This window comes from Trichosurus vulpecula, chromosome 8, assembly GCF_011100635.1.
Source record: "Trichosurus vulpecula isolate mTriVul1 chromosome 8, mTriVul1.pri, whole genome shotgun sequence".
Lineage (NCBI taxonomy): Eukaryota > Metazoa > Chordata > Mammalia > Diprotodontia > Phalangeridae > Trichosurus > Trichosurus vulpecula.
The window spans coordinates 119,721,162-119,865,340 of NC_050580.1; the positions used below are offsets into that span (position 1 = coordinate 119,721,162).

The 144,179-nt window shown below is 38.0% G+C and overlaps 1 protein-coding gene across 2 annotated transcripts; it reads right to left on the bottom strand.

Annotated features, from left to right (window-relative positions):
- Nucleotides 1-2,811: 2,811 nt before the first annotated feature.
- Nucleotides 2,812-84,178, bottom strand: ABHD17C (abhydrolase domain containing 17C, depalmitoylase). Of its 2 annotated transcripts, XM_036737203.1 has the most exons (4): nt 83,546-84,178; nt 23,374-23,457; nt 7,611-7,790; nt 2,812-4,350 (listed from the first exon to the last, which is right to left on the bottom strand). In XM_036737203.1, the coding sequence occupies exons 1-4, from the start codon at nt 84,139-84,141 to the stop codon at nt 4,131-4,133; spliced, it is 1,080 nt and encodes a 359-aa protein (XP_036593098.1). In that variant the 5' UTR covers nt 84,142-84,178; the 3' UTR covers nt 2,812-4,130. The 2 variants fall into 2 exon arrangements, with proteins under 2 accessions (XP_036593098.1, XP_036593099.1); XM_036737204.1 differs by lacking the exon at nt 23,374-23,457.
- Between the last annotated feature and the right edge of the window lie 60,001 nt (nt 84,179-144,179).

The window sequence follows — 144,179 nt, forward strand, 5'->3', positions numbered from 1 at the left end:
ACTCTCTTACCTTCCAACTTTCACTCTTAGTGACAGATCTTAGATGGGAATTAGGGGAAAACAAATCTGATTAAATACAATAACATGTAAATGACTAATACAACCAGAACTCAGAGGTCTTTGTATTCTTAAAGGGGGATACATTCTCTGGGTACATATTACATGCCTCTCTATCTACCCTCTGTGAACTTAGATATGTACATCCTCCCTGCCCCTGTTAGAATACAAGCACTTTGAGGGCATGAATTATCTCACTTTTGACTTTGTATCCTCTTGTATTCAGCACAGCACCTGGAACATAGCAGACGATCAGTTTGACAGACTGATACACACATATGTATATATACACATACGGGGCAGGTGGGAGGAGACGGAGGGAAGGAGAGTATGAGAGAGTGAGCACTAAGAGGTACAATGAATAGAGTGCTGGGTCTAGAGCTGGGAAGACCTGAGTTCAAATCTGGTCTCAGCCACTTACTAGCTGTGTGGCCCTGGGCAAGTCACTTAACCCTATTTGTCTCAGTTTCTTCATCTATAAAATGAGCTGGAGAAGGAAATGTCAAACCACTCCAGGATTCTTGCCAAGAAAACTCCAAATGGGGTCATAGAGAGTTGGACACAACTGGAAATGACTCAACAACTATATACGTGTGTGTGAATGTATATTTATGTCCACATATAGGAATGTATGTATACATGACAAACAAGGCAGCCTTGAGAGAGAGACGATATTTGTCGAGGGGATCAGGAAAGGCTTACTATGTAGAGGGTGCCTGAATCTTGACAGAAACCATGGAAGTTAAAAGGAAGGGATGATGAAAAAGCACACTGCAGGCATGGGGAACAGCCCGTGTAAAGGTACTGATATGGAAGACAGAGCAACTCGTGTGAGGAACAGGCCAGTGTGATTCAACCATGAAATGCAATAGCATTTTAGGAGATCTGAAAGTTAGTAAGGGATAAGACTGGGAAAGTTCTACCTGTCAAAGGAAATTATAATTGATCAGAGTTAACAGGAATCAACTGGAGTTGAGTAGGGGGTATGATATGGTCAGATTCGTGCTTTAGGAAAACCATGCTGGTAGTGCAGAGGAGGTGAGAGACCAAATGGAAGAGACCAGTGAGGAGGCTATTACAAAAGTCTGGACAAAAGGTGATGAAAGCTGGAATCAGGATGATGGCTATGTGAATGAAGAAAGGGGTTACAAGTAAAGGTTGCTCTGGAGGTTGGAAATGACAAGATGTGTCAATTGAATGGATACGTGGTATAACTGCAGCAAGTCATGGATGACGCCGAGGTTATGAACCTAAATCAATGGAAGGATAGTGGTGCCCTCCACAGTAATAATGAAGTTCAGAAGAGTGAGCTGTGGGGTGGAAGATAATGAGTTCTGTCTTGGACGCTTGGCATGTAAGAGGTCTAAGGAACAGCCAGTTTTCAATGTCTAACAGGCAGTTCATGATGTGGGACTAGTACTCAGTGTAGAGACACAGACTAGATAAAAACAACTTAACCAGAGCTAAGAAATATAAAGAATAAAAATCTGGAAAAATAGAAATGTATTTAACTATAGTCTGTGACCTGAACTTCTCATCTGAAAAATGCGAGAAAAAAGATATTGTTCTATCATATTTTACTTTGCTCATCTTTAGAAATTTATACATAGGGTCAGCAGGTAGCTAAAAAAGTGAAGTAACAAGAGGGGTGGCATATGAATAGAAGTTACAGTAAAACAATAGCTCTTCAATGAAAGTACTTTCAATTCTTTTTATCCCAAACTTGATTAAGTTTTTTAACTCTTCATTCTCTGCCAGTATTTTAGAGGTTTAGAGGCTCTGAATTTTTCTTTCACAAGCCAAAAAGTAGGTGAAATGTTTTGAAAAGGAAATATTTTGAGTTTTTCTATTAGTCCTGACAAGCATCAGTAGGGTTTACAAAATTTAAAATCTTAACTTTGGTTGGGTTTATAAAGAAATAAACAGAAATTCATCTTTTGTTCTTTTCTTTCTACTTGGAGATAAAAATGATTTCCTGAGATCTAGTTGTCTAATTATACTATCTATTACCTTCCTTAACTAGAAGAGAGTTGCTTTTATCTTTCAGTAATTATAGTAGCTAATATGAAGGATCACAAAACACAACCATAAGAATTGTCATTATTATGCTAATATTGTCATCAGATCTTGTAATGAATGCCGCCCTTAATTCATTATTATTAAAGGCCTTCAATAATTTGAAATCCCAAGATCTTTGAAGACTATTAACCTATTACTTTAAGCTTTTTTTTAAACTAGGGATGCTATAAACATGACCTTTTTGGAACAAGAGTTTCCCTCTATTTCTCTTCTAGCAGAGTTCTCGAGAAAATTAATTTCTACATGCTGAAAACTGGCATTCTAGGCCTGCCCCCAGATTATTACAGATAAGCCTAGGTCACAAAATTGAAGAAGCTATACACACCCATACCCAGATATATAAAATAATTCTCCTTCTGAATGCTGGGAAGAAAAGAATCACTTCCACCTTGTGCAAGCCCAGCATAGGTCCAAAGAGTGACAACAGCAGAGAAAAAGTGAGCATTTAAATTTATGCTGTACTATCTGTTAGGTCCCTTCAAGTGAGCAACTTTACTGTTTTGGGCCAGAGGCCCAGCATAGAATATCTTGGATAGCGAAGCCTGAAAGCTTCAAAAGACACAAAACAAAATAAACTTTGACACATTTTTTTCCAAGTCCAACAAAATGTATTCTTACCTTACCACTGTTCAGTTTTTAAACAAAGATAAAGGAAAATCACACCAGTCAATATGCTCTAATCCATGCATCCTTTATTCCATTACAACCACTGTGTTGCATTAAGCAACAGTACACAAAGTGGCAATCAACCCCAATCAAATTTTACAACATTCTGAGGCTTGCTTACAGTACATTTAAGGCCTTTTAAATCTGGGGAAAAAACACATACAACAACAAAAAAAAATCCCAACCCCCAACCTATGAGTAGTGTAACAATTTTAAATGTCTTGCATTTCTGATGCATATTCTGTGCCATTCCAGTGTCAAAAACCAAATGACTTCTAAACTAAGATTAGTTTAGTGAAACTTTTAATTACATAAATTCATCAAAACATAAATGTATAATTTATTTTTTATCTTGGAAATATTATAAAAATTTTAATAGCAAAATAACAGGGATAAAAACATATTAACAAAATGTATTCAATCATTTACAAACAAGAATTTTGCAGTTTGTTGTTGTAACTAGACTTAAATGAAAATTACCAATTAAGAATCTATGCACAATGTAAATTCAAATATGTACAATCCTTTTAAAAAGTCTACAAGGAATGCTTTACAGAAGGAAAGTCTGCTATGGCTCTTTGTCAGACCAATCAGACAATTTGAATATTAAAACTGTTTGCTAGTAATAAATTTACACTTTAAAAAAACATTTAGTTTCATTATTTTTTCTTTAAGAATATTCCAGTTATATTTATATAGTTACAGTTGATAAAATATGTCGGTGATAACTCCATCATGTTATTTCCTACATTTTAGGAAAAAAAGTAATCTTTTGAATGGTTTGCTTGGGGAAGACGATTAGTACATTAATAGGAATTATTGAGAGAGAAAATTTCATCCTGATAAACTTTCCAGTTACAATACCAAAGCTAAAAAATTCACAAATTAAACACTACTCCCTTAGATCAAAGCCAAGAATCCATTTAGTAGAAGCTGTAGTTAGACAAAAGCAGTATTTCAAATACTGAGAACATTGGATTAAAAAAAAAGTCTTGCATGAAAGAATCATAAATGATCAGACATAAGAGAAAACTGACCGTGGGATATTTCATGTAGCACTAGAAAAGTGTCCCCATGTTCAGCTATCATTTCACTTTCTCCAAGGTAATGAAGCTGAAAAGTTACAGCTGTTTATCACATTATGTGCATTATAGACTGATTTCCACATACAAAAGACTGAAATTTCATCAGATATTTGATTAGAATACCCTAAAGATAGGGCATTTCTTCATAGTTATAAAGCCATTACAGCTATCCAGTTTAAAGCATGTGCAAAAACAGATAATTCTTCCATTCACAGTAAATGAGGTAAAATCAAGTATCCTTCTTCAGGAATTGGGGAGTTCATGAGAGATGAACTGTTTTAGTCTTTCCAGATATTGTGCATAAAGCTCTATGTCATTATGCCCTGCCCCTTCTACCCAGAGGGGTTCTACTGCTCGTGGGCATCGCTCATACATTGCTAGACCATGAGAAAAATCTATTACCTCATCCTCTGTACCATGAATTACCAAAACAGGAGAGGTTACTTTAGATATCTTGTCAATGCTGTAAAAGAGAGGAAACAAGAAATTAGTCATGTATATATAGAAAATATTTTAATTTGTTGGCAAATTAACATATACACAAATGAAATTTCTTTTCCCTTTTGAAAACTTCTAAAGGAGGTCAGAAAATTAAAGTTGTAAAGTGACATCTTGGGTTTATTGATACCTGCCTTACAAAGTAATGACTGCCTTTTATATAGACATACAGATTCAAATGAATGTTGGACCCCTACAATTATTTCAACATGCTGCCCCCAAAACCCACCAAAAAAACAGACAATATTATACTTCCTTCTTTGGAACTCCCTTCAAAACTAGTTTATAAACCATAGAAGAAAATCGTTGCCAGTGAGAGTGAGGCCTCATTTCAGATCCCTGAGTGTATTAACAATTCAATGCACCTGATTTATCAGACTTGGCTCCAAATGATTTTTGGCTGTTTCCAAAAGTAAAATTCAACTTCAAAAGGTGAAAATTTGCCTCTGCTGAGACAATTCAGAAGAATATACCACATGCATTAAAGACATTCCCAAAAGAGTTGTTCCAAAAATGATGAGAGGAATGGCAGTGTCATTGAATTAAGCGTAAGGCTTCCCAATGGGACTATTTTAATTCTACTTCACACTCTTTACAAAACTAGTCTCATTAGCCAAATCACACTGTATAAATCAAGAACAGAGAATGACTCCCCAACAGGGAGAGAACAAATCTATTACAATCTACTTTTTTCACCTTTGGCCTCTCCAAAGCTACCAAAAAGGGGGTTAACACTGGAATCATCTGTGTGGATAGTACTTATTATGAAAGATTTACCAGAAAGTGGTCAAAGATGAGTCATATGTTCTAAAGTTCTACAAAAAACTATCAGGTATCCTTTAATGACTACTCACCAAAAAAATGGTCATTTTTTAATATAATACTTTGAGAAATCATAAAAAATTGTCAAAGTTCACGAATCTCCATCGGCTATATTGCCATATAAAAACCAAACTTGCCCTAGTTTCATATCTACAGTTTAGAAATGGGTTTGCAAAATTTACTTCTATTTCTAGAATTCTCCATTCATTTCTAGAATTGAAGTTCTAGAAATTTTAAGTACTGGAGATATCAATTCTACTCATTTCAGAATTTACTGACTGAGTTTATTCCATGTACCCATGATTGCTTAATCATGTGGGGTAAGGAATAAACTGTCTAGAGGTCCTTGGACAAATGATTAATGTGAAATTGATTTAGCTGCTACATGATTCTAAACCCAAGAAAAAGATGAAAATAAAAGACAACTAAAAATAAATTCTTATTTTAACAAAAATAAATTTTAAATTGTCTTTCTAAACAGACCTGAACATTCAGACACATACATGTGTGCACACACAGAAAACTGACATAAGGAAAGAATTTGGAACTAAACATGTTGGCGAGCAAGGAACACTAAGTAAAATGTCAAAAGTAAACATGGAAAATAGGAAAATTAAATCAAACTTCAAATGATTTGAAGTTTTCCAGCTTAGAAAATTTATGGCATTAGAATTGGCCTATTTTTACTTAATATTGCTGAAAGAAGGAGACGCTTCTAATATGAATAGGGGAAGAAAACTCTTGAAAAATTAATTGTTTAAATTTAAAGGAATAAGGCTCCTATGAGTCATTACAAAAACCAAACATTACTTTTATTCATTACAGTGACATTTTTAAGTTAAATTTTTGAAAAAAACTAGTCACTTCACATTTAGGTAGTAATGACATTTCTTCATAAAGATAAATATTGTAAAAAAAATTTTTTTAAGTAGCTTCTAACTGCCAACTTAACAGCATGTAATACCATATATAAAATGAACAACAGCCTTATGGGCATTCCCAGCCACACCATCCTGGAGTTAGAAATCTACAGACAAGACTGTCATTAAATATTCATTCAGTCCTAGTGTAAACTATACAAACATACATAATTGAAACTATACATAAGTGAAATTCATCAAAGTTGAATACAGAATTGTATGATTAAAGTAGCCTGAGGCCTATGTACTCACATAACTGAATAAATGATCTTCCAATATTCTAGTAACTCATCGCATAATGATAGCAATTAAAGAATCAATTAAAAAGAAGCAAGCCATAGAGTACCGTAAGATTCTAGGGTTTTTTAATTTGTTTTTGAACACAGTACTTTGGCATACCTAGCTCAATTATTATATAATCTTGCATTGAAAATTTCCAGAGAGAAAACTATTATTTAAAAATATGAAAATACATCTCTTAATCTAGACAGAAATCATACTGTTGTTTTGAATTACATGAAAACTACTCAACAATTCAAGAAAACTGTTTGGCACCTTAAGTTTTAAGATTAATTTATTCACTTCTTTTTGCTCCCATTAGTTGACAATAAGACGGTAAGGTATTTATTTCCCTTGATACAGGATACAGGTCTGTAGCAGCCCTATGGTTTTAGTTATGTTCTAGGAAATGGGTGGGACAATACAAACGATGAGTGTCAGGAGCTCTCTGAAATTTAACCTGGCCTGGGATCACCCTGGTGTCCAGAATATCTCTGGATGATCAAGTTCCTCATTGGTTCAGGGATTTTGGATGAAATGGGAGGTGAAAAATCTACTAGTCAGCAATTCTGATAAAAAAATCTAGGAAGAAGTTGAAAGTAACAGTTAAAAAGATTTGCATAAATATTAATTATAATAATGGTAAATTTTGATTACATAGTATGCAGCTGTTTATCAAGCAACCAATCCTGCAAGGCAAGCATTAGCAAGATTATTATGCCTATTTTACAGATGAGGAAGCTGAGTCTTAAAGAAGTAAAGTTACTTGGTCAAATAGTCAAATAGTAAGTGGCAAAAAGGGAATTCAAAATTAAGCCTTTTAACAATTATTCCTACCTTCTATTACCAATGTGGTCATTATTTCATTTAACATTTTGGCTACTCATTGGCATAAATAAGTATGTATTGCACTGAATAAACAAACTGGTATTTCATAACTACTAGTGCACATGTCCTAAAATAGCTATGATGAGTAGTGGGTTGAGTTTTAAAATCTCTACCACTCATTTGGCAAATAATCATATACTAACACCTTGTCACATAATTTTTCTTGAGTTTCTGTCTTTCCAACTAAATGCAAGATTCTTAAGTCAGGGGCAGCATCTTCTACTTCTTTGTATCCTGTGCAGTGCTTCGTATATATCAGGTGCCAAATATTTGTTGGTTAGCATTATTAGTATCTGACTTATGAATTCATACCTACCTTGGAAAAGCATCAAAGCAGTATGTTTTCCTGGTGTCAGGAAAAGCCACTCGTAGACCAGACATCAAAGGGGAATGAAGGATTACAGCTGCACATTCATATCGAGATGCCAAGTCTACGGTAGGGACAGTTCCAATACTTTGACCATACAGGATAATATTCTCTGGACTTACACCATACCTGAAATTTTTTTAAAATGTATAAGTTAATATTAAGAAGAACAAAACACCCTACCCCCCTCCACCAAATTCACAGACATAACCACTTATGCCCACAAATTGCATCAAATTCACAAGACCACATTTACCTATTCCCTGGCCATCTGCTGGAGCTAACCCACCACTTTCCCAGTTCTGAAAGGTATTTTTAAATCAGCTTTGCCACTGTTCCTAGAAAGGGACAGTCAATCTACTCCCCTTATCACTGTATTCATCATTCCTACAACTTTCCGGATTAAAGTGTCTCTCTCTGGCCACCATTACCCCTGTATGTTGTCTACCTCTTGCCCTTTTCATTTCTATCTCCAGCAATTCGCACAGTGCTTGATAAGTACTTAATAAATGATTTTAAAATTCATTTTAGTCAACAAGTGAAGTTTATGATTTATAAAGAAACATGGTGGAAAGGTTTAGTTCTATTTCAGCTAAAATGGACAGCCTTAAATACACTACAAAAATCAGAGATACAAGGTCATTTGAAAACTTCTCAATAAAAGAAATGTATTATATGTTCCATTCCTCTCTCCTTTATATTTTCCAAAATAGTAACAAACATCTCTAATACAAAATAAAATAAGGAAAACAGCAAGTCTAAAATACTGCTTTCCAAGGTGGACTTTTAATAAAATACTAACATAACAATCATTTGTTAAGTAAAAGTGAAATAGATGCTTTTTGAAAATAGAAGTCATGTTCCTCCTTAACAAATCCAGATCCTCGTGCACATGCTTGCCTGCTCAACTAATTTGTAACTACTTGAGGAAAGGGACCATGCCATTTACTACTTTGGTACCACCCTAAGACAATGTAATGCTAAGTATATAGTAGGTGTTTAACCAGTAATTGCAATGACTTGCCCACTCAGTCTGAGGCAGGGAATCCCAATTTATACCCCCAGAACTATGGGACAACAGGAAGTTCCCTTAGGCTTTTGGAAAAAAAAATAGGGATTCAATATTTGTAAATAGGAAGCAATGTTATATTTATATCCTGGAGACAGTGTAGTCTGTTGGGCTTCCTATGCTGTGAAATTATAGAAGCTAGGGTTTCCTTCTTATGGCAATGCTATCTACAGGTTTGGAAAGGGCCCACATTCCCTACAAAGCATAAATTTTTTTTGCCAATATTTAATATTTTAGACTCTACCAATATAAATAAGTTAAGTTTTAATTTTCCCTTCATTCTCTGCCACCAAAGGAGAAATTATGATAATTATTTAACATTGGCAAGGCAATTTCACTTTTCAGCTGAATCACCTAATATCAACACCCTTCACGGAGTTTTCTTCCTCTTGTTCTTTAGAATCACTGAACGTCAAAGCTAGAAATGAATCGAAAGATCATGCAATACTCATTTTACAAAGAAGTACTGAGGCCCCAAAAAATCAATTAAGTCTCCAAAGCCATATAACTAATGGTGGAAGAGTTGGGATTATAATCCAATTCTCACTGTATTTAGTATTCTTTCTACTGTTCCCTGAAATGCCCTTCTGCTTATCCATGTCAATGAATTCACAAACTGAATGAATGAAAATAATATGCAGAGCCATACTTGTTACAAGACAAGATACTTTTTCTCCCACTTTCTTTCTCTATCGCCTTTCCTCATATTTCCAGGCTCCGTTGTGTTATTGTGTTTTTTTTTTAATAAGCTAGCCTGGGAATTTAAAAAAATTAATAAACAGCATTGTTTTAAGGGGAAATATAACTTTGTAGCTTGGTAAAAACAAGTGTTCATTTCTCTCCTTTCATCATTGTGTCAGAAGGGAACACAGCAGCTTTTGCTCTCTGAGATAGAACAAAACCTGCTTCCAATGTAGGCCACCCAATTCTTATGCATAGTATAAGACTGCAAAACAGCACCAGCCCTGGAGTCAGGAGGACCTGAGTTCAAATGCGGCCTCAGACACTTGACACAAGCACTAGCTGCGTGACCTCGGGCAAGTCACTTAACCCCAACTGCCCTGCCTCCCCCCCCACCCCACCACCAAAAAACACACACACACATTCTCTCAAATTAATCAATCAAGACTACTTTATTGGGGGGAAAAAATCAAATCATGTCTTCTAGACAAGTGATTTCAATTGTGCTTTAATATAACTTGGATCAAATACATATGAATAATGTTAAATGTTAATGTTAAATGCACAATATTTAAACTTTTCTATCTAAACCAATGCTAATGAGGGAGGGATTTTTAGTGATATTAGAAAACTACAAAAAAACCCCTACTAAAATCCAATTTTAAATGGATTTACGTTATCATGTATAATAAACATTTTCTGTTTGCACATGATTAGTTTTAATTTAAAATTTTAAGATGAAATGCCCATGCAGTAAAGGCAGAGAAGTTTGACCTCTATCTTAAGAAAAGGATTTTCCTTAGTATTATTCCTATACCAGTGGTATGGTCTCCACAAAATATCTTCCTTGTCAAACCATGAGAATAATTCCAAGACATTAGAAATGTTTCCTAGACATTACAGACTCGCAGGTAAGTCATTTTTAGAAGCAAAATCAAAAAAGGCAGATTTGAACTAAGGCAATAACAATAACCGTTTCCCTAGACCCTTTTCTATTGATTGGCTTTACTTGTAACGAACACCTGCTTCACATTGGTAACACAGGTAATTGCTCAGAAAAAAATTATGTCTGTGTAAGTTTGAATAGCCAACCACATTACATTTTTAGTGTTCTTCCCTACCATCTGACATCAGAGGAAGGTTTTACCCATGAGTCATACATATTATCATTTTTTAAAAAATACCCATGATGCCACTTCCAAACATAGCCTGCCACCTAACAGTTCCATTTCAACCTTCCTTCTAACAAAGGAATAAAAACAATTAAGCAAAACCTACCATCATATCTAATTGTATACCCTCATTCTCTACCATTGGCCCTTACCCTCTTTCAATGAAAGGAGGGAGCTACGTCTCTCTATCTCTGCTTTGGGGCCACACTGGCTCATTGTCATTACACAGCATTAGGTTTCATTTTCTTGTTCTCATGATTTACATTATTTCAGTCACTCTATATATTCTTCCTGGTTCTGCCTACTTTAGTATTGAATCACTCTCCACCAATATGGTCAAAAAGGGATGGCAAAAAAATGATTCTACTTGGCCATGGGAAGGTAAGGGAGAGAAGCCCTTGGGGTTGGGACAAAAAGATCGGAAGTTGCTGAGGTGGCTAGAGGGGAAATAACTTTTGTGAATGAGGGAAAGGCAATCAGAAATCCAAAGGGGTCCCCCACACTATGCTAGGAGACTGATGAGGCTTAGTTTTTGGAGTCTATATAAAAAATGATGAGGGAAACCAAAATCAAGCTACTAGAGACATAAAAGAAAGGATGAAAAATCAGAAAACCAAGAGATAAAAGCTGGATATAAACCAACTCTCAATCAGATAAAAAAAGAGAGAAGGAAAAATGAATAAAAATCTAAGAGAGGCCAGAGCACAACAAACCACTATTATGCTATAAAGGAAAATGAACCAAAAATTCCTGATGAAAATAAAGCTCCATGGATTCTCCAGAGATCATGAAACAACAGAAACTTCAGAAGAGTTCAGAAAAGGAAAAACATTTTAAATTAAGAGTTCTCCGTGCAGGATTAAAGAAGTTAAAAAAGGTTAGAAAAATTAGAAAACACTATGCAGAGCAAATGACATCTGAAACAAAAAAAATTAAAAGTAGAAGGAAATCTGGCAGGTGATGCAAAAAGCAACAATTTTAAAAGAACAAGTCAATTCTCTTCAAGTTAAAGCAACTGATGACAGGATGCGCAAAGATTACAATGATCATAATAGGTCTTCCAGAAGAAGAACATGACAAATCCCTAAACTTGTATATCTACAGGTTGGAATTAATGTAAGTAAATTGCCCAGAACTTCTGAACAGACACAACTAAATGCTGACTGAGTCCACGGATTGCCATTTATGAAAAAACTCATGCTTAAGAACCCAATGCACTACTTTATTAAATTTCACAATTTCTATAACATAACATATTTTGCAAGCAGCCAAAAAAAAAGGATCTTTAGCTATGAAGCAAGGCAAGAAGGAAGAAAGCAAGATAATGCTTAAGCATTAGTAAGTGCCAGGTATTGTGATAAGCACTGGGGAAACAAACGTAAGCAAAAAAGAGAGTCTTTGTATTCAAGGAGCCTACATTCTCATGGAGGAGACAAGAAATAAAAGGCGTCTGAAGAGCAGAGTGGTTGGGAGTAGAGGAGGAAAGCCTGTCTGGGCCCTCCAATAGAAGATAAGCTCCAGGAATAACTCATCATTGGGAGAGTGGCCTGACAGAGGGCTACTTAAGGCAAGAAAGCCTTAAGGATAGTCGGATTTTCCCAGGTCCTAGTCCAAGGGGAAGAACTGGGATGAGAAAGTTGCAGAGGCGTGGTTTTGAAACCTGAAGTCAGGAGGGAAAGGAGGGCTATCACATGGAACCTCCAAAAGAAGTTCACTACTGAAAGAGAAAGACAATCAGAGGATCTTTCAAACCACAAAACACTGAAGAATAGAATGAAGGGAAAAAAGCTAAGGAGCTCAAGCTGCAATCTAAAATACTGTATCCTATAAAGTTGAATCTAATTATTATAAAAACAGTAGTGCCTTCAACAAGAGAAATTTGAGGCAGTCCTGAGAAAAAACTCAGAGGTGAGAAGAATGTTGACTTACTAACCAGAGAAACAGAAGATAACAAAATACAATTATCAAGAAAAAAACTAAGTATAAATGGTTCTCTTGTGTCTAGAGACTATTTAAAAAAAGAGAGAAGCTGAACGAGGAAGAAGGAAAAAACATATATAAAGATCACTGGGGAGGAAAAAGACCCAATACCCAATAAATTTAAAGGGAATTTAAAGATCAAAAGAAAGGAAGAACTGATTTAATACTCCTTGCACTAAATCCCACACTCCTCAATAAGAAAATCAGAATATTCTGTAGAAGGGTTAACACAGTAGGAAATGTCACCAATAGGGAGAAGGAAGGTATGAGAAAGAGGGGCACTGGAGATAGACTTCCAACCAGTCCACAGGGATAGTAATTTTCAACAAGAGTGATGGCTGTGGGTAAGATAAAACACTGGGGTAAGATGAATAGAAGGTTGAGCTTGCCCTTTCAGAGAAAAAGAAAGAGAATCTACAAATACTGGGGAAGAGGGAGGTTTATGTCTGTTAAGGCAATGGGGCCTGTTAATGAATTTTGTCTAGGGAATATTTGAACACTAGGAAACCACTTTTTTTGAAAAAACGCTGTGCCCTCCAAGAACTGCATTCTACCCCAGAAAAAGGTATCAACCAATCAATAAACATCAAGTGCCTACTATGTTCCAAGATCTGTGCTAAAGTGCTAGAGATACGGAAAGAGGTATGACAGTCCCTGCTCTCAAGGAGCTTACAATCTAATGGGAAACAACATGCAAACAAATATATACAAAAGCAAGCTATACACAGGATAAGTGGGAAATAATTAACAGAGGGAAGGTGCTAGAATTAAGGGGGCTGGGAAAAGTTTCCAGTAAACGATGGGATTTTGGTTGGGACTTAAAGGAAGCCAGAGAAGTCAGAAGGTGGAGTTGAGAAGAGAGAGCATTCCAGGCATGGGAGACAGCCAGCCAGAAGCTGAGAGATGTAATGTATTGCTCATAGAACAGGCAGGCAGGAGGTCAGTACCACTGAATCAAAGAGTACGTGGTAGGGAGTAAGAAGACTGGCAAGGTAGGACAGGGGTAGCTTATAAAGGGCTTTGAATTCCAAACAGAGCATGTTGTATTTGCTCCTGGAGGCAATAGGGAGCTACTGAGTTTGTCGAGTAGGGAAGAGACGTGGCTGAACCTGTGTAAGTATGATATATGAGTCCTCAAGAGTGTTAAGTATGGAAGGGAGTACATAAAATTAGAGCTCAGATAACTTGATGCCAGAAGTGGTGAATAGTCATGGTAAGTTCATGTGGGACACATGGTGATACCCACCATACAATACTGCTTCCATTTGATACTGCCTACTTCTTGAATTAAACACAGAAGAAAAAAAGGAAAATGGGGATGGATCTACAAATTTAACATAATAGAAATTAATAGAGAAGGGAGTTCTACTCTCATGAGAGATATAAAGGGAATAAAAAAGTAACAAATACAGGTTTGATTAATGAACTGGAGAATAAAATTTGGAATAGACTAGAAGAAGGAAATAAACCCTTCACAATCTGGCTTTATCTTACGTCACCAGGCTTATTGTATTACTCTCTTTCACACATGCTCTATCTTCTAGTACAAATTACCTGTTCATCCCACATATAGGAACATCTTATTTCCTATCTCTGTTCTTTTGCAGAGGCTGTTCCCCTGTTCATCTTCCTCTTACCTCTGCTTTATAGAATCCCTTGCTCCCTTCAAAACTCAGCCACCTAACTCCTACAGGAAATATGTCCTCATCCCCACCAGCTGCTGGTGTTCTCACTATTAAAACTACTTTGTATTTTGTTTTCTATGTACATATTGTTCCTGCCTGCTCTCCTCCCTCAACCTTACTCTAAGAGAACACAAGCTTCGTAAAGAGTAGACTCTGGCACATATTTAGGTAATAAATTCTTGTGGATGAATAGGACAAAGTAAACTAAAATGTCTTGGAATATAACAAACAGAGAGAGGGTAGTGGCAATATTCTGCACCAAAAGGGAAGAGGAAGGACAGATAAATAAATTAAAAGATACGTTAAAAATTTTTAATAAATTCAAGGAACTTGACATAGAGCAGGGAAAAAGGAGGGGAAGGGGGTGCTTATGGGAATGAGTAGTAGGCATTAATTTTTACATCAAAGTAATCTGAGCAAACTAACCAGAGGGACAAGGTTCTGATTTAAAAGAGGAAAGGGATTAAAAACCTGTGTAGGAGAGGAAAATACAAGTCTAATGATCATAACTGTAATTGTGAATAGATTAAACAACCCGATAAAACAAAAGTGACCAAACGGACAAGAAAATAAAGCCCAACAATTTGCTGCTTACAAGAAACATGACAGTAAATACCTGTGTGACATTAGGAAAAGCACTCAACATTTCTGGGCTTCAGATTCCTCATCTGGAAAAAAAGGGATTGAACTCTAGTTCGTTCTAGCTCTAAATCTATGATGCTACTATCAAACAATAAGGACAGTAACAACATAAAAATGAAAGGCTGGAATGAAATTTACTGTGCATGAGGTGTTTTCAAAAAAGGTCTTGCAACTTTTTTATCAGTCAAATAAAAATAAAAATTCTCAAAAAGACAAACAGAGAAATTCCACTAAGCTTAAAGAAATCACAGACAATATGCAATATCAATACTAAATGCATACGCAACAAATGGTATTACATATAAATCAAAAAAAAAGCATCACAACTGAATTTAAAAGGCCAACTGTAATTAACTTTAATGTTCCTCTCTCAAAAGTGGATAAATTTACAGAAAGCTAAACAAAAAGAAAATTAGAGACCAGAATAGACAGTAAAAGTTAGGTGTGGAAGATTTATGGTATTTTCTACAAAACATTAAAGAAAATACATATTTCTCAGTACCACATTATACATACAACAAAAAAGCAAAACAAAACAAAAATCAGATCATGTGACAGGATACAGAGCAACAAAAATCAATGTAAAAAAACCAAACACTACACCTTTTACATGATTAAGATAGTTTTTGACAGAGGAGAACAGCAGCAAAAGATGAAAATTTAAAGAAAGATTTAATGACAATCTGTGTAATGAATGATCCAAGGCACAAAACAAATGAATAACAGTGAAAAATAATAATGAAAAATAGCAAAATTGGGGGCATGCCAATAAAGCAGTCCTCAGAGGCAAAATATATCTGAAACCATATATTAACAAAATAAAAAGAAAGCATTAATGGACTAAGTACACAAACAAAAACAACAAAGGACTAGCTCAAAGAAGGGCAGAAATCAGGGGCAACTAGGCGGTGCAGTGAGTAGAGCACCGGCCCTGGAGTCAGGAGGACCTGAGTTCAAATTCGACCTCAGACACTTGACACATGTACTAGCTGTGTGACTTTGGGCAAGTCACTTAACCCCAATTGCCCTGCCAAAAAAACAAACAAAAAAAGGGCAGAAATTACTAAGAAAATTAAAAGCTGGCTCTCTGAAAAGATTAACACAAAAATAAATAGTTACCCTGACCAAAAGGAGGAAAATCAAATTAACAAAATAAAAGATGAATAAGATGGCATCAGGGCAGATATGGAATAAAAATAATTATCATAACCTCAAAGGAATTACATACTGACAAAATTGAATATACATATGCATATGTATATTATGGGTATATGTATAGAAGAAATGAATAATTACCTACAAAAATATAAAACACTGACATTAACAAAACATGGAATGTATATCATAAGCAACCTCAGAAAATAAATCTGAACAAGTCATAAATAAAGGGACTAAGAAAAAATTCCCAGTTTAGAAGGATTTATACGTGAATTCTATCAAGTGTTCAAAAGAGCAATGAATACCTATGCTACATAAATCATTCTCAAAAATTAAGAAAGAAAATAGTACTCATAAAAAGAAACAGGGAGGAGTAAAGTAGAGAAAATATTACCACTAATGAATGTTAATGCAAAAAAATTTTTGAATAAAGCGCTAGCAAAAATACTATAGCAACAAAAAAAATTTAAAAAAAAATACTATAGCAACATCTCTAAAAAATTATTGACTATGATTAAGTTGGAGCTATACTATGGATACAATGATGGCTCAAGATCAGGAAAACTATTAACTAATAGTAATAACAAAAACAAACAAGCCCATATTATATTAAGAGTTATAGGAAAAATACAACTCTCATTTATGCTAAAAACCCTATAGAGAAGGGCCATAATTTAATATGATAAAATATATATATAAATAAAAGCCTATACTACTTGCAATGGAGAAACTAGAAGTTTTTCCAATAACCACAGGGATAAAGCTCCTTCTCTCCCTTTTTATAACAGTTTTAGAAGTACTAGCAATAACAATAAAACAAGAAATTAAAGGTATAAACATTGGCAAAGAAGAGACAAGATTACTTCTATTTGAAGACAACAAAGTTTACTTAGAAAATTCCAAAGATTAAGCAAAAAAATTGGGACAACTATTTCAAATAAGTAACAGGACACAAATCTACAAAAAAAAAATCAGCATTCTAAATGTCAATCATAATAGAGAAGTCACATTTTAAAAAACTACAAAATGCATAAAATATGTGCTAGTCAGACTACCAAGATATACTCAAGACTTAATGAGTTACAATTACAAAACATGCTTTTAAAAATGAAGAATGAAATAAATAGTTGGAGGAATATTCACTGTGATGGCTGGGCCATGACAACGGATTTAGAGCATAGCTTCTCAAACTTTTTCCATTTGCAACTCCTTTTTGTGTTTCACAGCATTCCTTGGTGCTGTGTGGGCATGGCAGATTGTGCAGTGCAAAGTGTGCATGCCATGTGTTCAGAACCAAGGCTGCAGTGAAGCTGCATGATGCAACTTGGGCAAGCGGAGCCAGAAACACCTATGATTCATTATGTGTTTGATTAATTTTGGTTGTTATGTGTTCAGAAACCTTTTAATGTTGCCAAATTTTTTGTGACCTCATAAGGTGTTGTGACTTATAGTTTAAGAAGTGCTAAAGGAACTACCCATCAAATTACAAAGGAAATACTTATCAGCATTCAAAAAAACAACCAAAAAATTCATTTGGGGAAACAAAAGTTCTAAAATCTCAGGTAAAAATCTCAAGCAAAGGGCAAATAACATTTCAACACCTCAAATGATATTACTGAACAATAGTCATTTAAAAATTGGTGCTGATTAAAAAAAACAAAAGTAGATGAATTGAACAGACTAGATAAACAAGAATCAGAAACAATCAATGAGCATGGAATAGCACGTGGTAATTCTGTTTGTTTTGTTATGACCTGTGATTTCATAAGTGTAGGAAATGCCCACTGAAAAAACTTGCTGTTAATTCATATCAGCAACTGTTCTACAGCTACGCAGAGTCTGAGTTAGCTGCGTTAGAGTTGCAAAAGAACCAGGAGTGACTTGTCCAGATTCACTAAGCCAGTATGTGTCAGATGGAACTTGAACCCAGGTCATTCTAACTCCTTAGATGAACTCTATATCCAGTACACCACATTCTCTCAGTGACTACAACACAGTAGGTGCATAACAAATGCTTGTTGAGTTGAACTGATGTCAGTATACCTACACAAAAGGATGTTAAAATGTTCAGCACGACCAGCTACACAAAAGCCTTTCCCGATTTCTCCATCTATTATCAAACTTTTCAGTTTGAAATAACTTTGTATTTACTCTTCTACATGCTATATCCCACCATTCTGCCAACAGAATGTGAAGTCCTTGACAAAAAAGCCTGTTGCACTTCCAAAGCCTAACACAGTAATCAAAGTTTGCCATTTTTTTTTATAATCATGCTATTACTGAAGTGAGAGTTAGTATGAAAAGAAGGGGTAGAGACCTGACCTCTGTCTGGATGACCTGGGTTTAAGTCCTGTCTCAGGACAAATAGCCCATCCTCTTGGTGCCCTGGAGAACTCTCTATGACTATAAGTTGACTATAAGAGCAGGTAGCAATCCATATTAGTGAGAGAAGGGAAAAAAAAGGGAAAAGAGAGAGAGGGGGAAGGGGGAGGCAGACAGAGAGACATATACAAATGAAATCTCAGGTCCAGTTTTAAAAAAACAACAAAGCTTGATATTCTATTATACTATTTTCCACAAATGATGTACTCTGATGTTCTTCATGGCATGCAGGTGAAAAGATATTGGAGTTCACTGACAATATAGTACAAGGGCTGACAAGCTCTGTCATACTGAATATGCTTCAAAATGGTTTCATTAAAATTAATCTCATTATGCAATAATGCACATACAATCTCTGAAAACCTGTATAGTATTAAATATTGTCAAAATAACTCCACAATTTCCCCAAATGCTGTACTGGTGACTTTCTTATTTTGAAATATTTATTTTTGGTTTTATAGAGCATGTTCCCTAACTTTCAATTACCAAAGCTACTGTAACATATTGGAAATTGAGGTATAGTATAGAGAATGTGGACTTAAAGCCAGGAAGTCCTTGGCTCTGACACTTACTAGCTGTGTGCACATAGGTGGGTATCACTCAGCTTCTCTAAGTTTCAGTTTCATCAGCTGTCAACTGAAAAGGCTGGATTGGTCATCTCTAAAATACCACTCAGCTAATGATCATACTTAGGTTCATAAGACTTCAGAGTTGGAAAAGCCATCTTAAGGATTATGTACTTCCTACTTTTCTAGTCTTCTTATGCATTGTTTCCTTCCATGTACTCTATGGTCCTGCCATCCTGGCTTACTTGCAGTCCCTTACATGTGACAATATATCTCTGTGCTTTTGCATTGGCTGTCATCCATGCCTGGAACACTTCACCTCTGCTTCTTGGAATGTATGGTTTCCTTTAAATTTCAGTTCAAATACCTCTATAAGAAACCTTTCCTAATCCCTCAGCTGCTAGTGGTCTCCCTGCTAAAACTAACTTTAATATATTCTGTAGAAACTACACTCCCCCCCAAACCTCCACCCCCCGCCCCACCATTAGAATGTAAGCTCCTTGAGGGCAGGGACTAGCTTGCTGTTTTCTTTGTATCCCTACTGCTTAACACAGTGACCAACAAATAGTAGATGCTTAATAAAAATTTTAAAAAGCAAGGTGCTTTTCATGATTAATCTGCTCAGATTGTGACTTTCTCAAGGTCATATAATTGCAAAGTTGCAAAGGTGGTATTTAAGCCCAGGTCTTCTAATGCCAAATCCAGGGATCTTCACATGACTGTCAACTGAGATAATACATTTAAAGGGTTGTACAAAATTTACAGTGATATGTGAATATCAATTATCATACTGTGAATCACTGTTGGGGGGGGGGGGAAGAGTAAAGTCAGGGCAGGAAGCCAAGGCATTTTAATAATATCATCAGATTTTGCAATTTAGCTTCAATAATCTTAGTTTCTTTTGATTTGTAGCATTCAACATGATTCCAAGGAGTTCCACTCAGAGGATCGAATATTTTCTCTTCCAGAAAGAGCTAACTGTCCCTTTTGCCAGATTAGCTCTGTGCCATGATCCTGGTTTCTAAGCCATCCAATAAAACCCAATACATTACTTTGTGATGTCATCATTTTAGCAACTTAACTTACATAGGATAGAAAGATACACACACACACACACACACACAACTGTACAGTAGCCCATAATATCACGTAGTTTGTATATCAACAAAGCACTAAAGCAACAATATTCTGAGAAGCATCTAGTGCAGTAGTCAATCTTGAGGTCAGGAAGCGCCCAGTTCAAGTTTCTCCATTCCCTGCTACCCTCTCCCCTCAACAACAATAAAACACAAGCATGGGCGCTCATACACACATGTGCACACTGCATGAACCTATGTAAGTTACTTTACCTCTCAATGTACCAAGTAACTCTGAAATTTTTAGCTATATAACAGTAAATGTGCTTAAGGAATTATCCTAATACTGGTTCAGGAAAGTTCAGGACCATTTTCACATGTAGGCAGAATAAGCAGCCACCTACCTGCTAGGGTTGATTTCCACCAGAATGACTCTTTCACTGGCCTACCCACAATTGATTCTATTTCTAGACTGAAAGACTTTTAGAGTTTGCCTTAAATCACAATAGGGTGAGAACCCCCACTGACAAAACTGAAATCAGGGGGTTAAGATCATAGTCTATAAAGTACAAGTCTTCATTTTAGGCAACATCAAATGATAAGAGGTGAAATGCAATGCTAGTAAAAAGTGAAAGTGGAAATTCTATTGAGGAATCATCCCTTGTTGGCAAGAATAAGTTTACTAGATTGTAAATTAATTCACAAATACATGCACAAATGTTATTAAATACTGGCTAAAAACCCTCTTCAAAGCAACGAAAGATAAAGGGACAGTTAAATGACAGGTTCATAATTGGTAAAGGGAGGGCTTTAGATGTTTCACCAAATAGGTATTTTTGGCCTTACTCATCTTTATACCCCTTATCCCTTCTGGAACCCTGTGGTTCCTGACACACAGTTTATAGTAAATAAATACTGGATGAGTAAGTGAATAGAATAATGAATTAAGATAACAAAGTATACCAGCTATATACTTGTCTGGTCTTGAGATCACAATATATATATATGTTAAACCTCAAGATTTGTGAGAAAGAAAATTTAAATATGTGGCTTCTGTTGATTACAAATTTTGAAATAAATACCCAAATTAACTACAAAGGACCTATAAAGGAAGATGCTATCTTCATCCACTGGAAGTACTGATGAATAGAAGTGTGTTAATATGGTTTCATATATATGTATGTACCTGCGTGTGTGCACACATACATACACACATTTGTGTCTAATAGTAGCCATCTCTATAGCAGGGAGAGTGGGGAAGAGAAAGAAAGGTACATGAGTACTTCATTATATGTTTAAAATGAAAAGCAAGTTGGACATAAAAGATTTGCAATTTCATATGGAAAAAAAAATCTATTTTAAAGGTGAATAAATAACCCACACTTGAAAGCCAATCAGCTGTGATGCACAGAATTAGCCAAAAGCAGTGTACTTATGTTGAATATCAAATAATAAGCAATTATGGAGCACAGTTTACCCCAACTGGATTGCAAGTTTCTTTAAAACAACCAACATCTTACATTTTTTTCTGTAATCCTCATGATGATTAACATAGTACTGAGTATACTGTAGTCCAACAATAAATGTTAGCTAGCTGACTATCTGATCTTTCCTTTCTGCTCCAATGTAATAGAAAACCAAGGCAAGCAATGTGAATGGCTATCTAAGTAATGCTTTCCTTGTATCCTCTGATGCTGAATTAGCCTGTAGAAGGAGCTAAATCAGACCAGGACATTGAAAATGAATCTAGAAATTTCTCCTCCACAGCAAAAAGATTAACTGATTTTCCCTCTTCTTCCACTTTTTCCCTCATGTTAATTTTTAATCCTTTTTTTATCCCCCTCTTCATTACCTTTTAATATCATCTATCTTTTTTCTATGCTCTGCTTAATAGCTTTCTCTTATTTTCTCATCCTCCTTCCCTTCTCTCCATTATTGAAATCAAGCATCTATTTTTCACATACCAAACCCTGTTCTCTCTGTATGATGTGTCATGAAAGATTTTTACTTTGGGAGGTATGACACAACGTTGAAAAACTGGCAAAACAACGATAGTAAATTACTTAAAGAACATTCTATAAATTCAAGAGACATACCCTGAATTATGGGAACTTTTGATAAGATTTCCTATATACATGTAGCAAGCAGCTTGTTCTGTACCCATTGTTTTCTTGGACTCTTTTGGTTGTTCTATCCATCCTCTATCCTCCCACTAACTAGGGTGGCTGGACCTAAAAAGAGTGTGTTACAATATGACCTTGATAAAGCCATATAAAGTTGGAATTGGTTCATAAAATCACACACCAAAGAAATGAAATAGGAAAAGAAAGACTTCAACATAAATCAAGAAAATGACCAATAGTGTGACCACCATGGTAAAACTAATGGTACAGGAACCAAGTCCTATATTCAGACTCCAAAATGGTCAAATCAATTTTTTTGCCCTCTTAGACCCCAGGCCATATATATTAGCTACGTCACTGAAGGGGCAGAAATATAAACTCTGTTCAGAAAGTACAGATAAGTCTCAACTACAAAGAAATAATCTGTTAGGTAGGAAGATTTGATTCAGCAAACATTTTTAAAGCACCTACTACGTCCAATTGCTTTATCCTACATTCTGGAGGGACACAGAATTATATCTAATTTGTAGAACAAAATCATTTCTCTGTACAACTTCCAAAAAAATGTATTTTAAAAGTGAATAAATAACCCACGCTTGAAAACCAATCAGCTGTGATGTACAGAATAAGCCAAAAGCTGTATACTTAGGTTGAATATCAAATAACCAGCAATTATGGAGCATAGTTTACTGCTTTATCACTATTTATAACAGATACCCCAATAACTTCCAGCTGGATCAAATCCATCCATCATAGAAAGAATTCCAGAAAAAAAAAAGAAAATGGAATGAAGTATGTGTCAGAGGAAAGAATTTTTTAATTCAATAATTGGAAGAAATTTGGGGCAGAAAGATGGATATTTAGACTACGATACAACAATTTTCTAGACAAAAATAATTAAATTTAAAATAATGGACTGGAAAAATTTTTGAGTACACTAGCAGATATGAATTTCACCTATAAATTGTTTAAAACTCATGGTAGTAATTCACAGTTATTAAAAGACAAATGATCAGGAAATAGTAATCTTCAAAAAAGGAAACATAAATTGTCAATAATTATTTTTTTAATATGATCAACCTCACTGATAAGCCAAGAGATTCAAATTTAAAACAACTTCCAGGTACCACCTCACACCCATCAAACCAGCATAAATAAGTAAAAGCAATGAAACTCACTGCGGCGGGATTGTGGAGAAACAGGTACATTCATTCATTGCTGGTGGAATTTGCAAACTTGTAGGATCTTTTTTGGAGAAGAATCTGGCAGTACGCAGTAAAAGTTACAAAAATAATCATACACCCTTTGACCCAATAATTCCATTGTTGGTAAAATACCCTGAAAGTGTTATCAAAAACAAAAACAAAAAAGAGATATCTGTTCAGACTGTCATAGCAGCATTATAAGTAATTGCAAAAAACTGGAAGCAAACTAAATATCCAACAATTAGGAAATGATTAAATAAATTATGGTCCATTAATGGGGTACTATAATGCAATTAGGACTAACAAGTATGAGGAAATAATGAAAACCAAAAAAGCAGAACTAGGGGAATGGAATATACACTAAGTTCATATGAGGAAAAGTACATGAGAACAAAAGGGTAAAGAATCCTGATGGTAAAATTGAGGAAATGATTGCAATATGACAGTTTATGCATTAAAGTTAATTTAAATACAAACAATTAAGCAATTGTGGTTGAACTCAATGTTAAATTTCTAATCAAACAGTTCATCAAAACAAGTATAAAATCATAACACTTTAAAAATAATTTAGCCCTTCAAAAACCCCATAAAGAGAAGATACTCAACCATTTCACCTTAGGTGTTCCAATCTCTTATGTTCCTAACTTTTCTCAGGCTACTGCGTTTATCTTATGACTCTGAAGTTTTGAGGCAAAAGTACCTTTCATGTCAAAACTGATTAACGGGCTCTTGATAGACACACACTCTTGTACCAAAACCACAAAAGGGCACCTAAAACTCAAGGTTCCCCTGAGGATTCCAGAATTCTTCTCAGATAATTAACACAGTATTAATCAGCCTCAAGTCATTGCTGGCATAATCTATTTAAATTTATTCCTCAAAAGCTTCATATGCAACACATGAGATTTCTTCATAATGAAGTGATCCTTCCTATACTGTCCCACTCCAGGCTTTAAGGACTTCTTTATTGTTCATTGATCAAACTTATTTATTTCTCTCCAGCAGTTCTTATTAAGAATTCAGATCATCTCCTAATGTTGACAACCACAGCAGCCTGCCAAGAGAAAACTTTTTTTTTCTTTCTCAAATTGATTTGCTTCAGGAGTAGGGTGGAGAAAAGAGGATTTAGGACAAGGGAAGATGTAAAGGAATAGAGCAATCCATCAAATATCACTTATTATAAAATAAGGACAAGCACAAAGCAATGTTATGAAACAGTATGACTACAATGGTTCCTCAAATACTTTGATTATCAAATGTAACCTAGATAAGCACTGCATTATTATTAGTCTTCTAAGGTACAGGTCATATATAAACATATGCATCAGTGTTCTAAAATCCTTTAAATCATCAGGCATTTATTTAGCTCTTATTGTGTGAAGAGAACTGTACCGGGAACTAGGAGGTAGGGACATACAAAGCAATGGAAGACCAAATTCTTACCCTTAAAAATCTGAAAATATAAAGGTACAGAACATGTATGCAGAGAAAACATTTTAAGAACATTTGTAAAAATGTGATTTTAAATTAACATTGTACGGTTCATACAAGGGAAAAAGGACAAGTAGACTGCTTACTGAAAAAATCTGGCTTATAATAAATAGGAAAGAATAAGAAGAGAGAGGGCAGGCAGGGTCAGGTAAAAGTGCTCTTGATCTGTGGATCTCTCCCTCCCCCCCCCCCCAAAAAGTAGTTTCCCTTCTCTACTCTTCCCTTTCAAATAAAATCCAATTTAGATTGGAACTGGAGAAAATACACACCTGGAAAGGTCAGGTTGTACACTCACAGTCACACCATTATCACTGACAAAACCAGGATTAGAATCCACATCAAGATCTCTTGACTCCTCATTTGCTGTTCCTTTCATCAAGTCATAAGATGTTAATGGTATAATTGAAATAAAGACTATGTTTTGGTACATTTATCAACCGTAGAGAAGTGTGTGCCAGCAACAGTAGAAGAAACAGGGTAGAAGACTTGAAAGACACAGCTACCTTCTTTCAAGCACACTGAAATATAATGCAGAGTCAAATTACCAATGATATTATTTTGCTTCATAATTTTCAAATCTCTGAGACTGCTATAACATAAAGCAACTCCACTTGCCTGAGAATTTAGGTAGGTGCTGATTCTAGGGGCCTTGGGACCAAAGACTCCTTTTTATTACCGAAGAACTGACTAGGCATATCCATTGATAACTTCATGGTATAATACTGAAAACCATAATCATACTTACTGATATCTAATAATAGCAATAAACTAATGAATGACATTAACTTTTAGTCATTAAAATTTCCATGAGGAACAAGAGAACAAGCTATTCTAAGATTACGTATCAAACACTAATCACGTTTGAATGAAATGGCTTTTTAAACAACAAACCCAAGTGTTCACAATCTAAGATATATGGATATTGATCAGCTACTCAAATAACCTTCATAAATAAAATAGTATGTCTAATCACAGATGATATGGAATTGTCCATGGAGTTCTCTTGTGACTAAAGAAAAAATTCCTCTAAAACATGTTATGCTATTGAATGAAAATCTATATAAATCAAATTTATCTCAAGTAACATTGTAGAGGCATTGTGGGATAATGGCACACAGTACAGGATTTGGAGATCAGAAGAATCGGGTTCAAATCCCACCTCAGACACTAGCTGTGTGACTTTGGACAAGTCAGCTAATCTCTGTCTCAGTTTCTTCATCTATTAAATAAAACAGCTATACCTGATGATCTGAGATCCCTTGCCATTCTAAATATATTATATTATGTTCATAGTATCATAGTACTGTTCAAGTATTAAATAGACTTGATGATGTCTGAAGTTCTTTCTCATTAATGATTCCACATTAATTCAGCGAAGATTTATTAAGTGCACACTACTTTTTAGGCTACTATGCTAAACATTCAGGGAGATACAAAGAAAAAATTTAAAAGTCCTTAATCTCAAGGAGTTTTCAAAATAGTGAATATGTAATATAGTACAAGCAGTTATGGGCTTGGAGTCAGAAGAACTATGAGAGAAGGCAGAATCCAAAGTTTAAGATTCTTGTCTCAGCAACCTCATTTATAAGACTTCAATTCCCCAGCTCCTCTAACATACCTAGGTCTATGGCAGAAAGTAGAGGACAGCCACCCCATCAAGGATTGTAAAGGGAGTAACGCTGGCCCTGCCCCAACATACAGCAAGATACCTAAAACCATCGGCAAGCATTATATGTAATGGGGATAAGCTAGATGCATTCCCAATAAGACTGAGGGTGAAACAAGGATGTCCATTATCACCCCTATTATTCAATTTGGTACTAGAAATGTTAGCTTCAGCAATAAGAGAAGAAAAAGAAATTGAAGGAACTAGAACAGACAAAGAAGAAACTAAGCTATCACTCTTTGCAGATGATGTGATGATATACTTAGAGAATCCTAGAGAATCAAGTAAAAAGCTACCTGAAATAATAAAAAACTTTAGCAAAGTTGCAGGATATAAAATAAACCCACATAAATCCTTGGCCTTCCTATATATTACTAAGAAAGCCCAACAGCAAGAGATAAAAAGAGAAATTCCATTTTAAAGTTACTATAGACACTATAAAATATTTGGGAGTCTACCTGCCAAGACAAACCCAGGGCCGATATGAACACAATTATGAAACACCTTTCACACAAATAAAGTCGGATCTAAATAAAAGGAAAAACATCAGTTGCTCATGGTTAGGCCGAGGTAACATAATAAAAATGACAATTTTACCTAAATTAACTTACTTATTCAGTGCAATATCAATCAAACTGCCAAAAAGTTATTTTACAGAGATGGATAAAATAGCAAAATTCATCTGGAAGAACAAAAGGTCCAGAATACCTAGGGAATTAATGAAAAGAAATGCTAGAGAAGGTGGCCTAGCCATACCAGATATTAAACTGTACTATAAAGCAGCAGCCATCAAAACTACTTGGTACTGGCTAAGAAACAGAGTGGTGGATCAGTGGAATAGGTTAGGTATTGAACAGTCAACAACTATAGCAATCTACTCTTTGATAAACCCAAAGAATCCAGCTTCTGGGATATAAGAATTCACTATTTCACAAAAACTGCTGGGAAAATTGGAAAATGGTATGGCAGAAACCAGGCATAGACCAATATCTTACACCATATACCCAAAATAAAGTCAAAATGTGTTCATGATTTAGGAATAAAGGCTGATACTATAAGGAGATAAAGGAATAGTTTACCTGTCAGATTTATGGGAAAGGGAAGAATTCATGACCCAACAAGAGACAGAGAGCATTACAAAATGCAGGATGGATAATTTTGACTATGTTAAATTGAAAAAGTTTTTGTATAAACAAAGCCAATGCAACCAAGATTAGAAGGAAAGCAGAAAATTGGGAAAAAAATCTCTGATAAAGGCCTCATTTCTAAAATATACAGGGAACTGAACCAAATTTATAGGAAAACAAGTCATTCCCCAATTGAGAAATGGTCAAAGGATATGAACAGGCAGTTTTCAGAGGAAGAAATTAAAGACACCTATAGTCATATGAAAAAATGCTCTAAATCACTATTGATTAGAGAAATGCAAACCAAAACAACTCTTTAGGTACCACATCTCTCCTGTCAGATTACCTAACATGATAAAACAGAAAAATGATAAATGCTGGAAAGGATGTGGGAAAATTGTAACACTGTTACATTGGTGGTGGAGTTGTGAACTGATTCAGCCATTCTGGAGAGCAATTTGGAACTATATCCAAAGGGCTATAAAAAGTGTATACCCTTTGACCCAGCAATACCACTTCTAGGGGTATATCTCAATGAGATCATAGAAGTGGGAAGGGGACTCGTTTGTACAAAAATATTCATAGCAGCTCTTTTTGTGGTGGAAAGAATGGAAATCAAAAGGATGCCCATCAATTGGGGAATGGCTAAACAAATTGTGTTATATGAATGTAATGGAATACTATTGTGCTATAAGAAATAGGGAAGATACGGTCTTCATAATAACCTGGAAAGACTTATATGAACTGATGCTCAGTGAGGGAAGCAGAACCAGGAGATCATTATACACAATTACAGACACACGGTATTTGTTAGGACTAACTTTGATAGACTTGAATCCTCTCATCAATGCAAGGTTCAAAGACAGCTCCAAAAGACTCATGATGGAAAAAAGCTATGCACATCCAGAGAAAGAATTATGGAGTCTGAATGCAGATTGAGGCAAACTATTTACTCTTTTTTTTTCCTTCTTTTTTGGTTCCATTTCTCCCTTTTTATGATTTATTCCACTGGATATAATTCTTCTTTACAACTGGACTATTATGTAAATAAGCTCAATGTGAAGGTATATGTAGAACCTACACTTGATTACATGCTATCTTGGGGGGAGGGAGGAGAAGAGGGAGGGAGAGAGTCCAAAAATTTGTGGAACTGAATGTTGTAAACTAAAAATAAAAAAACAAAAAATAAAAACCAATATGTAGCAGGAGGCAGGGGCTTAAACTTAGTCACTTGAATCAGGAATATAGGAAGAGCTAGCAATCAGTAAGTGACATCCCCAACTTGGTACCCTCAACAAGGCCTAAAAACTAAAGAGGTAGGAAGAGATCCTGGCCCTAGATTGATGTCCCAGTTCAAGACTACAATAGGATATCTTAAGCAAGTGAATAACATCATCTCACTTCTGCTAACCCACCCTGAGAATGCAAGAAAAGATAAGGAACTATGTCCAGGATTCTATGCTCTGCCAAGGATATGAATCTATACTTTTGTGAATACAACCAAAACTACTGGAGAAGACAGGACCAAAAAAAGCTGTTCTCAAATAGGTCTGCTGATTACTCTACTCAAATGGAGAGCTCACTGTGGCTGCTTGCAAGCCTCCACTCCTAACCTTGATTCTGCATTAAAGAATAGGAGTGACAGTAACTCCAGCAGTTGAAAAACACCAGAAGTATCCAAGAAACAGTATGGAGAGGGACCTTCACCAACTATTCCAAGTATAGAGAAGAAAATTACCAAAACAGAGAAAGAAATATTATGGGTTGAAAACACCCTAAAATTCCAAAATAATTTTGCAGTAATTAGAACCCCAGAAAAAATTCATCATCTATAAGAATTCTTAAGAGCATCTAGAAGAAATGAAGAGTTGAAGCAAATAATAAAAAATTAAATTAGTGATCTTAAGAAAAAGGTCAGGAGAATAAACAGCTTAAAACAGAAAATGAAAAACTTTACCCAAGTAGCAGAAATCCTGATTAAAAAAAAAAAAACAAACAACCCTGCTCTCTATCCATACAACCATGGCCTTAGTTCAGGTGCTTATCACCTCTCACCTAGATTACTCCAACAGTGTCCTAACTATTTTCCCAGCCTCCAGTCTCTCACTACCCTACTAATGCACCCTAAACAGATCTGACCATATCCCTCTCCTAACTCAACCAACTCCAGTGACTTCCTTTTGCCTTTAGGATAAAATATAATTTCCTCTGTTGCACCTTTAAAACCCATCACAATGTGGCTCCAACCCATCTTTCTAGCTTTACTGGACACTCCCTTTCATGCCTGCCTGTCCTGTTTCTCACTCATAACACTGCATCTCCTGACCATACCTTTGCACTGGCTGCCCTTTCTGCCATGACTCCACAAAACTGCTCTCTTCTTTTAAGACACAGCTCAAGTACCATCTTCTGCATCAAGATTTCACGATCCCAAAAAGTGCTAGTACCTTCCTTACCAAACTGTCTTGTATTCAACAATTTTATATGCATAAACTTTATATTCACGCTATATATATATTTTATACGTACTCATCTCTCTCGTTAGAATAAGTTCATTGTAAAGTGGAGAAAGTTTTACTCTTTGAACTTGTATCTCTAGCACAATGCACATCACATACTAGGCACTTAAGCTGGCAGTGCAGTGGATAGAGTGCTGGAACTAGAATCAAGAGGATCTGAGTTCCAATTCAGCCTCAGATACTTACTAGCTGTGTGGCCCTTAGGCAAGTCACTTATCCTCTGTTGGCCTCAGTTTCTACAACTGTGAATTGGGGATACAAATAACATCTACTTAGCAAGGTTTGTGAGAATTAAATGAGGTATTTATAAAAAGCACTTAGCATAGTACCTGGAACATAGTAGGCCCTGAATTGATGCTTATTTCTTTCTCCCCTAAATACTTGACAGATTGTTGACTGAAAATACAATTAGTAATGTATATCAATACAAATCTAAAAACTCTTATTTCAGAAATAGTAGAAAGCAAATAATTTGAATGAGTTGGTGGGTTATGCCAATGTAAAAATTATCACATTACCCAAAACAATACACAGATTCAGTACCAGGCCATAACTACCAACTAGATAAAATAATAATAAAACTTATCACAAGGAACACTAAGTTAAGCTTTGAAGAGAAATGATGACAAATATTAGGAATTACAGTAGCCTACCATTACCAGATCTCAAAATATACTAAAGAGCAGGTATTTCAAAACTAAAGCTGATCAACTGAACGATATAATAATCTAATAATCAGTAAACCCAAGGACATCAACTAGCAGGACTTCCCATTAAACAGAACTGCTAAGAAAACTGGAAAACAGAAATTGGGGTTCGCAGACATTAGGTTTAAACCATCATCTTAAGTCAATTCCACCATAAGCTTTATGTAGATGCATGACCTAAAAACAGTCAGCCTCAGATCCAAAAAGATGTAGGTTTGAGTGCTACTTCTGATACACATGAACTATGTAACCCTGAACAAATCACTTTCCCTCTCAGAGCTCTAAGAAGCTAAGAGTGTTAATTGTAGAAGATACTTACCTACATTCAAGAAGATATTGGGGTGGCGGTGTTTGGGGTAAAGGGTTGCCTATTCCAATTTAAATCAAAGGCCTAGCTCCTATTCTCCATCACAAATCACACACACACACACACACACACACACACACACACACACACACACACACCCCCTCTGAAAGAAAGTAAAAACTAGAGAATGGAAGAAAGTACTTTGCACAATTATGGCCAGAGGAGGAATGTTCAACTAAACAAGGGATAGAAATAACAAGAGAAGATAAAATGGACAATTTCTATTGAATGAAATGAAAAGCTTTTGTGTTAGCAAAATCAATGCAACTTAAATTAAAAAGCAGCAAATTAAGAAAAAATGTGCAGCAAATAGTTTTGATAATGGCCCAATAACAATATATAGGGATTTGATATAAATATATAAAAACAAGGACCATTACCCTAAAACATACTCAAAGAATATGAACAGGCAGTTTTCAATAATCAATGAAGGAATTCTCCAAATCACTAATAAGATAAATGCAAACTAAAACAATACTTGGAATTTACTTCATACACATCAAATTATCAAAAATTACAAAAGATGAAAATGGTAAATGTTACAAGTATTATGGGAAGACAGACACACTAATGCACTGCTGAAAGAACCATAAGTTGGTCCAAATGAAAACAATTTGGAATTATACTATTTAATGAGTATGAAGAGGTCACCAAATTTTACACACCCTAACCCTTTAAACCAGCAACAATACAAGAACAAAGAAACAAAGGAACCAGCAACAAAACAAGAATCTTCTACTACTAAGGCATATATTCCCAAGGTCAAAGACAGTAGAAAAGGCCCAATATTTAGAACACTACCTCTTATGGTACTAAAGAAAAAGAAAAGGAATGACTGAACAAACTAATATCTGAATATAATAGAATATTATTACACCCAAGAAATGACTAACCTGAAGAATTCAGAGAAACTTGGAACTGTCTATATGACTGATACAGAGCAAAATAAGAAGAACAATTTGTAAAACAGTGAAAAGACTTCAGCACTTTGATCAATGCTGTGAACAATACCTTCAGAAGATTTAATGGTGAAACACACCTTGTACATTTCTGCAAAGGAGTAGTGGAAATGGGTAAAAATAAGGCATTCATTTTCAGACATGGGCAATATGTTGTTAGGTTTTGCTTGACTGTGTTTATTTGGTGTAAGAGAGTTCCATGGGGGATGGGGAAATCAGAGTACTGGAAAGCAATAATTCTATTGGTGGATATAGGAAGGGGGCATATAGAATGGTTTTACTAAAGAGGAATATATAACTTATTATGATTCTCAAGTAGAGAAGTAACATAGTCAGATCTATAAATTAGGAAACATAATCTGATTGTTGCTAGTATATGTAGGCTGTTTAGTTTTGGACATACAAGTTTGAAACTCCAGGAAGAGTTCAGCATTAGATACAGATTTGGGAAAAATTTGCAAATAGATGACAGTAGAATATAGGTGCACTTTAGCAATAAGTGATGTTTAGGTAAATAAGATGACATGATTGCACAAATTTCAAAGAATCACATGTATAAGTAATTTGAATCAATAGCCACAAGGAGTATCAATCAATCAATATGTGTTTAATAAGTGCCTACTATGTGCCAGGCCCTATGCTATGCACTGGGGACAAGTAGCCTGTCCTAAAGGAGCTTATGACCTACAAAATATGCTAATGGTTTTAAATATAAGTTATGACTATTAATATTATAACATACTGGTATAGAATGTTAGGAAAGTATTCTTCAAGATGTAGTCATTTCCAAGAGAAACAGATACTGAAAGGCTATAATAGGTTAACTACCCCAAGAAGCTACTTGGCAGCTTCCTTTAATCTAATGGTAGACTATGTATTAAAAGTATTAAGCCTTAGTAAAAAGGGCCTTTTCATTGGTCAGTACGATTACCCACTCGAAGGGGCAAGCAGTATAACTTATGTTTTACAAAAGCAGTATCTCATCCACTAGCTCAGTGAGGCAGCTAGGTGATATAATGAATAAAAATGTAATGGGAATACTTCAGTTCAAATTCTGCCTCAGACATTATAACTAGCTTGTGCGACTCTGGGCATGTCACTTAATCTCTCAGCCTTAGTTTCTTCATCAGTAAAATGGAATCATTAAGAGGCTATACATCACAAAGTTGTTTGTGAGGATGAAACGAAATTATATATGTATATATGCACTTTACAAACTTAAAGCATTAGTTATTACTATTTTAGATAGACTAAGAAGATAAAGGGAAACTTGAATTTCAAAATGCTGCCCTATTTTTCAATATTCAATATTGATTGAAAACCTACTACTTACAAGACACTGGGGATAGGTGCTGTAGGGGCTACCTAGAAACATGAGAGATGGTTTCTGAACCCAAGGAATCTATTATCTAGTTTCGAAGATACAGAATATCATGCATCAGGTTCAGGGCGGGCACTAGAACCACCAATTTCTAAGTCCAAGCTGGGTAGTCAGGAAGCAAAGTCATTCTAAGGTATACATTAAGGATAAACTATTGGTCAGAGAAAATAAAAAAAGAAATAGCCAAATACAATGCTGGTAAGTCAGAAGGGCAGCAAAATGCAATTTGAGAATTTCATTTCTCTGCATTTCTCTCCACATTACAGTACAGATTTCTCCATCATGCACCAGAAACCTCTTCAACTTGGAAGATTACTTCATCCTCAGAATTCACACCTTGGAAATACCCTCCACCCATGCAGCCCCTGATTCTGACTGGATGACTCATCTCAAAACCTCCATTTAAGAAAGGTACCCAGGTCAGACATCTTTCATTTCTCACCAAGCTGCAATCTGGACTTCTCTATTATGCCCTGTGCAAGGCACCTTTTCTCCATACACTCCCTATCTTTTGAGTTTCCTCTTATGTGTTGTTTTCTTCGCGTTAGAATGCAAACTCTTTGGGGGTAGGGACTTTTTACTTTTCCTTATATTTGTATTCCCAGAGTTTAGCACAGTGCCTGGCACATAGTAAATGCTTAATAAGTGTTTGTGGATTAACTGACAGACTCCATCAGTGCCTTCAGTTCAATATGGAAGGAGGGGCTCTAGACAGGCTTGGAATTAAAATTCAAACCTATAAAAATTGACTCAAAACAAGGAGACTTCTCCTTATACTTCTGTATCTTTTCCTCATATGAAGTATATACTGTATCTATAGCAAAGAAGATATGTCATCAGCTTTACAACTTACAATCTTTTGGGCTACTGATATTTATCATGTTCTGTTTAATCTCTCTCACAGGTAAAGGTCCTTCTGTACCAACCTTGAGAATCTTACATACAAGGGAGAGATAAAGGTATTAAGAATGGGCAAGTTTAATGTGTGTGATAATGTAAGTACAGTAGAACAATGTTACCAAGTAAGCTTTTCTTGAAGTTCTGGTCAAGCTAGAGGGGAAGTTATAGTCTTTGCAATCTAAAATGAAACATATGGTGGTCATTAATCAAAGAGCCAAGCTAATCAAGAAAGTTGAGTAAAGGTCATGAAGAAGATCCCTAAAGAGAACTGATTGAGAGAAAGGGACGAGAAAGGACAGGAGGCCAAAGATCTGTTCAGATGGGGTAAAAGACCCCATATCTGTTCAAAGAGAAGAGAAATCGGTCATCTGTCTTGGGAGAAGTATATTCTAATTATAGGATGGTGGGTTTTTGGTCCTTAAGAAGAACAGAAAAAAAACTGTCCAGGGAATAAGGAGGGAAAATCTATGTTCCCAATGCAGGTCCTTAGGGCAGTTAACATATTTCTTAGAAATTCATACACATTTAGAGTCTAGTATATTCAAACTACAAACAGGGTATTGTGTTCAATATGCTTAAATCTTCTTGCTTCAGTCTCCGTGTTTCCTATGTATGAATATCAGCTGGTTCCATGTTAATATAAAGATAGACCCTAAAAATAAGCATTGTGATATACCAGGTTACATAACCCTGATTTCAATATGTCCCAAAGGAAGAGGGATTTTCTTTAGTGGTGACATTCCATAGATGCTCCAACTCCCAGATGACACTGGACTGAACCGAGCCTTGTAACACTCCCAGGCTTCCTCAACGAGCTTCACAGCCACACAAAAAAAGATTGGTACTGTGGCATAGAAGGTAGAACCAGATTTGCAGCTGGAAAAACTTGAGTTCAAGTCTCACTTCTGACAAATGCTGGCTATGGGCCCGGGGCAAGTCCTTCAGTCTCTCAGTGTCTCAGGAAATTCTAAGACTGAATTGCTGATCCAGCATTAGTGGAGAGAATTTTTGTATTGGGAATTCCTTACACTCACGAATTCAAAAGACCAGTTAGAATGAACTCCTCTTCCAAAGAAAAAAATTCTGATGATTATTTATGTCTGTGAATGATGGAAAATCACAACCTCAGACTAATGAAAGTTACAAATGACCCAAAGAGCAATACCATGACGCACAGTAAATGTAAGGAGGCTATATTATATTATCAATGGTATATAAAAAGTGGCATAAGATTCATCATCCAGGAGGGGATTTCTTCACCGGGGGACTGAGAACTTGGTTGTTGGGTTTTGTTTTTTGGTTTTTTTTGATGTTTCTATAGGATTTATATCCTGTGTAATCCTGTTATTTTTATTTGATAAATTTAATAACATTATTCTGCTGCCAAAGGCCCCATGATACAAAAAAGCTTAAGACATCTGATCTAGGATATTTATGTCCAGGTGAGAAGGCAGGCCAGCCTTGAAATGATTTATGGATTACAGATGAACCAAACTGAGATAATAATACTAACTGATATTAACTTTTTTAAACCCATTGACATTAAAAGAACCAGAGTTAAGCCTTAAATGCGCAGGTAGAAGCTCTATAGAAAGACATGCAAAACCCCAGTAAACTGTGAAAAACAATCACAAAGGATGGCTTCATGGCTACCTACATCAATGAGGTCAAGGGTTCATCAAAATATTGAAAAAAAGTCATGCCATATGTCAAGATCTATGGTCACTGGCTCAAAGATCTAGGGCAGGGAAAGCCTTCAGAGAACATAATCCAACCTCATCATTTTACAGATAAGAAAACAGGTTCTTGCCCAAGATAACACAGGCAGGATTTAAACCCAGGCAATCTTTCCACCTATCAGGCTAGCTAGCTGGCTGCCTGTTTTTGTACTTTGAGCTAAGAATGCTTTATACATTTTAAAATAAAGTTTTATTGTATTTTTAAAATGTAAAGACCATTCTCAGCTTATAGTACAAAAACAGGCTGCAGACTAGAGCTCCACAGTTTGCCAAACCCTTGCCTCTACGATAAGTTTTAATTGTTTCTTGAGTTCAACTCTGTCAGTATTCATACTTGATAGTCACTGTTCTACTCACTTTGTCAACACTATTTAAAGTATTACAGAACTGGCATTTCTAGCAAAAAAAAAAAATGTTGGATAAATTCAAAACACTCCAAGAATTATGTCAAGTTAAATGATAGAATGAAGTGTGCTAAATTCTGGAAACAAACTTTAGAGGAAAGGTACAGAGTGTAATGATGTACAAGGGAAACAGGTGTATAATAATTATGAACTTTCAAAAAAATGTAGTCTTCTACATGTAATACTTTTTCCCTCAGGCATCTAAACTGGTAAAACAACATTTTGCCTCCTATAACTGAAACTTAATTAACATGTACTTAATAGGGATGTATGTACTATTTTGAAGTTTTAATACAGAATATGAAAAAGGGCTAATAATTTAAGATATGCTTATTTCCTCTACATATTTTTTAGCCAAATCTATGTGGGTCTACTAAACAATGTTTTTTTGGGATCTTTCATTAATACATTCATAATGAACTTCCATTATTGCTCTCAAAGATTTACCAAGGAATGTGTACTTCTGATTCTATCCAATCAACAAATATACTAGGAAGTCTTTCTCATCAAGTTATTTTTTTCTTTTATTATCACTTAACAAATGCAAATATTTTAATATATGAAAGAACAAAAGAGAAATGCATGTGAAACTGTGAATTGTTATTACATACCATGTTTTACAAAAGCATATATTATGTTTAACAAGTAGCAATACAACGTTGCCCCATGTATCCCCTTCCGAACTTACTTTTGCTTTCTTTTGCATATTTTTCAAATGATTGAGTGATGGTATTTTTAAAAATCTCTAATCACTACCTCAGATGCTTTATTGTTTTTTAAAATTCAATTTTATTTTCAGTTCCAAATTTTCTCCCTTCCTCCTCCCCCTCCCTTACCTGTTGAGAAGGCAAGAAAAACAACACGTATTACAAATATGTAAAGTCATGCAAAACAAATTTCCACACTAGTCAAGTCCAAAAAACATAAAGAAAATAACATATGCTTCAACCTGCAATCTGAAGACATCTGTTCTCTATCTGGAGGAGGATAGCATAATGAGTCCTGAGTTGTGGTTGCTACTGTCTCACCAAGTTCTAACCAAGGTGCAGTAGAGGCAGTGGCATGGTCAGGAACTGACACTCCTGACCTGCTATTGTGAACAGTAGGAGGAAGCAAGATTAAGGCTTGAAATTATTTCCCACTAAGAGCAGGCTGGAAAAGTTTTTGAGGGTATCAATGAGACAAAGTGTGTTGTTGTTCAGTCATGATCCCATTTAGGGTTTTCTTGGCAAAGATCCTAGAATGGTTTGCTATTTCCTTCTCCAGATGAGGAAACTGAGGCCAACAGGGTGAAGTGACCTGTGCAAGGTCACACAATTAGCGAGTGTCTAGGGCCAGATTTGAATTCACAAAGATGAGATTGTAGGCCTGGCACTCTATCCATGGTACCACCTAGCTTATCTCTATACAACTAGTACAGGTCAAAAGTTGAATTTTCACAGAATTCACAAGTTGGCTTTTATTCTGCAATATACTCTATTTTACCTTCTTAAATGTATTAGAAAAACAGTATAGCATAGAATAGCCTTCCAGTTTAGAGCAGTAGCTCAAAGATGCTAAATTTATTAAAGAGTTCAGAATACTTTATTGGAAAACAGTATATTCTAATTAAGGTAATCCCTCATTAATTTGTAATAAGCTTATCTCATATCACATTTTAGAATAGCACTTTACCTAAATATTAAGTTAGAATGATCAAAACTGATTTTTATTTAAACTGTTTGGAATCCTCTGAATTGTGACTCAAGTCCAAAAATTCACCAAAGAAGAATGAGTTCAAAGTTAAGTGGATATTTATTTCTTCAACTATGATGGATTGCGTGTCTAATATGTAAAAATCACCTTTGTTAAGGCAACTTGCCTTGGAATAATTTACAAGCTACTCAAAGCACAATTTATTCAATTCAGTCTAATGCTAGAGGGAAGAATATAATTTTATGACTTTCTTCAAAATCAGATTTATTATGTTAATCAGGATTGTTTTCTGGACTTAAAACATAACCTCTTTTATAACAGTTTAAGCACCGATATGCTTCCAAGATTTGTTTGCAATCATTTGTTTTCTCTTTTAGAGATGCAGTAAAATTCTTTAAAAACTACTATTAATTCATTTACCCTAAGTCTATAGTCAATATAACTGTCCTATGGCAATGAAAATTTGGCATTATCCTCACTACTACCCATAAGCTTTTATTTGGATCTATTACAGTTTTCAATGTATGCTCTAATTCATTTACTCTAGCATTATTACTAATAATAGCCAGCACAGCTAGTATTTCTATAGCGCTTGAAGGTATGTAAAGGCTTTTACAAATATTACCTCATTTTACCCTCACAACACCCTGGGAGGTGCTATTATTATCCCCATTTTATGGATGAGGAAACTAAAGGAGAGGCTAAGTGACTTGTCCACACAACTAGTACATATCTGACACTGGATTTGAACTCAGGTCTTACAGACTCCAGGTCCAGTGTTCCATCCTTTGTGCTACCTAGCTGCCTCAAAACTAGGGTCTCTGCAACTGTCTTGACAAGACTTATTTGCCATTTTATTGCAGTCTAACATCTGAGAAGAGCCAATAAAATGCTCTCTCATACCACCACCACCCCCAAATGATAAGTAACTAATTTAAATTTGCTTGGTCTTGTTTTTTTTTTTTACCTTCCCCTCCATTCACCCAATGGAAAATGCAGTTAAAGGCAAAGACCTAGATTTAATGCCACAGAAGATACTGTTAATGTGGAAAGGGAATTTTTAAAACAAACCACTTGTCTGTATATTACATAAATATTTTAGATCATTGTGCAGTGATCCACAGAAGTTATAGTAAAGTGGACTTTACTTTGGGCAGCTAGGTGGCACAGTGGATAGAGAGCCAGGCCCAAAGTCAGTAAGACTTATCTTTTTGAGTTCAAATCTGGCCTCAAACACTTACTATCCATGTAACCCTGGGCAAGTCGCTTAAACCTGTTGGCAACAACCTGAAGACTTTATCACTTTGGGATTATCCCACATGCTACTTACTATACATTTTAAGTTTCCTAGATCACAATCTCCTCTCAGTTTCTGCGGAGGACTAAAAATTTAAAGATGATAATTAGGAGAACTTTTGGATGGCAAAGCGGCAGCACTGCAAACCAAGTCAGAGTTCCTGCCCCTTGTAGCAATGTGTAGCAAGTATCTACAGCAAAAAGGAGAGAATGCTTTGAGTGTCCTCCCCCTTCCTCTTTAGGGCTCCAAGTTTGTCCTTATCTTTCTCTCAAATTCCCCTCTTTTGCACCCACTTATGTTATCTTTTCTTACCATCCCTCATTTCTTTCTCCTGAATCCAATACCTTTGACTTTGCCTTCTCACCTTTCCAAATAGCATAAAATATACATCGTAATCATTTATGAAAATCATTAATTTTTAACAGGTGGCTAATGTAAGCACAGCAAAAACTCAGTAATTTGAGGGGGCAGAGCCAAGATGGAGGCTGGAAAGCAGGGATTAGTGTGAGCTCCCCGCCAAGTCCCTCCAAAAACCTATAAAAAATGACTCTGAACCAATTCTAGAACTGCAGAACCCACCAAATAGCAGAGGGAAGCAGCGCTCCAGCCCAGGACAGCCTGGATGGTTGCTGGGTGAGGTATTTTGTGCATGGAGCTGGGAGCAGAGCAGAGCCCAGCAGTGGGCCATGCGGACCAACCAGACCCGGAGCCAGGCAGAGCCGGGCCTAGCGCCCTAATTCAGTGAGCTGTGGCAGTTGCCAGACTTCTCAACCCACAAACACCAAAGACAACAGAGAAGAACTGCAGAACCCACAAAATAGTGGAGGGAAGCAGGACTCTAGCCCGGGACAGGCTGGATGGTCTCTGGGTAAGGTCTATCCCACACGGAGCTAGGAGGGGAGCTGAGCGGAGCAGAGCAGAGCCCAGTGTGGGCAGTGCGGATCAACCAGATCAGGAGCTGGGCGGAGCGTGCCCTGGCACCCTGAATCAGTGAGCTGCAGCAGTTACCAGACTTCTCAACCCACAAACACCAAAGACAACAGAGAAGGTTAGTGGGAATAAGCTACTGGGGACAGGGTGATAGAGTTGGAGGTTCAGCCACCGCCCCAGGGGCAGTGGAGGTGGGGAAGCTACAGAACTACAGCTGCAGTTGCTTCTGGCCCCAGGCCCACCTGGTGGGAAGAATTAAGTGGCAGATCAGAGCAGGAGTGCAGAGCCTGCTGAAGATCTAAGTCCAGTCCGGGTTGGGGGTTCTTGGGGAAGGAAAAGTGCTGGTGTGGCAGAGCTGGCTGTAATAGCTCTGAAATCAATAGCCCATCCCCCCAAGCTTGGAACATAGTACTCTTCACTCTACGAGCAGTCATACCCCGCTGAAAAACTCAAGGGTCAAGTAAGCTGGCTGGGAACGTGGCCAGGCAGCGAAAACGCATCCAGATTCAGTCTCAGACTTTGGAATCTTTCTTTAGAGGGAATACCATACACACTCAATTGGGTATCTTACCCCAAAGGAAAGAAGGAGGAAGCAGATAAAAAAGGGGGGATTATAGAAGGGAGGGCAGATGGGGGAGGAGGTAATCAAAAACAAACACTTTCGAAAAGGAAGGGACAGGGTCAAGGGAGAAAACTGGATAAAGGGGGATAGGTTAGGAAGGAGCAAAATATAGCTAGTCTTTCACAACATGAGTATTGTGGAAGGGTTATACATAATGATACGCATGTGGCCTATGTTGAATTACTTGACTTCTTAGGGAGGGTGGGTGGGAAGGGAAGGAGGGAGACAATTTGGAACTCAATGTTCAATTGGAACTCAATGAAAACAAATGTTCAAAAAACAAACAAAAAAAAAGTTTTTGCATGCAACTAGAAAATAAGATACACAGGCAATGGGGTGTAGAAATTTATCTTGCCCTACAAGAAAGGAAGGGAAAAGGGGATGGGAGGGGAATGGGGTAACAGAAGGAAGGGCTGACTGGGGAACAGGGCAACCAGAATATACGCCATCTTGGAGTTGGGGGGAGGGTAGAAATGGGGAGAAAATTTGTAATTTGAACTCTTGTGAAAATCAATGCTGAAAACTAAATATATTAAATTAATTAAATTTTTTAAAAAAACTCATTAATCTGTAGCAAATGGGAGATTATTATGTGAAAAGTCTTATCACATAATTTTAAAATGATGTTACTTTTAAAGTTTCTGCTATAATTGTAACTACTTACAAAATACTGCTTTGTTAGAGGTCTGTCTTCAGTAGATAATAAACTCTAACTGCTGATTATATCAAAGCAACAGTTTAAGTGGTGTTTATATCGATGCCATATTTTACTTATAAAGGAATATTTTAAAGTCTTCAAATGAAGTTTGTCCATTTAGGTCAGTAAATATTTGCTTAATCAAGCCTATTTTCTTTCCAGATATGATACAGAGCAAATATCACTCTAGTCTTTGTCTAATTACTACAAATTTTGAATTAAGTCCAAATTTATAAGATGCTAAGAGTTAGAAGAGACTAAAAATGTGCCACTGTTTCTGCATCACTGCTGTGATATGCTACTTTGAAGTACATACAAAGAAAATCCAGTCTAACTTATAAGTAGCTGGAAAAGGGAGGAATATTTTAATAAGTAAATAATGTCATAGTATTATTATGACAATTGTTTTGACCTTGCAAACCCCCTGAAAGGATCTTGAAGACCTCCTTGAGTCCAAGGACCAGGACCACACTTCAAGAACCACTGCTTTACCATATAACCAGTTATAAAATTTCTACAACCATATCTCTAGGGTATATTTATTTAAATAATCGAAGACCTTAGGGAAGACTACATTTCTTTTGCAGAGAAAAGAGTCAGTGGTAGTCTATACTCTGGACTGAGAAACTCATAGCCCTTTTAATCTCTATTCCTATGCTTCATTCCTTGGCCTTGGCCTGTTTATTTTCTTATGCTTATTCTTCTATGGTATTAATTTTTCTTTAGTAGTACACAAAGTACATTATGTTTTCTAATTTAAATCATTTCAGAAACAGAAAAACTCAATAAAGGTATATGACAACCATGCTATATTTCATCCTAATGCAGAATTTAGTGGTGGTTTAAACATAAAAACTAAGTAATTTTACTACTGCTAAAATTTCAATGAAGTAGAGCTCCTTGATACATGGTATAGGTGATAACGGCAATGTTATGTGTCCAAAGAGACTTATATTTGGACTTCGTATCCAACCTAGCTCAACAATTATCCATTTCAATATTGCCTGTGGGCTATACTTGCTACTTCCATTTCTTTACCATATTCTTGTTAAAACTCCTACAACTTGTTTGTTTCTACAAATTTTTTTTTCTACCAAAACAGACTCAAACACTGTTCTGCAGTCTTCAACTACTTCATTCCTTAAAATTGACAGACAGATTCTCACTACTATCTAATTCTGCAGGATTTCTGAATGCTACTTGACAAATGAATCACTGTGTTGAACTAGTTCATTAAAAACTCAAATTCATGTCAATTTCAACTGGGCCCTGGATACTGCCTGATAATAGTCTTATGAAAGTGTTAAGTTGTTAATGCTGTATTTTCCAATTTTTTTCCCTATTTTGGTGCCAAAAACTAATTTCAAAAGGTATGAGTGGAGTTACCTCAAGTGAATGTTTTTCTCTCATTTTTAATCTTTTTTCTAATTTGGTATTGATTTTGACCTTTACCCTAATAAGCTGACAGAATGAATATTAATGGAAAGTTGATCTGGAATGAGTCCTACACGAGAGATCATCTGTCTCCTAGCTATTAAAATGTAACCAATTTCACTTTTGCTCAAATAAGTCTGTGACCTCATTAATTTGGCTGTTCCCTGTAGAAATGCAGGTCATAACCCATCTATACCTTTCCATCTTGTGTGACTCTTATTTAAGTCCTCACCTATGTTTACCACGGCAGAATATCCTAAAGTGCTAGACATCTTCCTCATTTTCTCCTGATATCGTGAGGGTATCAGTAGTGTACTCAGGCTGTTTACCTGCTATCCTTTAATTCTGTACACGACTAGTTCCTCATTTTCCCACCCATACATTTCCCTGGTGACCTCTTTTATAGCATCTGTTCTTCAAGTTCCTTGTATGTCATAGATTATAACTCACTCTCACCATACATCTAATTCCCTTTATGGGATATTCATTTTAATTTTTTGGAGACCACAACTGTCATGACTGGAGGCCATAAAACACTGGTAGAATACTGGTATTAAAAAAATGAGACTTTGTTTCTGTCAGCATTAAAGAAGCTTTGCAATTTTCCAAGGCAATCCATTCTACTTTTCTCTTCCTGTTTAATTCTGGTCCCAATTTGTCCATTCATACAGTTTCTCCACACACACATACAAAATCCCTTTTGGGGGCAGCTAGGTGGTACAGTGAGTAGAGCACTGGACCTGGAGTCAGGAGGACTTGAGTTCAAATCCAGCCTCAGACACTTGACACACTTACTTAGCTGTGTGACCTTGGGCAAGTCACTTAACCCCAATTGCCTTGCCTTCCCCCCTCCAAAAAAAAAAAAGACATGATAAAAAAAAAAAAACAAAATAAAACAAAATAAAAAAAATTAAAAAAAATCCCTTTTGGACTCTGCAGTGGGTCTCTCCCAAGAAAGTGTTAAGCACCTCTGGTGAGCATATTTCATTTGACATTTCTGGTCAGAGGGTTCGTAAAAATATTACCATTGTTGTTATATCTTTCAGAGAATCTTGAATAACCCTGATATAAGATGAGAGATACTTTGCTGGGAGAAAAAACACCTTTAAAATGGCTCTTTACAACACATTGCGCTACAAATCAAATGCTTTTAAAGGCAGGATAGGTTGCTGAATTTAGAATCAATAAAACCCAAGTTCAAATTCAGATTCAGAGTTAGCTGGCTATGTATCCTCAAATCACTGAACCTCTGACAAGGTTTTTTCATCACTGAGATAAAGATAAAAATAACACCTTCCTCCAAAGACTGCTATGAGGACAAAAATGAGATAATATTTGTAAAGTACTTTGCAAACCTTTTGTGCTAAATAAATGCTATTATTATTATTATATCACATTTTCTATAGCCACAGTCCTTTTCCCTAATTGATGTTTTCCTGTGCATCCTACCCATTCCTACCTTAATAGCAAAGTCACAAGATAGCAAAATACATACAGGTTTAATTTAGGAGGTCTTGCCAAGTACTTTGCACAATTTCTTTACCTAGGTAACTAAAACAGTGGTTGATATATAAGCTGCAATGCAGTCTACCATTGAAAACCTGCCTACTTCCTACTAATACTCTTAATGCATATATGTAGGGAATTCTCATAAACATTTCATACAGATAGGAAGTAGGACCATAGGTTACTAATTATTGCTTTTTCTCAGTTACTCTTTTTTGGTATTGATAAGGTCTGAGACTTTGTCCACACTTTGGGCATTTTCCCCCTTCAAACATCTTGTGAATCAATCACATAATAAGATCATAATTGTGTCACCTCTGGTTTCATCTTCTCCAGGCACATTTGGTCTAATTGACCTTCTTTTCCTATCTTTTTTCTTCTTAGAACAAGAACAGGGGTTCTCAACCTGGGGACCAGGAAATTAAAAAAAATTTTATAACTTCATTTTAAAGAATTGGTTTGCTTTATAATCCTCAGAGATTCACAGGCTTCATCAGACTGCCAAACGAGTCTGCCATGATGCAAAAAAAAAAAAAAAAAGGTTAAGAACTCCTACTTGAAAGCCATTTCTACTTGCACTATAAGCAAAGCAGAGCCTATCCCTTGGCACCCCAAAAAAAATTATTATGAAAATCTCTGGTGTATTTATCAATTCAGGAATGGATAAACAAATGATATATATGTTGGAATATTATGGAATGGAGTATTAATTGTTCTGTAAGAAATAAGGAAAGGGGACAGATTCAGAGAAACTTGGGAAGACTTATATGAATAGATACAGAGTGAAATGAGCAGAACCAGGAAAACAATTTATAAATGACAAAAGTAATGTAAAGGAAAACAATTTTGAAAAAGACTTTAGAATGTTGATCAACATATTAACCAGTCTTTGGAAACTGGCAAATAAAATGACTAAAATACTCAAATCTTTTGACCTAGACATTTCACAGCTAGGTATATACCCCAAAAAGGTCATTGAAAAGAAAGTCTTCTTTCCACATATACTGCATATATAGCAGCATTTTCCGTGATTGAAAAGAACTGGGAACAAAGTGATGTCCACTGATGAAGGAATGGTCAAAGAAACTGTGATTCGTGAATGTAATGGAATAAAAGTGATGAATATGATGGATACAGAAGTACTCTAAGACTTATAAAATATTATGCAGAATGAAGAAGAGCCAAAAAAACAATATATACAATGACTACAACAATGTAAATGGAAAGAACATCACAAAACTAGGTGCAAGATTAGAAGATAACCACCATGGCCCCTTTGCAGAAATGGGAGGTCCACAGGGGGGAAACTTTGTAATATGCTTTCAACCTTTTTTAATGTATTGATCAGTTTTGCTGATTTCTTTTTCTCCAAAAATACTCTTTGTAACATGGGGTGTTTCTGTAAGAGGTAGGAAGGAGAAGGATACTGGAAGAAATTTAGGTGATATAAAAGCAAAACTTTGTTTTAAAAACATGGCAAGTCACTATAACTCCAGAAGGCCAATGACAATATGTTTCCCCTGCTTCTTCAAAGAGATGATGGTCTAGAGATGCAAAATGAGATACACATTTTGTTTCTTTTTCCTTCTTTTTTTTTTGAGATACACATTTTCAGACACTGATAATGTATTAATTTGTTTTGACTACACTTAATTGTTATGAGAGAGCTTTTATGGGGTAAGGGTGTGAGTGGTGTAAGGAATAACTGAACTTTTTGTTTCCACAGAAATCATGTGATGCATGATTTGTGAAACCTAGGATGGCTAATGCAGGAAAGAGAGAGTAGAGAGAGTAGTTAGGGAGGTTGAGAGCAGACATTCCATTTTCTGTTCTCTAAGAATGCCTTTTTCCTGCAAGGCGAGGTGAAGCTCCATTAAGGATAAGGCTCATTAACCCAAGACAAGGTACTGAATAATGGGACTCCTCATGTTAAAAGTAGGGGAAACACAGATAGCCAGATTTGGGATTGTCCTGAAAAGTAAGGCTAGAAATGTGGGGAATGGGAAATGTAAACAGGGGTAGAGACCCATAAAGTGGGATGGGGATGAACGGGTGTGTTTAGGTGTTTCAGACAGGCTGTAAACTCTGTAGTGCCCAATGGGGAACCAGGGGAAGGATTTGCTTTCTGGACAGGAAGATACAAGATTATGTTTTTGCAACACAAATGTGTGCCTACTTATGGGTTTGAAAGAATATTAAGTAAAAAATCTTTTCTTGAATTCACTAATGGCCATGTGGAGTTCTTGGTAAGGCACTTGTTTCTTACAGTGGGTAATAATGAATTAAAAAAATAAAAGAGTTAACAAAACATTTCTTAAAATCACAGAAGAGAGCATAAAGAAGTTCAGAAGAGGGCACAGAGAAGAAGGGCTGAGCTGACAGTATCATGTTAAATTTAATATACACAGAACTAAATATCATATTTAGTTTCATATGCAATCCTCTTTTCCCATTTGTTCTATGTTAAGATGTCAATGTTTGCTGATATTTGTAAAGTTCATAACAAAAGGGCAATTAAAAAATAAAGAGATCATTGTGGGGTCACATGACCAAAAAAAACTTTGCAAATCTATTCCATTTTTCTTGGTTATTGTTCTCCTTCCATTTTCATTCTTCAAAGTCCTCAGGATGGTTCTATATCAACAGAGGAAAATTTTGCTTAGCTGGGTCTCTCTCTAGCTTTCTTTAAGGAGTTTTTTTTTTTTACCCTCCCACTGCTTCTGTTTTATGAGGTAAAATTTCTTAATCATACACCATCCTTATCCATAAGATTTTATAAATGAGTTTATAATTTAAATTGTGTTGCCGTTAGCTAGTATCTCTCTCTGGTTGAGAAGTATGCACAAGTACTTGTTAGCTGAGGTGCTTTTTAAGTGACTTTTGGTTGCCACGTTTTGGCAACTGATATTTAAATTATGAATTTCATTATGAAATTATCATTATGTATGTGTCATTTCCCAATCTATTAACTATTTTTTCTTTACTACTAATAACTTATTTGAATAAGTCAGGATTGAGTTGCTTTGAATGCACATCATGAATCTTTTTCTCATTTTTATTCTTTTATAGGCTTTATATTAATTTTTATCTTCATTAAGTCAGTGATCTATGAGTTACTTCTTCTCTGTTGAAATACAACAATTTCATTCCTTGTCATAGTATTCAGTACTCCTAAGGCCTGGTGGCTACCAATTCTTTTCTTGAAAAAATTATTCATGATACATAGCATAGCACAGAGCCTGGCATGTAGGAGACACTTAAAATATGGTAACTGAATGATAAAGGAGGGAGCCTTGCACGTGTACAAATCTTTGGCCGCTCTTCCTTTTCCCTAATTGATGTTTTCCTGTGCATCCCACCCATTCCTACCTTAATAGCAAAGTCACAAGATAGCAAAATACATACAGGTTTAATTTAGGAGGTCTTGCCAAGTCCTTTGCACAATTTCTTTACCTAGGTAACTAAAACAGTGGTTGATATATAAGCTGCAATATTTTCATGTGGTCTTTTTGAAATTACTTATGAGAACAATAACAAATAACCAAAACCCCAACTATGCCAGTTTCTTTTTTCCTTCCAACAAGAGCCTTTGAGCCATCCTTCCATTTGGCTTCATTTTTTTTTTACGACTAAGAATTGTCAAGACTGATGTAATTTAGCTCTTCTATTCATGTCCATTTGTTGACTGCTAGAAATTTGGTGGGGGAGGGGGTGTTCAATTGTTTCCAGTTACATTCGACTCTCCATGACTTCATTTGGGGTTTTATTGGCAAAGATACTAGAATGATTTACCATTTCCATCTCCAGATCATTTTACAGATGAGGAAACTGAGGCAAAGTGTCTGAGCCACATTTGAACTCCGGAAGATGAATCTTCCTGACTCAGGCCCAGTGATTTATCTACCCTGCCACCTAGCTGCTCCAAAAAAAAAAAAAAAAGGGAAATAGGCCAGTTAAGTAACTAGCAAGAGTAAAGGTTACCTAACGAATAGCTTTTATGTTCCATTAGTATCCATATAAAGAAATATTAAGAAAAGTTCCCAACACAGTGGGTGGATCCTCTACCAAGGATTTACAAAATAAACAGGACACAAGATGGACAGGATGAAAAGTCAGATTGTTTATGGTCTACACAACTGTGAGGGACTACACACATTGATGATAACACAGATCCATTAAAATAAGTATATGTAATTTAGAGCAACATTTAAACATAAATACCTTATTGTTCTTTTTTATTATTCACTATTATGTTTCCAAACACTTTGCTGCTTCTCCCTACAAAGCTCTAAAAAGAAAATCTTCAACTCTTCTCATCTTTATAGTATATATAGCAGATAAAACTAAGTTCTAGTCAGTTTCCATCTAATATGTATGACCTTGTGATAAGTCAACAATGGCTCAAAATTAGGAAAAAATTAACATAGGTAATCATGTTAAAAATGAAAACCAAAAGATCTATTTAGATGCAGAAAAAGAAAAGCCCTTTGACAAAATACAACCGTTATTTATGCTAAAAATCTTGTAAGGACTAGGCATAGAATAGCTATTTTAAATGTAAAAAGTAAATATTTAAACCAAAATATAGCATTATTTGCTAGCAGTTTTCTCATTAAATAAAAAGAAATAGCATGGATGTCCTCTTCTCCCATACTATATTATCAGACATGGCTCTAATTGCTAGCCATACCAAGATAACAAGAGAAATAAATTAAAGGCATAGACATTGGCAAAGAGAGACAATATCATCCTTATTTAAGCACAATATAGTATAATAGATTCAAAGTTGTAAGGGACTCTAGAGATCACCAAATCCAAACGCCTCATTTCATGGATGAGGAAACAGACTGGGATGGGTTGAGTAACTAGTCTAGGGTCACATATCTAGTAAATGTCTTGGGCAGGATTTGAATCCAGGATTCCAAGTGCAGCTATTCTAGCTATCATACCATGCTAATGGTTTACTTAGACATTGCCAGAGAATCAGAAAAGAAACTAAACAATACAATTAATAGCTTTAATAAAATATCAGAATGAAGCCACAAAATTATCCACATTTCTCTAGAGCAATACACATGCTAGGAGAAAATAACAGAATAAGAAATCATATTCAAAATAATTATAAAATAAAATATCTAAGTGTGAGAAACATACTTTAGTCTAGGAAATAAACAATACTTATAGGAAAGCCAGGAAGATTCATTATATTTTACATTTATTCTCTCTAAATAAATGGGTACGTCCCATATGGAGAGTACAGAAGAGTACAATTTGTTCAGACAAAGGTCAGTCTTTTATGCTATTCCGAATTAGCATCTCCCACCTGGCTCTCCACTGACCAGACGCAACCACCTGAACTGCCCAATCATGTGCCCCCTCAAATAGCCCGTTAAGCACGGTACAAGCTTCTAACCTTCACCTGATCAGAAACCTGGTTCTGCTAGATCACAGCTCTGATTAGAACTAGTCACCTGACTTACATTCTGCTAATGCCCTATAGGAGGGCATGGAAACAAAATTCCTCCTATCATTTCCCACACTAAGTCAATCTATCACTCAAGACTTACATAACTATAATGACAAGATCCTTTAAAGAAATGAAGGAAGACAAATAATTTCGGGAATAATCACAACTCATGGCTAGGTTGTGCCAATACAATAAAAATGATAGTGCCGAAATTCATAGAGTGCTAAACTATTACAGCAGCCTACTAATGAGCCACCCTGCTTCAAGTCTCTCACCAGTTTAATCCACCCTACACACAGTAGCTAAAATAATTCTCCTTAAAGTGTAGATTTGACCATTATCACTCTCCTCAATCAAATCCAATGTTTCTATTCTATCAAATCCTTTGTTTAGCTTTTTAAAGCCCTATGAAACTCAGCCCCAACCTATCTTTCCAGTCTCACTGAACATTACTGCCCCCTCCCCACCCCGACTTCTCCAACCTAGCTAAAGTTCCTTTCTCTCATAGATGGCTGTCTCTGGACTCTTATCTGTTCCTTGGCACAGGCAATTATCTGTGCCTAGAATGTATTTCCCTCCAGGCCTCTGCCTCTTAAGAGGTGTCCTCTCTTCTTTAAGGTACAGATTAGACACCATCTTGTACACGAAGCTTTTCCTCATCTCCTGCTAGAGCCCTCCCTCCCAAACTACCTAGAATTTAACTACTGTGTATATATGTTTACTTATTAACTTTATGCTGTGTATATCTTACACATATTTATTAACTGCTCCATTTGAATGTAAGCTCCCTGCAAGTAGAAATTGTTTAATTATTTGTATTTAACATCACTAATACATAGTATGGTTAAAAAGTGTTAAAAAGGCTAAGTCTGAGAACCATACCACCCACAACCAATCATGAAAATGGCACAGAAATGGCATCAAGAAACCTAGGTCACAGAGATATGAGTCTCTGAAAGGGGTTGATCCCAAGTTTCTGAGTAACATGCACTTTGCCAAGAAACAACAAGAAGGGGCTGAAGATGTATACCTACAAAGCCAAAGCCATCAAAGCCTGAGCAGAGGCCATCAAGGCCCCTACCACTAAGGCCTCTAAGGCCAAGCCTCTTAAGCCCAAGATCCCCAAGGCCAGCATCTGGCCTGCTGGCCACAACATGGCCACCAAGCGTCCAGGCCCTAGGGTGGGCATCAAACGTCCAGGCCCCAGGACCACAAAGTCTGATTCTAAAGTTGCCAGAAGCACTGACCCCAAGGCTGCCAAGCCCACTGACCCCCAGGCTATCAATTCCACTGACCCCAAGGCTGCCAAGCCCACTGACCCCAAGGCCACCAAGTCTAGTAAGTCTGATCCTAAGGCTACCAAATCTGGCCCCAAAGCCACCAAATGTGATGCTAAGGCTATCAAGTCTGATGCCAAGGTCACTCAAATTTGATTCCAGGGCTGCCAAGTCCAGTCCCAAGGCAGCCAAGTCTGATTCTAAGGCCACAAAGCCCAGTGACTGCAAAGCTGCTAAGCCTACTGACCCCAAGTCTGCCGAGTCCAAACCCAAAGATGCTGGGGCTAAAGCTGCTCGTCTCAAGCCTTCAAAGCAAATGCTTCAGAACAGGAGGACTTTTTTAAACACTAAACCACCGCTTTTTCCCAATCAGGGTATAATTATTCACTATTTTGTACAAATAAAGGAAATGGTGAGTCAAAAAAAAAATCAATGGAACAGCTAAGATGAGCAAGAATCAAAAACTATCATCAAACTCAAGAGCTCCACGTTGGAGAGATCCAAGAACAAAATTCTTGGGGAAGGGCTCTCTATTTGACAAGAACTGCCAGGAGAACAGAAAAGCAGTTTGGCAAAAAATAAATTTAGGCCACTATCTTATACCAGATACTACAATATGTTCCAAATGTATACTTGTCTAAAATGTAAAAGGTGACATCATTAAAAAAGATACAGGAAAATGGTTAGTTATCTTTCAGAACTATGGTTAAGAGGAGAATTCTTATCAAACAAGATATAGGAGAGATCACAAAAGATAAAATATAGATAATTTTGATTATATGAATAATCATTCAACTAAAACTTCTAGTCACTCAAGTTTATACTTTCTCTGACCTTGCCCCCATATCAATTTGGTTGCCAAATCCCTTTTATTCTACCTCCCAATCTCACTAGCATCTATCTCTTTCTCTCCACTCAATGTGGAAAGATACTCATGACTACTATGATTGTCTCTTAATTGGTCTTTCTGCTTCTAGTCTCTCCCCTTGCCAATCTATCTTCTATACAAGTGAAAATATGATATTCCTAAAACATAAATCTGACCAGATTAACTCTCCAGCCCAAAAAATACTCAGTGGCTCCTAGAATAAAGCAGGCTTCTTAATCTGGCATTTCAAGTCTTCTATATTCTGATTCACCACCTACTTCTCCAAGCTTATGTCATATTACACATACCCTATATTCCAGCAAAATACAAACTATTCTATAAACTCAACATCACATCTCTCGTTTCTGTTTCCTCATATAAGCTCTCCTGAAAACCGTGGCATACGTTCTCTTTTCACCTCTCCATCTTAGGATCCCTGGCTTCCTACAAGGCTTAGTTTAAGCAATACCTCCTATATGATGCCCTTCCTTATCCTTATCCTGGTTCATGTTCTCTCCTCCCTCCAATTATTTTAAATCTACTTATCAGTATATGGGTTGCAACTAGAAGGTAATGTGAGAAATATATACTTGCTCTAGAAAGAACAATACTCGTCGTTAAGCCAGGAAAGCTCTCGTTTTACATTTATTTTACATTCTTTGTGAATGGGTAGCTCCCTAAAGGGGCGCACTTGCTAAGGTTAATACGAGGCTATTTATTTCCTGTTCCCAATTCAAATCTCTCCCTTTATTCCCATTTGCTAGATGCAACTTCCTGAACTGCCTATTTCATGTTCTCCTCCTTGATATGGTCCCCCTCCCTTGCCATGCATTGCATGTGCATTTAAATTGGCTTGCTCCACCCACGGTGTGTGTTGGATGATATTAAACAGCTTGTTAAGTATGCGTTCAAAGCTTCTAACCTTTCACCTGATCAGAACCCTAGTTCTGCTAGGTCACAGCTCCAATTAGAACCAGTCACAGCTGACTTATATCCTGTTAACACTGGTAGTTTTAATCCGATGGAAACAGAATTCCTTGTTTTGTTTCTCACAGTAAGAACTCCTGGAAGGCAAGGTATTTCCTTTTTTGTCTTTCTACCTCCATTACAAAATACAGTAGACATTTAATAAAAATTTGTTGAATTAAATTTCATCACCTGGAGGTTGAACTAGATTATCTCTAAAGGCCTTCCCAGCTTTAAAATTCTGTATCTTTGGAGAATTTCAGTACAATAATTCCCCAAGCTTTTACATAATATTTGGGAAATAAAGGCCCCCTGAGGCCTTTGTGTCTCTATTATCACTTTCTTCTAATTCTAATAAAGGTCTTAGGTTTTCTTCTATGTAATAAGGCTGAGCTCTGAAAAACTCATAATTCATTCATCTTTGTTTTTTCTTGGGGAAAAGAAATAGCTATCAGTTGTTTTTTTCCCATACAAAAGGAACCCCCTAGTCTCTTAAATTTAGCACTTTACCATTTTAAGCTACAGCTATTTAAAATTAGTTTTTAATGATTAATTATACCCATTAAAGATTTCCCTTAGTTTCTGCAAGTTATAGAGTCAGGCTTTGGATATAAAATGCCAGCTTAAAAAGAGATAATGTCCCTTTCCCAAGAACACATTTTAGAAATGTTTCAAATATCGTAACTCATACAAATCATCTTGTCCTCTAAGATTTTTAGTCAATGTTTTTTCATAAATCTACAGTAAAGAAACCACCCCGTTTGCTAAAAACTCTCCTCTGGTTCTTTAGTACTTCATGGATACCAATGTAGTAGCCATCCATCTATGATCCCTCACTACAAACATACCATCACCCTCATCTCCTTTTCTAGTTATAGACATCTGTGATTTCTTTTCTGAGAAGGAATATCTTTTAAAAGAGATACAAATGTTTTTTCCTCACATGCTGTGAGATCAATCTTACTAAAAGCTGCTTTCATCTTGTCACTCAAAAACCTTGAGCAGTTCCCATTTTCTGATTTCTTATTGCCTTCAGCCCTCTTCTTTTTGATTGGGATCATTTGCAGTTTTATTGAATCTCAGATTCTTTTTGAGGCATAGTCCCTTTAGAGCCTCTGTCTGAGGAATCAATTCTGACTTTTAGGAATCTGCTTTCCTATAGTCCAACACATGCCCCATATTACCTTTTCTCCAAAAGTGGGGCTTTTGGTTGTTTTTCAAACATGTTGGCAGCAAAATCAAGAAAATCAAATAAATATTAAGATCACTGCTCAGAATGAACAGGATAACTGAAAATGAAAAGGCAAAAGCTAAAAGAGTAACAAACAAAATGCCCAGACCTTATGACTCAGGAGAGCCTATTGGTGGGTATATACTCCAATGCAGTTAAAGACAGAAAGGTCCTATTTTCACCAAAATAATCAGAGGAACATTTTTTTGGAGTAGCAAAGAATTGGAAAGTAAATGCCCAGAGTGTGGGATGGCTAAATAAATTATGGTATATGGGGGCAGCTAGGTGGTGCAATGAGTAGAGCACCAGCCCTGGAGTCAGGAGGCCCTGAGTTCAAATTTGACCTCAGACACTTGACACGCTTAGTAGTTGTGTGACCTTGGGCAAGTCACTTAACCCCAATTGCCCTGCCTTCCTGTAGCCAGAATGGACTTTGTTTTCTTTGAATGACTCAGCTTGCCTCGTTGAGCTTCCCTGGACGCTGGGGCTTGCTCTTCCGGGGCAGGACCAGAGCTTCCTGTGTGATGAGTCCTGGCGCTGGCTGAGGGGAGGTGTGTTAACGTGGTCTACGCTGGGGGAGGGGCCAAGTCAAGAACCAATCAGCCCTGGTCGTTCAGGCGGCTCTTGATGATGTCAAAAACTCTATAAGAGGGGAGAGGACAGCTTGAAGATCCTCCTTTCCTTTTCCGGTTGGAGCCAGAGACGCCTACAGCCGAAGCTGAGCTGCCGGTAGCAGAGCTGACTAGAGGCTAGTGGGTAATCTTCTTACCGTAGAGGGGAAGCATGTATACGATTTTGCCTCATACCATCTCGCTTCTCTGTGGCCTTCTGGTTACCCTTATAAGGTGGACTTATTGGGCCTGGAAGCTTTTGATGAAAATATCAAAATGGGGACGCTGGTTTGTGGGATTGTTACTGTGGAGTGTAAATACATGCTTTAGTTCTCCTGCCTTCTGCCTAGAGAATTCCTTATATCCTGCGGTTCCGGACCTTTTAGGCACATATGAGATTCTCTTTGAAATCATAAATTCTGCCTTCCTAATATACTTCCTCCCCTCCAAAAATAAATAAATAAATGGATTATAGTATATGAATGTAATAATCAATAAGAAACAATATTAAAAATCAGGATCATGGGAAAACTTAGATGAACTTATGCAGAGCAAAATAAGCAGAATCAGGAAAACAATATGCAACAATATAAAGAGAAACAGCTGAATAAAATTTAACATTATCTAACTATAACAACCAAGCTGAGCCCCAGAGAAGAATTAGGTTGAGGGACTTTTGAAGGTAGAATATTGCCTCAAATGACAAACCAACGTGTTGGCTGGTGTTATTGAACTGTCTTTCTTCTCTCTCCAATCTTTGTACAAGGGGTGGCTTTCTGTGTAGGGGAATGATATATTAGGAAACAAACTTGTACTAACAAAAAAAGACTACTTAAAACAACATAAAAAAACCACCATGGTTATTCTATGAGGATATGAATATACAAATAATCCCAAATGCTAAATTATACTGGGTATCCCCAAAATCTTAGTGCAGTTGATGAAACTATGGATATAAAGACAAATGAAACAATCTCTTCCCTCAAAAACCTTACATTGTGTACACATAAGCACATACAAAATATATACATAGTAACTTTGAGGGGGAGATGCTCTGGGTGCAGAAGGATTCAGGTAGGGACTCCTACAGGAGGTGTTGTCTGAACTAAAATTTGAAGGAAAGTAGGATTTTAAGAGCCAGAGGCGAGGAGGAAATGTACTGACAGCTAAAAAGGAATCACCAAAGGTAGGTTGGAGCCAAATTGTAAAGGATTTTAAACGCCAAACAAAGCGGTTTTTATTTAATTCTAGAAGTAACAGAGAGTAGACATGGTCAAAATTATGCTTTAGTAATAAAACAGCATTTGTATGGCACTTTAAAGTTTGCAAAGCACTTTAGATATTAACTCATTTGATCCTCACAAAAACAACCTTGTGAGGCAGATGTTACTATTATTCCCATTTCACAGTTGAGGAAACTCAGACACAAGAGGGGACTAAAGAACTTGCCCAGGATCACAAAGCAAGTGTCTTGAAGCAAAATTCAAATTGAGGTCTTCCTAACTCCAAGTCCCACACTCTATCCACCTCCACTTAGCTGCTACGGCAGCTATGTGAAGCATGGTTTGGAGAAGGCAAGAGACTTCAGCAAGCAGGCAGACTGCCGACTATGGCCACATCAAACATGTAATGCCACATGAATTTCATCTTTGACAGGATTATTAAACTGACAGTTTAGGGGAAATGTTGCAGAAACAGCATTTGAAAAGTCTGTCATGGTGAACTTGTAGACAAGATAGAGGGATGCAGACTGGATGGCCACACAATCAAATGGATTCAGAAGTGACCATATGAAGTAATCATTAACGGCTGGTACCCAGTACAGTGTCCCAGAGATCTGCTCTTAGCTTTATTTTGCTGAACAATTTTTTATGGAAGACTTGGATGAAGCAATAAATAACATGCTAATCAAATAGGTAGATGGCCCAAAGCTGGAAGAGATATTTAACACACTGGATGACAAAACTAGAATCCTGAAAGAACTTTGACAAGCTGAGATGTGATAGTGCATGAAAGGCTGTCATGTGGAAGAAATATTTGACTCATTCTGCTTGGTGCCAGTGGGTCAAAATAAGAGCAAAGGTAATAGGTTAGAAAGAGAGATTTGAGACCAATATAAAGGAAAACTTCTTTCCAATGAACATTTTTCAAAAGTGGAATGAGCTGCCACAAGAGGTAAAGGGTTCCCCCTCAGTGCAGGCCTTCAAGGAGCTGAGGCCCAGAAAGCTTAAGTTATTTGTCCAAGATCATACACTAAGCAAAGCCAAATCTAGGAATTCTTTCACCTGGGGCAAATTCAGTTGGAGATGGAGATAGGTGGGAGTGAGGAGGTAGGATGCAGACATCAACCTAACAGTAAATGCAGCTATCTGGGAAGGGGTAGTCCTATATTTCCATAGAGACTTATTCACGTCCAAATGAGGGTGGTGGGGAACACAGGTACTAGAAGAGTGCCACAGCAACAGAACCTGGGAATGAAGGCCTAGAAGCAACCACACTATACTGCAGCAATGGACAGCACAAACTATAACATGAAATGTAGGAATGTCAGTGACAGCAAGTCGGTAATGTAAACCCATAAGGGGTAGCACCTCAAGAGAAAGCCCCTATTCTTCCATAGTAGTCAGGGCTGTGTAGCTAACTAGCAACTTCTAGAACTTAGTTCTTTAGTTCTTACTTTCTATTGTCAAGAATGAGAAAACTCTTTAAAATACAAACTATATAAAGATGAAATTTGTTTTAAGTTATAAATACACAGCTTCCTATTATTAACAATATACTTTTAAAGCATTTGACAGCCAATTTCAGGCCATCCTTGTTTGTTCTAGCTTTATGGGAATGGTTCTTTTCTAACTCCACCTTTAATATCATTATTATTTCTTCTAAGTCTATGAGGCATTGAGGATATAAATAGAAAGAATGAAACTATTCCTTTTCTCAAGGAGCTTACATTATGAAGAGGAAACAAGTATACATATATGTGTGTACAGAATAAATGTCTCTAGATCCCTAGATAAGCAGGGCCCTTTTCTGTCTTTCCATTTTTAATCTTTTATTTTTATATCTCCTTCATTTCCAAATCTATCTTTCCTCCTCCCTTATCCAGAGACACATTCAGAAGAAGAATAGAAAAAAAAGGAGTTTATAGCAAAACTAAACAACTCATCAACCAAGTGTGACAGTATATGAAATATTCCACACCCACAGTTTCCCACCTTTTCAAAGGAAGGGATCTACATTTTCTTACCACTTCTTCCAAAAACGTCTTTTTCAATTCTATTTCACAAGAGTTTATTAACACTTTTTTGTCTGAAAAAAGTTTCTTGTTGGAATAATTACAGATTCACAGATTGTTACAGCCCGAAGGGACCACACAGTCCTATTTAGTTCAACCTTTTCAATTTTACAGAAGAGAAAAGTGAGGTCCCTCTAAGAGATAAAGGGACTTGTCTTACACAAGCGTTACTGAATAAAATATTGAGAACACAAACTCTTTGCTCTTAATAATCATTGTTACCATAGCACAGCAAACATATCCCCTAAATAGTTACAAATGATTGGACTGAACTGAACTGAAGATGATTTACATTCCTATGACTTCACAAACATTTGCTTCGATCAACTAAAGCAAGATAAGCAAATCATGAATCAGTTTCCTGAAGCAGATAGAAAATTAATCTGAAAAAATACAAAAATTAATCAATGTCTAAAAATGAACAGCAAGAACCTTCTAAATTAAATTTGGATACATCAGAATTCAATTCAACTTAAAACATGCACTAGTATTTCAACTCGACAAACATTATGCACCCATATTATTAGTTGTGGGACACTGTATAAGTTCTAGGGATACAAAGATGAAATAAGATGAAATTCTTGGCCTAAGGGAGTTTACAGTAAAATTGGGGAGGAATGAAATACAAATAACCATAATGCAAAAAAATTCTAAGTAATAAGAGGAAATACCTTTTTAAAAAACAACAACATTCTTCTAACGATGCGGTATGGCTGTGAGTCATGGAATATACATACATATATATATATATACACATAATATATATACACATACATATATATACATATATACATCCTGTCTCTCCAAACCGATTACAAGTTCTTCCAGGGCAGGAACAAATATCTTCAATTGATTTGTATCATCAGTGCCTTGTGGGTAATCAATACGGATTTGTTGATGATGATGACATTCTGTGCTGAAGAATTTCAGAGGTCAGGACTAAGGGACTGATTTGGTACGCCCTGAAATCTGTGCCTCTGTAGTAGAAAAGAGTTCAGGAGGTAGCTTCTGGAAACAGGAGAGCTCAAACAGGTTGAAACTGTTGCCAATAGCCCTTCCAGGAGGGAGAAGGAAGGAACTCCTAGCAGCTACAAGGATATAGAAGCTTGAAAGTGAGGCCCTTCCTTCTCTCCAGTAGGGAAGCCCAAAGAAGTAGTTTTCTTTATGCTCCATGATGCTTTTATAATTAAAACCAGCAGCAGTTGCTTGGTCTGGAGAATGCCATGAGATGATAGCAGTATTCAATGCAGAATATGGACAGCAAACATATTTCTTTTGTAGTTTAAGTTAAAATGCAAATATTTCTGTTTAGGCCCAGAAGGAGTCACACTACTCTAGGGATTTTGTGCTTGATCTACACATTTATATGCATGACATCACTTCTGGGATGTCTAGTCAGTTCACCATTAAGCCAGATATAATGAACTATAGTGTGGAAGCTGCCACCATCCCTTTCCTGTAATCTACCAAAATATCGAAGGGTTATGCATCAAAGAGGGGCCATGATAAAGACCCAGCTTCTGTTCCCTCATCACTGACTATCCTTGAATCGCCATATTTCAGAGATGACAGTTGAAAGCTCTTTGAAATAATTCAAGGAACTATATAAATATATCAGATAAGTAAAATATAAAACAGTTCTCAATAAAAGTATAGAAATGAACATTCTAAACTTTCTCCTTTACTATGATTTAAACTATAAATGTGTACTGGTTAAAAATCAGAAAAATGTGAACTTGGGAATTTTTTTTTTTAAAGAGAGAACATTTTAACGCTCAGTATTTCTACAGAACAATCAAATAGATTTTTTTTTTTAATGCCTATGATATGCCAGGCACTATACTCAGATGCTGGGTCTACAAAGACAAAAAAGAAAAATAGTCCTTGCTCTCAAAAGCTTACATTCTTTCAGGGGATACAAATACACACATATACATATGTACGCAGATATATATGTATAACATAATAGAAAAATCAATACAAGGTAGTTTAAAAAGGGAGGATACTAGTAATTGGGGATAGGGAAGAGATCAAGAAAGGCTATTCATGTATAGAAGAGCTTGAGGAGCATTCTGACACAAGGGTCCACAAGGCAGAGGCAAAAAGGGAATGCATTCCAAATATGGGAATTGGACACTGCAAAGACTGGAGTAACAGCAAATGTAATTTATAAATGTAATGCATTGGTATTACTAAAAAGTATTCACTAAGTGCTCCCATATCACAGTACTAAACTGGCCTAGGACCAAAAATCATGTCGGTAATACAAGGAATAAAACCCATAAGTTGCTGGCAATATATCTCAACTATTTGAGTTAATCTGTCTATTTTTGGCTGTAAGTGTTTAAACTACAAAAAAAAAAAGTGAGTTGCCAAAATGACCAAAAATTCTATCCACAAAAAGATTCACATATGAAGGAAGAACCACTAAACTATGGCATTTTGCTTCTATCAACTTTGTAGCATTTATAATATTCTACTTTGTATTATCATTATTTACACACATAACAGTAAAAATAAAAATCCATGTCTTAACCTTTCTCTCCTAAATTTTAGCTATTTTGTTAGTAGGGATCATACTTTCCTGACTTTCGTATACCATGCCTCAACACTTTCATATTGCCATATATGTGTGTGTGTGTGTATACACATACATATATATACACATACACATACACACATACACACACAATATGTATATATATACATACACACATAATATGTATATATGTATATATACACACATATACATATTGTAGGTACTCAACAAATGAGTGATAAAAGAATCTTCAATAAACAAAATTAACAAATCTATTTATAAACAAATATAAACTTATAAGTTGAAAACTCCATATACTTCGACTTTCAGACCTCAGCTCCAAAGTAGAAAAGACTAGAAAGACTGTCATACAAAGGTAATTCAGAATGTATGGTCAGTGGTTGTCATCTAGCCTCAAAAGAGAAAGGATTCATTCACTTGTTCAAAAAGCATTTATTCAGTGCCAACTCTATGCCAGGAGCTAGGAATACAACTAAAAAAATTCTCGATTTCAAGGAGCTTATACTCTATTGTGGACAAACTACCTGTAGACATACATATAAAGGATTGTTGCCTTACCCTCTTTAAGGACTCCTGCCTCTAAAGGAAATCTTTGCATTAGAAATTTCAATCAATCAACAAGCATTCTTAAAATATCACCTATGTGCCAGGCACTGAGAATGCAAGTATAAACAATCTCTATTCATAAGGTGCTTAGTTTTACGAGGTGATAACAAGGGCATAGGGCATGTAAGTACATACAAGCATAGATAAATACAAAGTAAATACAAAGTAGTTTGGGAATGAAGAATATAACCAGTTGAGAGGATCAGGAGAAAGTTTGAAGCAGAAGATGATGCTTGAGCTGCATCACAAAAGAAGAGAAAAACTTTACGAGGTAGAAGTGAGAAGGGAGTGCATTACAGCCATGAAGGACAGCCAGTGCAAAACGTTAAGTTAGGAGACGGATTATCATTCAGAAAGAACAAAGAGAAGGCCAATTTGGCTGAATTAGAGGTCAGGAAGAGAAGTCCAATGAGTCTGGAAAGATAGGTTAGGAAGAAAGATAGGAAAGGTTTTAAAAGCTAAGCAGAAAATTTTATATTTTGTAACACAGGCAACAGGAAACAACTGGAGTTAAGTTGGTGTGACACAGTCAGATACGAGTTCAAGGAAAATTACTTTGGAAGCAGAGTGTATGAGGAATTGGAATGGTGAGAGATTTAAGGCATGGAGATCAATTAAAAAGCTGCTGCAATAATTTAGGTAAGAAGTGATGAGATCCTAAAGTAGAAGCTGAGTAAACAGAGAAAGGTCAGATGAGAAAAAATGTTAATAAGTAGGCAAGATTTGGCAAATGATTGGATATATGGAGTAATGGAGAATGAGTTAAGGATAACATCAAGGTTATGAACCTGGGAGACTGGAAGGATCTTAGATTTCAATATGTATGAGAAAATCCTTTCCCTTTTCCAAAGATATCAAAGACCTACAACTGTCTACTATTGGCTCGATGGGCAGAGAATTTGCAGTAAGTTTCTGATATCTCTCTTATTCTAATTATCCCTAAGGTAGAAAACAAACTATTTGAATAAGTCTTAGGGTTACAACAAGGATTCAATTGCATAGGAATACATTTCACTATAAGGGATCCCTTCAAAGCAAACTAACTCTACTCTTCCTTTTAATCTTGTAAATCTGTCATTGCTTACCCATCACTATAAAGAACAGATACACATACAAAATAACTAGAGAGAAGGCTTCTCTATTCCCCATCTCGATTTCAGAAGTTTCATGAGATGGAGTTGATTTAACATTAACAAGATTTAAGTTGGCATGGTAACTGTAAGACAGATTCTTTCAGTTCTAAATCCATACTCATTCTTTTTATGCTGTGGTGAAAAAAGCAAAGAGCAAACACACTTCTATTTCAAATAAATTCCATTATCAAGAAAAACACAAAAAGGTTGCCTCTTGTAGACTCCCCCTAAAATGTCCCTATGTTATTGGGACAACAATCAATTTACTTTATTTCTTACATTACGATTTCATAAACCAATTACAGTTTGGCATGCTGTCAGTATCATTAGCTGAGCACAGTCCTCATTTTGTGGCCTTTCAAACAGGTTGTTTAATGTTTGCCTATGTTAACAATTACATTTTAGTGCAGGGGTATCATGGAAAGGGTTTCCTCTTAACTCCTATTGTATTTGTGAATTATACCAACAAAAGCTGCATGGATTTTTTAAAGCTAAAAGGTACTTCTGAGATTATCAGGTCCAGTCCCTTTTAGATAAGGAAACTGAGGCTCAGATTAGTTAAGTTACTTAAGCAAGGTCAGATAGACAGACACAGCTGTACTTTCTCCCTAAACAGATAGTAGGTTTTTTGAGGACAGAGATTATAGGGTAATTTTATTTGTTGTTGAGTAGTTTTAGTCATGGTCCAACTCTCTGTAACCCCATTTGGGGTTTTCTTGACAAAGATACTGGAGTGGTTTGTCATTTCCTTCTCCAACTCATTTTACAAATGAGGAAAGTGAGGCAAACAAGGTTAAGTGACTTGCCCAGAGTCACATGACTAGTATCTGAGGCCACATTTGAACTCAGGTCCTCCTGATTCCAGGGCTGACACTCTATCCACTATGCCACCTAGCTGCCCTTTATAGGGTAATACTGCTTAACATTTAGCACAGATCCTTAAACACAGTAGGCACTCAAATGCTTAATTTTGATGATTACCACTAAAGATGAAGATGTCACTATAAAGTCGTTCTTCAAAGAGAAAGAGAAAATTAGACATTTTGAGATATGGCTGATGTGTGAATTTTGTTTTGTTTTGCTTATCTGTACTTACTTGTTATAATGGAAGGCAATTTATATGAGGGGAGGACTTGTATACCAGGAGTTGGTGGGGGCAGAGGATAGGGATGCAGAAAAGAAAGATAACACCATGAATGTTACAGACATGTTCAGGAGGATCATGAACAAACAGGGCAGTGTTAGTCATGTAAAACTTAATTTGTACTTAATAAAAAAATGTATACATGATATTCTTTGTTTCATATATGATTTTCTTTTTCCACCCAAACTGCTCTCCCTAAAATTACTAATGATTTCTTAGTTGCCAAATCCAAAAACCTTTTCCCTATCTTCATTCTCCTTGATCTCAGTGCAGCCTTTGATGCTATTGATCATTCAATACTCGATACTCTCCTCTCTCTAGGTTTTTGGGGCACCACTCTCTCCTGGTTCTCCTCCTACCTATGTGACTGCTCCTTCTCTGTCACTTTTGCTAGTTCCTCTCTCTTACTGTAGGAGTCATTCAGGGTTCTCTCCTGGACTTCTTTGCTTCTCCCTCTATCTACTGTTTCACTTGATGATCCCATTAGCTCCCATATGCTCTCTACACTGATGATTCTCAAATCTATCTTCCCTGTACCAAACTTTGCTGACCTCCAATCTCTCATCTACTGCCTATTGGATGTTTCAAATGGTATATTCAGTAGACACCTGAAACTTACTGTTAAAAACAGAACTTTTTATCTTCCCCCCTAAAACTTCCCCTCCTAGCTTCCTATTACTTTAGAGGGCAATACCATCCTCCTAGTCCCTCAGACTTTGTCGAACTTAGGAATCATCCTGGACTCCTCACTCTCTCTCACTCCCCATATACAATCTGTTGCCAAGGCCGGTTAATTTCACCTTTGCAACATACATGCCTCCTTCTCTCTCCTGACAATGCTAGTGAAGGTCCTCACTGCCTCACACACCTGGACTAATGCAACAGCCTGCTGGTGGGTCTGCCGGCTTCAATCTCTCTCCACTCCAATCCATCCTCCAGGCAGCCACTCAACTGATTTTCCTAAAACACAACACCAATCACGTCCCCTCCCTGCCAATTCAATAAACTCCAGTGGCTTCTTATTGCCTCCAGAATCAAATACAAAATGCTCTGTTTGGCATTCAAAGTCGTTCATAACCTAGCCCCTTCTTTTCTTTCCGGTCTTCTTATGCCATAATTCCTGACACCTTCTCTCAGATCTAGTGACACCGGCTTTCTGGCTGATCCATGAGAAAGACATTCCACCTCTCACCTCCAGACATTTTCATTGGCGACTGTTTCCTATGCCTGAAACACTCTCCCTCCTCCTCTATGACTACTAACGTCCTGGTTTCCTTTAAATCTCAACTAAAATCCCATCTTTTATTAGAAGCCTTCCCCAACCGTTTAATTCTAGTGCCTTCACTTTGTTAATTGTTTTACATTTGTATATATTTGTTTGCATGTTGTCTCCCCCATTTGACCATAAGTTCATTGAGGATCAAAGACTGTCTTTTGCTTCTTTCGGTATCTCCAGCACTTAGCACAGTATCTTATACATACTAGGTGCTTAATAAACATTTACTGAATGGCAACATTCATGTTTGTTGATGAATATTGGTGTTTTTCTAATCAAAGTCTCATTATCCTCTTTCCTATCACTACCTAACTTCTCTGCGCTAGTAGCAGAAACATATCAAAACTCTACAGGAAGCACTAGTTACAACTGGCTGGTCTTCCTTCCCCTAGGATAAGAGCTGTGTAAGATTCAAACTTGAAACTAAATTCAACAAATATTTATTAGGCCCCTACTATACACTGAGAGAGAGGTATTTTTAGATAAGAAACAGTCCTTGGCCTCATGGAGTTTATTATTTATTGGTAAGATATAATATACATAAGCTAATACAATGAAAAATAATACATGGTAAATGTATTACTGAGGTACAAAATGCTAAGTAAAATTTCAAGAGAAAACCTTTGATTGGGAAGAATAGAGGAAGCTTCCTAGAGAAGATGCCGTCTGAGTTGAATTTGATGGATTGCAATTCAAAAAAGGGAAGAAGAGAGAATTCTACGAATTACACTAGGAAAAGTACAGAAGAAGCACAGGGCATGTATTGTGAAAAACAAGCACCCTAAGATGGCTAAAGCACAGAGAATCAGTATGATTGGAAAAGATGGCACTAAATTATGGGAAATTAAAAAAAAATCAAAATGCCACCTTTAAGTCATCTTCAAATCATCCTTCTTTTCTTTTTTGGAGGAAGGCAGGGCAATTGGGGTTAAATGACTTGCCCAAGGTCACACAGCTAGTGAGTGTGTCAAGCATCTTCAGCTGGATTTTAGCTCTGGTTCTCCTGACTCCAAGGCCAGTGTTCTACTCACTGCTCCACCTAGCTGCCCCTAAATGCCTTCCCTTATATGCCTTTCTTAAATAAATAAGTAGCTACCACTCTAAATGATCCTTCAATAAGATATAATGCTGGAAAAGGGTGGATTTTAAAAGCTATAGATTCCATTTGACTTTGGCTCTAATTAGTTTTTTGGTGTTTGGAAGTTCTTTTGTAAACTTGGGTTGGATGGGGGTGCGGGAATAGAGTAGAAAATGTCAAAGACTATGTGCAGGTGGTATAAATTTAATCTGTATTTAATGTTATCATAGAAAAGCCACTGTATGGTAGAAATAACATTTCTTGGAGTTAGAGAGCCTGTATTTGAATTCCAGGTTCACTATGGTTAACAACTGTATAATCCTGGCCAAGTCGCTTAACATTATGGGCCTCAGTTACCTCATCCATAAAATCAAGAGGCTGGACTGGTCTCTAAAGTCCCTTCTAACTATAAATTCTATGTTACTATATGCCAGCAACTTGTCCCTGTCCTCACTCTGCAGTTTAGAGGGAGGAAAAGCAAGGGGAAAGTAATAGAGAATTAAGCAGATCATTAGAGTTTTTACATGTAAACTTATTGAAGAAAGCTATCATGTGTTCTAAGTATACCACCTACCACAATGTTAATGACTTTAGGATTCTTGGCCAGGTAGCAGACCTGTTAGGTTAGGTTAAACAGACTCTTGGGCTCCTTTTACTTAGTTCTTACTCATTATCTCTTATATCACAGTGACAAATCTCCCTTCCTTACTTGATTAAAAATTCCTTGAGACTAGAATCTGTGTTGAGTCTATCTTTGTATTCCTTTTAAAGCCTTGCTGTACATAGTTAAGAGTGTAAAAGAGGTTTGCTGAACTACATTAATTCTAAGGTCCCTTCTAGCTATCATCTCAAAAAATGAGATTATTTGTAAAGCACTTAGCACAGTGCTTGGCCTGTCTTGGCTCTAGACACTTATTTCCCTGCCTATTTCTAAATCTGTGATAGTGATCATCTGATGATATTGATATTGACCAAAAAAAAAAGGTATTCTAGACAGATTAAATTGGTGGTAAATTTTAGGATGAAATGGAGAGGTATAGAGAAACAAAGTATGTTGTCACAGTAATCTAGGCATAAGATGATCAAGAGACACCAGAGACATTTTAAAGGAAGACATAAATAGGAGGAGCCGACATCAAGCAGACAAGATGAATGATTTTATAGAAGAGTAAAGAAGAAAAATAAGAAAAGTTTTAAATATGAATGACCAGAAAAATGGTGATTTTATTAACAGAAATAAGAAAAGGAGGAAGGGGAGTCAGTTTAGAAGGGTAAATGACTAATTTTAGTTGATCACAGAACATTCAAAGGAACACAACCAGAAGGCAGTTAGAAATACAGGGCACTAGAATCATTAGAATGGAGGCATAGTTAAAGAAGTTATACTCTCTATTCTATGATCTTTGACCAGTATCACAACTTATTTCCTACGGTTTTTTTTTTTTAAACTAAAATCCCTTCTTTGTATGTGTGTGGGGAATGAGAATTGGCTCTAGTTTGTGGACCTAGGTGGAAACCCCCATCTCTGATGCTTACTACCTGTGTGACTTTGGTCTCAGTTTCTTTATTTTTAAAATTATGGAACTAGACTAAATGGCCTTTGATGTCCCTTCCAACTCTAAATCAATGATCCTCTAGTATAACAATTTAAATTGAAAAAAAGAAATCAATGGTTAAAGAGGGGAAAAAACTATCTACCTTGAATACAAAGTACAAAATTTCTTCAGGAGAGAAACAAAGGAATCTTATCTCTTCCTACCACCCATATTGGTATATTTAAAATTTTAATTTCATATATTATGAGCAAAATTATTAAGTTGGTGTTAAAATAAGAAACAAGGTCTCAATATTGTGATATTTATAGCCATACAAAGATCAATTAACATGTGCAGGGCTTTATGGAACAAGGTACCTAAAATCTGTTCATCATAGCATGATCCCTATTTAGTTGTGAGAGAATCAAATGGAACAAGTTTTATCCAATGTTCATTTTATTATTATTTCAATTATAGGGGTTTTAGTTGACAGAATTATAATTAAAATATAAAACCTAGCAAGTAACTGATTTTAAAGAATTTTATTCAGTATTTCTCAAAGTATTAAATAAGATTTCACTGTTACCATCTAAAAATCTAAAATGGAGAAACAAAAAAATGGGATACCTTTTATTGAATTCTCTGAATTCTTTTGGTTTAAAAAACTAGCTCTTTGTAAATGACTGTTAAGGAGTTCTTTTTGTGTTAATGATTTGGCAAGTAGCAGATACACCTGTTAGGATAGTAAAATGATTTGATATCAATAAAGTTTATCACAAAACCTTGAAAATGCAAGATAGATCTGAGTTAAATGGTATTATGGGAGGATTTTTTATTTTGTTTTAAAGTAAGGCCATGCCTGAGATTTCTTGGCCAACTTTAAGAAAAGACAGCTGTAATTGTAGCTTTTTGAGGATAACCCCATTAGCGTAAGGTGACCAGATGTTCTAAATGGGTTTCACCCTCTTGTCCCCAGGGGCCATCCATCCCAGATTCTGTTCTGGATCAGGTTTCTAGCTCTTGTCAGAAGTCACCTATGCATTCCCTAAAAAGCTGATTAGAAAGGATGTAAAAAGAGATGACTCGCAAAGTGATTAAAGGTAGTGATTTTCCTTCCTAAAATTGAGAGCTAAACAATTTAAGGAACCAAAGCATAAGTTCACCTAAAATAAATAAATTAGCCCAGTGCTATATAAAAATAGCATAACTTTGGGGTGCTCAATAGTATAAGCAAAAATTGCAGAAAGGATCCCTTTGCCATGTGTAAACTACAAAATAACTTTTCTTCCCATATTCGTTTCCCTGAAACCCCACTAATGAAAGTGTTACTTGTATGGCATTTAAATCTATAAAGTAAGAAAAGAGAAGCATCAGGTAGGAATTGCCTCCTTTAAGGCTTACTCACTCTTCTTATGACCTTTTATCAGCAGAGTTTATCTTCAGCAAATAAGATAACTTGGCAAATGGCCAAATTTTAGTTCCCAAATAACCAATAAGTTACTTTGAATATTCCTATTAGTATTACCCTTGAGAGAGCTCTGCCTGATCACTGTGAAATGATAGTTAACCCCAAAGGCACCACTCTCTAAAATCAACTCTAGTCCCGCACTATTAAATGCAGTTACACAGAAGCCAGCTGTCACAAACCATTTATCAAGGAAAGCATAACAGTTATTCTTCTGATCCTTTTCTCCTTCCCCACTTCTACTTCATTAAGCAGCCTTCCCGTTCCACACTGGTGATCTGAAATATGATCATTTTACATATGACTTTTCAAAGACAGTCTCAATTTTCCCTATAGGATGGAATACAAAGTCCTCTATAGGTTGAGTATGTCCATGAAAACTGACTATGAGCAGTAACAATATTCTGTAAGTTCTTCTTAATACTAAAATAAGGCACTTTTCATATATTCCAGAGTCCAAAATATCTTCCACTGTAGTCACATCATTCCCAACTTACGGGTTTTCCATAACATGTCTATAAATTATGGAAAGAGGAAGTTTTAAAAATCGAGAAAGATTAAAATATGCTGTGCATTTATTCACACATCTAAAATTCTATTTCATATTTTTCATTTCCACTGAAAATAAACAGAGGAGTTTAGGAAGTAATGGTATAAATAAGCACACTTGGTTTTTTTTTTTTGTAATTTATCTCCCTTGCTATCTTTGTCTCCCTTTCTGTGTGATTATGACTGTCTCCAGTTTCTCTTTTATTGTTTCTGCTTTTTCCTCTCTCTGCCATTCCCTTCTGCATCCTGTTTCTTCCCCAGTACCTATGTCACAGAAATCAGTGAAGGACTGGAATGTTCCTAATATGTTCATAAAGGAAACACATGCAAAAATTAGCAACAAATCTTCATGTACATGTTTTTTTTTCCCTCCTCTTGGCTTTTATAATAAGCTTCTCACTAGCTGTCCCAATTCTCATTTCTCTCCAATGAATTAAAAATGTTGAAGCTAAAATAAATTTCTGCCTGCTTTCATTATTCTTTCCTTCTGTCTTCCATGTTTAATTATCTTTACTTTCCATTAACCAAGTCTCACATTCAAATGCCACAAGCAAAAAACTGTAACCATCTGAAGCTGTTTAGGAGAAAAAAATTCCCCATTATGTACTTCAGTGGAATGGTAAGGCAGAAAGAGCACTGTAAATGAAATCAAAGGACCTGGGTTTCAGGTTGTGTAACATCAGGTGAGTGAGTCACTTTACTTCTCTGGGCCTCAGTTTTTCCATCTGTAACAGGGAGAGGTTAAACAGACAGTCTCTTCTAGCTAGCTATACATTCTATGCCCTTTTGATAACATTGTGATTAATCCTGAACAGAGGACAAAATCCTTTACTTCTACCCACACACTAAGTGCTAGCATCTAAGAATGTTTTCCTAGGCAGATTTTTTTAAAGCATTTGAATAGTAATAACAAAATTTGGTTTTACAAAGTGGTCTCTCTACAAACATCCTCCAACATATACTTGAAATATATGTATAAAGTTATCATTTAACCTCACCGTTTAGCTATTAGTCAAATCAAATGTAAAATACGTCATAACCTTCAGAGCTCTCCCATTCTGCTTACATTCTGAACTCTTCTTTCTATGCCAACTTAGTTTCCTTTGTAAACCCACTTGGAAAGAGATCTGAACTATGGGGTCCAAAGATCTGGATACGAGTCCAGGCTCTATTGTTTACCAGCTCAAACACTGGACAAGTTCTTTAATCTCCCTAAGCCACAATTTCTTCATCAATAAATTGAGGCAAATAATATTTCAACTGTCTACCTGTGAGGTAAACACAGGTTGTTAGGATCAAATAGGTTAATGTAAAATACTTTGTAACCAAACACAAACCTAAGACACTTTTTCATCTTCAAGTCAACTTTATACATCCTCTACTCTTACTCCACCTGTTCTTGTCAACTCCATTTTTAATTTTTTATTTCATCAAAACTGTTCAGACTTCATTTGCTTCCCTAATCAGTCTCTACTTGTGATTAGGTAGTTCAATAATATGCTGGCTACCATTTTAGAATCTCTCAAACACCCCTCGATGCTGACCAACCCCCAAACTCTGTATAATTTCCCAATGTATCTAATATTGCTAGATAAAGTTACAAAAATGTGCCAATTATAAAGTTACTATGATTTAACATGCTATAACACTTCATTTTTAATACTAACATTGATACCAATTAATACCAATATGACTGAGTTATAGCACACTATATACCTAGAACACAGTGACATGTTTTTTCATTCATTCATTCATCATTTATTCATTCATTCCCTACTATTTCCAAAGAAATGAAACTGAAAATAGCCTAGGCAAGGGAGAGTGATGGGTGTAAGCTAGTTGCCAACACATTAGAAATAAGACATTTATCTCCTTTATAAAGGAGATTAAAAAAAAGTAAAGGAAGTCATCAAAAAAAGTACATGAAAAAAAGATGGGCTAGTCAAGTGGTAAGAATGAAAAGTAACCTTTAGGCAGTAAATTTTACGTACTCCACCAGTAGGCTCTTGATGTCAAGAGAGTGATAGCTATGCCTAGCAGTACACTGGGCAGACAACCTGTGACAAACTTATGGGAAGAAGACATGGGCAAGAATAGAACTGATAAGCAGATGGCTGCAATCTGCATCTGCATCACTGAAGGGAATATCCATAAAAATGAGATCAAAGATAAATTTGAGTATTCAAGTATTCACCTCTACATTTACCTAAACTTTTAGAGTTACAAAGTGCTTTCCCATTCATTTTCTAATTTGATTTTCCGTGAGGTAGGTAAGATGAGTATTATTATATGTATTTTACAGCTAAGGAAACTGACGGTTTTGTGACTGTCCCAAATTATACCACTAGTACGTAAGATGTGAGTCTTGAATTTAGGTCTTCTAGCTACAAATCTGCACACATTTCACTGTAACTAGTATGTTAAAGATTCTCAATTCCATATATTCTACAATCCTTTTATTCATCTCATAAACTCTGTTAGCATTGCCACAAAGGCTACTTCTAAATCTTATCATTCACTACATGCAAAGCACTGTCCGATCCTCAGGTGAAGATACGAAGCTTGGATACGACAGGACCCTGGCCATCATGGTGCTTACAGGCAACGACGACTGTTTTACTGGAGATACACATCATCACTTCTAAGTTCTCTCACCTCTTCTTCCCTTCACCCCAAGATTTTTCAATCACTTCTCTTTCTTTGCTTCTAACTCTGAAGTACCCCTCCTTGCTAAATGTAAATCAAGAGATGTAAGTATTTAATGAAGGAAAAGGCCTAAACAATTGTGACACTCAACATAGGCATTAGATTTCCCCAATGAAGAGAAAAGTAAACATCAGATCATAAATGAAGAATGGAAAGGGACCTCAGAGACTCTCTACAGCCCAATCCACCCCAGGTTACAAAGGTAGCAAGCATAAGAGTGAGGATTTATACCCAAGTCCTTGGACTCCCAGTTGTGCTCTTTCCACTGTACCATACATGATGAAAACAAAACCAAAGGAGGCAGTGCAGTATAATATATGGGGAAGTTGGAGTCAGAGGACCTTAATCCAATTCCTGTGTGACTCATCTAACCTTTCTGGCCTTCACCACTTTACCTCTTTAGGAATCACTTTCCTCCTCTGCAAAATGAAGGAACTGAACTAACTATTCACTCACTAAAAACTCTTCCAATCTGAGATCAGTGATCTTATGATTCCAACAATTTACTGCACACATAAAAATACTAAAACACAAAGACAAAGACTGAAAAGGAAGAGATGGCACAAAATCATTATGCTTCAGGAAACTTTAAAACGGCAAGAATTGCAATCATGATCTCAGATAGGTAACAATAAAAACTGACAAAGTCAAAAGAGACAAACAGGAAAACTGTTGTGCTTAAAGGCTCCATAGACCACATATATATACACATATACACGAAATGCGTCAACACCAATCACAGCGGCTGAGTGCGGTATAGCTAAAAAAAAAAAAAAAAGCACTAGCTCTGTAGTTGGAGGACATAACTTCAAAGATGACTGATGCTTACTACCCATGTTACTGTGAGCAAGTTGTTTAACCTCCAGAGCTTCAAGTTCCTTGTATGTAAAATAAGGGGGTGGGGAGGGTGGGAGGTTGACGAAATGAGCTCTGAGGTCACTTCTGGCTCTAGAGATCTATGATTCCATGCAGTTCTTAGAAGCTACCAAGAAGTAGGTCTCTTTAATATTCCTGTCTCTAACTGGATAACTCCAATGGAAAGGTAAGCAAGAAGGAAAATATAAAATGGAATGAATTGTTGGAAGAACTAGATTTAATTGACTTATGGTTATTTCTAAATGGAAATGTTAAAGAGTAAACATTCTCAGCATCCCATAGCACCTTTACGAAAAGAAAATATGCAAAAATCATAAAAGAATATTAAAAGGTAGATAAAATAAATACATGTTACAGACCATAATGCAAAGAAATGAAGGTCATAAATGGTAGAGAGACCTAAAAAGAGACTAAAAGTGACAATATACTGAATGATTGATGGGCCAAAGAACAAACCATAGAAACAATAACTATGCTAAAGACAACACCCTAACAGCGTACCAAAATTCATTGGATGCACGTAAAATATCCTCAGAGCTAAATCTTTCTCTCTTGAAAATTATATTGACAAATAGTGAGGGTCAATGCATTAAATATGTAATTAATAAGATCAGAAAATAATTTGCAACTCTAATTCTAAACTCTTACTAATTAGCAAAACATTAGCAACTCTAAAAACTAAAAAATACTGAAAATTAGATAAACTCAAAAATTGCGGCCAGATAATTGATCGTTAAAAGAGCTTTTAGTCAACTTAATTTAAAAAAAAGCAAAATTAAAATAAAAAAATAAAAAATGACTATATTAAATTCACAGAGTACAAGTAAAATGAATTATCTAACTACACAATCATACACCGGCAAAACCAAAAATACAAAGGTAATTGATGAGTATTACCAAAAAATATCTAAAGTAACAAAACAAGAAATAGATATCCTAACCCAATCTCATAAAAATAAGTTGAACAAGCTTGGGAAACCCTGGGCGATATGGATTTAGAAGTTAATTATATCAAACATTCAAAGAGCAATTAATACTGATGTTACAAAAATTTTTTCAAAAGTAGAAACAAAAGGCACTATACCAAACTCTTTTTAAGAGGCAAATATGGTCCTGACACCTAAACTAGGGAGAAACAAAGCAGAGAATGAGAAAAATAAACTCACTAAAGAACATAGATGAAAAAATGTAAATAAAAGTATAAACCTACAGTAATTTATCTACAAAATAATTCACTATGACTAAGATGTTTGCATACCAGGAATGTAAGAATAGTTCAAAAATTAGGAAAAGAATTAGTATAATTAATCACATAAATATAATGAAAAAAATTTCAAGAGATGAAAAAGTCTGACAAAATAAATTTACTCACTCACTCAATCATTCATTCTATAGCATTTATCAAGTGTCTATTGTGTACCAAGCATGGAGATAGGAGCTGTAAATGCAAGACAATGATTAAACTGTCCCTGTCCTCAAGGAAGTTCATTCCATTCAAAGGAAACAATCTGTAGGTAGGAAATTAAATATGAAATAGCTACAAAGTATTTTATGGTACAAATCCTAAAATGCATAGGCAAGAAAGGGCCATTTTTAATGCGAGGAAAAGCATGTGTTTATAACTAATATTTTTTGCAATGGGGAAACATGAAAATCTTTCCCTGAATGAACATGGATAGTCTGTTCTGCTCACATTTATGACATAGTTCTAAGAATGCTAACTATATACCAATATGACAACTAAATAATAGTTAACATATGTATAGCACACACTACGCTAATTACTTCAAATTATTATTTCATTTCATTCTTACAAAAATCCTGGGACACAGGTACCAATTATTATCTCCATTTTACAGATGAGGAAACTGAAGCAAACAGTGTGATTTGCCCTGGGTCACAAAGTTGATAGCTGTCTAAGGTTAGATTTGAACTCACATTTCGCTGACTCCAGACCCTGCATTCTATCCACTGTGTTATTTAGCTATCTCAAATTGAAGGCATAAACACTGGCAAAAAGAAGGTAAAATTATCTCTATTTGTAGATTATATGATGGTGATCTAAGAAAATCCCAGAGAATAAGTGAAGAAACTAACTGAGATAATTAATAATGTCATCAAGGAACTAAAATATGAAATAAATGCATAAAAATCATCAGCATTTCTAAGCAGAATTAACAAAAACTTTGGAATAATCAACAAATTTATTAAGGGCCTCCATGCCAATCAGGACACAAAGACAAAAATAAGGCAGTCTTACATTTACATTTACATTACAAACTTACATTTTTTTTTCCTAAGGGGATGTTTACAACTAAGTAAATACTTGGTCTATGCAAAAACAAAAACAAAATATATATATATATATAGTGATTTTTTAGTGGAGGGTAAGAATTAGGAAAAACCAAAAAAAAAAAACCCTCTTCCAAGAGGCCTGTTAAGGTGAGCCTTAAAGAGAATAAAGGACACCAACATGCAGAGCTGAGGAAGGTGAACATTTCAAGCATGAAGGATAGCTTGTGCAAAGACATGGAAAAGGGAGATAAAATGTCACTTTTGGAGAAGGGCAAATAGGACGGTTTGGCTTGAGCAAAGTTAGTGCACAACGGAGAGTAATTTGTTATCAGTCTGTAACACGGATAAATTAGCCATCTCCATTAGCAATAGTCTCATATCTCTCCAGTCTTTTGTAGCTAATCTTAAAAAGAACATTTACAATAACAGCTTCAACTTCCTTTCCTCACACTTGCTTAACTTCTACAGCCCAGCTGCAGACCTCATCATTCCACCAAAACTACTCTCTCCAAAGGTACTAACAATCTCTTAATTGTCAAATCTAATGGCCTTTTCTCTATCCTCATTCTTCTTAACCTCTTTATAGGGTCTAACACTGTCAGGCACCCTCTTTCTGAAACTCTCTTCTCTAGGTTTTCAGTCCACTCTCTTCTGGTTCTCTTCCTACCTGTCTGACTGTTCCTTCTCAGTCTACTTTGCTGAATCTTCATCCAGGTCATGCACACTCACCCTGGGCACTCTTTTTTATACATACCATCTCACTTGATCTCATCAGCTCCCATGGGTTCGATTATCATCTATGCAGATGATTCTCAAATCTATTTGGCCAGTGCTAAGCTCTCTACTGACCTTTGATATCACATCTTCAACTGAACATCTCAAACTCAGTGTCTAGCATTCAAAATGCCCAAAACTGAATTCATCTTCCCTCTTCAAACCCAACCTTCCTCTTAACTTCCCTATTACTCTCTGGTGTACCACTATCCTCCCAGTCACCCAGGCTTACAACCTAGATCTCACCCTTGACCCCTCACTGTCTCTCATTCCTCCCTCCCCCCAATATCCAATCCCTTGCCAAGCCCTGTCGATTTTACTTTCAAACATCCCTTGCATTCTCTTGCTTCTGTCCTCTGACTCTGCTACCACTTGGTACAGGGCCTCATCACTTCACACCTGGACTATTACAACAGCCTGCTGATTAGTCTCCCTGACACAAGCCTCTCCCCAATTCAGTCCATCCACCACTCAGCTGTCAGTGATCTTCCAAAAGCTGATACCGGTCTGACCACGTCACTCTCCTATTCAATAATTCTAGTGGCTCCCTATCATGTCCAAAATAAAGTGTAAAATCCTCTGTTTGGCATTCAAAGCCCTTTATAACCTGTCTACTACCCGACCTTTCCAGTCTTTTAATACCTTACACTCTCCCACCCACCATGTACTCTGCAATCTAGGGACACTGGCCTCCTTGCTGGTCTTCACACAAGACTAGTCTCCACTCCTGGCATTTTCCCTCTATGTCCCCCCAGGCCTGGAATGCTCTCCCTCCTCATTCTCTACTTCCTGGCTTCCTTCAAATCCATCTAAAATTCCACCTTTTACAAGAAGCCTTTCTTTGATCCCTTCTCACTGTTTATTTCCAATTTATCTCACTTAAAACTTATTTGTACATGGCTGTTTGCAAGTTGTCTCCTCAAGTAGACTGTGACTTGTTCTTTTTCCTTTCTTTGTATTCCCAGTGCTTACCACAGGGTTTGGCAGGGTGTCCACTTCTTCATGACTCAATTGACCATACCATACTGTATGTATGGGGTTTTCTTGGGAAAGATACTGGAATGGTTTGCCATTTCCTTCTGCAGTTAATGAAGGCAAACAGAGGTTAAGTGACTTGCCCAGGGTCACAAAGCTAGTAAGTGTGTGAGGCCAGATTTGAACTCTGGTATTCCTGATTCCTGGCTCCGAGCCCTATCCACTAAGCCATCTAGCTGCCCTATGTATCTGGCACACAGCAGGTACTTTAAATGTTTACTGACTGACTGAAATGCCAAACAAAGGCATTTATATTTTATTCTAAAGGCAGTGGTGAGCCACTGAGGTTGTTTTTGAGCAGAGGAATGATATGATCAGACTTGTGCTTTAGTAATAGCAATTTGACACAGGGGCAGCTAGATGGCGCAGTGAGTAGAGCATCGGCCCTTGAGTTAGGAGGACCTGAGTTCAAATATGACCTCAGACACTTGACACACTAGCTATGTGACCTTGGGCAAGACACTTAGCCCCAACTGCCCTGCCTTCCCCCTTCCAAAAACAAAACAAACAAAAACCAAAACAAAAATCAATTTTTGACACCTGGTAGGAGAAGCGTGTTAGCCTGGAGTAGGAGGTCCAATCAGGAGACCATTACAACAGTCTGGGTGAGATGGGATGAGGAACTGACCCAGAATGACTGTGGTATAAGAAAAGGGGAAAGATGAAAGAGATGCTGAGATCGAGGAATGAGGAAGACTTGGCAACTAACTGGATACAGAGGGTGAAGGAGAGCAAATACTGGAGAAGGAATACTTGCTGACTCATTTTTCCCCCCATTCCTTGGCCCTCGCATCCAATTAGTTCCTAAGTTACACATATTCCTAATGCATAAGTATTTCTGTATTTATCTCCTACTGCCTCTACCCACTGTCAACACCCTACCTCTGGCCTTTGTTACCTAAAACTATATTTTAATGCTTGGAGTTCAAACATGATTTTGTTTGTCTTCTTTTTATGTGGGGTAACTGAGATCCTGAGAGATTAAATGATTAACCAAAAGGAGCTACTCATTTCCAAGTAAGTACTTTTTCTAAGATACTGTCTTCCAACTTTTTGCCTGGACTACCAACAATATGGATTGTAGCAAGTTGGCACGGTGGATAGAGTGCCAGGCATGAAGTCCAAAAGACTCTTCTTCCTGAGTTCAAATCTGTCCTCAGACACTTACTAGCTGTGTGACCCTGGGCAGATCACTTATTTAACTATCCCTCTTTGCCTCAGTTCCTCCTCTGCAAAATGAGCTGGAAGAAGAAACGGCAAACTACTCCAGTATCTTTGCCAAAAAACCCCCAAATGAGGTCATGAAGAGTTGGACTGCCTGAAATGACTGAACTACAACACAACGAGGGGACTGGAAACCACATCTAGAGCAGGGCTTCTTAAACATTTTCCACTCCTGCCCTTTTCACAGCTTTTGTAGGTGCTTCAGTTGTCCTTTCATGGCCTGAGGGCATGAACGGTGCAAAGTGAGCACAAAGCTACAGAGAAGCAGTGAACTTGGTCAAGCTCTGCCAGAAACACCTGAGTTTCATTACGTGTTGATTTTTAATTAATTTTTGGTTGTTGTGTGTTCAGAAACCTTTTGCTGTTACCAGATTTTTTGCCACCCCATATGGGGTCAAGACCACAGTTTAAGAATCGATGATAAGAGTACTGTATCCAGTTATGAGAATGATACCTTAGGAAGTACATTAAGAACCTAGAGCACATCCAAAAGAAGGCAATAAAGAAGTTTGAAGTCACTACACAACAAAAATTGGTTGAAGAGACATGGGATATTTTGCCAAGACCAAGGAGAAATGTGATCACTGACTTCAAGGGTAGATAGTCACGTGAAATAAGATAGTGTTTTGCTTAATCTCAGAGATCAAAACTAGGAACAAAGGATGGAAGTTGCAAAGATGCAAATTTCAGGTTGATAAAATAAAAAATTTTCTATTGATAAAAGAGTTGTACAAAAGTAGAAAGAGATGCCTTAGGAGGGGATGGGTTTTCCCAACACTAAAGATCTAGAAGCAGAGACTGGATGACTACTTAATATACAGGTGATTCTTGTTCAGTTATGAGTTGAACCTACATTATCTCTAAGTATCTCGGGGTTGGAAGAACTTTATTTCCTGATTTTTCCTAAACAATTTCTAAACTGATCTAACAATCTTATAATCTCTTCGCTTTCAATACATACAAACTTATTTTTACTAAGCTGGTTCCTACTCAAAAAGTTTGAGGGTTCCTCAATGTCTATAAAATAAAAATTTCCTAGCCTGGCTTTTAGATATTTCCAAACTTTGGATCCACCCACCTTTCTAGCCTTACCTTAGCTACCCATCTCCCTAAACATGGCTAGTTCTCAAACACGTTTTCTAGCTACCATCATTCTTGCTATTTTCTCTGCCCTCCTTATTTTATCTGTAAAAATCCTACCCACCTTTCAAGCTCTAGATAGAATGCCACCTCCTCCATTAAGCCTTTGCTCTGGTCCACCCATCTGGAAGTGCTCTCCTCACTCTGAAATCCTTTAGCACTCTTTCTCCCTTTCTCACAGCACTTATCAGTTTACCCTATATTATACTTACCTGTATACAGTTTATAATACATATCCTACCCATTGTAGAGCAAATAAACTCATGGAGGGCAGGGTTTTTTTTTTTAATTTTTTTATCTCCAGCACCTATCAGTGTCTTGAATATAGCAAGCACTTAAGAAACATCTGTAAAACTGATTTCTGTTGCATTATAGTTCTTCATGTACTTCCCTTCAATCTCTTTCTGCAACTATTCCCCACACGTCTTTATACTTTATTTGTAATACCTTTGTCTAAGAGCATTATCTCTAACTGTACAGGAAGTAACAATATGCATATTCCTACTATTATTTCCAACTAATACTGGTTCTTAGTGGGCCAAATTTCACACAGCTACTTTTAAAAACTCCACAGTATATGATTATTGCATGCCATATCATTAATGTAAAATATACATTTAAGATAAAAGGAAATGTGAAGCACTGTGATGAAATGTTCAATACAATATCTGAGCTTTGCAAAGTAAGACCTATGAGTTAAAACTTTTGTTTTGACTAGTTCTACCACTTAAGCATTAAAATCTGGTAATAAAATAAGGTCTAATTCATTTTGTAAAGGTTTGGCTTAGTAAATAATTTTATTTACCTACTTCATCCAACAAATATTGATTGCCTACACTTTGCAAGATGCTATGAAAAACATCACAAAATCCCTGCTCTCCAGGGAGGCATTTGATGAGGATGCTATTCTAACTGAGAATATGATATATTTAAATAACTGCAAACAAGGAAATGTATTTAGGCAGTATAGTGCAAGGGAAAGATTTAGAATATGATTGATTTAGAATGTGACTGCCACATACCTGTGTATCTGTGGGCAAGTCAATTCACCTCTCTGGCCTGTTTCCTAATCGGTAACAAGAGGTTTGACTTGAGGATATACTTTAAGGTCCCTTCCAGTTCCTTAACATGCTGTGACACTTTGACTGACTCCTTGAATCCCAAGGGTTAGATAACCATCACCTTCATACCTTTGTACAAGCCTCTCCCTCTACCACTAATATACTCTCAGCTAGAAACAACTACAATTCCCTATCTTCCTACAAAACTTAGAGAAGACTTATTCTGATTTGTCTCCTCAAGTTTCTAATGCCCTCCCCCTTCAAATTACTCTGTATCTATTTGAGATGATATATTTGGTGTTTACTTTTCCTGTTGTTTCTGCCCAACTGAATATAAGATCCCTGAGGACAGGAACTGTATCATTTTTGTCTTTGTGTCTTCGGAACCCAGTACAGTGTCTAGCACACAGAAAGATCTTAAAATCTGCAAAATGAAGTTAACTTATTAAAAAATGCCATGTGAGTGTTATAGAAAATAACTGCAAGTAGAAGGGATATGACTTTTGGTTCAGTTGGTGGGGAAGATTTTCTGGAGGAAACGAGATTTCAGTTGTGTAGAGGAATAGTTCAGATTACCAATGGCAGAAATGTAAGCAAATAGAGGTGAAAAAGTGTAAGGCATATTCCAGATGTGGTAACCCAACTTGGTTGAAGTGGAGGGATTGTGTAAGATAACAATGAAAAATAGTACTTGAAAGGTAGGATGGACCAGATTAACTTGATGGTTCATGCTGTAAGGATAAGTGAAATGTACATCAAATAGATAACCCCTTAAGTATACCAATGCCTGAGCCCTCCTTGAATCTCTAAGTATTTTATATACATTACTTTAGACAATGAACTATATTTGTGATAAAGGATTCAGTAGAAGGGAAGAGACTAAGTATGGGAAATGAAGGGGACTTGCTTAAAGCTTATAAACCAAGACATGGGTAAAACTGGGCATAAACTTTTGGAAAAGTAACCTTATATCCAAAATGGTGTGAAATTGAAAAATTGTCAATTATTTCACTGTAACTAGCCCTTACTTACATAATATCTTCAATAATGATCAGGTGTGTCAAGCAGGAAACTACAAACCCTCAATTTACTCACATGGCTTTTTATTACTTGTAGGTTGTATCTAACTTGGCTATATGTGATATAAATACATCTGAATCATTTCAAAAACCCTATAATCCAAATGATTACATCACATTCAGGATTTAAGGTTCTTCCTTATGTCACACTGTCATCAAGAACATGAGTAAGCAGCAGATGTTAAATATGAGGGCACACACTTCCTTATTGAGAAACTATTTCATTTATCCAGGGATGCAAAGGGTCATTCATAAACACACGTCTATACAAAAAACAACAATAATATATAAATCTTAACAAAATCCAATCTCAAATAAAGGCCAAATAGCAGGAATAGCAATCTAATTCTGTACTTATATACAATAAACAGCCCTTTTCACATACAGAATTCAGGGCCCAAAAAGATACCATGTCATTAATCTTCACCTGAGGCCTGAGGTTGAGTGGAAAATACATTGATGATATTTTACCGATGATGAAACTGGGCCATGAAGAGGTAAAGTAATTTATCCCACTTATAGATATGGCCTAGACAAAAATAAAACCCAAGTTCCCTGCCAGTTCTAAATACTAATCAATGTCTTTTCTTATCACAGATGTGAAAGCTAGTTGAAGGACACAAGATTCCCCACCCAATAACATCAAATTCACACACAATCTGGATTAACGATTGAAGACTATAGAAGGTGACAGAATGACTAATCAATTTATCACCATCTCTTGGACACAGTGGGCTTCAGGGAACCACCAGTATGCCAAGCTTCACCAGAAAGGGATACTTCAAGGACGTGGAAGGCAGTTCGTTAGATTTCCATTTACCATTTGATTCGAAGCTCTCTTCTATGATTGCCGGGAAAGAGATAAACTTTTTTTTTTGGGGGGGGGGGGGGGAGTTGCTTCAGTACCTTCTCCTAAGAATCAACCATAAAACGATTTTATTCAGACCTACTCTCCAAATATCACTCACTATATTCTGCAACCTTAGGTTAACAGCCACAAGAGCACTGTCTAAGCAAACCTGATGAGAATCTAATAAGTAGCCCTACATTGTGTCAAAGCAAGCAATCCTTTGAGTTTAGATCTGTCCAAGAACCTCGAGGAGTTTTGTTTCTAAGACTGGAGCTAGAGGGGAAAAGAATAATAATAAATTTGGTCACAAGCCCCCTTCCCCCTCAGCACCTGAAGGGAAGAAGCTAAGGTCACCTCTCCCTCCATCCTTCTCCCAGCCCACAAGTGTCTAGACAGACGCCCCCTCTTCCTTCAGCACCTGGAGGAGGATCCACGGAATCCTCGTCCCAGCCCCGGTGGGGGGCGGGAAGGGAGGAATGAGGAGGCACCAGCTCTGGCCCGCGGTTTTTTGTCTGTACGGAACGGCCGATTCCTGACCCGACCCGCTCAGGGAATGCCCAAACCCCGCTAGCCCAGGCCCCTGGGGGCCGACCGACGGCTCACCGGGTTCGCAGGGCCTGCCAGGCGGCGTCGATGTCGGCGTAGAGGTTCTTCTCCGAGGGCTTGCCCGAGCTGACGCCGTAGCCCGAGTAGTCGTAGGAGAAGATGTTGCAGTTGATGCGGGAGCCGAGGCCGATGTAGAAGCTGCACATCTGGCCCAGGTCCACGGCGTTGCCGTGCGAGAAGAGCAGCGTGTAGCGACTGCTGGGCGCGCAGCGGACGAACATGCAGCCCAGCCGGTTGTCGCGGGCGGTGCGGGAGAAGAAGACCTCGACGGCGTCCAGCTCGCGCTGGGAGTACTGCCAGTCCGCCCGCTCGCTCAGGTGCAGGCTGCACGCCCCGGGCGCTGCGGCAGCTGCCGCCGCCGCCGCCTCCTCGGACGGCTGCTGCTGCTGCGGCTGCGGCTGCTGCTGCGGCGGTGCCGGAGCCTGGGCCGGGGGCTGCTCCCCGCGCTGCTCCGGGGCCAGCACGGTGTAGGTGGGCTCGGGAGGCAGGAAGGCGAGCTTGGCGGCGATGCGGCTGGGGCAGGGCGGGCAGCAGAAGAGCCAGCACAGCTCGCCGAGGGAGAAGCCGTTCATCCTGGGGCCTGGTTCGGGCATCGGGACGGACGGCCGCCCGCCAGCCCGCTCGGCGGAGGGGGAGGGGGCGGAGGACAGGGGTGGCTGGAGCCCGGGGGAGGAGGGCGGAGGCGGGGCCCGCCCGACTGCTCGGCCCGGCCCGGCCCGACCTGCCGCGGCGCGGCGCCGGAGGGAGGTCACCAGCAGCGGCCCCGCGGCGGGCGCATGGCGCCGGCGCCTCAGGCCCGGGAGCGGGAGCAGCCCCAGCAGCACACAAAGCGGGAGGAGGCGGCGGCGGCGGCAGCGGCCATGGCCGGCTTATCTTCACACACCCCAACCCCCTTCACTCACACTCACTCACACAAACACACACTCACTCACACACACCCCCTTCCCAACGCCGCCACCGCCGCCACAACTTCCGGGTTAGGCTGCGGCCGCTACTGTATCTACCCCCCAGGAGCCCCGGAGCCAGCCCACCTAAGCCGGCCGAGAGGCGCTGCTGCTGCGGCGGCAGCCCCGACCCGGGGCGGGGCGGGGCCCGGCGTCTCGTGGCGGGGCCGCGGCCCCGTGCGCCGGCGGGAGCGGGAGCGCGAGCGCGGAGGGACCGCAGCCTCGTCCCGCAGGAGCCTGCGCGCTGCCCGAGGCATCCTGGGGGATCGGAGCGCGCGCCCAAGACTGACCGGGGGTGGGGGTGAGCACCGGGGGGAGCTCCGCTTGGCCCCCTCCCGCCAAAAACCTCGAAGGCTCGGCTTCCGAAGGCCGCGTGTCCGGAGGGCTGGAGGGGGTGGGGTGGGAATGAGGGTGCCTGAGGATTGTGGACGCGAAGGAGGCTTTGTCCACCCAGAATACAACTCCTGAAAGATCGGGCGGGGAGGGCACGGGTAGCATGAATTAGTGGGATTAGTGGGAAGGAGCCCGGTGCGCAGAGCCCTGGGTCCGGATTCTGGAAGACTTGAGTTGAGATATGGCCTCAGACGCTTCCCGTCCGTGTGACCCTGAGCAAGTCACTTAACCTGTTTCCCTTAATCCATTGGAGAAGGAAGTGGCAAACCACTCCAGTATCTGTCAGGAAAACCCCACGGACAGTACTGTCCCACTCTAGGTGCGTGGAGTCACGGAGAGCAGGACAGGACTGAAAAACAAAACGGAAAGAGACCTCCTAGATTACCTAGTCCAACTCCTTTGTTTTAGATGAGGAAGCTGAGACCCAGAGATCTTAAGTGATTGGCTGAACATCACATTAGCAAATGGGGATTAACACTGCAACACAGACTTAGAGCTGGGAGTTATCTCTGGGCCCCCCATCTCATTTTACATTTTACAGATGAGGAAACCAAGGCCCACAAAGCTTAACAGTCAATACTTGAACTCCAGTCAAAAAATCCAGGAGCTGACAGTGACCTCAGAGGTCATCTAGAGATCAATCCTCTAATTTTGTGGATGGGGAAACTGAGGCCTGGAGGTCAAACTTGTTGTCTAACAAGTGACAAAGTCAGGATTAGAATTATGATCCATGATATTTAAGCCAGAAGGTATCTCTGAAGACATTTAATTCAACCTCTCTTTTCATGAAGAGGAAAATGAATTACAGAGAGGTAGAGACTTAACCAAAGTCATACAGGTAATGAATATCCAAGCTGTGATTCAGACTGGCTGGAGTTTTCCGATCACCACCCTCCCTTCCTTGTCAAAACTAGGGCTCCGTTGTACCAGAACTCTAAAGACATAAAAAGTCATCTCCTTTCTCTATTTTCCAGTAAAGAATTGAGGCCCAGAGGAGATTTGCCCAGGTTCATGTAAGTAGTAGAAGTAGGGCCTGGACTCCAAATCCAGCACTCTTTGTACTGTTTCCAGTTACCACCACCACCACCCCCCACCCTCCACCCTCCACCCCCCACTCCCCGCCAAAAAAAGAGAGTACAATGTGGAGCCTTATACTCATGACTGAGCAAGCCAAGCAACTTAAGAGTTCCTTTCAATACATCATACTGCCTTTCTATGAACCAAAAACTTGACCTGTCTTCCTCTCCCTAAGACATAACACACTACCTCTTACTAATTTACAGGGATACATACCTCTTCTTAACTGCTGTTAGTGGAAGAGAGAGGGGATAAAAATGAATTCTTACTTTATGAGAAATTAGAAAGGTTTTTTTTTTCTCTTCAGTCATAGGATTATGTTTTGTAGTACATATGTTGACATCTAGTGTATCCCAATCTGCATAAAAACAACAGAATTTTGCTGTATATGATGATTTGCCAAGTCTCAAGTCTGTAGTAACTAAGACTAGTTTACTATAATATTGTTATCCACCTGCTTTTCTGGGTTTTTTTTTGTATCTAACATTTCTAAATATGGTTTTCATTGTTAAACATAATTTTGTAACCTTTTGTGTAATCTGAGTCTGCTCTAAATATTAATAGCAGGCTTATACTTTTTTTTTTAATGTGACCATCCATGCTTTGAAACTTTCTGTGTTCTTGTTGCCAACATGAGGCCTTCAACACTTCCTTCTTTCACTGAGCTGGCAACCCAGTTCTCTTTCAGGAATTGACAGGAGGCACTGTGCCCAGTTACAAAGTCAGGGCAGTTAGGGACAGTGAAATTGGCAGGATCATCACAGCTGGGGGGGAGGGGAAATGAAAGAAAACACAGGTGTCCAAAAGGGAAATTGGCTTTTATGTTGTCATTTGATAATCTAGTTCTGTTGACAGGAAAATACAACTGGAGCCCTTTAAATACAAATTAACTTGCAACTACCATTTGTGGTTACCTGAAAAAGTTGGGAAAACGTCAACAACCCAAACCCTACTTCTTCACTAATACCATAGATTTAAAGGTTCTCTCTTGTGATATAGTTCAACCTCTTGATTTTACAGAAGAAGAAACTGAAGCCCAGACTGGTTAAACTTGCCCGAAATCATGTGTCACTCAAGAAATGCCTTTAAAATATCTCACCATAGAATTAAATTTAAAAGGGACTTAGAGATTATCTGGTCTAGCCCCTCCAACTATGATTAAAGAAAGAAAAGATTAGTAAGAACTATTTAGGTCTAGTTATAAGGATATTTGTATCTGGTAAACTCATTTTTTTTTAGGTCACAGTATTGAACTAATATAATAGTATTGATCTGTTTACAAGTTTAAATTTTTTAAATTTTAATATACATCACCTAAGTTCCCCACCCCCATCACCTCTCTTAGAAAAACCATTCTATATAACAAAAAGGGGTTTTTTGTTTTTTAAATCAAGAAAAATGTTATATGTTTTGCCTACTGTTAGGTTTCTGAAAATGTGATGCAATGTGGAATAGCAGGAAGGGCATAGAAACAGTTTTGGAGAACTAGGTTCTAATCTTTACTCTGCCAGTAACTATCCATGTGACCTTGAGCAAATTGTGACCCGTGAGTCTCGCTTATCTGGTGGGTCAAATGAGAAAACTGGACTAAAATCAACAACTATCTTTTTTCTTTTCAATACAAAAAGCATTTATTGAGTCAACTATGTGCAAGGCACTTGATGTTCTAAATTTCCAGCTCTAAAATCCCATGATTCTCTGTAATTCCAGAAACACATTTAAAGTTCTAAATGTTTTCTTATCTTACATTTGTTTAATAGCAAATACTCTGCATCTCTTGTAATAAGAGACTTATCTGTTGTACACTAATGTATATGGTACAACATTCTGATGTTTGTGTCTTTCTCATATGTTTTTACATTTTTAGGTAACTTGATTCTCAGTGCAAATAGAGGAACAACTCAAAGCAATAGATATCCATTTATGTAAAGTGCACCTTTGATTATATGACCTTGCAATCAATAATATTAAAAAAAATTATGAAGCTGGATTGGGGAAAAGTGATCTAATTGCCCCATATAATCATTGTTTCGCACATTTCCACTTACCCAGATTTACTACCTTGGTGTCCACCTCCTCACACTTGCCCCACATATACAATCAGGTATCCAATTTTGTCTTTCCTATCTGTACAACATACCTCATCTCTATGCCCTTCTTTCTACTCACACATTCACCATGCTGGTTCAGGCCCTCATCACTGCTCATCTCAACCATTGAGATAACTTTCTTGTAGGTATCTTCTCCTCAAGCTTCTCTTCACACCAGTCCAATCTACCACAGGGCAGCTTAAATGATTTTCTTAAAGCACAAATCTAACCATGTGACACCCCCCTCCCGCACCTCCATGTTCAAACTCCTTTGGCTCTTTATCATTTCTAGGATCAAATATAAACTCTAATGGTATTTAAAGCTTTTCACAATTTGGCCCCTCCCTACTTTTCCAGTTTTCTTAAACATATACTCCCTTCCATGAGTCTACAATCTAGGCAAACTGGTCTATTTGCTGTGCCTCACGTGTGACACTCCATCTCACTTCTTTTGCTTTAGCTGTCCCGTATGCCTGGAATACTATCTATTCTCACCTCCGCCTTTTCAAATCCTGATTTTCTTCAAAATTTGGTTCAAGTACCACCTTCTCCATGAAGCCTTTCCTGATCTGCCTAGTCCATTGATAGAGTAATGGGACCGGGACCCTGAATTTTCCCATACATTTCAGCAACCCAGTCCCAAGTGGCTCCCCTGAGACTTCTGGCCTTTCCCAGCCCAACTAGCTACTCAATGGTCCTTTTGCTGTGGGTCCCTGGCCCAGCCCAGACCATTTAACTCCTTTCACTATCCCCCCACCTGGCCCACCCCAGGCTATTTACCACTCCTTAATCCTATCTAAATCTTCTCACTGTCTTTTTTTTTGCATAAAAGTATCAATCTCACCCCCATCAAGGCCTAGATTCACTAGGAATCTTGCCGGCTCCTATTAGCATTACAATAAACCTTGCTACTTTGACTGAAAGGCTTGAGTGCTAGAATTCTTTCCAGGGAGACTTGCCCTGTACTCTTACATTTCTGGATTCCCAGCAACCCCAAACCTCATCATTATCATCATGGCTTCTTCTTCTAACTATCTTGTTATTCATCATATATATTCTCATACATACTTTTCTATGAGCATGTTGTCTCTCCTACTAGACTATAAATATTTTGAAAGTAGTTACTGTTTCACTTTTGTCTCTATCTCCAGTATGTAGCACAGTACTTTGCACATAATAGGCATTTAATAAGTGCTTAATGATTACCTGACTGATTCTATTCTGTTCTGGATATGAGTCTCATTAAGAGTAAGAAACTAACTGCTGGGGTGGAAATGATAAAAACCATTAATAGAAATGACCATTCCCTCCTAGAGTTTATGATAAAGAAGGAAATGAAATCCATGGTACACCCTGAATTTTGGAAGAGCAAGTGTCAAAGAGGTCCTAGGAAAGCTGAGTAAAATCCCACCAACAAGGGAAGTCAGCCCAAGAAAGATGAAGCCTCTCAAGAATAAAACTGTGACAGCGCAAAGAGAAAAAAAATACCAATGAGGAGGTCAAATGAGATTTGTTCGAAGACACCATTATAAATGCACCTACCAATTTAGATTTTAAAAAGAAATAAGTAGAAGATAGGAGCAAGGCTGGTAGCAGAGAATTAATATGAGCATGTCAGGCCCCTGTAAAAATAATATCAGGGATGTAAAATCTGAGATTAAGCTGAGGCTGATGAGAGAAACTAAGGACAATAAAAAGTTCTGCCTTGGGGCCTGTGTGTGTGTGTATGTGAGTGTGTGTTTTCTTTTTTTAGCTTTATTAGTAAAAAAATAAGGATCAAAGAAGGCTTAGGGCTTCTGCTTGGGATTGATGGGATGGTGATAACTGACAACAGAGAGAAAGTAAAGCTGCTTATTTTTTATTTTGCTTCTCTTTCCTCTATCAAGGAGAATAACATGTCCTGAAAATCTTTCTCTCTCTCTCTCTCTCTCTCTCTCTCTCTCTCTCTCTCTCTCTCACTCACACACACACACACACAAAATGACGGTTAATCAAAAAGTACTTACTAATTGTTTAATACATGCAAGGAATGATAATAAGTGCTAGGGATACAAAGAAAGACAAGAAAGTGTCTCTGCCCACAAGAAACTCCTATCTCCAGTCCTTAGCACTGTACTGAGTGCTTAACAAATGCAGTTGACTGACTTGCTTTTGTGTGGAGGAAGGCTTAAGACTTTATTTGACTTCAGAGGACACAACCAGGAACAATGAATGGAAGTTGAAAAGAAACAAATTTAGATGATGTCAAAAAATTCTTTCTTTTATGCAGTAATTTTTATTTATTCCATTAAATATTTCCCAATGACATCCAGAAAAAAATTTAACTCATTTAAAAGAAAATTTGAGTTCCAAATTCTCTACCTTCCACCTCAATCCCCTCTTTGAGAAGGCAATTTGATATCAATTATACAAGTAGGGTTGTCTTCCGCAGGTATGTATGACCTTTGGCCTTCTCTTCTATCTCTACACTCTCCCTTGCAAGTTTTTCCATTCCAATGACTTTAATTATCACATCTTTGCAGATTACTCACACATCTATCTCTCCATCCCTAACTTCTCCACTAAACTCTGTCCCTGCATTTGCAATGATTTGTGGAAAATCTGGATTCATATACTCAGTTAACCTCAAACAAAACTCTCAAATTCAATGTTTAAAAAAAAAAACATACCATCTTACCACCACTCCCCCAACCTGTTCACTGCTCATCCCTTTTTTCTGTTGATGGCACCAATTAAACTCAAATCCTCAGTCTCATATATATTTGACTTTTTCCTTCCTTATCCTGATATCCTATCAATTGTCAAATCCTATTAATTGTATCTTAATCAATAGTGTGTATGTTATTCCCTCCTTTCCTTTCAATTTCCACTGGTACCATCCTACTTTGGGCCCTTATTACCTTTCACTTGGACTACTGCCATAGCTTCCTAATTCATTTTCCTACCTCCTATCTCTTCTTTTTAAAATTCATCTTGAATCATATCATTACCAAAGTAATCTTCCTCATGTATGTGTCTGATCATGCCATTCTCTTGCTCAACCCTTCAGGGGCTTCCGGGTACCTAAGGAATAAAATGCATACTTCTTTCAGAACTTCTGCAACTAGACTCCAACTTTCCTATCCTTAGTTCACACAGTTCTTTTTTCACATAGTCTAACTTCATCCAAATTATATTGTGTGCTATATCCTCATTTCATTGTTTTTTCTACCGTTTTACATTTGGGGACACCTTCCATTGTATTTAGAAGGCAGATTACAAGGTGATAGGAAAAGTGAGAGGAGAGAAAGTAGAGCCACCTATTGTAGGGTGTTTCAAGGAGTTTAGCTGCAAAAGGCAGACAAGATGTGTAGTTAGAAGGAATGGAAGGATCAAATGAAGGTTTTTTTCAGGATAGGGGATACAAGGGCATGTTTGTAGGCAGTAGGAGTTGAGCCAGTGGAGAGGAAGAGATTGAAAATAAGTGAGAGAGTGAGGATAACAGATGGTACAACCTTTTGGAGGAAACGGGATGGAATGGGATTGCTTAAACAAATAGAGGGGTTACCACTAGTAAGGAATAAGGCCACTATCATGTGAAACAGAGGTGAAGGAGGAGAAAATGGCAGAAGGCACTTGAGTGATAGGAGATGAGCAAGAGGGGAAAAGAGGGTGAATGGTTTCATTTTTTTTTTCTGTAAAATATGAGGTAATGATTACCTCAGAGAGTGGGGGGGAGGCAGAACCATGGGAGGTTTTTTTTCTTCTTTCAAGAAACCTAAGCTTGAATCCCTACTCTGACACTTACTAACTGAAGCCACGAATGAGTAAGATATTTAATCTCCATGTGCCTCTAATTCTTCATATGTGTAATCAGGGCTTGTTCAGGCATGCCCAGAATGCCAAGCATGGAGGCATCCTGAGGAGCCTTTGGTGCATGTCCAGATTACCCAACCTGGAGGCCTCTGCATCCCCTACCATATGTGTGAGTGTAGCCTCCTGTGATTGGCTGCACCAGAACAGTGTCCATCTTTGAAGTGGTCAAAACCGAGACAGTCTCTCTCTTTTTTCTGCTAGACTCTTTCTGGGTAGTGCTTCTTCCTTTTTTGCCCAGAGGGTGAAGACTGCAGTTCACTATGATCTTGGGCACTATGAGCTAAACCGGGGAGAAGGGAAGGACTTCCTTCCCTGCTCCCTCTCTTTTACCTTGAGAATGGGCCTTGGGACATTTGTTTCTGTTCTGTGTTGTCTTCAGTTTCAGGTGCCAGCAATGTTTCCCTCCAAACCCAGGAGTTCAAGCTATGGTGACCCTGGAGCTAGGATTGCAGGCAGGATGGTGCAGCCAGCTAGCCCAGCAGGGAAACTTAGAGAAGCCGGGTACCTGGGATTTGAGGCCTAGGGGGTAGATGTGGGGATAGGGGGAGGTTGGGGCGAGTTTGGACTTGGAGCTGGGCCTGTGCTCTATAGGAATTGTACTAAACTACAAATTTAATCCCTTTCCTTTCTCTGGAGAATGATCTGGAGGTGAGGGGGGGGGGGAGGAAAATTATGCCTCCCAATGTTGGGGGAGTGATTTTGCTTATTTTTTATCATACCTATTGAAATAAACATATCTGTGTAGAAGTAGATCTGACCATTTAGTGGTTAAACGGAAGTGGGAGTATAGGGGACATACCCTCTACGCTCAGGGCAATACCATCAGTAGAGGCTGGAGCTATTAGTGGAGAAACTAGTCACTACCAATTCCCTTAAGAGTACTAGAGAACCCTAGGGGAGGAGTGAAATGTAACTTATCTGGTCTTCAGGCAGTGGAGGCCAGAGTATTGCATATTACACATGAAAAATTGAAATATAATACTCATTACTCACCTCAAGGGATATTGTAATTTTTCCTTCTTAGAGGTCTTAAAGCGAAGTCTGAATGGTAATGATTTTTCAGGCTTGTTAAAATGAGGATTGTGAAGACAGAATTTGTAAACATGTGCTATTTTTTATGCATATGGGTCGTTTTTCTTTGATCTCTTTGGGGTGTAGGGTTAGTATAAAAAAGCATTTATTAAACACTTATTAAGTACCAAGCAGCTTGCTAAACGTTAGGGATACAATCAAAGCAAAAATAGTCTCTGCATTTAAGGAGTTTACATTCTAAGGGAGGAGACTACACAGTAGGGGCTGGTGAACTGGGAGGGGCACTTTGTTGTAGAAAACTAAAAGGACCGTGAGTTAGGACGTTGAGGAGTATACCGATATATGTCATCAAGACACAATGCTAGTTGATTTGGTCTTGGTTAGTGGTTCCAGAACTGGAGACAGGTGGAGGGGATAAAAGGTTACACACAGTTGGCAAAGAGGTCATGTTTTGAGTCGTTGAAGTTAATGGATCCAGCCTTCTCTTACTTATCTTACCTTCCTGTATTTTATGCTTCAGCCAAACTAGATTTCTCACCATCCTTGGTACATGCTTTTACAATCCCTTGATGTTTCCTAAGCTCTCTCTACCATCCTCTTGATAATGACTTCCGTAGAATACTTAAATAGATACATACAATCTGAGCCCCAAAGCCCATTTGTTTTGGACTCTCTCCTTATTGGTGGAGATCAGTGTCCTATGCCTATGTGAGGGGCAGAGCTGAATTGATGAGAAGTGGCAGAGAAGAGAGATCCTCTTTTCACTCTCACCAAGTTCTTCAGGCTCTTTAAGCTCTGCAGCTATTTTGGACACTTCTGGCTTCCAGCTTTGAGAGAGAAGATGGATAATGCCACCCCCACCTTACATTGCTGAAGAGAAAATAAGACTCTGGGAAGAAGCCAGCATGCGAAGAGCTAGCAGTCTCCATCATGTGCCTATCATGTGCCTGATACACTAGAAACTTTGGGGAACGTCCCCTTAAGTGAGAACTGGGATTCTCTCTCAGTTAAACTGAGTTACCTCATTTCCAATGGGAGAGCTCCTTCATTCTGTATTGTCTGGCATATATTCTCCTATATATGCTTTCTCTCATTTTTGTTTTGCTATCAACTTGGATAATGTTTCTTTGCTATCTGCTGTGTGTGTTCATTGTGGAACTAGTATTTGATGAAAAGGAAATCAGGTCTTGGATAAAAAACTTGGGGCCCTTCTTTCCCAATTGATTAATAGAGACCAGAAGTTTAGCTTGAACCTGAAAATCACATCCCTTAGACCAGGGGTGGCGAACCTATGGCCTCAAGGACACATGTGGCCTTCCAGGTCCTTGGGTTCAGCCTTTTGACTGAGTCCAAGTTTTACAGAATAAATCCTTTTATTAAGAGGATTTGTTCTGTGAAGTTTGGATTCAAAGGGCCAAAAGTAAGGACCTAGAGGGCCACATGTGGCCTTGAGGCCACAGGTCCCCCACCCCTGCCCTAGTCTAACAGACTAGGTATAATTCTACCCTGCCTCCCCTTTATCTGAGGACACAGAGTGGCGGAGCTTTGGGTCTCAACCTCCTTCTTCCCCTCCTTGAAGGAATTGAAGTTTCCCTTGGAGAAGGATGGGGGGAGAAGAGCCTAGAAATGTCTATTCTGCCTCCCTTTGAGCCACACAACCACACCCCCAAGTTACATTTGCGGGACTGCCTCACTACATAGGTAATCTCATTTATTTGGATGGGATATCCCAAGAAAATCATGACCATTTGTTCTGGGGATGTCACATAGCATTTTGTACCTTTCTAACATATTTACCCCTTTTCCTCATGTCAGTGATTAACAAGCTCACACTTGGTCATGCTTTTCCCATCCCACTGATCCCAAACCCCAGGCTGTCATTATTTTGTTAATGAATAATGTTCATTAATAGACTGTTCTCTGTCCCCACTGCCCACTCAATTATTCCCATCCCCCTTAACCCAACACCCTCCAATATCTCACTCTAAAGCTATTTACCCTTTCCAGTGTGCTCTCTGGATTACTTGCTCTGGAGGAAACAAACTCTCATCTTAAATCTTTTCCTTTCCCATTTTTTCTTCTTCTTCTAGAGGCAGCTGGTGGCACAGTAGGTAGAGAACTGGGCCTGGAGTCAGGAAGATCTGGCTTCAAATCTGGCCTCAAACACTTACTAGCTGTGTGATCACTGTTTACCTCAATTTCCTCCCTCGTAAAATGGGGATAATAATAGAAGCTATCCTGCAAGGTTGTTGTCATGATCAAATGAGATAATATTTGTAAAAACATGTAGTGCAGTTCCTGGCACATGATAGGTACTATATACATGTTTATTCCCTTCAGCTATTACTGAGACCTGGCTCTCTCCTAATGACACAGCCTCCCAGGCCACCATTTCCAGCACTGGTTGCAATGTTCACTCTTTTCCCTCAACTTATTGGTCAAGGTGGAAGAGTTGAAATGAATACTCCTTCCCACGGCCACTTCTAGTCTCTTCTTTTACTTCTGTCCTTTGGTAACCCCTCCTCTTTGGAACTTCACTCAAATCCATATTTACTAACCAGTTTAATTCTGGAAGCTATTGTCTACCAACCTCTAGATCACTTCCATCTTTACCTTATTGAGTTCAGTTCCTGGCTCATAGACTTTCTTTCCTCCCCAATTTCAGCCAGGCTAAGGGACTTCAACAGACATGTTAATACTCTTTCAAAGATATCCACACTGCCTGATCTTCCAGTTCCTCAATTTGCTCATTTCCCATGCAAACTCCTTCACCCCTACCTCAGTTACACACAGAAACAGTCACCAGATTGCTTTGATCTTGCTATCTCCCACAAATACTCCACTTCCTTGTTTATGAACTCTGAAATTCCCTTATATGATCCCAATCTATCATCATTCTTCCTCTCCCTGTACCTTCCCATACCAAACCCTGCTCTTTGTCCACCATGACTTTTCCGTGCTTTCTCAGGTCATTACCCCTACACTCTTTTCTTTCTCTATCTTGACCCCTTAGTAAACTAGTTCAACTTTTCACCATTCTCTTCTCCTGAGTCCTTTCCCTGTTTTATGCTACTATCAATTTTACCCTGCCAAGTCACACCCCTGGATTACTCCTACCATCTTCTGCTTTCGTTCTTATTCACATGTTGCTGAATGAAGCCAGAGAAAATCATGAAATGGTGCTGATTGAATCTACTGCAAAATTGTTATGTATTATCAACTGGGCTCTCACTGTAGCCAGGCAATCCTTTTACACATCCTTAATTGACTCACTATCCCACTCATCACAGCAGCTTTTCCAAATATTTTCATCCTTTCTCAAACTTCCCATAACTCCCCCCCACCCACTGCCACACACACACACACACACACACACACACACACACACACACTTAACTAAGAACCTTGTATCGTATTTTGCTGAAAAAATTGAGACCATTTGTGTCTCCTCTTCAGCTCATATCTTCCAGATGCCTTCTGGTACCTTCTGTCATCTTCACCTTTGTCCCACATTATAAGGTGGCCCTTATCCTTGTCAAGGCAAATCCTCCTATGTTGTAAGTGATCTCATTCCATACCATCTTCTTGAGCAGATTGCCACCTCTATCACCCCCACTCTAACTTGTCTTTAGTCTCTCCCTATCTACTGGCTGCTACTCTAGTGTCTACAAACATGTCCATGTCTCCCCCATTCTCAGAAATCCTCATTTCATTCATCCATCTCTGTTAGCCATTATTCCATATCTCTCCTCCTTTTTATGGCTAACCTCCTTGGAAAGGCTATCTACAATAGCTGCCTCCACTATCCTCTTACTCTCTTCCTAACTCTCTAGAATCTGGCTTCTGACCTCATCATTCAACCAAAACCATTCTATCCAAAGTTACTAACAAACTTTTAATTATTAAATTTTTATTGGCCTTTTTTCAATCCTAATCTGTCTTGCTCTCTCTGTGGCCTTTGACATCATCAGTCACCTTCTCTTTGATAACTTCTCTCTAGGATTTTGGGACATTATTTTCTCCTGGTTCTCCTCTTACCTATCTGATCCCTCCTCAGTGTTCTGTGCTAGGTCTTCATCCAGATCACATCTGCTAACAGTGAATGTCTGCCAGGGCTCTGTCCTGGACCCTCTTTTCATCTCTCTATGTACTATTCCACTTGATGATCTCATCAGTTCTCCTGGATTTGGTTATCTCTGTGCTAATGCTCCTCAAATCTATTTATACAGCCCTAACCTCTCTCCTGACCTCTAGCCTTCCATCTCTTACTTTCTATTAGACATCTTAAACTGGATGACCATAGATGTTTTAACTCAAGATGTCTAAAATTGAATTCACCTTTCTCCCTAAACCCTCCATTCTTAACTTACCCAGGGTACCAGCATCCCATCAGTCCCTCAGGCTCCCAACCTAAGAGTCTTCCTGGACTTCCCACTGTAATACAAAATAAAAAAATATAAAATGCTCTCTTTGATATTAGAAGCCCTTCATAACCTAGCCCTCTCCTATGTTTCCAGTGTTCTTACACATTATTCCCCAGCACTGACCTTCTCTCTCTTCCACAAACAGGACATTATGTCTCTTGGTATTTTCTCTCACTGTACTCCATGCCTGAGCCTCCCTGAATTCCTTTAAGTCCCAACTAAAATCTTATCTTTTACTGGAAGCTTTCTCCAACCCCTCTTAATTTTATTCCTTCTTTCTGCTAATTATTTCTTATTCATCCTGTATGTAGCTTGCTTGGTATATATTTGTTTGCCTGTCTCCCTTACTAGACTGTAAGCAACTTGAGGGTACGGATGGTATTTTTCCTCCTTTTGTATCCATAGCACTTAGCACAGTGCCCTGGAAAACTTCCTCTCCTCATCTCCACCTCCTGACTTCTCTGGTTTCTTTTGTCTCATCTAAAAGCCAAGTTTCTTCAGGAATCTTTTTCTGATCCCACTTAATTCTAAGCCCCTTCCTCTATCAGTTACATTCAATTTATCCTGTATATATCTTTTTGTACATAGTTGTTTGCATGTTGTCTCCCCCATTAGATTGTGAGCAACTTGAGAGCAGGTTCTGTGCTTTTACATTTCTTTGAATCCTCAGTGCTTAGCACAGTGTCTGGCACATAGTAGGCACTTAAATGTTTATTGAATGACTGGTTGATTATCTTGTATATTTTCTATTATAGTTGTGTATTTGTCATATCCCATTATTAGAGTGCAATCCCCATGAAAGGGGATACTTTGACTTACCTGAGCTGTGTTTAACACAATCCCTAGAATAATGCTTTCAATGAAGGCACTTTGTATACATGTACACTGTGTTCAACTAATGAATGTGCATTGATGTTGTGATAAGTGAGATGTTACTAGGTATTGTGGAACTATATGAAAAAGATCTGGAATCAGTGAACTTATCTCTTACATGATGGTAAGCAACAAATACAGTTTAGCATATTTTTCAATTCTTGTCTGAAATTGTCCTATTGATATAGCCTGGGCAGCTAGGTGGGTACAGTGGATAGAGTACCAAGCTGGGAGTCGGGAAGTTTCTGAGTTCAAATCCAGACTGGAACACTTACTAGCTCTGTGACCCTGGTCAAGTCACTTAACCCCTATTTGCCCTAGTTCCTAATCTATAAAATGTGGACACACTGGAGAAGGAAATGACAAATCACTCCAGTATCTTTGCCAAGAAAACACCATGAACAACTCTATAAGGTCACAAAAGAGTCTAACACGACTGAATGATTGAATAGTAACAATTGATATAGCCCAAGCTATGGATCTATGAAAGATGCGTTAACTTTGGGTCACCAGAGTACTATTTAATATCACTGGTCAATAATTTACTAAAAGCTATTCAAGATCCAACCAAGGGTTTTAATACAGTTTGCAGAATAATGTAATTTACCACACTGTAACATTGAAAGGATTTAGCTAATTAAGATGTATTTTTGTTGATTTGCACAAATCTAAATAATCTTTATAGATTATGCCCTTTGTATATTACATATATCTTTCCTACAGAGAGTACTTACAAAATAATTAATAATAATATAATGGAAGCCATCTATTCTCTTTCATGAAAATCTGTTTAGCAAATAGCTTTCACATTGAATTAGGAAATGTTTTATTTGGGGCATATGTTACATTTTAAAGTTATTTGATAGCCTTTTTCCTTACCTTGTCACTGAAGATGATGATTAAAGTAATACATACTGTCATTTCTCATCAAAACCAATGACTGGACCCTGTCACATACACTGGAGTCAAATAACCCAACCTCTATCTAATTAGGTTGTCATTTTAAAAGTTTGATAATTTGGTGAAAATTTTGTTACATTTTTGTATGTTATGAATAGCCTCAAATGTTAAACAAAATCCAGTGTAAGTTTAGTGAAGGCTCCAGGCTCACTCTTCCAACTCCCACTTGCACTGGGCAGAAGAGTGACGGAGTGGGAAAGACTCCCTTTAGGATTATAGGGTGGACCCAAGGACTAAGTGTTATCTATCAATTGATATCAATTACCTAGCCAACAATTAGATTTTATATGTTGATAGTTTCTAAGGTGATATCATAGTTGGTCCATAAGGTGTCCCTACCTCCCAAAATCAGGGACACACTTTTCCACAAGTACATACAGAATCCAGTGTTAAGTGGGCTCAAGCTTCTGGTTTCTCAGAGTTCACAAAGTTATCCTCTGGCTAAGGGCAGGGCAGGGAAGAGATAGACATTCTCTACTTCCCTCCAAAGATTTTCTCTTAGAGACTTGGCTGAAACTATTCTACCTCCTGGATGGCTCACCATTGCAATGCAAATCTTATGAATTAACTTAATGTTTTTCTCCTATCCCCACAGGCCATGATCGACTTTTTAACCAATTCCAATATACTTACTATGTAGCATCATTTTATCTCATCAATGACTGGAAATATTTTTCTTGAAAATTGATTAAGGACTTTTCCCACACCTTGCATAATGCCTTTAAGTATTTTTAGAGAAGTGTTCTCACTTGATAAAGTTATCAGGGTGTAAAGCATCTTGTTAGTGACTTAAAAAACTCAACAATCTTTTACAATTTGCTAGTGAGGAAAATGCTAACTTCTTGGTAAAGATGGCAACCTGTGAATTGCTTAAGTTGGAGAATCAGAATTGCAAGGTACCTTTGAGGTGATCTAATGTAACTTTCTACTTTGTGCAAGAATTCCATATATAATACTCCTGCAAGGCTTTACTTTAATATTTGAAGTGACTCTAGGTCCCTAACTCACAAAGCAATTCATTTCATATTTGGACATATTTAATGTTTAGTAAGCTCTATTGAGTCAATCATTGCCTTCCTATACCTCCTGCCCGTGGTCTTCTTTAGTCCATCTAATCCTATGCAGAATGAGTTTCATTCCTTTTATGCACAATGGCCCTTCAAATATTTGGAGTTAGCCATCATATTTCCACTAAATCATCCTTTATTTCTTCAAGTTAAATATCCCTAGTTCATCCATCTGTTCTTCGTATATTAGTTTTCACATTTTTTACCATCCTAGTTGCTTTCCTCTGGACTTTCTCCTGTTTTGTCAAAGGCCTTTTTAAAAAGTAGCAACCAGAATTCCTTCCCTCCCTAATCAAGCTGTGTACTGACTAGCGTAGAACACAATAGAATTTTTATTTTGGACTGGACAATACACTTTTGTAAGGTAGGATGGATTTGGTCCCCTCCCTTCCCACCTACATCTCAGTTGAAGTAGTTACAGGATATAATCATAGATAATGAGGTATCAGTGAACAAAGTACATGTGATACTAACTAATGACTAAATTTGGGTAATTATTATTTACAGTAGTTCATCAGTACCGAACAAAATACCACTAATTCTCCACAAAAATACAATGAAAAACAAACCATTAACCCAATGCAACCTGGTAAAATGAAAATTTTATTTTCCCTTTATGTTTAGAACATAACCTTGTGGAGGGTAGAAATCTAAAGTATGATTTTTTCTGTGCAATTATAGCACATTATAGGATTAAGGATAAATTGAAAGCAACATTTCAGAGGGGGCAGGCTTGGACTTGATGAAAGAAAAATTCTTCCTAAAAATAAAGATGCCCAGGGAAGAGATCATTGCTTCTGAGTGACTCTGCTGTTCAAAGCCCTAACTAAAGTGTATAGGTACAGCTATATCCCAGAGAAATTTAAAAAAAAGGACCCATATAACAAAAAAATATTTATAGCAGCTCTTTTTGTACTGGCAAAGAAGTGGAAGCTTTTTGTACTGGCAAAGATTCGGTGACTATCAACTGGAGAATAGCACAGCAAATTATACTCTATGGATTTATGAAATACTGTTGTACTATAAGAAATGATAAAGTGGGAGGTTTCAGAGGAACCTGGTAACATAAATTTATGCAATGAGATGATCAGAAACAGAAGAATAATATATAATAACAGCCATGTAAAGACAAGCAACTTTGAAAGCCTTAGAATTCTGTTCAACACAGTAACCAACCATGGTTCCGGAAGACCCACGATGAAACATGCTGCCCCTCTCCTGACAAAGAGGTGAGGTACTCCAATTAAAAATGGAGAGATATCAATTTTGGATGTGAATTTGTTTTGTTTGACTACTGTATTTGTTATAATGGTTTTCTCCTTTTTTTCCCAATGAGGAGGAGTAGAGAAAATGGATTTTTATCAATTGGAAAAAATAAATTTAATTTAAAAACAAAAAAAGATTATAGTAAGCTTCTATTATATGTATATGTGAGAATCCACTTGTTTGGTAGTGGCTATTTGGGGGATTTATATTATGGTTTCTAAAGAACTTCATGTTTAGAAACTAGCATTGATCCAACTCTATTTCGTCTTCATTATAGCACTTTATCTATATTAGGTTGTATTTGTAGAAGGGGAAAATTGATGGTCTGTGATAGAAAGTACGTGATTTTGAAATCCATTGTACTATTTTTCAGGGTCAATTTATAGCTTGAGACTCATAAGTCGTGGCCCTTTGCTTGAAAAGGCCAAATAATGTCATTATAGCACAGTACCAAGTTTTGGTTTTTTTTTTCAGTGACACTGAGAAAATGATTCTCACGAAAGGTACGTGATCACTTTCTCACTATGAGAAGTAACATAGAGATAAATATGCATACTTTAGAAAATTGTTATGTTTAAAAGATGATATTTAAAAATTTAGGTCCAGATGCCACAGAAATAATCACAATGGCAAAATCCTATAGAGAAGAAAACACTTAGAGCCTATCCTTTCTTAAAGGAATTTGTAATTTAGATCATTTTTAAAGACATCATACTTTTAAGGACAAAATCATCATATAGCATTTTAAGATATTAAGTGAGGTACAAACAGATTCCCTTCTATTTCAAATCTTGATTGTCACAGTATGAGTTAAGAAATTTGCTACATAGAGATAATTTGGTTTCACAGCTGAGCCAGATGACTGGGAATTCAAGTATTCTCACTATGTAATGTTTCATTAAAGTGTGTTTCTTTGCCTGGTGCATTTCAGTTTATACTTACACTACCAACTGGATGTGGAAAGGAAGGACATAGCACAGAGAGTTATCATTTTAATTATTGTTAAAAACTCTTGGTTAATATGAGAATGCTTATATATGTAATGAAGTTCTAAAAAAGGCTAAAAGTAATACTAGAAATTAGTCACCTCTGCTCAACCAAAGGTTTTCTGTTTATATGTAATATTAAAGTTATTTTTCCTTAAGAGAAGTGAGACCCACCTAAAGATAAAAGATGATAATCTTGCTTAGCAAGAGGCTCTCTATTTCATAACTGAAAACCAGAAGTTATGTGGTTATTGTATAATTCAGGATATAGAGTTAAATGAAGCATAGGTTCCTTCTGGTTCAAATGGTATTTGAGATTTGAAAGTAGATACTCCAGCAAATTGCATTCCTAAGGTCACAAATTTGGAAGTTTAAAATGGCATGTATGTATGTATGTATGTATGATTTCTCAGAAAAGTTTCATGATGAGCACCTTGGGGGAAATATGAACATAGATATTATGGGTTTACTATTCAACACTTTTCCAAACCTGTATTCTCTACCTCACAATAGTATCTAAAAAAAAAAATAAACTATAAACTCAATGAAACTGACCTATGGGATGAGAACAAGCTAATGTGGCTTCAAGGGAGTTAAAAGTATCTTCTCCTTTAACCATCCCTAAGAATCAGCATTAGAAAGGTTCAGTCACACATCTTAATCCCAAATAGCTCTCCTTGTTGAAATAAAGGCCACGAATCTTTTCTCTAACTATATGTTTTGTCCTCCCCAGGCAATAATCAATAAAGCTAGAAGCCACATCATCAGCCTGGCATATCAATAGATTCTCAGATTCCTACAGTGTATAGGTGTGTAACAATGGATTTCTTGCTCAACTATCTGATACTTTAAGGTTCATTATACTCTTTAAAGCTATTTATATACTTTTAGGAATTAGTCTGCCAATTTGTATTTAAAGGAAGAGAGAAACCATTGGGTGCATGGGCTATGAGAGGAAATTCCTAGCTCAGTACAAATTGTTTGTTGTTGTTCAGTAGTTTCAGTTGTGTCTGACTCTTCGTGAACCCATTTGGGGTTTTCTCGACAAAAATACTGTAGCAGTTTGCCATTTCCTTCTCCAGCTCATTTTACAGATGAGGAAACTGAGGCAAACAGGGTGAAGTGACTTGCCCAAGGTTACATAGCTAGTTAAGTGTCTAAGGCCAGATTTGAACTCAGGGAGATGAGTCTTCCAGACCCCGGGCCTGGTACTCTATCCACTGTGCCACCTAGCTGCCCTAGTACAAATGATATGAACCTATAAAAATAAAAAGAGAGAGAGAGGAAGGGAGGAGAGAGAGAAGGAAGGAAAAAGGAAGGAAGGAAGAATAAAAACCTATTTGGATGAGGGAGAAAGAGGGACAGGGGAAAAGAAGCAGATTATTTGCCTCAGATCAAAACACAGCTTTTGTGCAAACTCAAGTAAATTCTTGGAAGAGATGAAACAAGAATTTACAAAGAGTATTAAAATGGCTTTATCAACAAAAGAGAGTCTGTGAGGAAAAAATTTGAAAAGAAATGAGAGCTACGTAAGAAAGAAGTAGGAAGGCAATGAATAGATTGGAATAAGAGGTACAAAACCTTGCCCAAGCAACAAAATTAGAATGGTCAGATTGAAGCCTCTGAGTCTATAAGAAAATAAGAATATTAAAACAAAATAAAAAGACTAAAAAATAGAAGAAAATTTAATATAATAATAATTACTGTCATTTATATAGCACTTCCTGTGTGCCATGTATTGTGCTAAGCACTTTTTACAAATATTGTCTCGTTTGATCCTCACAACAACCCTGGAAGGTGGGTGCTATTATTATCCCCATTTTATAGATGAGGAAACAGAAGATAACTTATTCAGGATCACACAGCTAGTTAGTGTCTAAGGCTGGATTTGAATTCAGGTCTTCCTGACATGTGGGGTAGCCAGGTGGCATGGTAGATAGAGTGTCAGGCTTAGAGACAGGAAGATGAGTCTTTCTGAGTTCAAATCTGGCCTCAGGTAATTACTAGCTCTGCGACCCGGGCCAAGTCACTTAACCCTGTCTCAGTTCCTTATCTGTAAAATGAGCTGGAGAAGGAAAGGAAAAACCACTCCAGCATCTTTGCCAAGAGAACACCAAATGAGGTCACAAAGAGTTGGACATGATGAAAAAATGACTGAATAATAATGGGCCTTTTCCCGCTGTGCTACCTAACAACTGACCTAAAAAACAAACTGAGGAGAAAAAAATTAACAATTATTAACCTATCCCTGTTCTTCACTCTTCCCTGCCTTCTTGCTTTTCTCTTACATTTATTGGTCTCTACTGTCATTCTAGAGTCTGTCCACCTCCCACCTCTCCACACCAGATTCTGTGACTAGCAGAGGGTGGAAAAAACCTTCAGGAGTTCCACAAGCTACAGAAGAGCACAGACCTGCTGATCAGGAAGGCACTCTTAGGTTGACTTGTTAGAGAAGTACATCTCCATATATGTGAGGAGTGGACTGTTATTGGCATTTTCAGACCCTACTAGCCCTATAGGAGGCATGAAAAACATTTGTAACTCATTTATTTGAAGATGCCTACCTTTTCTCCATACATGCCAAGAGAGTAGCTCTCTATCCCAAAGATATTCAGCTGGCCAGAAGGATCAGAGGTTTACAGGAAGGACTAGGCTAAACTCTTGAGTACCAATGGGACCTTAAGCCCAGGAGTTAAAAATCTAGTTGTTTTCTATTTCTCCAATCACTTGAGTTCCCAGTCTGGAGTTGCCACTTTTCATCTTCAATATGTTGACATCTTATTTATCTCTTGGACATAGTGTTACCCTCTATCTGAACACTCTTGGATTGTTTTTTTTATTCAAAATTTAAATAAAATGTTTTAATTAAAAAAAGAATTATTAGACTGAATGCCATAACAACCACCACCACCACAACAAAGAGCCTAGACATCATATTTTGAGAATCTTAAAAAAACTGCTAAGATATCTTAAAATGAAAAGGAAAAATGGAATTAGGAAGAATCTACCAGTCACTTCCTAAAAGAAACTCTAAAACAAAAACTCCTAGGAACATCATCATCAAAATCCAAAGTTCCCAGGTCAAAGAAAAATACTTCAAGCATCCAGAAGGAAAGAATTCAAGCACTGAGGAGCCATAGTCAGGGTCACATGTGATTTAGAAAACACCACTATAAAGGAGTGAAGTACTTGGAATATGATATTTCAGAAGACAAAAGATATGGTCTTGCAGTCAAGAATAACTTACCCAGTCAAACCGAGTATAATGCTAATGGGGGAAAATAAATTTTTAAATAAAATAGAAGACTTCCAAGCATTCCTGAAGAAAAGACTTTGAAGTTCAAACATAGGAGTGCAGAGAAACATAAAAAGGTAAATGTGAGCAAACAACAATAATTGACTAATCAAGGATAAACTGCTTACATTCTAATATAAGGAGATGATACATGCATCCCCTCCGAGCCCTATCATTTTCAGGGTCATAGAAGTCTAATTAGATGAGAGCTGGGAGTGATTTTATAATGTCTTGATGATCTTAAGAGAAGAATAGAAAGAGAGAAAAGGAATACACTGGGGGAACAGGGAGGGAAAAGAAAGGGAAAATTATATCACATAATTAGAGCACACAAGTTGGTATTTATACAGATGGAAGAAGGGATGGGGGGGGGGGTGCTGCTAACATTGTAACATCACTGTCATCTAGAAGAAAGAATATATACATGAAGTTGAGTACAGAAATACATTTCATCCAACAAGGAAATAGGAAGTAAAGAGAAGAAGGGGAAAGGGAAAATTAGAGGGACGGTAGATAAAGGGAGGGATTAGTCCTAAGCAAAATAAATTCTAAAAGTGAACAAATATATTTATTGTTCTTTTGCATTGGCAAAGAATGGGAATCCAAGGGGATGCCCATAAATTGAGAAATGGTTGAATAAGCTATGATATATAAATGTTGTGGAATACTATTATGTTGTAAGTCATGATGAATAGGATAGTTTCAGAGAAACCTGGGGGAACTTGTATGATCAGATGCTGAGTGAAGTAAAAAGTACCAGGAGAACAATTTATACCATGACAGCAATATAGTAAAGGCAAACAACTTTGAGAGAATTAGGAACTCTTATATGTGTAATGAACAACCATGATTACAGTGGACTGAGGATGAAACTAGCTACATAGAGAAGTGAGCGACTCAGTGAAGAATGAGACAAATTTTTTATTTGGACATGGCCGATGTGGAAATTTATTGCGATTGACTATACTGGTTTATAATGAAGTTTATTTTTCTTTAGTTCTCAACTGGGAGAAGGTGTAGGAAGGTGATGAAGCAGATTTTTGCTGATTGAAAAAATATATGATTTCTTAAAAGAAGCAAATGAGCACACTAGCCTAGTGTTTGATAAACCCAAAGGTTGCAGTTATTGGGGCAAGAACTCACTGTTTGATTAAAAAAATATATCCAGAAAACTGGAAACCATTCTTACAGACATTAGGTACAAAGAAACATCTTATCCCATAAACCAAGATAAGCTCCCAGTGTATACATGAATTGCATATAAAGGGTGACATTATAAACAAGTTAGAGGAACAAAGAAATTACCTGTCAGATCCATGAATATAGGTTTTCATGATTGAACATGAGATGGAGAATGTCATAGAACGCAAAAATGGACAAATTTTTATTATATGAAATTGAAAAGTTTTTTCCATAAGCCACACTAATACTGTTACAATTAGAAAAGAAGTAAATAAGTAGAAAAAAATCTTTTTAGGAAGTTTCTCTAATAATGATCTTATCTCTAAAATATATAGAGAATTGATTCAAGTTTATAGGAATAAGAGACATTCTCCAATCGATAAATGGTCAGAATTTTGAGGGGAAGAAAATGCTTTAAATCACTAATAATCAGATAAATGAAAATTATAAGAGCTGTAAGATTCCACTTCATATCCATCAGATTGACAAAGTAGACAAAAGAGAAAAGTGACCAATGATCAAAGGACATTACTGTAGTCTTGGTGGAGCTGAATTGGTCTAGCCCTTCTAGAAAACAGTTCAGAACTATACTTAAACTATGAGTAATATTTGACCCAGAGGTACTGCTACTAGGTCAGTATCCCCAAAGTGATCAAAGAAAGAGGAAAAGGATCCATATGTACCAAAAATACTTATAACATTCTTTTTGTATTAGCAAAGAATCAGAAACTGAGGGAATACCCATCACTTAGTAATTGGTTTAACAAGCTATGGTATATGAACGCCATGAAATCCTATTGAATTATAACAAGTAATGAAAGGAATGTTTTCAGAGAAACCTGGGAAGCCTTGTATGAATTGATGCAAGGTGAACTGTGCAGAACCAGGAGAATAATTTGTATAATAACAATACTATAGTAAAGACAAACAATTTTGAAAGACTTAGGAACTCTGAACAACAAAATGCCCAATCATGATTTCAGAAGACTAATGACAAAATTGGCTACTCAGCTTTTGATAGCTGAAGGACTCCAGAGTACAGATTGAAACATATTGGGGGGTGGCATGACCAATTTGGGAATTTATTTTGCTTGATTATATAAGCTTGTTACAGTGATTTGTTTTGTTTTTTTGCTTTCTCAATGGGGAAGTGGATTGGGAGGGAAGGCAGTTTTTTTCCTTTCAAAACACAACTTTTAATTTAAAAAAAAGTAATTGAACTAGCAAGCGATGCCTGTTCTAGTCCCACTGGGGCTTGCCATGAGATTAACTGAATGTTGAAGATTCTTCCTTTGCCCATTAGGAAGAAAGAAGAAAGAGCAAAGTCAATCCTGTAACTAGAAGAGAAAAAGAAAAGCAAGTCAGAAAAGAGCCATAACATTTCATCTTTCCTGGATGCCATACAGAAAAGACAAAAGGAGCATTGTAAAGAAGGTGGGTACTGTTCTCATGGCCATCTTGAAAAGGAGAGCGATGAAACAGGAAGAGAGAGAGAATGGGGAGGAGAGAGAAAGAGAAGGGAGGGAGGCTTGGAGAGAGGGAGAGAGAAGAAAGAAACAATATAAGGGTGGAAATATTGAGGTTTAGGGGTGCTGGGACCCCAAAGTAGCAACACGCTGCATCCTGCCTGAATGAATTTGACCCAAGCCTTCTTTGAGCCAAAGAAAAATGAAGTTTATGAAAGATTTTCCAGATTGGGTAGACTCTTAAAGAATCTGAGCATTGGCTAGACTCAAGGAATCTGAGCTGAGCCTTTGTGATGCTTGTATTAACAAGGGGGCCAGAACAAATCTGAACCCCTTCGTGGAGGCAAGATGGATCTTATATACAGAAAGACTGTATATGAGGGAAGGATCTAGGGGTGGCCAAGTAGTCAGGGGTGACTGGAGGAGGGGTCCAGGGAGGATCTTGATGGGAGTGGCCAGTATGAAGGGTGCCTAGAGGTCAGGTGCCTAGAACCTAGAGAATGGGATTTTGATAGGATTGAGGATGGCATGTAGCTGGAGGCAATCAGGAGGTAATGGAGATTGAGGCATGAAGAAAGGCTTATGGCCTCAGGCAAATGCCAGATGAAGTGGGAAGATTCAAGGAGAGTTCAAGGGGGTTCCCAGAACCTGTACCCCATCAGAAGGAGTCTTCTCACCTGCAGAGAAAAGAGACCCAGACAAAGATCAGAATCCATAAGACCTGACTGCTGCAGATACCTGCTATACTATACCTTTAGTCAAGTCAGTTCAAATGTTGGGATCCACATCTTTCCCCTAGAACCTTTCCCAAGGATGAAGCAATTATCTGTGTCTAAGTTCTGCTATATTCCAAGATATACGTGCACATTGTCTCCTCCTCTTCCCCCTCCCCTTTTCTAAAAAAAGAATCAGACTTGAATCAAGGAGGTATAGTTCTGCCCTACTTGTTACAAAAATCTGCCTCCTCAATCTATTATTTACTAGAGACCATTTTTTCCTGTTGTATGGTCTAATATTCTGTCCCTCTCTGTCACAATTCTAAAATGATAGATGGTAACTTGGTATTAGTTGTTAATTACAATATTCCTGAGGATGGCTGAGGAGGTAATATATTAACAGTCGGTTTTGCTCGTTGTGATGAGGGTTTGGGGTGAGAGGTGCTCGACACCCCAAAGTACCGACACGCCGGGTCCTGCCGAAAGAATTCGACTCAAGCTTTCTCAGCCAAGGGAAAGGACAAAGTTTATTAAGAGTTAGCCAAATAAGCCTGCCCCGAGAGATCCCACCCCTTGCGCCGCCTGTAAGGAAAAAGGGCCAGACCCATCTGAGCTAGATTGGTTCTGACCAACCTCATGGAGGCAAGATGGAGATTATATACACAAAGGTTGTGGGAGGGATTGAGGGGTGGTCTGGGGTGACCAGGAGAGGGGTCTAGGGAGGGACTTAAGGACGAGGTCAGACTCCAGGGTGGGGGAAATAGCTGAAGGCTATATGGAAATGACAACCCATCAAGGGCTGGGGTAGCGGAGCTAGGGTATAGATATTTTGATCAGGATTAAGGATGGGAAACAGGATTAAGGGTGGGAAACAGCTGACAATAGAGGACTGGGCAAGGTAGGCATTTGGGCTTAATGGTTATAGCCTCAGGCCAAGGCCAGGTTGAGTGGCAAGATTCAAGGAGAGTTCAAGGGTTCAAGGGGTTCCTAGAGACTGTGCCCTCATCAGTTGCACAAGGAATATTTACAGAATATTATCTGAGGATCTAGGACTCAAACATTCTACTTATATGCTATTCCAAAATACATCCATCTGCTACTGCAGTGATCAGTTATTCAATTTGTTTGTCAGTCGCTTTGTTTACTATTTCTCCTATTTGTTTTATCCCTAGTGCTCAGCCTTGTGCCTTGCATATAAATGTTTGCTGAATTTAATGAAAGGGTAAAGAAAAGAAAGCTAGAGTTAGAGCAAGGAAAATGATATCTGTCACCTATAATTCCATTTCCATAGGCATAAATAGTTTTCTAATAGCCCTCATATAGAGATATATTTGTTTTGTAACTAGCAAAGAACAAAAATATTCTTTTTAAAACTTGGTTGGTGCCCATATATTCCAAGTACAAAAATATTATAAATTACACAGTGATCTTTTCAGCCATTTTAGCAGTTACACTTGTAGTAAGAACACATGAAAATAAAAGATAACACTGAAGCTACCACTTCTGGGCCAAAACCACATGTCTTTAATTACCCTCCTTGTCAGAAGTTAATCACTTGCAAACCACTAACAGAAGTTTATAGTCACACTTAGGGGCAAAAGCATTTTTCTCTCTTTTAGTGTTTGGACAGAAGGAAAAAAGAAACAAATGTCCCTGTAAGAGTGCACTCAAAGCCTTTTCCGGCTTTTCTGGCTATATTTGCATATGAAAGGCCAAGAATGTGGCTGGACAGGTTGAGGAGCCCATGACTTTGCCCTCTTAGTTTAGTCACTGTGTTATTTCTCCACCCACTTAACAACATGGAGAATGAAAAAAGGTTTGGAGTTTTAAAATTGAGGAACCTTGAACCTTAGAGCTGTTTGGTGGTTATTGGATGACTAGCCTTTACATCTATAATGACAAGGGTAGCCTAGATTTCAGACGTTAAAATCAGGAGGTAGAAAGAATGTTCAATATAAACAGTTGAGAGACTCAAGTCGTTGGACCAGAAAGTTTTGTTCCAAAAAGAACATTTCTGCTCTTTGTTCTAAAGAGCTTAGAGCCTGGGGTTGAGAATATCCTGCTGGGGAGAATAGCCAGGATTCTGAAGGCAACAAGATAGGCGACTCCATACAGGGGAAGAAAAAAAAACCCAAGAAATATTTTTCTTTAGGTTGTTGCTGATCTAATGGCAAGGGTTACCAGTTTTCTAAAGAACTAAAAGGAAGTGATGGGGTGATGGGACCCAGACCCCTAAAAGGAAAAGCAGCCCAGTCCCTGAGTTTTCCCATACATTTTAGTAGCCCAAATCAAAGGTGCCTCAGCCCAAGGCAACTGGCCCGGCCCAGCCCACCTAGATCACCTAATTGGCTTACTTGAAGTCCTTTCACTGTGCTCTTGGTCCACACCAAACTACTGGCATATACCCACCACTCCTTAATCCCCTCTAGGTTACCTAATTACTCCTAATTAGCCCACTTCATGTCCTTTCACTGTTGCATCTGGTGCACTCCTGACTACTTATGACTCCTTAATCCCATCCAGATCTTTTCACTGTCCTTTTTGTATGTAAGTATCAATCTCACCCCCCATTAAGTTGAAGATTCACCAGGAATCTCTCCTGTTACTATTGACATTATAATAAATCTCCCTAGCTACTTTGACTGAAAGGAGTTTTGAAGAAGTGAATTCATTCCAGGCAGACTAGCCCTATACCCTGACATTTCTGGGTTGGTTTTGAAGATGCAATATGGTGCAATGGAAAGAGTGTTGAATTTGGAATATTGACCCTGGAGTCAAAGAATCTCTATTAGAATGCCACTTTTTTATTGCTTGTAAGCCTCAGTTTACTCATCTGTAAAATGAGTTAGACTAGATCACCACCAAGGGCTATTCCATTTCTAAATATATGATCCTGGAATTTTCAAGAGTGTTGCAGAGATACCTCCTTAGCCAAAGATTGCAGCTGAAGCTAGAGGCAGAGAGAAGCTCCACGAGCATGTTCAATATAGACTAAATGTCTGGTGGAGACCACATATCTATAAGCAATGTCCAAGATAGACAAAGTAACCAGTGGAACAATCTCCAGCAGAGTAGCAGACTACAGAGATGAGTTGGGAGTCAGAACATGATGGCATCAGCAGGCACGCCATATCTGAGGTGTGAATTGCCCTTCTGCACATGCACCTTGATCATGCGTGTGTGATTCTTCTATGGGTGTCCACTTTTCCCCCTGATGATGTGAGTGAATGAATGAATCAGTTAACAAATGAATGAAAAAAGCATTCATTAAATACCCGTTGTGTGTTAAACACTAAGTGCTGGGGATACACAGAAAAAAGCAAGGCAGTCCTTGCTCGCAAGGAGTCCATACTTTAATCATGGGAGACAGCACATGATAAAGAGTTAATCTGCAGGGGGGCGTGGAAGAAAGGAAAGGTCTGAAGTCCTAATTCTTCAGTGACATGGTAAATAGTAAGGCCCAGGGTTCGTTGAAGTGACAGTTCTGGGGGGTCTGGAAGATGTTGAGGTAGGACAAATGGTAAAGACTGGTGGTCTTCCATCTAAATGGAAGGATGTGAATTGAAGCCTCCAAGATCATACAATCAGTCATTTCACTTTTTCTACCTGGCTTCTTGGCTCCTTGGCCCATTGGAATATATGTCAGGAGAAGGCAAAGAAGTCAAGGAAAAAGGATACCCCTATTCTCACAGCCTGGTTGCCCATAAGATCTGGATAGCCCAGGGATCATAAGAGGGAGGACAAAGGGAAACACTGCCCTCTGTGACAAGTTTTCCCACTACCAGGGCCCAAACTGGGGTCCCAGCAGCAAAAGGAAAACAAGGTGTATATGTATTTGTGAGAGACTGTACACTAAGTTTACGGAGGAAATGTTTTATTGCTATATTTCTTACTGTGTCATTTTATTAAGTACCTTTTTTCTGAACTAACTGCATCCTGACTGATCATTAAAGATAAACACATCAGTGGGAGTTTGTGAATTCTGGTTTTAGCAAATGCAGACCCATAAAGTACAGTGACCCTGTGGTAGCCTGTTCTGGAGTTATGCCCTGTAAGTTTGGGGGCAAGGCAGGTACTAAATCAGTTATACTGGAAAATCCTGCTGTACTTCCTTCTAGGCATGGCAAATACTAAACAATATCCCAAAAAGTGACTATATGATAACAGACTGAAAATGACTATTTAATGATGTGAATTATTGTTATGGTAAATAAGGTGGGACTTTTTTTTTTATTGTTTTTCTCTTTTGGAATGCTGAGGTAATCAAATAACTTTGATGAGTCTTGCCTTTCAAATGTAATGGCAAGCAAGGTGAACTTTTTGTTATCTTTGTTTCGGAAGTACTTCTCAGCACAAAGGTATCTTTGATTGAATCGGAAGTCTTTGATGACCTGCTTAAGTCAAGGGAAGACCTAGTTCACCTGAGTTTGAGTGGTTATGATGCCCTTTGACCCTGAAGAAGCCTTTAGGTCGTTTGTGGGTTTGAACCAGCTACTAATGTTGAAAAATGGGACATAGATAAAGAAAAAATATTACCCTTATTATCACCTTTACTATGGAAGTTTTGACCGATGTTAAGCAGCCACCACAACAAAGAGACAAAAAGAGCCCAGAATCTACCACAGTCTTAAGGTCAAGCGGAGAGCCAAGACTGACAATGGTTTAGAACAGTGGTTCTCAAACTTTTCCACAATGGTAGAACTCTTCAATTTAAATTTAAATGAAACTTTGGCAGAACTCTTATAGTAAAATCTTCTAAAATTGTTATTTTAATGTCTATTAACAAACAATTTAAAGTTCATTAAAAAAACAAATTTGTAGCATTGCTTCAGAAACATAGATTTAGAATACAACAGAAGAAGAGAAAAGATAATAAGCAATATTGTCTAATAAGCAGCAAAGATTAGTTGAGATAAATATAATTTGAGTTTGAGTAAAGCTTGGCATGTGAAGCACCTAAACCGGTTTATTTACAAGAGCGTTATTAGATTAAAGTAGAGGAACAACAAATGGACAAAAGATAGCACAAATCTGCCAGCATTTCCATAGTGACTTGTTTTTAGCATCTATCACAGAAGAACCACATTTGGACTTTTATATCTATTCCCTGATATGCCATATTGAAAAAGCAGAAATGGCACTTAAAAAAATTAAGTTGGGAAGAATAACTGGACCAGACCAAGTAAACATAGGAAAAATTCCTTTTGGAGGCAACACAGTTTTGATAGCATTGAGGTATTGATTTTCTTTTAAAGAAGAGGATACTGAATAATGGGAAAGATATCATATATTGTCTTATTTCTGAAAAAAGGCAATCAAAAGTATACCATAAACTACTAACCTATTTGCCTACATTCTCATCTCCATGAAATACAAATCTACACATCTTACTGATAGAAAATGCAACACAAAACAGGGAGAGGTATGTTCCTTAAAAGGAAGGCTCTTCTCTCTGGCACAAAGAATATTCTGCACAGAACCCAAGTGGAAGGATGGATTATGGGTGGTGAGATACTGCAGATGCTCCTAGTTGCAGGTAATCATATGCTGATGGAATAAAGGCCATGAATAAATACAAGCCATCTGTGATGAAATCTACAACCACTCAAAAAGAGATCTGCTTAAAAATCTACCCAGGACCAGACAAACACATAAAAATACATACTACCCAAACTATCATATGGACCTGGAGGGATAACTCAGTGGCTTAGTCCCTCGATATTTTGACTGCATCCTGCAGATGGACAATGAAGTAGGCCTAGAACTGAATAAGAAGAGAGTAGGCTGAATCACATTGGAGAAATAGTGCAGTGTTTTCAATGATTCCTAATCTACTCTCTAAACACACACACACACACACACACAAAAACCCATACTTTTTTCAACACCAATATTCTTCCAATGATTCAATGGTGCAAAACATGGAACACTCAACCTCCAAAGAATCCAAAAGTAAGCTATAGCATGATGCAACTAGTGATTTGTAGGTGAGAAATGCTAAGAAATATATAATAAGAAAAATTAAATGGATTATAGTAAGAGCAAAGGATTACAGATGGATAGCCCACAAACTCTGTATCAGTACCCATGTGATGCTGAAACACTCAAGGGAAGGCCTCCAACGCACTGTATGTATCCTCTCTCTAGTAGATACATGGGAGGACATAGGCAAGAATCACATAGGATGAGAGGGCATGGATAAGTTATCTGCACTCTTGGAGGGGGTACCCAGATTATTAAAATCACAGATCTATTTCTGTTCTCAATTATTTTTTCTATTTCCCAGATAGGAATGTTTTCCAAATGGTACTTGCATTTCATGGTGAATAGAGGATAGATTTATCTTGCAGTTAATGAAGAGCAAGAATACTTTTTGGAAATTTGGTGCCTATGTTCAGAGTGATCAGTTATGCAATGATCTTTTCATCTATATTAACAGATTGAGATGTGGCCACAGTAACACTGCTAACAGAAACACATAAAAATACAAGCTAGCAATCAACCTACTCCTTTTGGGCCAAACCCACATGTCTTTAGTAACCCACTTTGTTAGGAGCTAACCATTTGCAGAGATTATTGAACAATCTCTGAAAGAAGTTTGTATTCACACTTAGGAGTAAAAGCATGTTCCTCTCATTTCTTTTTTCTCTTCTTCTTCTTTTTTTTTTCCAGGAGCAAAAAATAGACAAATGTCACTTTTCATATTGAAAATAGTAGGGAAAAGACTCCTTGCTTAACATGCTGTACAACATCCGTTTATGGACATGAGGTAACTTGGAGAAAATGTGCTTACTGGGAGAGACAGCTTTGGAAAAATAGAAAAAAAGATTTAGGCAGTTTCTTTAGAATTTATTAATGTCTATTCATTTCTTCAGTGGCTTCTGTGACCTGCTACACTGTCCTGGTTCCTCTGCTTCCACTCCGCACTCCTCCCTGATGCAGTTGTGCTCTCTTCTATTTTGTCACCCTTAGCTTCCATTCCTAACTCCTATGCTTTCCCAAGGCTCAGTTCTTAGCCTTTGGTCTTCCTCTATGTTCTCTATTGTAGAGTGCCCATCTACTCCTGATCATAAAATTAATCAATTAAGTGCCTACTATATACTAGGTCAGAGGAATGCGAAGACCAAGATAAAAGAATCTGCTCTTGAAGAATTTAAATGATGATAATTGATGTGGATATGAATGTCATTCCTTTTCTCAAGTATCTAACCTACTCTCATTTTGGGACGCTACCAGTGATGAGGTTTAGACTGTGGGAGCCCCCTTGAACTCCCCTTAAATCTTCCCACTAGATGAGGCTTTTGCCTGAGGCCATAAGTCTTTCATTATTGCTAGGCCCAAATCTCTAGGCTAGTTTGTAACCTAGCTTAGCCCTCCATTGTCTAGCTAGTTTCCATCCTTGATCCTATCAAAGTGTCTATGCCCAAATCTGTTACCCTTAAACCAGCCTAGCCCTACATTGTCTGTTATCTTCAGGTAGCCTTCAGCTACTACCCACCCTTAATCCCATTCTCTTGTTTCCTCACCTCAGTGCCAGCAAACTCCTCCTTAGACTCTTCCTCAAGACCCTCCCTAAACCTCTCTTTCCATCACCCCAGGGTCACCCTAGATCCCTCCCACAATCATCCTGTATATAAGTTTCAGCTTGCCTCCATGAAGATGGAATCTGGCCAGCTTGTAAAAACAAGAGTCACAAAAGGTGAGATTTCTTAAGACAATCCAATATGGTGAACCTGTAATAAATTTTGTTTCCCTTTGGCTGAATTCATTAGAGCAGGACCCGGCATGTTGGTATTCTGGGGTCTTGAGCACTCCTAAAAGCATATCTTCTTCATATGGTTCCCTGACCTCTTCACCAGTTGATGACTAACCCAGGTTCAAGGTTCTCTGTTGGTCGGACTTCTAAAAATATAGCTCACCAACCCCCACTTTTTCTCTAATCAGCCAGAACAGAAGTGTCAGGCACATGGTCCAAAGGCCACTTATGGCCCACAACACTCTGGAATATAGCCTGAACCAGATTAAAATGCAATTGGAAAATATTTAACAAAATGAATAAAAATATAATAAGATGTAGATGATATTACATACTAAAACTAAGTAAACATGTACTGGTTGGGATCCTTATGTACAGATTAGTGGTCCCCTTAGAGTTTGACATCAATGAGCTAGAGGACAATTAGCTCAAAGCAAAGGCATTTACTGAAATGGCATGCTAAGAAAAGTTGCAATAAGTCTCCCTTAAACTCTCCCACAAAGACATATAATACCAGTGGGGAAAGAGAAGACACTTAGAGGTCCTGAATAGAAAGTTGTACATGTGGGGAATGCATGTGTTCAAGGCAGTTTATACCTCTAGGGCTACTTGGCCTCTTCACCCCTGTTGTTCCAGGGCACTATAAGCTCTTTTGTGGAGAATGGGGACTGGCACATTGCAGGCACTTAATAAATGCTTATTGTTTGATTATGTTGCCCCTATCCTTGTGCTTGCCTCTTCCCTTCTACCTGATCCCACTGGTTTTTGTTTTAACCTTAAAGTCTTTCCTTTTGAGCGTTAAATTGTACCATAATAAAGGTCTACTGCTTCAGACATTCACTGACTGGTCTGGTTCAATCATGAAACCTCCTTTAATTCCTCAAACTCCTTTGACTGATGAAGACAGTAGCTGATTCTAACTGGACAGCCTATCAATACCATGGGGTAATGGAAAGAGGAGTGGATTTGGATTGACTTGTTTTTAAATCCCAATTGTGTAACTCTTAGAGATTGTAAAAGTCACTTTGCTAGACACACTGGGAATACAAAGATAAAAAAAAAATGACGGTCCCTGTTGTCATGGAGCTTAGGTTCTATGGGAGACCTGACACATGCACAAATAAAGATAACTCAAGATAGGTGGTATTGAGGGCAAAGGAGAGACCCGGACAAATTGCTCTGGGAAAATTTGAGAAGGAAAAGAACTCTTTCATCTGGGAAGTGATGGCTTCATGGAGGAGGTAAAACCTAAGTTGAACCTTGAAGAAAGTAAAGGAACTTGAAAGGTAGAGATGTGAAGGGAACATATTCCAGGGACAGGAATAATTTCCAACAGTGTTCAGAGGCTGGATATCAAATTGAAGGAATAACTAGTAATCCATTTTAGCTGGAAAATGGGCTTTGTAAAGGAGATTAATATGAAATAAGTTTGTCAATGTAGGTTAGAGTCAGATCATGTTGAGACTAAAATGGCAGGCTAAAGAGTATACTCTATCCTAAAGGTAATAGGGAGTCATTGAAGTTGTAGGTTTGGGTCTTTTAAAAAATTATTGTTATTTTTGTTTGTTGGGGAGAGGGAAGGCAGGGCAATTGGGGTTAAGTGACTTGTCCAAGGTCACACAGCTAGTAAGTGTGTCAATTGTCTGAGGCCAGATTTGAACTCAGGTCCTCCTGACTCCAAGGCTGGTGCTCTACTCACTACACTGCCTAGTTGCCCCATTGTTGTTGTTGTTTTTAAGCATTATTAGACATTAGGCATTAAGAAAATTATTAGGAGAGCCGTATGAAGGATGGTTTAGAAAAAGGGAAGGCCAGGAGAATGGATACTAGTTAGGAGGCAATCATTATAACAATCTATGCAAGAGTTAACAAGAATCTGAACTAAGATGGTAGCATGCAATTGGACAGAAATCAACAGATGTGAGAGATATAAATGTGGAATCAGCAAAATTTGACAACTGATTAGGTATTTGGAGATGAGGGAGATGAAAATGTCAAAGGTGACTGATTTTTAGTCTAGATGATTGGGAGGATAGGAAGGTGGCACAACACCAAAATGATCAAGAAAATCAAGGAAGTTGGGAGGAAAATGAAAAGGAATAACTAAATAGAAAAAAAAAAACATTAACCTCTCTCAACCATTTCAATGATGTCTGGCTGTTTGGACCATACAGCCAAAGTACCACTGCTTAGGTGGTGGGAGTGGATGACATTAGTAGGCAGATCACCTAGAAGAAAATACCCAGGCTCTGGTGTTGAGCTTGCAATTCAAAATACAAAGTGATGGCAACAGCATCATACTATCAATTTAAGCTGCTGCCCAACTTTCCCATAATGCTGCAGGGTAAGATGGGGGAACATGACTGGTTTGAAATATGATCCCCAAAACCATTAACCCTGAAAAAGAATTAGAGAGCATGCCACAGGTAACAAAGTTAAGGAGTATTTAAATCAGGTACTTTATCCTGACAAACAAATCTTGTAAAGGAAATTGTACGTATAAAGCAAAAATGGCACCTCTGAGAGAAAAAAATCCATGTGTTATGTTCACTAAAAGCTGTGAAACTCTAGGCAGTATTTCTCTGGTTTCGTGTTTCATTGCCAACATTTCCAGTAAATCTGTCTCTTCTGAGCCCTACCCCACTCCCCAGGTAAATAAAAAAAAATCAAATAAACAAAAACAGCGAACAAATAAATAAAGGAATTCTAGCCCCTCCGCCCCCCCCCCCAAGAATCTGGGAAGGTACTTATAATTTGGTGTCCAATACCTATGCAAGCTCAGAGAATTCACCTCTCTTTAAACTGGACTGAAGAAATGCTAAGCACTCATTTGTATTTTCTTAGAGTCAGAGACAGATTTCTAAATAGAATTGTAAACTATAGAGATGAAAAGAAACCTAAAAATAATGTGTTTTAGAGATGAGGAAACATTTAATAAATGCTTGATAAATACTTAATAAATCATTCATTGAAATAATTTGCTCAGGGTTAAAGTTAGAAGCAAGTGGCAGAGAAGGGATTAAAATTCGGGACTGGTAAAGGGATTGTGTTCCAATCCATGTTCTGCCATAGACTTTCTGGATAATCCTGCGCAAAGTAGAGTGGCATGGAGAGACATTTTGGGGGGACTCTTCCTCATTTAGCTTTTAGGGTTTTTCCTTTCTTTGTTTTTTTGGCCCATACTGTTGAGGTTTAGGGGTGCTGGGATCCCAAAATAGCAACATGTAGGTCCTGCCCGAATAAATCCAACCCAAGCCTTCTTTAAGGCAAAGAAAAACAAGGTTTATTAAAGCTCCACCATATTGGCCAGACTCTTAAGGAATCTAAGCATTTGTATCACTAATGCAAGCGGGGCATATTGATTCTGAGCACTTTCAGGAGGGATCTAGGAGTGGCCAAGTAGTGGGGGGGGGGGGGAGGGCGTGGCTAGGGAGAATCTTGATGGGAGTGGCCAGTAGGCTGGGGTGATTGGAGAGGTTGATGCTTCATTAGGGCTAGTAGATGCTTCCTTCCTCCTCTGTAGATCAACCACCATGTTTTCTTAATTTGTTATATCAAGGGGCAATGATAATTGACATGAAGGTGTAAAAGGTCAACCAACTTAATTAATGCTTGATCCATTAGGCTAAAGAGATGGTTGGGAGCACATAACTAAGAAGGTGGCAGCAGTGATGTGGTTGGTAGAAATGGCCAATTTCTTGTTGTTTTCTCTTTCACTGTGCTGAAATGATGTTGTGGCAAGGCACCTAATTGTAGGGAGTGGCCATTAATGAGCTATACCCTACTGATGATGAAATTACCTAATAGAGCTCTTATGAGAGTAAATAGGTGGTTTTTTATTTACAAAAAAAAATCATGACTCATGGGTGCTCAAAAACAAGGATATAAGAGAATTATTCAATAAGCCAGAAATTGCTTTCCATAACAAAGACTTTCGGTTTCCATTTCTCCTCCTCCTCTCTCTCCCTACCACCCCCATCTACTCCACCAATACTGTAGGAATCTTTGCCTTCCTCTCTACAACATTGATTGAAAATCCTCCAACTCTAATTAAGTAATATGATGTGAATTCTATACCTGGAGTGACTATTCTAACTAGGGGTAGGAATGGGGTAGTAGAATTCTTCCCAGAAACACAACAAACTCATTAGGTCAGTTAATGTTTGAGGCTTCACCCAGAAGATCCTTTTAATCCTTGTTGTATAGTGTGTGTGGTTCTCTTATCAGAGCCACAGTTATCCTAGGCATTATAACATAAGATGAAGAAGGGGCTTACATTCTTTGTGGGAAGCAAGAAATGGTAGAATTGTAGGCAGAGGTCAATAAAGTATGTTAGAGTGAGAAGACCATTGGCTGTGGAGTTACAGAACCCAAGTTCAAATCTTGGCTTTGCCATTTACTACCTATATGACCTTGGGAAGTTAGCTAACCCATCAGCGCCTCAGTTTCTTCATTTGTAAAATAAAGGAACCAGCCTAGATGATCTATAAGGTCCATTCTATGGCTAAATCTATGGTTTTGTATAGAAGATTTAATTTTCTTCTTGAAGGGTATGGTTTTTTCACTGGTATAGCAGCCTTGGCTCACACTGACAAAGTCACTTTTCCTCCTTTGTTTTTTATTTTTAAATTTTATGCATCTGCCAATTTGAACAGCAGCCAGGTCCTATTGATTTGCTGTTGGTTTAATCTATGCAAAAGCACAGGCATATAGAAGGAGTATGAAAGGGCTGCCCCACATTCCACATATCTTTTTCTTGTTGTCTGTTATGTTGAAGCAGCTGGCAATGGTGACTTTTTCTACCTTGTCATGACTGAAATATCCATGATATTTTATGATCACTTTATGTTGATATGACAAAATCATTGAGGTATACATACATACATATCAACATATATACATATGTGTATATAACACATACATGTATATACACATATGCATATAAATGCAGACATTTTATACATATATCTGTTTTATGTATATACACCTACATGGGGGTCATCTCCAGTCATCCCGATCTATATCTTTCCACTGGACCCAGAAGGCTCAGGAGGAGAAAGTGAAGCTGGTGACTTGGGACAGCCCTCCCTCACTTAAATCCAATTCACTTTCAAGTCTTGGCATCACCTTCCTGATGTCATGGTCCTCTTCGAGAACCAAAGACAAACAACAACAACATACATGTACGTATATGTGCATATATACACAATATACATACATATGTATGTATGTACGTACATATGTATGTATGTACATACATACACACACATTCTATATAGGACGGTTTCTGGTTCATCAAGAAGGAGGAGAGATTTAAGCCAGGCTTTGAAGGAAACAGAGATGTGACTAGCATAGGAAAGTCAGTAAGATGGAGAGGAGGACAGAAGAGAAAGGGGCAGGGGAAATCCAGAGTTTAGTTTTAGACAAGGAGACTGGGGCTTTGTTCCAGTGTTCTGATATGAAGGGAGTGGGGTGAGCTTCCTCCCTAGGAGAGTACATTTCCTTCCTGCAGCAGCTACTGTCTCCACATCTTACTTCATGGTTCTCCACTGGTAATGAAACCCCTATTCATTTCTTTGGGACCATATACACATTGCAAAGTACCACCATTGTATTCCTCCCTCACCCAAGATCTACCTTCCCCTCCAGTCCCCATGGAAATAGGGCTGGGCTCCCTAAGACGGTAGTTTTCAATATTGTTTGTATCATGAACCCCTTTGGCAGTCCAGTAAAGCCTATGGACCCCTTCTCAGAATAATGTTTTTAAATGTATAAAATAAAATATATAAAATTACAAAGGAAATCAGAAGTTAATGAAAATAAAGATGTAGTTTTTCCCATCCAAGTTCACAGAACCCCTGAAATCTATCCACCAACCTGACCCCTTGGGGGTGCATATGAGAATCCCAGATTAAGAACCCATGTTCTAGAAGATACATTGCTCCATCTTTTTGACGACACTTGCAGCAGAATGGTCCTCTTTGCTGCAATCCTCTTCCCTCCCCCAATGTTTTTTTTTTCCCCTGAACTGAAAGAATTCTTAATTTCATCTCAGAAAGAAAGGATAAGATTAGGACTGATGGTAAGAAGAGGAGTACAAAAGGTATTATAGTCATTTTATAGTATGAACAAAGACATAGATGTGGGCAAGAGTATGATGCTTATGGATCAGGCAACAAAGAAAGAAATTTGATGAGAGCAGAGAATTTGAGTTGAAGAAACCTCTTCCTTAACATTTCAAATGAAGTCATTGGAAAATGATTTGGGTCAAACTGCTCTCTAGCCTTGACCAGCAGGCTAAAAGCAAACACCCTGTTCCAGGCTGGAAGCATCTGTTGAATAAGGATGTTTTAAATCACTGTTTGCAGTAAGAAATTGTTTAATAATGTTTATTCACAATTCTATAACTCTGAAAATCAACTGCTCTGCTGCTTCTAAGGTCACTCTACACATTATTTTTGACTCTTCACATCTGGTGCCAAGGGAATATGCACTTTAAAGTGCATTAAAAATCAATTGTGACTTTATTCAGTAGTGGGTAGATGGAACTCTTTCTCTTAGCTGATTAGGCCAGCCTGATCACAATGAGTCAAGAAAAACCCTAAATGAAGATCAAGGAAGTAGCTGTACAGAATTTTGATTTACATGAAAATTCAGAAGCTTTTATAACATGAAGATGTTTCTTTCTTCTTATAAACAATAATTTCAACTAACACCAGTGAATGAAGTTGAAAAAACTAATTAAACAATTTTATTTTTAAAAGTGTGGAAAATCAAATTGTTCGTATCCATAATGACAGAGGAGAACAAAACACATGAAGAAAAAAAGGAAATTATCAGGAACAAGTTTTTTTTTTCTTTCCCCAATTATATGCTAACAAAACTGATGCTTTAGAGGAAATAGATGAATACTTACAAAAATATAAAATATTTAGATGAACAACAACAACAAAAAGAAACAGACTATTTAAGTAATCTGATATCATAAAAAAAGAAAAAGAAATTGAACAAGCCATAAAGGAACTTCCAAAGAAAAAACTCTATAATCAGATGAATTTACAAGTGAATTCTATCAAATATTCAAAGAATAATGAATTAATACTACACAAACTGTTTGCAATAATAAGAAAATGAGGCCACTTTCCAATGTTGCTACTACACAAAAAGTGTCTTGATATTTAAACCAGGGAGAGACAAAACAAAGAAAGAAAATTAGAGACCAATATCCCTAATGAACATGGATAAGAAAATTTTAAATAAAATATTAGCAAGTAGTCTACAGCAACAGATTAGAAAGATTATATACTATGATCAGGTTGGGTTTCTGTAATGAATGGGGGATTGATTCAAAGTAAGAAAGATTATAAATATAATAAACTAAGTTAATAATATAAAAATAAAACAATATATTAATAGAAGTTGAAGATGCTTTTAATAAAATCCAATACTTGTTTCTATTAAAAACTCTGTAAGTCATAAGAATAAATGAACCTTTCCATAACATAGTAAATAATATCCAACAATAAACATTACATGTAATGGAAAAAAGTTAGAGGTCTTCCCAATACAATCCAGGTAAAACAAGAATGTCCATTATCACCACTGTTTTTTAACGTAGTGCTAAAAATTTTACTTATAACAATAAGATAAGAAAAAGAAATCAAGGGAATATGAATAGGCAAGGAGGAAACAAAATTATCACTATTTGCAGATAATATGATGGTGTACTTAGAGAATCCTAGAGAAGCAAGTAAAATTTAATTGAAATAATAACTTCTGTAAAGTTGTAAGCTATAAAACAAGTCCACATAAATCTCTGGGTTCCTATGTATAACCAATAAAAACCCAGCAAGATGATCTAGAAAGAGAAAATGCATTAAAAATACCTATAGAGCTATAAAGTATGTAGAAGTGTGTTTACCAAAATCCACCCAAGGACTAAATGAATCTAATTATAATTAGTCAGTTAGTTGACAATCATTTATTAAATGCCTACTATGTGCCAGTGAATCCTAGAGCACAAGGGGTGGAGTGTGACAAGAATGGCCTTTGTTTTCTTTGGATGGCTCAGTTTATCTCATTGGGTGCTGGGCCTGGTGCTCCTCTTCCAGGGCAGGAAGCCCAGCGACCATGCCTGGGAACAGAGAACTTCCTGTGTGATGAGTCATGGGGCTGGCTGAGGGGAGAGCCATGCCCTATTGGGTGTTAACCTAGGGGAAGGCACCAACTCAAGAACCAATAGGCCCTGGTCATTCAGGCGGCACTTGATGATGTCAAAAACTCTATAAGAGGGGAGAAGACGGCTTGAAGCTTCCTCTTTCCTTTTCTGGTTGGCGTGAGAGCAGTTGGGAGTGTGACTCTGGGCCAACCCTTGCTCTTGGGCCAAGCCCAGATGTTGGTAACTATGAATTGTATTGGGTCTGTCTGTTGATATTTGTAATTTGTTTGTATTTTGTTCTGAAGTTCGGGGTGCTGGCTTTTTCCCCTGAACTAAATAAATGTTGCCTGTATGCTCCCCTGAACTAACTGAATGCTGGATTAAAGTAAGCTGGTCAAACCCTTCACCGTGCTTTCCTTGTTTAAGCAGATAAAAAGAACCTGTGCTTTCCCGGCATGCCAGCAGCTTCCTGGGGGCATCTTATGCCCCCACAGAAGCTGCTAGCTGGATTGTTAAAACAGCCAGGCACTATGGTTAAATGCTAAGGAAATAAAGTAAGGTAAAATACAGTCCCTGTTCTTAAAGGACTTATAGTCTAATGGGTGAGACAAGATGGAAAAACAACTAAATACAAACAAGCTATATAAATAATTAGGATAAGTTAGAAATAATCAACAAAATGGAAGTGATAATATTAATTAATTAATAATATTATTAATTAATTAATTTTCCTACAGAAAGAAGGATTTTAATTGAGATTTGAAGGAAGCCAGGGAAACCCAGAGGTGGAGATGAGGAGGGAGAGCATTTCAGACATGGGGGACAGCCAGTGAAAGTGTCCAGATTTGGGAGATGGTATGGCTTGTTTGAGGAATAACAAGGAGGACAGTGTAATTAAATCACAGAATACATAGGGATTGTTATGTGGAAGAAGTCTGGAAAGGTGGGAGGGGGCAAGTTAAGAAGGGCTTTGAATGCCAAATGAAGGATTTTATATTTAATCCTGGAAGTTATAGGGAACCACAGCAGTTTATTGAGTAAAGGGGGTGATACAGTCTCTCTTTGCAGAAATAAAGATAATAACTAAATATCTGGAAAAAACACTAATTGTTTATGGGTAGGTCAAGTCAATATAATGATAATGATAATGATAATAATATTTATTTATTCAGTGCTCCGAATGCCCTAAATCATTAATAATTAGAGAAATGCAAATTAAAGCAAATTTGAGGTAGCACCATACACCTAGCAAACTGACAAAGATAACAAAAGAGGAAACTGATAAATGTTGGAGAAGCTGTGGTAGAAGGAGATACACTGGTGGTGGAGCATGAATCAGTCCAGCTATTCTGGAAAGCAATTTGAAACAAAATCCAGAGAATCACCAAACTTTGGCCCAGAAAGTTGCCTTTGACCCAGTTACAGAATTATTACACCTATAGTCCTGAAAAAATCAAAGAAAGAGGTCAAGGAATACAAGGATTGAGAAAAGGCCATTAGATTTAGTAATTAAGAGATCGTTAATAATGTTAGAGAGAGGAGTTTCATTTGAAAGATAGGGTTAGAAGCCAAATTGTAGAGAGAGGAGAGTGAGAGGCAAGGCAATGGAGGTACCTATTACAGATGGATTACTTTCTCAAGGAATTTAGGCATAAAAGAGCAAGAGGAGAGCTAGAGGATGATCTCTGGCAAGGCTGTTTGGATCAAATCAGGGTGTTTTGAGGATGAGGGAGACATGAGCATGTTTATAGACAGTTAGGAATCAGCCAGTAGATAGAGAGAGATTGAAGATAAATGAGAAAGGAGATGATAGAGAAGGCAATTTTCTGGAGAAGACAAAATGAAGTGGGGTCACCTGTGCATGTAGAAGAGTTTACCTTGATGAGAAAGGCCACTTCTTTATATGAAATGGGGGTAAAGGAAAGTGATAAGGGCAGAGGACTCCTGGGTGATGTGAGATGAGAGAAAAAAGGGAGAAGAAGAAATTCTCTGCAAATGGTCTCAATTCTTTTTTTCAGTAGAATATGATGTGTTGCTGAGAGCTGAGAAGGTGGAGAAGAGAGGACCAGGGGAAGTTTGAGAAGGGATAAAAAGGTTTGGAAGAGCCACTGTGGTGGAGGGGGTGGGGTCAGGGTTAGCAGTTAATTATTGAGATGTAAAATGCAATGATAGTCCAATAGAAGTTATGCAACAAAAATTTGTAGATTTTGTATCGCTTCATTCAGCAGCTTACGCATAGGCATGAAGGTACCAGATGGTGAGGATGATCCAAGGCTGATACTTGGTAGGGCAAGACAGGTGACAGGATAAGGGTACAAAGGACTCAAGAGAAGAGTACAGTGTAAAGTTGAGTAGGTTCACCAAGGTGTCAAGATGGTGTAGCTAGTGCCAGGCTGATGGCCTGGCAGAGGACTGAGGGATTGAAGGTCACAGTGTGGCCAAAAAACAATGTGGTATTCCAAGACAGGAGAGATGGAATAAGGGAATTTTAGAGTTCACAAACATGGAAGTGGAGCATTTGAGCCAATAGTGTGCTATGATAGTCAAAAAAGTTAATTCAATCTTAGTTTATAATCATAGAAACAACCACAAGAAATACAATATTCGGAAGACAAGAAGTGATCATCTCATGCTAATCTGCCCTGGGACAGACCATATCTGAAGTATTGGGTTCATTTCTGTGCACCATATCTTTGAAAAGTTGGAATCAAATGAGATAATGTATAACACACTTTGAAAACCTTAAAGCTTCATATAAATGTCAGCTATTATTATTAAATGAGAGAATTTAATTGAGAAGTGCTTTGAAAAGAGCTATCCAAATATATCTTGCCTTGAGGAACTGCTGCTAGGTCACCAAAGGTTCTGGATCCTTATTCCCTGTTCTGTACCCAAGAATACAATTTGATTGGGTTCAGTCCGGAGGGAGCTTGCCTCTAATGAGATGGGGCTCCTTTTTTATGCTCTTTTGCACGTAAAATCCTCCACTATGTTGCCCCCAGGGATGATTTTACTTATGACTCACAGTCTAGAGCCTCTCTCAAAAGTGTAGAGTAAACAGGTGCTCAGTGTACAATACAAATCAAGTATGGAACAGATTATTTATTCCTACACACACAAGAATAGTTAAACATTAAAAAAATCCCAAACCCTCTTGAGCATTCATTAACAGAACAGGATTCCATAATTTACCTTATAAGTACTGTTATAATCTTCAGGGGGGCTAATACTAAAACCTTACCAGAATGCAAAAGCAATCAATACTACTGCTAATAAGGCATTTTACATTTAACCTTGGCATTGCATGTCCAGCTGACTCCTGGTAGATTTCTGCTAGGCCAAATCTTCTTATCAGAGGCCAGCCTCTCTAACGCATCTGCTGCCATTAGCCAGCTCCAACCTTATTGGACACAAGGCTTCATACCTTTTGAACTCACAAGGTCAGTCTCAAGACTAGATATATTCATCTCAAGATACTCATTCTTCTAAGGAAAGACCAGGAGAAAACAAACACAAAAGGAGGCAGCCCAATCCCAGACTCAGGCTTTCCTAGGAAGCACATGTGTTTTAATTGCCACATGCTCACAGTTGCTTAGAAGACAGGGTGGGGAGAATGAATGATCTGCACTAATCTCCATCTGACTCTTAGGCTGTAACTTCAAGGAGTTCTGCATGAACTACAGCCAGATAGGTAGATAGAAGCTTCTATCTTTTGTATATCCACTGAGTCATCAACTGTTCTGGCTCCACAGCCAATAAAGGAACTCTCTGTCATCTCACAGTGTAAGCCTCTCAGGGATGAGTCATACATGGCCAATAGCAGGTCCCCTAGGTTCGAAATGATTTCCTGGAACAGGCAATGGCTAGGCCTGCTGGCATGGGAAGGGAGGATAGTCCCTGCTACATAGTGATGCATAAGGAAAGATAGGAGACAGTATGAAGAAGCCAGAGGTGGGTGGCCAATAGTATTAAATGCTTTAAAGTTAAAAGACAATGAAGACAGAAAAAATCCCTGAGGATTCCATTATGCTTTCTAAATTCATACTTCTAGACTTCATCTACAAAATCAGTGTCTAGATAGCTTTCACTGTCAGAATGAACTAGTGGCTTCCACTGATTTTGCTTTAGGTAAATTTTAGGAAGCAGAATAAAACTATTCTGACCATTAGTCTTCAGCTCCTAGAGGCACATAGCAGTAAATATAGAATAATGAAAATGCAAGAAAGATTATCATCCCCATTGGAGCTGTGGTTGATTGATGATAAGTATTAATGGATGCCAAATGAATTAGAACAGGAAGCTGATGTAATTCCGTTTAGTAAGAATTCCACTTAGAATATTTATTAGGAGGACGGAAATTGACATTTGCCAAAGCCATCAGAAATGGTAGTCATCATTCACTGAGTTTTTCTGACAGTTTGTGAAGTACCTTAGACACTAGTTGCCTAAGTGCAAAGAAAGAAAGAACTGCTCATGTACTTGCTGCTTCTCTTCCTTCCCCACCTTCCCACATCCTTTTCCTGTCCCCCCTTCTATCCCTGCCACTACAGAAAGAAATGCTTAAGGAAAGAAAGGCACTGGATCTCCACACTGGTCCATACTGGTCATTAGTCAAGTTTCCCACTGTCACTAAGAGAAATTGAGATTGTTTCTATTTTTTCAACAGCCACCCTGGGACAACAATTTTACACCACTCCTTTCCTGGATCTCTTCTCCTCTATAATGCTTTAGCACAGTATATATTTCAATCATATACTTTATTTGAGGAACTGGGGTGGGGTACCAGCTGTGGTATATACAGACAATTATCTTTCTGGCATTTAGTTCAGTCACAGAATCTCTTTGCCACAAAGCTCAGAATCCTGAGTTTTTCGTTTCCCTCCCTTTTACCCCTGGTTTTTTGATGAGGCTATGCCCTTTCTAAAAGGTCTCCAAATGCAACTCCTAGCTGTGAGTTGAAATTGTATGTTCTGGAAGCACATAACAGACACTACTTGTATGTTCACCTACATTCCATGATCAGAGCTTCTTCAACTAGTCATTTTTCCTAGGCTCACCCTGCCCAGATCAGTTTCTATAGGCAAATGAGTTCTATCAGCATTTAATTGATCTTTCAAGTCACCTTCCTGTTCAATTAACTGAATCAATATCCGCTCTCATCTCCTTGTTTTGTCAAATCTTTCCCCAGAGATGCCTCTTCTCCATTACCTCCTCCAGAAACCTCATTCCTATCAGATTTGCCCTACTCTTCCCTAGCTCAGCTCTAACCTGGCTCGCTCATTCCTTAATTCATTCCAATATTCCCTTTGGAACTCTTGCTGTGTCATAAACAAACTTCTTTATATACTTGAACTTGTCAACCAACACTCTTCCACTTCCTTGATTTAACTGAATCCCATATCATCATCCCATGCCACCATTGGAGACTCTTTCTCTTCCCACTCCCCTTGACTCACAGGGCCAGAAAGAAGAATTGGAATACTCTTTGCTTCCAACTGCTGCTTCTAGACTATTCCTCTAGACCATTCCCTTCATCCCAGGTAAACATTTCTAAGACAGATAGCATGGACAAGTAGATAGAATACTGGACTGGAGTTAGAAAGACCTGTGTTCAAATCCTGTCTCACATACTTACTAGCAATGTGACCTGGAACCAGGCACTTAATCTTGGAGCCTCAGTTTCCTCATCTGCAAAATGAGAGGATTGTACTTGCTAGTCTCTAAAGTCCCTTTTAGCTCTAAACCTATAATCCAATGCTTTTATGTATCATCTCTGCACTACCCTCGTTTTAGTCATCCATCTTGCTCTAATTTTCACAATGATTTCAGTACCTTACTTAAATTTTTTTCTTGTTACCCCCTCTTCTGCCTTCATAGAGTAGCAGCATGGAGTAGGAGAAAGAGAATGTCACTCAGAGTTAGAGGAGCCCTGTTATTGAATCCCAGCTCTGACATTTATAGGCTATGTGACCATAGGCAAGTCACTTAATCTCTTTGGCCCTCAGTTTCCTCATCTGTAAAATTAGAATAACACTTGTATTCTGACCTCACAGGGTTGTTTTGGGAAAAGTGTTTTGCAAATTTTGAGGTACTGTATAAATGTGGACTATTAATATCACCAAGATCTACATTATAATTGACACCCCTCCGCCCAAATCCCAACCACATTCTGCTCTTGACTTTAGTTACATACCAGCATGGTCACATCTTAATCTTCACCTTCTCAAAGAGCTATGCCAACTCCTAGATCCTAAACCTAGCTATTTCTCTGGCTACACCCTTCTATCCTTCCATCTCTTCAACACTCTCATCCACATTAAACCTTGTGGAGCTGAAGAAGACATGGAGGACCGTGAATCCTCTTTTCAAATACTTGAAAGCTTGCTATCTAGAAAAGATGTTAAACATATTCCATGTAGCTCCAGAATTTTAACTAGGACTAATGTGTAGAAGGTGCCAAAAATTTATGCCTTAACAAGGAAAAGCCTCATATCAATAGAGTTATCTAAAATGAGAATGAGCTTCCTCAGGAGGTAGTCAGTTCAACCAATAAGCATTAACTAAGAGCCTACTATGTGCCAGGCTAGAGTTACAAAATGATGCGGAAAAACCAGTCTCTGCTCTCAAGGACCCCACAGTCTAATTGGGGGAGATAACAGGCAAAAAAAAAAACTATATAGAAACAGAAAATATACAGGATAAATTGGAGATAATCAACAGAGGGAAGGCCCTAGAATTAATGAGTGTTGGGAAAGGCTTCTTGTAGAAGGTGGGATTTTAGCTGAGACTTGGAGGAAGCCAAGGAAACTTGGGAAGCAGAAATAAGGAAAAGAGATAATTCTAGCCAGGCAACAAAAAAAATCCTGGAGTCACGAGATGGAAGAACAAGGCCATTGTCGCTGGATCACAGAGTAGGTCAGGACTAATAAATTGTAGAAGACTGAAAGGTGGCGATGGGCCAGGCTATGAAAAGCTTTAAATGTCAAACAGGATTTTATATTTGATCCTAGAAGTAATTAGGAGCCACTAGAGTTTTTTTGAGGAGGGTGTATATGTGTGACACGTTCATATCTGTGCTTTAGGGAGATAAATTTTTTTTTTGTTTTTTTATTTAAATGCAATTTATTTATTTAACATATTTGGTTTTCAGCATTGATTTTCACAACATTTTGAATTACAAATTTTCTCCCCATTTCTACCCTCCCCCCCACTCCAAGATGGCTTATATTCTGGTTGCCCTGTTCCCCAGTCAGCCCTCCCCTCTCATCCCCTTTTCCCTTCCTTTCTTGTAGGGCAAGATAAATTTCTACGCCCCATTGCCTGTGTATCTTATTTTTTAGTTGCATACAAAAACTTTTTTTGTTTTTGAACATCTGATTTTAAAACTTTGAGTTCCAAATTCTCTTCCCTCTTCCCTTCCCACCCACCCTCCCTAAGAAGTTGAGCAATTCAACCTAGGCCACACATGTATTATTATGTATAACCCTTCCACCATACTCATGTTGTGAAAGGCTAACTACATTTTGCTACTTCCCAACCCATCCCGCTTTATTGAATTTTCTTTAGGGAGATAAATTTGACAGCAGGAGGGAGAGATCTAAGGCAGGAAGACCAACCAGTAGGCTATTGCAATAGTCCAGGCATGAGGTGATAAGGGCCTGAACTAAGGTGGTTGCAGTGTCAGAGAAGAATAGTGGGAGTCAATGAAAACTATTACAAAGGTAAAATCAGCAGGACCACTGATTGGCATGGGGGAGAGGTGAGAGAGAGTGAGGACATAAGGTTGATACCTGGGTGACTGGGAGGATAATAGTAACCTTGATGATAATTGGGAAGTTAAGAAGAGGGAAGAGTTAGAGGAAGGGGGAAGACCATGAGTTAAATTTTGTACATGTTAAAATTAAGATGTCTAGAGGACATCCATTTTGAGGTATTCAATAGACAGCTGGAGAAGTGAAACTTGAGGTTAGCTTTGTCTGTTTCCTCTCCATCTCTCATACCCAACAGATGGTAAATCCTGTTCATTCTACTTGCATAAATAAGATCTCTTGGATCTATCTCCCTTCTCTCTATAATCACTGCTTTGATGTTGTTGTCCAGTCATGTCCTTTGTGATTCCCATAGACTTGTCCATGGGGTTTTCTTAGCAAAGATATGGGGGTGGTTTGCCATTTCCATCTCCAGGATGTCCTCATTTTACAGATGAGGAACTGAGGCAAATAGTGGTTAAGTGACTTGTCCAGGGTCACACGGCTATTAAGTGTCTGAGGCTGGATTTAAACTCTGATCTTCTTGACCAGCTCTGTATCCACGGCACCACCTAGCTGCCCATATAATCACTGCTACCACCCTCATTACCTCTTACTTAGACTACTACAATGACTTCTAATAGGTCTTCCTGACTCTCCTCTCAAGGAGTTCACATTTTAATTGTTGCTGAGTTGAATGTTGAATCATTTTAGTCATGTCCAACTCTTCGGACACTTTGGAGTTTTCTTTCCAAAGATACTGGACTGGTTTGCCATTTTCTTCTCCAGCTCATTTTACAGATGAGGAAACTGGGGCAAAGAGGGTGAATTTTTGACTTGCCTACAGTCACATAGCCAGTAAGTGTCTGAGGCCAGATTTGAACTTAGGAAGATGAGTCTTCCTGACTCCAGGCCCAATGCTCTATCCACCCAACCGCCCATCATCCACTGATATTTCTTCACTGATGTGATTGCTACCATGTAAGAGCAGCACTACTCATTGGAAGAGTCCCCTCTCTCTTAGCCCACAGACTTTTTCAAGCTATCTAAATGTTTTTAGTCCTCAACCTAGATATACTTACATGGCTGAGCTGGAAGTTCCCTTTCTGGTCTGTCCAGTAAGTATAATTATTTTGCCAGCAGGTATAGTGCTTGTAGTGAGAGGTACCAGAACACAGGCTTTCCCTCTTCCAAGGATGCTCCACAGGTTTATAGATCAATTATTTCTGGATATATAGAGATTCATTATGGTGGAAGCTCCTTGTATCTTCTAACAGAAGTTGACTAGCATCAAGAAAAGCTTAGAAAACCATGGCATTTTAGAACTGGAATGAACCTTGGAGGTTATTTAACCCAAATCCTTAATTTCAGGAGCTAGGTGGCATATGGAGTGCTTCAAGTGCTGGCCTTAGAGTCAATAAGACCTGAATTAGAATCATACCTCTGACACTTAAGTGACTGTATGACATTGGACAAGCCAGTTAACTTCTTTCATCATCAGTTTACTCGTCAGCACCTACCTGCCAGGGTTGTTTTGAGGATCAAATGAGATCACATATGTCAAGTGCTTTGCAGACCTTAAAATGCTATGTAAATGCTAGCTATTTTTTTTTCAAGATGACAGTAATCTGTTTGAGGGAAATGTTGATTTGAAAATACTATATAATGCTGGCCATTATGAGAGAAAGAAGATACAGAGATGTAAAGGGTCTGAATTTGACCCTGATTTTCTAACTCCAAATCCAGTGTTCTTTCCAATATATTATATTGCATCTCTGCAAAAAACAAAAACATAGAACCAGAAGTTGAAAGACCTGGGCTAGAGTCTCATACTATTTGTGACTTTGGGGAAATCACTGAACTTCCTCAAGGTTCAGTTTCTTTATGTGTAAAGTAGGAATGATAATACCTGCCCAACCTACTTAGCTGTTCACAAGGTTGTTTTGTGGATATAAGTGGAATAATGCATATGAATAGCCTTTGGAAAGGATAAAAGCACTATTAGAATATGAAATATTAATCATGATTAGTGTTTATTTAATCAATAGTATTAGGGTTGGGAACCCTGGGGCAAGGAAACCAACCATGGGACATGTTTCTGCAGTTATCTACAATCAATCATTAATTACCTACCAGGCTATAAAAGTGCTCCAAGGCATTTTTCTGATGCTGGCAATAGTTGTTCATTGTAGCAGTATGAAATGAGTTCCTGTTGTGTTTGTGATTGAGTGATTATTGAGAAAGAGAAAGGAGGAAAGAAAGGAGAGGGGAGAGAGAATGAAGCAGTTCTTGAACTTGAGCGTACATGGGAGTAGAAGGCAAATACTTGGAGAACAAGATGTACTATAGGGATTGGCTCTGGGAAGCTGGTTACCTGTAGGAAAGGACTTAGAGGAAGGGCAACCAGGGACAGAGTTTCCCTTCAGAATGTGTGAGCCTTGAGTTGTAGGTGCATAGAGTGGGTGGATTCTAAGGCCAAGCAGAAGGAAACATGCTCTAACTGGAAAATTTGTCAATCTACTGAGGCAGGAAGTGCCAAAAGAGTAAACCATCACCACCTCCTTGACCACTGTCTCTATCAATAAACATTTATAAAGAACCAGTTAGGTGCCAGGCACTCAGCTAAGTGCTAGGGATACAAAAAAAAAGGCAAGAGACAATCCTTGTCCTCAAGGGGTTTACAGTCTAAAGGAGAAGACAATGTGCAAATGAATATATACAAAGCAAACTATATACAGGATAAATAAGAAATAATTAAAAGAGGGAAAGCATTTGCATTAAGAGGGGTTGGGGAAGGCTTCATGTTGAAGAGAATTTTATTTGGGACTTAAAGGAAGTCAGGGAGGTCAGTAGTTAAGAGAGAAGGAGGGAGAGCATTCCAGGAATGGGGAACTGCCAGAGGGAAATTCCTAGAGCTGATAGATGGAGTGTTATGTTATTACATAACATAACAGCCAGGAGGCCAATGTTACTGGATTGAAGAGTATGTGTTAGGGAGTAAAGTATAAAAAGACTGGAAATGTAGGAAGGGGTAGGTTATGAAGGACTTTGACGAATAGAGTATTTGGTCTTGGAGGCAATAGGAAACCACTAGAATTTATTGAAGTGGTAGGGGTGGGGGTGACATGATTGGATTTGTGTGGATTAGGAAAATCATTTTAGGGGTTGAATGGAGAATGGATTGGAGTGGGGAGAAACTTGAGGCAGGCAGACCCACCAGCAGGCTATTAGATTTATCTAGGCATGAGGTGATGAGGGCCTGCGCTAGACTTGTGGTGGTACCAAAGGAGAGGAGGGGGTATGTTCAAGAGATGTTGCAAAGGTGAAATTGGTAGGGCTTTGGCAACAGCTTGGATATGGGGTTAAGAGGTAGCAAGGAATCCATCATGACTCCTAGGGTGTGAGCCTGAAGGACTATGAAGATAGTGTTGCCTTCTATAGTAATGGGAAAAGTGAGAGATAGAGGAAGGTTTGAGAGGAATATAATAAGTTCATTCTGGACGTGTTGAGTTTAAGATGTCTACTGGAGATTCAGTTCAAGATGTCTGAAAGGTAATTGGTAATTGACCAAAGACCCTGGACCTACAAGCTTTGTGAGCTGAGAAGCAATCCCTGTGTAAAAGCAGCCTGGTAATTGCTCCTGCAGGTGCTGAAACCCCTTCTATCTCCCCTCACCTCCCAAAGAAAGCTCTTCTCACCAAAGTCTTTGCTAAATGATTCAACATCAGAAAATGAGTTGATTTTATCAGTGGAAATGTCAGTAAAGAATAGGCTTTATCATCTGTTTTACAATGTAAGGACAATGGGATCTTCCATCTGATCTGCAGCTAAAACCTTCCAAATGTCTTATCTCCCCCTTATGTGAGTACCATGAGAGGCTGAGCTAGGTGGCTCAATGGATAGAGTTCTGAACTTGGAGTTAGTAAGACCTGAGTTCAAATCCTGTCTCAAGACACTTGCTAGCTGTGTGACCTTGGGCAAGTCACTTAAACCTGTTTGCCTCAGTTTCCTCATCTGTAAAATGAGATAGAAAGAGAAATAGACATCTATTGAGATTGTCGCTGTGTTTGTCCTTCATTCTCAAAGAAGACCGTGACATCATGGAGGTAATGCCATGATATTCAAGTGATTTGGATTTAAATGAGGGAGGGCTGTGCAATGCAAAGTCATCAGCCTCACTTTCTCCTCTGGAGTCATCTAGGTTCAGTGACCAGATACACATCAGGAAGACTGGATAGGGTGCCAGGTGTGGTGGAAGATCTTGGCCTTTTAAAGCTAAGGTATTTAGCACTTCTCAGTTGGACTGAGGCAATGCCCAGATGGGGTCATGAAGATTCACTCACTGAACAACGACAACAAGTTATAGTTGTGATAGACAACACTGACAACAACTACAAGAGGGGAAACTGTCTTACTCTTCTTTTGTATCCCCAGTGCTTTGCACATAGCAAGCACTTAATAAATACTTTTTTCATTCATCCATTCATTCATTCAGCCAGTCCTGGATCATAGTGCTAATTTCTATGGAGTAATCCAGGGAACTTTGAGGGAATAATGATGACAAGGCCTGAAAAAATTTTGAAAAAATATGTTCACTCAGTTCTGACCCCCAGTAGTCTCCACGTAGAAAAAGGAGTTGCTGATTTAGAGCTAATATACCAGAACTTAAGTGTGAGCATAATTAGGGGCAAATGGGGAAATGATCCTAAGCATGGGCTATCCAACAAATCACCAGTTCTCAACACCCTCCATCACAAATCTCCAGAGGTCAGCTTCCAATCCCACTCATATCACTGATTACCAGTCTAAGGGAGTTTGTCTGACCTAATCACAGAAAAAGGGCTGGATTACAAGGTGCTTTTTAAACATATATTTTTTATTTATTTTGTTAAATATCTTCTAATTACATTAAAAAATTTTAACATTCATTTTTAAAAATTTTGAGTTCCAAATTCTCTCCCTCTCTCTTTGTCCTATCCCCTCCGTTGAGGTCAGGGAACTATATGTTTCTTTAGGGGTGCTCAAGACCCCAAAATACCAACACCCCAGGTCCTGCTCAAATGAATTTGACTCAAGCTTTCTCACAGCCAAAGAAAAACAAAGCTTACTACAGATTTGTCATAATGGGTTGTCTTAAGAAATCTCACCATTTGTGCCACTTGTTTTCACAAGTGGGCCTGAGCCACTTCATGGAGGCAAGAGGGGTGATGGGAGGAGGGGTTTAGGGAGGGTCTTGAGAAGGAGTCTAAGGAGAAGCTTGATGGGACTGGGGTGAGGTCAGACTTCAGGAACCAAGAGAATAGGATTGGGGGGGAAGTAGCTGAAAGCTACCTGGAGATAACAGACAGTGTAGGGCTAGGCTAGTTTAAGGGTAACAGATTTAGGCATAGACACTTTGATAGGATAAAGGGTGGGAACTAGCCAGACAGTGGAGGGCTAGGCTAGGTTACTCTTAACCCAGCCTCAAGATTTGGGCCTAGCAATAATGAAAGGCTTATGGCCTCAGGCTAAAACCTCATCTAGTGGGAAGATTCAAGGGGAGTTCAAGGGGCCTCCCACAGTCTAAACCTCATCACCACCTCTCGATAAGGCAAACATGATATTGATTATACATATGAAGTCATACAAAATATATTTCCATATTAGCCATGTTGCAAAAGAAAACACACACACACACACACACACACACACACACCAAGGAAAACAAAGAAAGTAAAAAAAATATGCTTCAATCTGCACTCAGAATTCATCATTTCTGTCTCTGGAGGTGGATAGCATTCTTTGTCATGGGTCCTCTGGACTTCTCTTGGATCGTTGTCTTGATCAGAGTAGCTAATCCTTCTGTATTATGAGGGCAGAGTTTATAATTTCAAAGAGGATCATATATATGTCTGAAAGGTTCGGAACCGCCGGATATAAGGAATTCTCAAAGTAGGAGGCAGAAGAATCAAAGCATATATTTAAGCTCCACAGTAACAAACCCACAAACCAGCATCCCCATTTTGATATATTGATCAAAAGCCTCCAGGCCCAATAAGTCCGCCTCACAAGAGTAACCAGGAGGCCACAGAGAAGCATGATGGTATAAAGCAAAATCATATACATGCTTCCCCTCTACGGTAAAAAGATTACCCACTGGCCTCAAGTGCTTGCTCAGCACTCCTCAGTCCACACGTAGGTCAGCTCTGCTACCGGCAGTTCCTACTTCAGTTTCAGCTGTAGCAGCCTCTGGCTCCAACGGAAGCTGTTTTTAACCATCCAGCTAGCAGCTTCTGTGGGGGTGTAGCCGGCACACCAGGGAAGCACAGGTTCTTTCAATCTGCTTAACCAAGGGAAGCAAGGTGAAGGGGTCGACAAGCTTACTCCAATCCAACATACAGACAGTATCCAGTTAGTTCAGGGGAAAAAGCCAAACTATTCAAGGGCACTTGTTGACTAAGTGCTAAGGAGACCATTTTTGGTTACCAACACACCTTCATACTTGATCATTCTCAGAATTTTGCTGTTTTTGTGTACAATGTTCTCTTGATTCTTCTCACTTCACTCTGCAACAGTTCATATAAGACTTTCCAGGTTTTTCTGAAATCATTCTGCTCATCTTTTCTTATAGCATAGATGTGAGGAGGTATTTCAGAGTTGTTTTAATTTGCATTTCTCTAATTAATAGCGATTTAAAGCATTTTTTCATTTGACCATTGACAGTTTTGATTTCTTCTTCTAAAAATGGTTTGTTTATATTGGTGGGGTACAGTCTCTGGGAACCCCCTTGAAACTGATGGAGTACAGTCTCTGGGAGCCCCATTGAATTCTCCTTGAATCTTCCTACTTGATCTGACCTTCCCCTGAGACCATAAGCCTTTCATTATCTAGACCCAAATCTCTACCTAGCCTAGCCTTCTATTGTCCAGCTGCTTCCTACCCTTAATCCCATCAAAATCCCGTTCTCTTGCTTCCTGGAGTCTTGACCTCTCGACCCAGTCCCACCAAGACTCCTCCTCAAGACTCTCCCTAAACCCGTCCTCTAGTCACCCCAGACTACTTGACCACCCCTCAATCCCTCCCACAATTTTTCTGTATTTATATAAGCTACATCTTGCCTCCATGAAGGTGGTCAGATTCAATCTAGGTCAGTAGATTGAATCTGGCCTGCTTGTGAAAACAAGCATCACAAATGGTAAGATTTCTTAAGACAACCCTATATGACGAATCCTTAATAAACTTTATTTTTCTTTTGCTGTGAGAAGGCTTGAGTCGAATTCATTCAGCAGGATGTCGGTGTTTGGGGTCTCAAGCACCCTTAAAACATTTGGTTCCCATACCTCATCATTTTTCCTTAACCTCATCAATATTCTTTGACCACTTATACATGGGGAAATGGCTCTTGTTTTTCTAAATTTGGCTCAGTTTCCTATATATTTGAGAAATGGGGCCTTTATCAGATAAAGGTGCTATAAAATTCCACCCACCCCTACCCACAGTTTCTTGTTTTCCTTCTGACTGCATTAGTTTTGTTTGTTTTTAATTTCATTTAATCAAAATTATCCATTTTACTTCTTGTGATCCTCTCTCTTTTTTGGTCATAAACTGTTTATCCATAGATGTGACAAGTAAATTTTTCCTTGCTCCCTTAATTTACTTATGACATCATCCTTTATGTCAAATCATTCTGGATAATGAGGTGTTAAACTAGCTATACTGGCAACAAAATAAGGGTAGCCGTAGGGACTTGACCTATGATATCCCAGGTTCAGGGAACCCCCTAGATGAAGAAACTTTTTGTAATAATTCAGGTCAGCACCCTCTCTGCTGCCCCAGACTCTTAAGAATTGCCTAGAACACTGACAGTTTAATTGACTTGCCACATGGGTCAGAGGTGGGACTTGAACCCAGGTCTTCTTAATTTTAAGTCTAGTACTCTATCTACTAGATTGTCTCCAGCATCCGAACTACACCTTAATACTCCCTTGAGGAAGGGAGGAGCAATTTACAAGTATGGGAAGCTATAAAGTCTCTTTTTCAGCTGCTATCTTTTCAGAATTTCTAAAATACTAGATACAAATATTTTAAAAAATATTATTTCATTTTTAATTTATGGAATAAAACCAGCATTTTCATAACAATGTAATAAAAGAAGATGATTGCACATGAAACTGCAAGTCTATTATGAACTTGCTATTCCTTTTAAACATATAAATGTAAATTTCTTTTTTTTCTTCCCTGCCCCACCCACCCTAAAGATGGCTACCATTAACACAAATATATGTGTGTGTGTGAAAATCATTTTATACACACTTCTATTCGTCTCTTTCTCTGGATGCAGATAAAGTCTTTTTTCATATGTCCTTTGTAATTAATTTGGGTATTTATAATTGTCAAAATGACTTATTTGCTTAGAATTTTTCTTAAAACAATATTGCTGCTACTATATATAACATTCTTTTGGTTCATAAGGACATAGGCAAAATCTCTGGAAGCTTGATTTCTTCCCTGAGGCACTGGAAAATTATTATCCTTGACTTTGTACTCAAATAGTACTATAGAAGCCTCCCTCCAGCTGGGGGCATCCTTCTAGCTTCCCTAGAGTGGTGCTAGAAGCCCCAGTTCTACTACATCACAGTTATCTACGGCCAGGCAATATATTTTCACACTGTCATGTGATCCATTCAAATGTTATTAACTACATGAGGTAGAATTTTGAGAAGGCAGAGCTACTACCTCTCTAGCTATATGACCCTGGCCAAGCACTTCTTTCTAGGTCTCACTTTTCCTGTGCATAAAATGAGAGGGTTAGATTAGATGGTATCAAAAGCTCTACACATCTCTGTTACTTCCCTAGCATATAGAATGTTTCGTCTACATGAAGAGATGCCAAAACCAAGGGGTGGAGACTCTGGCATGTTGAACAGTGCTCCTAGACACTTGTTCTTAACGCTCCAGCGGCAGTACTAAGGGCTGGGGTGTTGCTGAACAGAGTCCAACTCAGCTCCATTTCCCACTCAGAATTCACCCCGCTAGTTCAGGGGCGAAGTCATCCACTTGGCTTCTGTTCTAGTCCTATCAGTTAATGTTGCTGAGTATTGCCAATGTTCTGCCACCCTTCTCTCATTGTTGGCTCCATTTCAGAAGTGACTGAGAAGGATTTTGCACACACACACACATACATACATACTTATTGGAATATAGTGATGAAAGAAAGCCAATTACTGATTTAGGTCACGTCGTCCTGTGTCAGACTGCGTTAGCATTTGCAGGATTCTAGGAAGTAGAAACTAAAATGTTTTCTTCAAATTGTCTACTATAGAAGCTAAGAACAGGCACATCTTGGGCTGGGATGGTGAAAAGATGCATTGCCAGACTTGGATAGAAATATTCATAAAGATCCCTTTCTTTATCAAAAGATAGCAGAAATCATCAAATCTATTTCTCAATGCTTATCTAATTTCATAGAACCAAGCATTGAGACTCAAAGTTGAAAGGCACCACAGAGGCCATTTGATCTAACCTTCACTCAACACATTAACTTCCACAGCAATATCCTCAACAGGTGATCATCCAGACTCTTTGAACTCCTCTAGAAATGATAAACTCTCTACCTATCAAGACAACCCATTCCATTATAGACAGCACTAATTTTAGGAAGCTTTTATTCATGTTAAGCTTAAATGTGCTTTTCTACAAGCAGATTTTAATTTATTGATCCTGGTTCTATCACATTACTCCCCTTCTATGGTCTAGCCATATTAACTCCTTGTTGTTCTTCACACATGGTGTTCCATCTCACATCTGTGTCTTTGCGCTAATTATCCTCTATGCCTGAAACAAACTGCTTCCTCATCTCTACCTCTTGGAATCCCTGGTTTTCTTTATGACTGTGCTCAAGCATCACCTTCTCTATGAAGCCTTCATGATCCCCTTCCTCCTTTCCCACATATAAATCAGGTGCTAGTGTTCTATACTTAGGCAGATACATATTATGTCCTCTGTAGAATGTAAGCCCCTCGAGAGCAGGGATCTTCCCTTATGTCTTTGAATACTCAGTAGTTGGCTCAGATCCTGGCCCACAGTACTTCGTATATGTTCATTGATTATCTTCAAACAACAGTACTCTTTTTTTTTAACATTTGTTTGTTTTTAGTAGGGCAAGTGACTTGCCCAAGGTCACACAGCTAGTACACATGTCAGGTGCCTGAGGCTGGATTTGAACTCAGGTCCTCCTGACTCCAGGGCTGTGCCACCTAGCTGCCCCTAAACAAGAATACTCTTATCCTGTTGCCAATATAGCTAGTTTAACTCCTCGTTATCCAGAATGAGATCTCCTATAGGATAAGATCTCAAATATCGGAGGACTACTCTTGTTCTTCGTGAGCCTTTACTTAGAATAAAAAAACATTTGATCCTTCAACCATTTCTCATATAGCCTAATTAAATAATTATACTACTTCATAGATTGTGGAGCCTAGATACCTGACAGCTAGGTGACACAGTGGATAGCGCACCAGGCCTGGAGTCAGGAAGACTTCAGTTCAAATTAACTTTGGACAGCTTTACTAGTTGTGCCACCCCAGGCAAGTCACTTAACCTCTCTTTGCTTCTGTATGTTCGGCATGCTTCTGTATTGCAGATGAGTTCCATCGTGTGTAAAATGGGGATAATAATAGCACCTACCTCCCAGTGTTATTGTGAGGATCAAAGCCCTTAGCACAGTGCCTGGCACAAAGTAAGAGTTATATAAATGTTACTTATTATAATTGATAGATGGGATCATAAGAGTTTAGGTAAGTAATCGCTGGTGGATGGTCTAAGGTAGATCTTGTAGAGGACATCAAGCCAGTGTCCTGGTACGATGACAGAGCCTGGCTTTAGGAAGCTACGGTAATAGGCAATAATACTACTCAAATAAGCAGGCAGTTGGCAGCAGGGGAGTCTACTAACAAAGAGCTTCAGGGGCTGGGTGACTAGTCACCTCAGAGGGCTGCTTTAAGGGAATGCTTTAAATGTAATTCAACAAATACTTTGAAAGGTCCTACTGTGTGCAGAACTCTAGAGGGAGATACAGAAGTTAAATAATATACTATCCCTATCCTAATTAAACATGTAGCTTTGGAGGGAGATATGATGGTGGTACATGTAACTACACAATAATATGTGATAAGTGCATCACAGAGGAGTAAAGAAAGTATTATTCAGAAGTGGAAACTCACTTCTAATAAGTGAGATCTAAGGAGACTTCCTAGAGAAGACAGCATTTAAAGCAAGCTTTCAGGAGTGGATAGGAACTCAATTAAACATGGGTAGGGAGTGGGTGATACTCTAAGATGTTTTGAGGAATAGAAGAGCTGAGCC

Excerpts from the sequence above, each read along its gene's own strand:
- ABHD17C (XM_036737203.1), bottom strand. The coding sequence starts at position 84,141 with ATGCCCGAACCAGGCCCCAGGATGAACGGCTTCTCCCTCGGCGAGCTG. Across the intron at positions 23,458-83,545 it reads TGGCAGGCCCTGCGAACCCG|ATTCTTCTCCAAAAAAGATC; the intron begins GTGAGCCGTCGG and ends GCGTACTGCCAG. Across the intron at positions 7,791-23,373 it reads TTCTCCACAATCCCGCCGCA|GTATGGTGTAAGTCCAGAGA; the intron begins GTGAGTTTCATT and ends AAAAAATTTCAG.